The 144,179-nt window shown below is 42.8% G+C and overlaps 6 protein-coding genes across 24 annotated transcripts in view; 5 read left to right on the top strand and 1 right to left on the bottom strand.

Annotated features, from left to right (window-relative positions):
• Positions 1 to 236: 236 nt before the first annotated feature.
• Positions 237 to 2,894, top strand: dhdh.1 (dihydrodiol dehydrogenase, tandem duplicate 1). The gene is made up of 7 exons (XM_071894335.2): positions 237 to 326; positions 484 to 595; positions 696 to 859; positions 1,177 to 1,429; positions 1,620 to 1,744; positions 2,093 to 2,243; positions 2,785 to 2,894. Exons 1-7 carry the CDS (start codon positions 237 to 239, stop codon positions 2,892 to 2,894), a joined length of 1,005 nt encoding a protein of 334 aa, XP_071750436.1.
• A 1,628-nt stretch (positions 2,895 to 4,522) lies between these two features.
• LOC139907828 (trans-1,2-dihydrobenzene-1,2-diol dehydrogenase-like) lies at positions 4,523 to 9,839 on the top strand. Of its 2 annotated transcripts, none has more exons than XM_071894324.2 (7): positions 4,523 to 4,612; positions 5,460 to 5,571; positions 6,179 to 6,342; positions 7,364 to 7,616; positions 8,601 to 8,725; positions 9,235 to 9,385; positions 9,682 to 9,839. In XM_071894324.2, the coding sequence occupies exons 1-7, from the start codon at positions 4,523 to 4,525 to the stop codon at positions 9,789 to 9,791; spliced, it is 1,005 nt and encodes a 334-aa protein (XP_071750425.1). In that variant the 3' UTR covers positions 9,792 to 9,839. The 2 variants fall into 2 exon arrangements, with proteins under 2 accessions (XP_071750425.1, XP_071750426.1); XM_071894325.2 differs by having other exon boundaries at positions 8,601 to 8,729; positions 9,682 to 9,820.
• Positions 9,840 to 11,084: 1,245 nt separating this feature from the next.
• On the top strand, positions 11,085 to 16,289 carry LOC139907830 (trans-1,2-dihydrobenzene-1,2-diol dehydrogenase-like). Its single transcript, XM_071894326.2, has 7 exons — positions 11,085 to 11,201; positions 12,461 to 12,572; positions 13,072 to 13,235; positions 14,233 to 14,485; positions 15,244 to 15,368; positions 15,780 to 15,930; positions 16,118 to 16,289. The coding sequence occupies exons 1-7, from the start codon at positions 11,112 to 11,114 to the stop codon at positions 16,225 to 16,227; spliced, it is 1,005 nt and encodes a 334-aa protein (XP_071750427.1). The 5' UTR covers positions 11,085 to 11,111; the 3' UTR covers positions 16,228 to 16,289.
• Positions 16,290 to 16,715: 426 nt separating this feature from the next.
• On the bottom strand, positions 16,716 to 38,650 carry pkma (pyruvate kinase M1/2a). 2 transcript variants are annotated; one of them, XM_071894332.2, is made up of 11 exons: positions 38,568 to 38,650; positions 29,898 to 30,082; positions 29,441 to 29,532; positions 25,195 to 25,326; positions 24,442 to 24,628; positions 23,303 to 23,573; positions 22,976 to 23,126; positions 21,979 to 22,131; positions 19,548 to 19,714; positions 18,581 to 18,762; positions 16,716 to 18,097 (listed from the first exon to the last, which is right to left on the bottom strand). In XM_071894332.2, the coding sequence occupies exons 2-11, from the start codon at positions 30,052 to 30,054 to the stop codon at positions 17,991 to 17,993; spliced, it is 1,599 nt and encodes a 532-aa protein (XP_071750433.1). In that variant the 5' UTR covers positions 30,055 to 30,082; positions 38,568 to 38,650; the 3' UTR covers positions 16,716 to 17,990. The 2 variants fall into 2 exon arrangements, with proteins under 2 accessions (XP_071750433.1, XP_071750432.1); XM_071894331.2 differs by lacking the exon at positions 19,548 to 19,714 and adding an exon at positions 20,346 to 20,512.
• Positions 38,651 to 43,118: 4,468 nt separating this feature from the next.
• LOC139907841 (protein mono-ADP-ribosyltransferase PARP6) lies at positions 43,119 to 65,886 on the top strand. Its single transcript, XM_078283410.1, has 23 exons — positions 43,119 to 43,224; positions 44,881 to 45,062; positions 45,994 to 46,071; positions 47,726 to 47,820; positions 48,069 to 48,129; positions 48,360 to 48,450; positions 48,653 to 48,719; positions 49,212 to 49,361; positions 52,115 to 52,265; positions 53,348 to 53,479; positions 53,917 to 54,012; positions 54,270 to 54,362; positions 55,156 to 55,281; positions 55,431 to 55,496; positions 56,467 to 56,534; positions 56,803 to 56,851; positions 57,009 to 57,121; positions 59,098 to 59,170; positions 61,279 to 61,348; positions 62,508 to 62,587; positions 62,995 to 63,058; positions 63,483 to 63,567; positions 65,062 to 65,886. Exons 2-23 carry the CDS (start codon positions 45,060 to 45,062, stop codon positions 65,162 to 65,164), a joined length of 1,914 nt encoding a protein of 637 aa, XP_078139536.1. The 5' UTR covers positions 43,119 to 43,224; positions 44,881 to 45,059; the 3' UTR covers positions 65,165 to 65,886.
• Positions 65,887 to 108,391: 42,505 nt separating this feature from the next.
• The window catches only part of celf6 (CUGBP Elav-like family member 6), a 131,051-nt gene continuing 95,263 nt past the window's right edge, over positions 108,392 to 144,179 (top strand). For 10 of the 17 annotated variants that reach the window (XM_071894320.2, XM_071894307.2, XM_071894321.2 and 7 more), the window contains exons 1-2: positions 108,446 to 108,596; positions 119,078 to 119,160. In XM_071894320.2, the coding sequence (XP_071750421.1) occupies positions 108,452 to 108,596; positions 119,078 to 119,160 (228 nt within the window). In that variant the 5' untranslated portion in view covers positions 108,446 to 108,451. Of the gene's footprint in view, positions 108,597 to 119,077; positions 119,161 to 144,179 lie in introns of all 17 variants that reach the window. The other 7 variants (XM_071894314.2, XM_071894311.2, XM_071894312.2 and 4 more) reach the window with 2 other exon arrangements.

Consider the following 144,179-nt stretch of genomic DNA (forward strand, 5'->3'; position numbering starts at 1 on the left):
TGTGTGTGTGTGTCTTACACCCTCTTCCCCGGGGTGGGAGCAGAGGGAAGGTGACATCTCCTGCCCTCCCCAGCATATAAATGCAGCAGCCTGCTCACTGAAGTGCTGCAGGCTCGACAGTTTACTACATTTCTACCTCTGAACGTGCAACCTCTCCCAAGGTCACAACTTGCCAGCAGCTCAGATCTTCACCAAGGCGCAGCCCCACTCATCTGTCACCTAGCATCCCATTCAACATGGCAACCCGATGGGGACTGTGCAGCGCGGGGAACATCAGCCATGACTTCAGCGTGGCCATCAAGACTCTGCCTCCTGGAGATCACCAGGTACTCCATCCAAACAAACACACTGTATCTTTATTGTCACAGAGGATGTCTCCCTTGCGGTGAACACAGTTGCCAGGACTGCCACTGCTGAGGCTGACGGAGCTGGTACGCCACTGTGATGAATGTGTGTGTGTGTGCATTTCTCTCTCGCGCACAGATAGCAGCCGTCGCAGCGAGGAGCCTGGAGCGTGCACAGGAGTTTTCCAAGAGGCACGGTGTGCCCAGGGCTTACGGCAGCTACGAGGAGCTGGCCAGCGACCCAGAGATTGGTGGGTTAACAGCTAGGGAGGGCCCGGCTGCACAGGCAGAGATAATGGCCTAATGGCGTTACTGTGTGAAGCTGAACCTGGAGCATCTGTGTCCCTACAGACGTTGTGTACCTGGGAGTGCTGCACACGGAGCACTGGCGCGTGGGCCTGCTGTTCCTCAAAGCAGGGAAGAATGTGCTGTGTGAAAAACCCTTCGCCATGAACTCCAGGCAGGTGAGGGACCTCATCGACGCCTCCAGGAAAAGCAACGTCTTTCTGATGGAGGTAAGGAAGCTGTGGCTATTCCCTCCATTGCTGAAACATAACCAACAGTTTTAAAATCATATGACATTGCAATTTTGGTCAACACTTTTAACCAAATCGCCTTACAGTGCCATGAGCGCACATTTTCAGTATTGAAAGTGTTGGAATCAAATCCCTAAACCTGTTAGAACCATGGTCTTCTCACGGTACAGGTCTAGTTTGACAGGCACTTCTGCAGCAATGTTCATCCAGGAAGGGGAGAGTTAAACGAGTGTTCAGGTGCAACTCCAGTATAAGAGCTGTGTTTCCACTTGGTGAGTCTGCTCTGTCCCTGTCAGGCCATCTGGTCCCGCTGTTTCCCTGTGCACGCCGAGGTGCGCAGGCTGCTGGCGGAACAGGCGGTAGGGGAGGTGAAGCTGGTAAAGGCCTACTTCGGCTCCCCTCAGCTCCACATTCCCCGCTCGGTGAAGAAGGAGCTGGGCGGTGGCGCTCTGCTGGATATCGGAGTGTACTGCCTGCAGTTTGTGCTGATGGTGTTCAACGGAGAGAGGCCAGAGTCCATCCAGGCCACAGGGGTTCTGCTCGACTCAGGTATAATTCAACACGCAGGTCATTCAGCAGAAGTGGTGTGGGGTGTTAGTGTTAAGACTGGGTACAATGTGAAGATCAAATTAGTATCATTAACCACATATATGGTTAGCAGGCATTTGTTGTACAGCAGATTCATAATGATTAACTTGTTTTTTTTTGTTTTGTTTTGCTTTTCTGCTGATGTTTGTAGGAGTGGATGAGTCCATGGTGGTGGTGATGAAGTTCTCCAGGAACAGAATGGCCTTCTGTACCTTTTCTATTGCTGTTCCACTGCCAAATGATGCCACCATCAGTGGCACTAAGGGTACCATCAGGGTATGCCATACAACAAATCCTCCATGGGGGCATTTCACATTAATTCAGAAATGATTAAGACATGTGAAGACTGAGTTGAGAGTTAATTAATTTCACAATTCATCAAATAAATTGAAGCATTCAGACAAAGATCCATATCAGTCCATTTTTAGTTTTCAGATGACTGATGTTTCCAAATTTCATTATCTCAACATTGTATGGTAGGTTGCATTACCATGCACATTCATAACTACAGAGAGGTTGTGCATTCAGAATGTAATATTCATTACAAATTTCTACTCTTATGGTTGGTTCTTCATTTGCAGGCTTCAATTAACATAAAAGCTAAATGTCTTTTCTGTCCTCCAGGTACTTGGCCCCATGCACTGCCCGACCACACTGGTGGTGAACGAAAAGGAGACACAGTACCCTCTGCCTGAACCCTGCTTGCCTCTGAATTTCACCAACAGCACTGGGCTTCGTTATGAGGCAGAGGAAGTGAGGCAATGCCTTCTTAAAGGTAGGTCATGATGAAAGGCAAATGGTGTATTTCTCTTCAAAGAGATGAAATTGTTTCAACAGCCACAAGCGGCCTTTCAAAGGCTGACTTTGAATGAAAGACACTACAATACAGTGAAGCAACGGCATTGCTTTCCTTGAGCTTCACACAGTTTGTAGGTATAGTTCTGGTTACACTAGTATCTATTCAGTTACACACTGATGTACTCTGCAAAGGGCTGGTAAAAAACCAGGGGAAAATGCTGTTATCAGTCCTTGGAATGTCCCCTAACTTGCATTTTTATTATTATTATTTTAGCTTCAAATACCGATTTGCATAATATTTGTCTCCCTGAATAGCCATAATTTATACTTCATTATGAATAGAAAATGACTGACTTAGTCCATGTGTGCATAATTATAGTCAAATGAATAGTCATGGCTTTCAGTCACTTTGACTGACTGGCGCTGGTGGCTTATGTAAGCCTAGTCAAGGAAAAAATAGATCACATACTAGATATTTAAACTGACCATACTGTTTAACTGTTCCTCCTCATCCACAGGACTCAAGGAGAGCCCGCGGATGCCTCTGGCAGACTCTGTCCTGCTGACAGAGATCATGGATGAAGCCAGGAAACAGGTGGGAGTCGTCTTCAACCAGGACAGCCAATGACATCACTCAAAAACCAAGCCATTTGACCTGATCTAAAACTACTCGGATTGAACGGAGAGAGCTGCATGGGGGCAGTCTTTGGATCTTTGGTATAAGCAGATCCGTCATGGCACCGTGTGACGTAGCCTGCGCCCATGAGGAGAAATCTAATGAGACAACTGTGACTTGGTTGGCACTGTGAGCTGCTACTGATCCACAGAATTAAAGATACAATCAGCGATGTATTTGACCATCTAAATCTTGGGCGCATTCACCACTGTTCTACTGAGAGTTTGATTTGAATTTAAGCTTTTTGGAACTTGAACTCAAAACACAGGTTTACTCCAGTATTTACAGACATTGTAAATGTAAACAGCCTCAAAATACAATAAATAACAAATACTGTCAGTTTCTGTATTAAAAGCACAGACGATGAATTTCAGAGTGAGAACACTTACACTCTTACACTTGATAAATCACTATGTAAACAAAGCTAGTATTGGAGCAACTGTGTTTCAACATGGGCCACCTTACTGCAATCAAGCACTGGGCTTTTAAAGACAAACCAGCTGTCACTGTGAGGTGTATGATTGATGAATCCAATAAAGGGCTGATTGTGAAAGCCATGTTACATTTCATGAGTTGGCAAATATCATCCAATGCATATCAAAAGAGACTTAGAATAGCACATTTGAATCAAAGTGTCCTGTCATGTCTGACCCTGGCAGAGGTCTACAAATAGATTCATGTTCTCTGTACAAAAATAGGTTGCACTGTCTGCTTTTCAAGGTTAGGACAGAGAAAGGCCTTTATGAGTCAGCAAAGAGAATGGCTCATTTAGTACACTTGTTCTCAACCTTTTTGGCTCATATGACCCTTAAAAAGTGAAGGATGTCTACTCGCTACCCTCTGCTGCAGCCCACACATGCAGAATGACGAAATTTGATGCGAAAAAAGATTATGTCAAATTTCTCCTTTCCTGTTTCGCCTGATTAATGATTGAATGAAGCCTAGAGGCTGCAGATATTTTTGCATCTTGCTGTCTTGTAGGTTTCCTAATCTCAACGTTGAGAACCAACTACTGCCCCAGCTATATAACAATGCAATAGTGATATCCTACAGTTTGCAATATTTCTGTGACCCTGACCTCTGACCTCCCTGCGGAGGAGGTCATATGAAATGAGAATTTACCTACGGGGATCAATAAAGCATCACCAGGGATGTAGTGGAGGGTAAACACATCTCAATTACCCACCTTTTATTTGCAGAATACAGTTTAGCCACCTTTTTAGGCTGACATAAAACTTTATGCAGAAATTACATAGCAGCTTGATAATAATTAGTATCAAACTGAGGTAAGGATGTTGAAGGAGTCTTTGAAAAAAATAAAAATATCTGGAAGAGTAATTGGTGTTGTTTAAATTGGTGGTTGTTTGCCTTATGAATGATTACCCACCTTTTTATTTAGCACTGCATCATCTGAATATCACATTATCGTCATTATCATTATCATCATTATCATAATCACATCATCATCATCATGTTGTTTTGTGCAAAGTCACACAGTCAAAATTAATACTCTATCTCCACCTTCTGGCAGGAGATTGCCACTGTTAAAATGAACACGCCGTCTCTGCTTGCTGTCCAACATGGCAACCAGGTGGGGAATCTGTAGTGCCGGAAAAATCAGTAATGATTTCACAGTGGCTCTGAAAACACTTCCTCCCGAAGACCATCAGGTATCAGTATAAGTAGATGCGTAGAAACAAATACAGCCTGTAGCTCAAGTGCATTACTATTCCTCATCACTCAGCGGGTCTTCTAGCTGTGCAGCCTGTCCTCCATTCTGCTGTTCGCCATGCTGTCCGTTACTAATTAAATGATAAGGGGATAAGTGTTCTTACTTTCGCTACAGCACCTCTAACGAGCTAAATCCCGCCACTTTCAATGGTAATTGGGCGCATTTTATTAGAGATTATACGGCGCACTAGAACGATCACTTTGTGGTTTACTTTTACCGTAAAACGTGAAGTAAATGGGCATTTCTTCCCTGGAAAACAATAATTACGAGATATAATAAGTTCGGGCTTTTTTCTTTTCTTTTCTTTTCTTTTCTTTTTTTTTGTATTGCGGCAAGAATGTACAATAGCCTAATGGCACAATATATCAACAGAAGAACTTAACAGGAAGCTTAATATACAGTAATTGCCTCACATTCTCCAACCTGAGTATATGATTGAATTTTGACATAATTCACAATGTAGATACTAAATTATTTGGCAATTTTGGACTCGCTAAGTGACGTCTGTTCACCAAAAGCTGAGTAAAACACAGTTTTATAAACACTGTGTTAAGAGATAAATTACAAACCAGAATTATTGATTGGGCTATTGCTTCAGAAAATGTGATAGTCTAGTGTTGAATCCATCCACTTAGGAAGACAATCTTTGTTCAATAGTCATACTTTGGCCCGTAACCCAGGCATGGATAATAGACTGCAGCAAATTAGATTGTAATGGGCCTTTTAGTGAGGTGGGAGAGGAGTGACTTACTGCAATAAATAATCATTTGAAATTGTATTCACAGATTGTGGCTGTGGCAGCTCGCAAATTACAGGATGCACAAGAGTTTGCTAAAAAGCACAGCATTCCCCGAGCGTATGGCAGCTATGAGGAGCTGGCCAGAGACCCAGACATAGGTCAGTTTCAGTCAGACCTGGGTCAAATTCTATTGGCTAATGATTCTTAGCATTTGTTTTAATAACCTTTGGACATCAGATGGGTGGGGATTACTACATCAGAAGAGTTCAGCTGAAGTCAGATAAACTGTCAAAGTGTACCAAAATGACTTTGAAATAGTTTAAACTTTTGTCCCAACAACAACAAAAAAAATCACAAATATTCCTATAATATTCATAGAGGGACTTATAATGTGTCTGTGGTACTCAATATTGAGTTTATAGTGACCTTATTGTACTTGATGGTCTTTCTTCTTATATGGTGACACTATATTTGTCCGATAATAATCCAATAGGATATTATATATAGTTTATAGTTTAGCACTTATATTGTATAGTATCCTTCTAAAATGTATTATAGGATAGTTCATTTTCATAAGTGATATGCCACTCAATATGTGGTACTACTCCACCCATCTGGTACTTCAAACAGTTTAAAACAAGAAGCAAGTATTGCAAATTCTGTTTGACCCAGGCCTCGTTTCAGTATTCCTTTAATTTCCTCCTATTTTGACAACTAGAATTATCTCATATGCTTGCTACAGTTTGTGTTCTCTCCTGTGTGCAGAGGTGGTGTATGTTGGAACGATCCACCCCTACCATCAGAGTGCGAGTTTGCTCTTTATGAACGCCAGGAAGAATGTGCTGTGTGAGAAGCCCCTGGCCATGAACTCCAGAGAGGCGAAGGAGATGGTGGCCGCTGCCAAGATGAACGACGTCTTTCTCATGGAGGTACAGTATGGCTGGAGTAGATGACCAATGACCAATGACCTCCTCCTCACTGCTGATAAAGGTGTCTGTTAAACCTTAATTCTCTTAGATCTTAGCGCAGCCTTCGACACAGTTGACCATGACATTTTACTTAATCCGGAAAATTTGGTGGAGCTCACAGATAGTTTTGAATTGGTTTAAATCTTATTTAAATCAATCATTTAAATCCTTCTGTGTTGTGCTAGGTAACTCCACTAGGTAACAGCTCATCTGAAATATGGTGTTCCACAAGGGTCAATCTTAGGCCCTCTATTATTCTCCATTTACATGTTTCTGCTGGGGGACATCATCCGCAAACATAATATTCACTTTCACTGTTGCATGCAGATAACACTCAAATATACATACCCATATATCCAGGCGTTTCCAGCACTCTCAATTGCCTCAAAGAGTGTCGTTTAGATGTTAAATGCTGGATGTCACACAATTCTCAGTAAAAAGAAGTCTGAGATTGTTCTATCTGGCGCTCCAAACTCCAACCAGTTTCAAATCAATATTATTTGTAACTTGCCCAACAACAACCTCTTATGAACCCAGAGCAGAGCCTCAGGTCCTCTGGCAGAGTCCTACTGGTTGTTCCAAGGACTCGGCTTGTAACAAAAGGTGACCGAGCCTTTATTGTTGTCAGAGCTCTATGTTCCCCCTTGGATTTTGGAAAAATAAAATAAGGCACCCAGCTATTACAGCTTTCTTGGCTTGACAAGATCACAAGTACAAATGAAGCCTCTGTGGTGTTTAATTTTGACCAATGTCATGTCTTACCCCAAAACATACCAATTTTGAGTCCTTGAATTTCACCAAACAAGACCATGAAAGTCACTGAAAAGTCCTTGAATTTGATGTCCAAGTGAGTGTGCAAACCCTGTTTAAGAATTTAAGCTTTTTCTACTGATGCACTTAGTGTAAGCAACTCTGCATAGTAACTAAATACCTAAAATGTAAATGCAAATGTAACAAATGCTTTCTCTCACCCCTGCTCCAGGCTGTATGGACCAGATTCTTCCCGGCCAGTCTGGAGATCAAGCGGCTTCTGGCCCAGGAGGAGGTGGGCGAAGTGAAGATGGTGAGGACGGACTTTGGAGTGCCGCTAATGCACATACCGAGAGCAGTGGAGAAGGAGCTGGGTGGAGGGGCTCTGTTGATTATTGGCATTTACTGCCTACAGTTCATAGGCATGGTGTACAATGGAGAGAAACCAGAGTCCATCCAAGCTACAGGAGTCTGCCTGGACACAGGTAATGAAAAAAGGGTCGACAGTTCTGAAGCTACTGGACTGTATGATGTGTAGTTTTACTGGTGTCTCTTTACTTTGCAATGTCTCATTCCAGGGTATTAACCTCTCTTAACTCTGTGGGAAAGTACTGTAGATACACAATAATACTATTGTACTTGATGAAATGTGATGGGCAGTAAGCAACAGGTTGTACTAAGACAATATGAATGTGTACACTATCTGTTGTAGTGTAACATGTTATCAAGCTAACATTAGTTATATTTCAATACTTATTCTTGGAGGGGTTCGGCACTGTACCAGTATTGGGTGCTATTGGTGCCGGGCATTGCTTTTACTACCAGGCAGCCACCCTAACCAACCTGCCACCCTGTCACCAGTGGTTTGAGAGAATAACCGAGAATGTCACAGGTCCACATGTCCATCAACAGCCACGTGTCCTGTCGAAGTGTCCTTCAGTAAGACAGTGAACCCCTACCTGCTCACTCGTAAGTCACTGTGGATAAGAGTGTTAGGTAAATGCCTCAAATGCAAATGAGAGGTTCCTTTACTTCACCATAATCTGTGATTATAGACACAGGTATAGTAAAAAATGACAGTAGCTCTCACAGCAGCAGGGGAACTTAACAACATTGGTCAGTTAAGTTAAGTTAGTCTGATCTACTAGCCACTTTGGCAGGTAACCAACCAAAATTTGGAGTTTTCTTCTTTTGCATGCCAACTAGCACAATAAAGATATACCTAATGAGAAACCTAATGTTGCCATGCATCCTTCTTCTTTCTTCTTCAAGACAGGATACAATAGTATCTATTGTCCCAAAATTTAGGGCAGCATTGAAAATGCATCTTATACAACAGTGGACAATGAACATACAACACAGTAATAATAATTGTTATAGCACTTTTCTTAACTAAATCACCAAGTGCATGAGAATTGTTTATTTCTCACTGTATTAACCATGGGTCTTGTATTTGTTTGTTATTACAGGAGTGGATGAGACCATGGTTGTCACTCTGAAGTTCTCCAGGAACAGAATGGCGGTGTTTTCTTGCTCTGTGGCTGTTGAGATGCCCAATGACGCCATTATTGTGGGCACTAAGGGCACCATCAAGGTAGGTCACTGCAGGAGGGCTGCATAACCAACATAGCATAATCAAAATGTAATTGTTGTCAGAAATGCAGCACCCATATGCACTGTGATCATTTGCATGTTCAATATATAGTACGTATGATGTAAGGTTAGTTAGTAAAGCAAATATATATGTATGTGAGTGAAGCTATTTAGGAAGAGAAGTTAGGTTAACGTGTGGCCTGTACTGTGGACAGTCTGGGTTCTGATGCAGCTATGGAAAGTCTTGTAAAGTTTGGGTGATGAATTCCCAGGCCTTAAGAATTTTGGGAATCGCACAAAAGTCTAGAAAAGTATGGGAAAATATTATGACAGCACACTTTACGTGTAGGTGTAGACCCACTGTCATTTCGAACATTGTGATATTTGTTGTTGTGAAGAATTATCTTGACCTGTAGAGCCATATGGCCTAGTTGAGTCATAGCCCCCAGCCATAATACGCATACAGCATAGGTACAGTGTAGGTGTCCTGTGATGTGTTGGTTTTTCTAGGTCCCTGCCCACATGTGGAGCCCCACATCATTAGTGGTGAATGGGAAGGAGACCCAATACCCAATACCAGAACCCCATCTGCCCCTCAACTTCCTCAACAGCACAGGGATGCGCTACGAAGCTGAGGAGGTTCGACAGTGTCTGCTCAAAGGTACTGTGTGCAGTGTGAGACCTCAGAGAACCTGGGTTTGTTATATTGAGATGAAGTGTAGCCTATCAGCAAATTAACACAGAAATGAATGAATGAATGAACACAATAATGCAAGCAAGCAGAACCAGCAGCAGGCATCTAATCAGAGTGCTTTATGAATGAACATTAAAGCACATTGTCCTAGTGACTTGCAATACACGGTATTCAACAGAAGGTGGCATCAGTACACCTGAGAATTTATTTGCATGCACAGATGCAGATATTGTGTGTTCCTTCAATGCGTTTCTGCTGTTCAGGGCTGAAGGAGAGCCCAGGTATGACCCATGCAGACTCTCTTCTCCTGGCTGAGCTGGAGGACGAGGCTCGCAGGCAGGTGGGGGTGGAGTACAGCCAGGACCAGCAGTGAATTCTACACATGCACACACATTCTCTTCCCTTGTTCAATAAAACTAGTTCATCCTGTGAGAAGGGGTTTCTTTTCTTTCAGTGTCCTAACTACCAACAAGTAGACAATGATGTTATTCTGTGAGGACAAGGACATCTAATTTCCTGAGATAGTATCAAGACTAAGCTTACCTTCTAACATCCTGTATAAGCCTTCAGAGTAGAGTTCTAGTTGTGATGTGTTTGGCTGACCTTGGTTAACTCCAGTAGGGATTTTACTTTCTGGTCCAGGTACATGCCATTATATTTTTCACCTGCTAAGCTGATTATAAACCAAACCGTCGCCTCAGTGGAGACTTTATGCCTAACCCTACATGGAAACACTACAAACCAAGATTGTGATCATTCATTGAAGACATACATTTTCAGACATAGCAGCTGTACTTTTGCCAGAGTTCTTGGCTCATATGACCCCTAAAAAGTGAAGGTCTACTTGTGTCTACTTGATACCCTCTGATGCAGCCCACACATGCAGAATGGTGAAATTTGATGCAAAACACGATGATCTCACATTTCTCCTTTCCTATTATGCTTGATTAATGATTGAATGAAGCTTAGAGGTTGCAGAAACTTAAGACAGAAGAAATAAAAATATTTCTACCACCTAAAAACCATCTTGCTGTCTTGTAGGTTTCCTAATCTCAACATTGAGAGCTATGCCACAGCTATGATACATATAACAATTTAATAGTGCTATCCAGTTTGCAATATTTCTGTGACACAATTTAACCCCTTACATCTATTTAACAACCACCATATTTTTACACAATATTGTTTCATAACTGTCCAACTGCTGGAGGCAGCAAGGTGGTCTAAGAGTTAAAAAGATGGAGGGTAAATACATCTCAACTTCGTTTGCCCACCTTTTATTTGCAGAATAGATTTTAGCCACTTTTCTAGGCTGACATAAATCTTTATGCAGAAATTACATAGCAGCCAGATAGTAATTAGTATTAAGTATCAAACTGAGGTAAGTTGTACATCGAAAGAGTCTTTTGAGAAAAAAAAGATGCTTTTCTGAGAATATAATTGGTTTTGTTTATTGGTGGCTCTTTGCCTTATGGTGATCACTGACTGGAAGTCACAGTTTACCCATCTTTTTATTTATCACTACATCACTGAATATCACATTATTGCCATTACCACCATCATCATCATCATCATCATCATGTTGTTTTGTGCAACGTCACAGTCAAAATTAATACTCTGTCTCCACCTTCTGGCAGGAGATTGCCACTGTTAAAGTGAACACGTTACACACCGTCACTGCTTGCTGTCCAACATGGCAACCAGGTGGGGAATCTGTAGTGCCGGAAAAATCAGTAATGATTTCACAGTGGCTCTGAAAACACTTCCTCCCGAGGACCATCAGGTATCAGTATAAGTAGATGCGTAGAAACAAATACAGCCTGTAGCTCAAGTGCATTACTATTCCTCATCACTCAGCGGGTCTTCTAGCTGTGCAGCCTGTCCTCCATTCTGCTGTTCGCCATGCTGTCCGTTACTAATTAAATGATAAGGGGATAAGTGTTCTTACTTTCGCTACAGCACCTCTAACGAGCTAAATCCCGCCACTTTCAATGGTAATTGGGCGCATTTTATTAGAGATTAAGATACAGCCAAGCGCACTAGAACCTCCACTTTGTGGTTTACTTTTACCGTAAAACGTGAACTAAATGGGCATTTCAAAATTGTTGTACTTCCCTGGACAATAATTAGGGGATAGGCTATAGTCAGCACGTCTTTTTATTGCGGCAAGAATATACATAGCCTACAATAATGGCACAATGTATCAGTGACATCTTTCTCAACAAGAACTGAGCATAAGAAAATAATTTTAAAAAAAAACGATTAGAAAGGGAAAAAAGGGAGGGTGTGGTAGTTGGGTATGGCAGCGTGCTGCCACAGTGGAAAAAAACGTCGGCTCAGCATTTCGTTATAATGAGAAACTTTTCTTGTTACGAGGTCTTTTTCTCGTTATAACAAGATATTTTGACAATATAATTACATCTTTTCTCGTTATAACAAGATATTTTGACAATATAATTACATCTTTTCTCGTTATTACGACATACCAACTTATCTCGTTATGACAAGCTACTTAATGAGATAGGTATGTCATAATGAGAAAAAGTTTCACGTGGAGGCATCACCATCCCCATGCATTTTAAAATGATTGGCCTACTTATCAAAATACCATGTAATGTGCTCAATAATAGCAGAATCTCGCCATGTCTCAACCCAAGCATGATAAATAAAAACCTGATATTATGAGAACGAGGCGCTAATTTCTCCGATGTCCACTGTTTTCTCAAGCTATAACTTTTTCTCATAACAATATATGTACTGTTATAATGACATACCAACTTATCTTGTTAGTTTTATAAACATTGAGTTAAGAGATAAATTACAAACCAGAATTATTGATTGGGCTATTGCTTCAGAAAATGTGATAGTCTAGTGTTGAATCCATCCACTTAGGAAGACAATCTTTGTTCAATAGTCATACTTTGGCCCGTAACCCAGGCATGGATAATAGACTGCAGCAAATTAGATTGTAATGGGCCTTTTAGTGAGGTGGAAGAGGAGTGACTTACTGCAATAAATAATCATTTGAAATTGTATTCACAGATTGTGGCTGTGGCAGCTCGCAAATTACAGGATGCACAAGCGTTTGCTAAAAAGCACAGCATTCCCCGAGCGTATGGCGGCTATGAGGAGCTGGCCAGAGACCCAGACATAGGTCAGTTTCAGTCAGACCTGGGTCAAATTCTATTGGCTGATGATTCTTAGCATTTGTTTTAGTAACCTTTGGGCATCAGATGGGTGGGGATTACTACATCAGAAGAGTTCAGTTAAAGTCAGATAAGCTGTCGATGACTGAAAGTGTACTAAAATGACTTTGAAATAGTTGAAACATTTCCCCCCCATATATATATAATAGTTGATTTTTTTTTTATAGTTTAGCACTGATATATGATAGTAGCCTATCATTCTAAAATGTATTATAGGATTACTATAGTACGTTTTCATGAGGGATATGCCACTCATTATGTGGTACTAGATGGCAAACCCAACCCATCTGGTACTTCAAACAGTTTAAAACAAACACACAATTATTGCAAATTGTTTGACCCAGGCCTGGTTTCAGTATTCCTTCAAATGGGTATTTTACCATTAGATTCAATTCTGACAACTAGAATCATACACTTCCTACAGTTTGTGTTCTCTCCTGTGTGCAGAGGTGGTGTATATTGGAACGATCCACCCCTTCCATATCAGTGCAAGTTTGCTCTTTATGAACGCCAAGAAGAATGTGCTGTGTGAGAAGCCCCTGGCCATGAACTCCAGAGAGGTGAAGGAGATGGTGGCCGCTGCCAAGATGAACAACGTCTTTCTCATGGAGGTATGGATGAAGTAGAGGAAAAAAGTCCTTTCTACTTCCCAGCTTAGCTTTTATTGTCACATTTCTGCTTTTGTCATACATGATCTTTCAGGGATAGGTATTGAACCTCATTCTACTATTGGACTCTTTGTAAGTCACTCTGGGTAAGAGTGTCAGCTAAGTGACTAAAATCGAAATGTATTCAAAATGTAATCGCTAAAGTTTGAGGTTTACAAAGGTTCTTTTTCAAGGCATTGAAGGCATATTGCAGGGCTTCAATAGTCATTTGTACAGAATTAGCATAACAATACAGAACTGTATTGTCTGCATAAAGATGAACATTACAATCAGTTATTACTGAGATAATCTGATTAATAGAAACGCTGAAGTGGACCCAGTATGGAACCCTGAGGTACACCTTTGTCAATGCTTAGAAGCTCAGAGTAAAAGAAAGCCATCTTTACACACTGGGACCTGTCAGACTGGGACTTGTCAAGGGGTACAGGAGTATTGGTTATTTCTGTTGCCTAGGTACCAATCCTTGTTACCACTGGTTACTTGTAATATTGGAGGTTTAACAGGGTTCCTATGGGCCTAAACTTTGTGGATTTTCGAAAAATAAACAGTCTTACATGTTTTGAAAATGAATGGATGTCCTTGAAAGTACTTGATTTTTTAAAATATATAAAAAATATAGCACCCAGCTATTATAGATTTCTTGACTTGACAAGATCATGAGTAAAAACGAGCCCTCTGTGATGTCTAATTTTGACCAATGTCATGTCTTACCCCAAAACATGCCAATTTTGAGTCCTTGAATTTCACCAAACAAGACCTAGAGAGTCATTGAAAAGTCCTTGAATTTGATGTGCAAGTGAGTGTGTTTAAGAATTAAAGATTATTCTATTGATGCACTTAGTGTTAGCCACTCTGCATAAGAACTAAATACCCCAAATCAGCTGAATACCTAAAATGTAAATGCAGATGCAATAAATGCTTTCTCTCACCCCTGCTCCAGGCTGTATGGACCAGATTCTTCCCGGCCAGTCTGGAGATCAAGCGGCTCCTGGCCCAGGAGGAGGTGGGCGAGGTGAAGATGGTGAGGGCAGACTTTGCAATACCGCAAATGCACATACGGAGAGCAGTGGAGAAGGAGCTGGGTGGAGGGGCTCTGTTGGATATTGGCGTTTACTGCCTGCAGTTCATATGCATGGTGTACAATGGAGAGAAACCAGAGTCCATCCAAGCTACAGGAGTCTGCCTGGACACAGGTAATGAAAAAGGGTCGACAGTTTTGAAGCTACTGGACTGTATGATGTGTAGTTTGGTGTCACTTTAGTTTGCAATGTCTCATTCCAGGGTATTAACCTCTCTTAACTCTGTGGGAAAGTACTGCAGATACAAAATAATACTATTGTACTTGATGAAATGTGATGGGCAGTAAGCAACAGGTTGTACTAAGACAGTACGAAGACACTATGAATGTGTACTTACAATATATTTCCACTGGTTAATACTCAGGTTAACAGACAAGACCATTTATACTTATAAGGGCAGATACAAACACAGTGGCATAGTACAGTGGTTCCCAAATTGGCGTCCGGGGACCCCTAGGGGTCCTTCAGGATATTCCAGGGGTCCCCAAAGAATTTGCAATAGTTTTTCACTAGTATTTCCCACTCTAGAAGTTAGCACAATGGGAATATGTATAAAGATTATTTTGCTCAAAGGCTTCCCTCTCCACCCTGTTACCCATCACCTACACTATGTAGGCATGCACTTATATAATTCTGTACCAAGTGATGGGATGGGGTCCTTGATATGAAAAAGAGCACAAAAGTGCAAGCAAAAAGTATTGGGTGCTGTTGGTGCCGGGCATTTTACTACCAGGCAGCCACCCTAACCAACCTGCCACCAGTAGTTTGAGAGAATAACTGAAAATGTCACAGGTCCACGTGTCCATCAACAGCCACGTGTCGTGTTGAACCTGCTCACCCGAAAGTCGTGTGTCATGTGTATGTTACTGTAGGAGTGGATGAGACCATGGTTGTCACTCTGAAGTTCTCCAGGAACAGGATGGCGGTGTTTTCTTGCTCTCTGGCTGTTGAGATGCCCAATGACGCCATTATTGTGGGCACTAAGGGCACCATCAAGGTAGGTGCATAACCAACATACCAAAATCAAAATGTAATTTTTGTCTGAAATGCAGCACCCATATGCATTGTGATCAGTAGTTAGTTAGTGAAGCAAATATATATGTAAGTGAAGCTATATAGGAAGTGAAGTTAAGTGAAGGTTGCACAGAGTCTGGAAAAATGTTATGACTGTTTACTTTATACGTAGTTGTAGACCCCATCATTTCACATATTATATTTGTTGTTGTTCAGAATTATCTTGAACTGTAGAGCCATATGGCCTAGTTGAGTCATATTCCACAACCATTATTAGCATACAGTATAATGAACACTGACCAAAATCTTCAAATCCAGTCAAGAAATTGAGGCCAAGCATGGAATTCTGAAACGGTAACAGTGTAGGTGTCCCATGATGTGTTGGTTTTTCTAGGTCCCTGCCCACATGTGGAGCCCCACATCATTAATGGTGAATGGGAAGGAGACCCAGTACCCAGTACCAGAACCCTACCTGCCACTCAACTTCCCCAATAGCACAGGGTTGCGTTACGAAGCTGAGGAGATTCGACAGTGTCTGCTCAAAGGTACTGTGTGCAGTGTGAGACCTCAGAGAACCTGGGTTTGTTATATTAAAACATATTGTGTTAGTGACTTGCAATACACTGTGTTCAACAGAAGGTGGCATCAGTACGCCTGAAAGCTAAATGAGAATTTATTTGCATGCACAGATGCAGATATTGTGTGTTCCTTCAATGCGTTTCTGCTGTTCAGGGCTGAAGGAGAGCCCAGGTATGACCCATGCAGACTCTCTTCTCCTGGCTGAGCTGGAGGACGAGGCTCGCAGGCAGGTGGGGGTGGAGTACAGCCAGGACCAGCAGTGAATTCTACACATGCACACACATTCTCTTCCCTTGTTCAATAAAACTAGTTCATCCTGGGACAAGGGGTTTCTTTTCTTTCCTAACTACTTCTTTTTTTCTTTTTCTGTCCTAACTACCAACAAGTAGACATGTTGTTATTCTGTGAGGACAATTTCCTGAGAGACCATCAAGACTAAGCTTATCTTCTAACATGCTGTATCAGCCCTGACTGTACACTTCTAGTTGTGATGTTTGGCTGACCTTGGTTAACTCCAGTAGAGATGTTACATTCTGGTCATTTTATTTTTCACCTCAAGTTGATTATAAACCAAAATTGTGATCATTCATCGAAGACATGTATTTTCACAGCAACTGTAGTTTTGCCAAAGAGTGAAATCTCCAGAATTTCCAACTTGAGTAATTTACTAAATGTTTATTTAATACCACCCATAAACTTACAATTCAATTAATTCATGAATATCGTCAAAGAAAAGAGTCGCAAAATACAGTTAAGATAGGTGTTCATCTCTTTTATTGATGGAAATCCAGTCATGTAGGGCAGCTCAGTACACCAGCTAGACACTGTATTACCCTTTAAATTTTGTTAGCTCTTACACCCTAGCATCACAATCAAAAGCAAGTGGACAGTTACAGACGAAGACAGCTAGGTCACCGACGGATAGGAACGAGAGAGAGAGAGAGAGAGGGTAAAGGATGGGAGGAGGAAAAGCAGAGGGGTTCTACCCATCACCCACTGGGGTTGAGAGGGACAGGGCTTCATCCCTGTATCATGGGCCCTCCCAGGCCCCGTGAGAATACCCCTGAAAGTGCTCATTCATATTAATCAACTTGAGTGAACCACACACACACACACACACACACACACAGTAGTTCTTAAGTGCCAACTTAGATATGATCCAAATACTAATAAATGTAAGGACTTTCTGACACTTCTCTCACAACACAAAAATACTAACTGTAGTCCAAAGACCTCTAATGTGGACATCCAAAACTAACATTTAGTTAGACAAAATATAAGTAGTATTGGATGCCTGAAAACAAAATTTCACCATTCACAAAAGTCAAGTATAATACAGAATGTAACATTGTCTGTAGTAGATTAGGAGTGCACACTTACAGATACACTTAAATACAGTGAAATACAGTGAAAGCTGGCATAAGAGAAGACACTTCATATACACATCACTACAGGACGACCTGGTTTGGGTGGAGCGATGGAGCTGAGGCTGAACTGCAATTAATGCCACTACTTTGTTCGTTTTATAGGTAGAGGAGTGTGTTTAGTAAACTTCTAAAATAAAAAGGTGCTCTCTTGAGGTTAGCCTCACCTACCGTCATTCCACCTAAACAAGAGCCAGTACACGCATGCACACAAGCCAGATTGCGCTCTTAGTCTGGTTTACCTTTAATAATACATGTGTTTGAGTGAATAAATACAGCAGTTTCTGGTCAGGGTGTACAAAACCGAGGCCCTAGAGACTGGTTTGGTTGAGAGAATCAATGTGAAAGGGATAGAGACGTGAAGTGGAATTGCATTGGACTAGCCACCACCACCAAGCAGCTCTTTTGGACATGAGGGCCATAATGTATTTTCTTTTCTTTTTTTTTTTGCGTTATTGCCTAGTTGCCTAAACTGTTTGGGGGTTCAGTCTGTGAGCCCAGGCGGTGGGATGAGAAGGGCTGTGAGCGGGAGCGGGGGATGAGGGGCTTGTGAAGGTTAGATGAAAGCGGAAGGAGAAAGCAGAGCAGCCCTGTTGGCTTGTTCAGGGCACCAGGACCACGCGCATGGTGTTGGTGTAACCGGAGCCGGGGCGCCAGCCGGTCAAGACGATGACAACGTCTCCCTCCTTGAAGAAGCCTCGGGCCTTGCCTGGAAATTAAACACAAAACATGTAATTAACATTGTTCATTTCATGCCTGTTAAGCCTAATGTCCCCATACACTGGATCAATGCACTACTGTCCACTCACTACCGTTCCGTCTACAGCTGCCACACAGTCTTGCACTGTACAGTACGCAAGGTCCTGTTGTCCTTGTACTGTGCATCAGTGTGTAATGTGAAACTTACTGTATCAGTGGGTCTGTATTAATTTCACCAAGTCATATTTCAGATACTGCTTCACTTTTCAAAAGATATAGAATCACTTTAATCACCACCATATAAACTGCAGGTTTGGAGGACACGGGAACTTTCTAACTCTGTCCAATCTGACTGGGACTAATCTGAGACGGGACTTCATCCCAGGTTTCTGCTAACTGGACACTCCTTGCTATTGGTTGCTTGTAGAGATTGTGATTTAAATGTAAAATTGTGTAAATGTAACATAAAGATGACACGGATGTCAAGCCTCACCCATTTCCATGGCAAAGTTGACACGCAGGTCGACGTCCTCTGCCCACACGTCGTGGGCGGGCTTGGTGAAGAGGACGGGGAAGATGCCGCGGTACAAGTGGGCCTGGCGGGCTGTCTGGGCGTTACGGGTCACAGCAATGATGGGGGCACGGGGCCTGTACCTGGAAATCAGGTGGGCGGACCTGCACATACACACACAAGCACACACTTAGCACCAAAGAGAGAGTGACTCGTCCAATCAACATTTTGTTTGTTGATTTTGGAAAAACTATTGATTAGAGCAATATGTTAATGTTCAAATAAATACTGAAGAGACATTCTGATTAGATAAATTGATCATTTATCATAAACAATACACACAGTAACTAATTAGTCATTACAGATCTGAAGTTTAATTTTGGCTTGCCAAGGCCATGAACTGCAAGTCCACTCATGAGCCCCAATAAAAGCTGAATTGCTTGTCATTCTGACAAGCAATTCAGAATGTCAAGCCTGAGGAATCAAGGTTGTCATGATTTGCGATAGGATCAACACAATTAGACCCACCTCCACTGAGCTGGTGAAGCTATACCAAACCCGGATACTGAGGCATATATGCCTCTTATGCTGTTCAGTGGTGCTTTTCAGAGGTTCTTTCACCCAGAAGCTATTTAGTGAGCACGTCTCTACAAGTCTGAGTCTGAGATTAAGTAAATGTAAACACCAACCCACACTCACTCTTTGTTCACTCGCAATTTGTTCCTATCTCCACCCGCTGTATGTAACAGTGCATTTCACACATGCATGCATACAGACATACATACATACACACAAAATCAAGGGAGGGATGATCTAAGATCATGCAGGTGCTCTTCTTCATCAAGGAAATGGTGGGATAGTCAGGAGTTGTGCTGGACAGGTGGGTACGCATGTGCTAACACCTTACCTTCTGGGCCCTGGGTCTTTTTCTCATCTTTCCCCCTCTTACCTGCCGGTCTTTGTAAGAACGATGATGGCGCTAGCGCAGCATTTAAAAGATGACTCCACGGCTCCAGCGGCTACAGCCTCGGAGGGGTCTCTGGTCAGCTTGGAGTGTCGCCTAAGCTCCTCAAACAGCTGTCTGTGGAAGGTGGCTGCCTCGGCCTCTCGTGCGATCTGAGCCCCGAGGAAGCATGAGGGAAGGGGGAGGGGGGGGGGGGTTACTCAGTCACACACACCGCCACTACACACCGAGGTGCTCACACATCTGGGAGAGACTGGCAAACGCTTAGCTAGCCTCTTGGTTAAACAAGGTTTATTGAGAGAGGAAAAAACCAGAGCTACGTTCAGTGGCTGGTGGCAAAAATGTGTCGAAAGGGTCTGTCAAATTGGGATTGCAGGACAAAAATGCCCCATTGTGAAATAAGAATGAAAAATGGAGACAGAATACAGCTTCCTGCATACTAACAATGTCACAATTCTTGTGTTGAGGTGAAAATTTGTAGCTTTTTACACCAGGGTTTTAATGAATTTGCTGCACTATGGACAAAAGCCCCCTTAAATCAGTTCATCTTCAGTAAAAAAAACAAAACACTAGCTTGACTTGTAGTACTTGAATAACTACTTTTATATCAGTGGCCTGCTGTTTTCTCCCCATCAACCAGCAGTCTATTTAAGCGGTTTGCCATGCCCTCCCAGTTACTCGGTCGGTCGGTCCCTGTCTGGCCCTACTCTCCCCGTCTCACAGAATCCTCCAGTATCGAAACCTCTGTGCTCCTGAACCTGCCAGGGCGGGGCGCCTGCCTACCTTCCAGAGCCAGTGAGCACAATGAACGCAGAGGCTAAGCTCTTAAAGGAGGCCTCGACGGCGCCGATAGCGATAGCCTCGGCGGGGTCGGTGGAGTGCGGTGTGGTGCGGCGCAGGTCCTCAAACACCTGCCGATGGAACATGGCTGCCTCGGCCTCACGGGCAATCTGGCACAGGTGAGGGCAAGGTGCATCAAGCAAAGGCAAACCCACACCAGGCACGCACAGATGTAAAAATAAGGAAAATGATAGAAAAGTAGGAGAAAGGACATGAAAAGAGTAGCAGATGAGAGAGAGAGTGAGGGGCAATGGTAGAGGGACAGAAGAGAAAGAGAGTACAGAAAAGGACAGGAGGGAAAGGGAATACAAAGGTTTTTAGTGTGCAGTTAGTGGGAAAACAAGACAACATACATGTTAAAACATATTCAAGAGGCATGACTATCACAACCACTTAACTGAGATATGATATGAAAAATTGTAAAATAAAACCCATGCTAATCTGGAGTTAAGGCAACTGCACTGCTGCAATGACATTCTAAAACACACTGTTCAACCTCTACATTCAAACTAGATGGCTATAAAAAAAAAAAGTTGGCTTGTTCTATGTAAGCAAATGAAGTTAACTGGGAGTTAAGACATGCCACACACTGCACACAAAAGCAAAGAGAGGACCAGATACAGTCAGGAGAGAAGATATAAGTCTTATTCTTTCATTTCAAAATATTGAAATCAAAGAGTAAAAGACTACGGAAAACAATGGAAGATGGAAGAAAAGGCACACGTGGCTTAGAGGCAGTGTTAGTCCATGTGAGGTGGTATACAAGTCATTTCTATCAGTTTCAGTTAAATCAAAGGCGCGGTTTTCTTATGAGTGTGAAGGACCTGATACAGCTTAAGCATGTGTGCAGCGAGCTCAAAGGCAGGTGTTGTAGGACTGCTGAGTCACTCCTGCATCCACACAGGAGTGCAGAAATAGAGAAGAGCCAAGAACAGTGGAGGTTAGCCGCAAAAGGCCTGAGCAGTAGAGGAGAGGAAGGACAGCATTAGCTGCATTATCCATCCATGCAATTAATTCTACATCTGATTTTGATGCAAACATGCCCCTTGAGACGGTGAATTATTATTTAACAGTCTTAGGCCTAAGAGAGCTGACCCTGACTGACACAAAAACATAAATGTAGGCCTGGCTATGATTTTGCCACATGTGCAAACTGAAAATGAGTGGATGGATGAATGGATAAATGAATACTACAACAGGGCTTCCAGTTGGCCTGACCCTCCTGTTGGCACAATGTTCAACAGCTTAGGTGTGGCCAAGTGGAAATAAGAGGCTGCTTTGACAGGCTATTGAATGAGGGGTGTGATCAGGAGCACAGAAAAAGCAGGAAAATGGAAAACACTAATCCGCCAGTAGTTGATAACGGGTTTTGTGTGTCAAAAAAACCCTAAAAAAACTTAACCCTGAAAACTGCCAATTCACATCCCTTGAATGTAATTAATTTCTCCCTTTTATATACAGTATTTTGTATTTCTAGTTTTTTTATAAAGTAATTTGTACATTCTGCTTTTTATACAAGTTCTATATAGGTTTATTGTTGTTATTCTAATGATATGGTTATATGGGTATAACTCACCATGTGTTGTGTGCGTACTGCCTCCAGGGGATAGTCTCCCTTGGCGGTCTCTCCACTCAGCATGATGCAGTCGGCTCCATCCAGCACGGCGTTGGCTACGTCGCTGCCCTCAGCACGGGTGGGCCTGGGCTTCTTGATCATGCTCTCCAACATCTGGACCGCGTTCATGTGAGGATTCAAAAGATAGCATCAATAACATTGAACATATCAGCCACTTATACAAATTTGCTTAATGGAAAGTTGACTGAGCATGCATGTCCTTTTTCAGCATCGCCCTGCAAAACATTCATGCAGTTCCACACATTTACACCTGAGAGTTGCCCAGTACAACCAGTCTTCTGCTAGCCTCGCAAGCCAGACAAGTCTTGTGAGTTGGTCACACTGCAAGACACGTCTGGCCTTACTCCCTGATAGGAGCCTAGGAATAAGGCGGGTCCATCCACAAACAGTTTTGGAGGCTGACCTTGGGGCGGCGATGTAAGCGAGACGCGACACAGCAGAAACATAAAGGACGGCGGCAGAGTATGGCAGCGTTGGCTGTATACAAGAAACTATATTTCAGAGTTTGTGTTTTAAATGCATTAAAACACAAACAAATAACTGCGCTGAAGGCTTTTGTCAGAGATGGTTTTGCTCTTCCTCCAACCAGATTTTGTACATCACATACAAATGGTAAATATTGCTCCCTTGTGCTTAGCTATGTAACATTGTTTACCAGCCAATCTTGTGATTTCCAAGACAACAGAGCTTGTACGCAACGCACTGTGCCTACATCATATGACTCGCTCTGATTGGTTTATAATGCAAGGAGGCAATGCCCCTGATTGAAATCGCTCTCAGGGAGAGGGAGGCCAGACATGTCTCGTAGTGTTATCAACTTGCAAGACTCTTCTGGCGTGCGAGGATAGTCTTCTACCAGTCTGACTTAAATACAGCTAACAGATATGTCTCTAGGGGGAAAATCCCTCAGAAATATGTTCTTTTGCCATTATCTGACCTGTGTGGCACATGTGATTGGCTTGCCGGCTCTGTTGCAGCGACCAATCATCATCTTCTGGGCCAGGAAGACCTTTTCTGTGGGGATCTCAATACCCAGGTCACCACGGGCAACCATGATGCCATCGCTAGCCTCCATAATCTCATCAAACCTGCAAAAAAAGATTGAGAATCAGAACCAGTCAGACAATAAATTATTATAGCATTGTACAAATGCCTATACACCATGATATAAATATCCAAATAAGATTCATTCATATATTGGAACTGATCCTAGATTGGGCCCCTACAGAATACACTACACAATCACAGACACACCCACACACACCTGCGTACACCCTCGTGGTTCTCGAGCTTGCTGATGATCTTAATTTCCTTGCCCTTCTCTCCCAGCACGGCTCTGACAGCTTGTACGTCTGCAGCCTTACGGATGAAGGAGGCAAAGACCATGTCGACTCCCTGCGCCAGGCCAAACTGCAGGTCCTTGACGTCCTTGTCTGAAACAGCAGGCAGGTCCACAGCAGCACCGGGGAGGTTCACTCCCTTCTTACTGCCCAGAGTGCCGCCGTTCTCAATCTCACACATCAGGAAATCAGAGCCTGGTGACACAAAAAATATTAAAGACCACAAGATTTTCATTAGGTATCAACATCATAAACTGCGTTCTAATGGACTGTAGGGATTTCAAGAAGCCTACCTCATTTTTTATAAATTGACAATCCTTTCACTCTTTGACCCTTAAATTCCATACTGTTGGTTGCTTGTAATGTTGGTGATCGAGCTTAATTTTAGATTAATCTACTGTTTCAATCAATCTAAATTGCTCTGGATGAGCACATCAGCCTAATACTTAAGGTTGGGGACACACTACATGGCTGAGATTGTGAAAAGACTGGACATCACACGCTTAATGGGTGACATTTGCAGATTTGGTATATTAGAGGCACATACACTTGACGATGAGGTGAAGCCAGGGATCACACACTTGACAATGCGTTGAATTTGGTGAACACACACACAACTTGTTGCTGTTTTTTTCCCCTTCTTTCACACTAAACTCTCATTTGGCTATTACCAGTCTCTGTTCGGATTTTAGTCGTTGACCAGCTCACACTACAGGAGTATGTCAAGACTTGTAAAAATCATGTTTTAAATAACTGTTACAGTCCCGACTGTATGGGAAGGCAAGAGAATATAACCCTCAACCCTCAAACACTACAAGATCGTCTGTGCTGACTGACGGACGGCGCAAAACTAGTGCAGACTCGGCCCAATCTTGAAAATTCCTCATAATGACCAAATTGTGGCCTAAAAGTCATGTAGTGTGTCCCCATCCTAAAATGTAAATGCATTCAAGTTCAGATAGAATCAAATGACTCTCAATCTGACATAAATGTGAAATGTGAAATCTTCATTTAGGGTGAGAGAAAACTTGAATGGGTTGGTTTCAGCCACTTCTCCACTCACCGATCTCCTTGACCTGCAGGGACATGAGCCCATCGTCAATGTAGATCTTGCTGCCAATTTCCACCACCTTGGTAATGTTCTTGTAGTCCAGCCAGAGGATCTCGTCACTACAGTTGTCCTGGTAGGCATCGTCCAGGGTAAGCTTGATCATGTTGCCCTTCATCAGCTCCACCTCGGCTGTGCCGCTCTGTCACATCATTAACACACGTTAATGAGGTTCCATGTTCTTTTTGGCTCATTTTCACATCGAAATAAAGCTAGTAGCAGTTATCTTCCAGAAAGAGCTCTTTATTACCAACAATAAAGGCGTTAAATACAGAAAAGTTGAACACTAATAACAAGTGCCCATCAACGTATCAATCAATTTTGTGCCCATCAATAAACGTAACTGAATTGTTACTTGTCATTTTCTACAAGTGAACATAACCTTTGTACTAGTCACAATATTTCCAACATCCTAGATAAAGTTGTGAAAAGAGTCTGCATGTTTTATAAACATGGCCCAGGTCAACATGAGACTGGTTTGACGCATGTTGAGAGTAATGTTTACACTACAGTCTGTCAGCAGTGATGGGCCACCATGGCAGGAAAATCACCTCCGCTGCTATTAAATGTGAAGTTAACAAAATCCTGTAATTTAGCACAACTTGGAACCAAAACCAAAAATTACCCACAACCACTAATGCTGCAAAACAATTATAAAGAAAACAGTGGTTGAAAGTATGGAGGGAGAACTGGTGGTGTTGAACTTACTCCCTTGATCAGGCCGGTCCTGATCTCTGGGCCCTTGGTGTCCAGGGCGAGGCCCACAGGTCGGTAGTGGATGCTGCCAGGCTCAAAGCTCTCACAGGCCTCGCGCAGATTCTTGATGGTCTCTGCGTGGTACTGTGGAATGGAGAAACATCGTTAGGCATTTCAAATTTAGCTGACTCTCTTATCCAGAGCAACTTGTAAGGAGTGAGCAGGTGGGGGCTCAGTGTCGTGCTCAAGGACACTTCCACAGGACATATGATTGTTCATATGGATCGATCCTGTGACCTTTTGATTACAGTACAGTCTCTCTAACCCGTCTCTCCAGCCACTCTCCTGCTGCTGCCACACATACGGGCATGAAAGAAAACCGGCCTGTCTGAAACACATCCGGTATAGGGGTTGAGGAGTTTTAAATCAGCTGACAACACCTAAGGCCAGGACAATTAAAAGATAAGGTGCGTCTGACAACTCATACAGTCATAAACGTGACTCGTTAACATCACCACTGAGTCATGTTATATCTGCCACTCTGGCCAATATGTTAAGGGTCACTGAAGAATTTGGGTGCACCATGCAGAATAATTGAGCCTTCAAGTTAAAATGCTGCAAGGACCTATGAGGGATTGTATTTTCAATGTATGCATTTGGCTATACAACTGTTGGGAGGCAATTTTATCATAGATCTAACCAAGGGAGAAATATGTCAGCAGAAATATGACTCTCTGGTTGACGCCCTAGAGTACAAATCACATCTTGTTCTTATGAGACAGCATCACCTAAACATGTACTCATCAAGATAACACTGGCAAAGAGTTCAATATGCTACCCACTGTAAAAACATACTCTGTGCACCTTATTTTAAAATACTTTAATTACATGTATCAGGGAAATTCAAGCCCATTTCAGATCATCTACTGAATATTAGAAACATTCATGTTAATAGTCTTACTGGTTATGTACATCTGTAATTTGGAGAAATGCCCCAAAAAAAACTCATGACTGCAGATGAAAATATAACTGACTTGTGGCCTGTGTGTGCCAATGTAAACACCTGGTGCAAGTAGAGAGCGGTGAGTTAGAAGAGAACTATAATTAACAATAATGCTGCAACTTGCATTTATCCAAGTGGTGCTATGAATACTAGCTGTGGCAAAATAACTGTGGTGACGGTGGTTAACTTAGCATTTGTTGCCCTAGGTCTTTCCGCCACTACGTTGTATTCTGGCTGTGCCTCTAAGTGTCTATTAGCAGCCTAGGAGGTGGAACTAGTTATACTGTCATGTCAGTGAAGCAGCCATCTTGGTATGACAAGTCTCTAGGCTAATAGGCTGGAAGCGTAATGTTTGTGTCCTTGGAGACAGCTGCCGGCCACACATGGCTTATGCTGCCCATCTGGGGAACCAGAGCTTTCAGTAAGAACTTAAGTGGCAGGTAATCACATTGGCTGTCATTCACTCTGTCACTAAGCTTCACTACACTGTACTCGCTGCACTATGACTAACAGGAAACCTGGATGGCCTCACTGTCTGCAGCAAAGGGTAAAACCTAATCCAGGATTTTTATCCAAGGTGCCAAAATACCTAAACTGCAATGACTACATGTCTCACACAGTAGGGATGCACCGATGCCACTTTTTCAATGCTGATACCGATTACGAGTATGAAAGTTTAAGTATTGGCCGATACTGAGTACCGATCCAATCCATTACTTTTACTGAACAGTGCAGGCTTACTTCCTTAGTTTGGGGTCAATGGACAAAATTATTGAGTTAAAATCCTTGTTTTTCCCACTGTTTGAGAAATACAGGCTTCTATGTGCCACAAATGCATAAAATCAAGACGGTTTGCTTTTATTTCTTACATGTTACTCATGGCTTTCGGTATCAGATTTTAGTCTTGGGTAAAATCTCCGATACCGATATTCCATTTTAGCCTGGTATTGGTACCGATACCGATACCAGTATCGGTATCAGTGCATCCCTATCACACAGTCCAGTAATTAGGCTAAAGGGTTTGACATGGAAGCATTTGAGAAACATCTGAGAGAGTGGGGTCAGCGGAAACGTCATTATATCAAGCTAGAAATAAATATATGGATGGCCTCCTAGCATATTGTCAAGCTCCAGTATGCTGCAGCATTTTGAGAGCAAGGGGTAGACAACTGCACAGTGAATTAGAGCAGGTGACTGTGTGTGTGTGTGTGTGTGTGTGTGTGCGTGTCAGGGTTCATTTTTAATTCTACCTAAACAAAATGTAAACTGCTGTTAAATGATCAATTATATAGCACTAGTTCAATCATTTCATTCAAGATTAGTTATATGAACCTTTAAGAAATTTGAATTTCTGGATTTGAAAGAAAATCTACTTTCCACTTCCTGATTTGATTGAAAGTGGATTGACCTTGACCCTGGTATGTGTATGCACACACACACACGCACACACGCACACACACACACACACCTCCACCCCAGCCAGTCTGGGCACACTGCCTGCTGAAGAGATAAAGGCAGGGCAGGAAGGTATAGATGAAGTATTTATAGTGCCCCAAGCCACCAAAGATCAGGTTTCCGTGGCTCTTCTCTGATTCTAGGTTGGGTCTGACCTTCGATCCTTGCTGAGACAACTAGACCCACGCACCCTAGTTGTCATGCACCAAGCAGGTAAAGACAAAAATAAAAAATAAAAAAAGAGAAACACACACCCTAAAAGCTAAAAACAGAATTAATTCTATTATCTTGTTTCTATGAGTTCAGTCCTTGTGATTTGATCAGAAATGATTTATAAACACTCAAGTCTATTCAGAAACATCAAGTCCTCAAAGTGCCATGTGAAATCACAATCTACTGCACTTCATCATGTAGAAATTTGTCATACTGACAGCGTTGGGGAAAGATACTTTTGAAACGAACTCGTTAGTTTACTTTGTTACTTGCCCTAAATAGTAACTAGTTTCTTTAGTTCTTATTAAAAGTAACTCATTAGACTTTCTTGTTACCCACAAAAAAAAAATGCCTTTGAAATATGTCTTCTGGTGATGTCATCAATCTTATTGTATAGTACACATCTACAGTTCTCTAAAGAAAACATCAACCGCTGAAAGGCAAGGTATCTTTCATATGATATACAGTAAACTAGTAAGATCACAGAGGTAGCCTTAATTGATCATGTCTGGTCTCAAAATAAACAGCAGATGGCACTCACAATACATTAGCAGCTGCTTCCAATTAATATCTTCAGTATGATAGTGAACGGTAAGATTACAGTTAACAATAATGTTCTTATCCTCTAAACTACTCGTTAACACAAAAAAGTAGTCTGGGCACTCTAATGTGTTACACCCAACACTGCTGACAAAGAGCCTTAATCATACTGATGACAGGCTAAAAAAATAACACACTCTGGAATGGTTAAGATGGATTACCTGGATCCTCCTCATACGTGGACAACTGAGTTAGCTGGATAAATTTGTTGACAATTTGACATAAGCCCGGGATTTTCTGTACGTATGCTTAAAATGTTGTCTAATTTGGCACCAGAGCAACAGCCCTTTAAGGTCAAACCTGAAAAATTGCAGGCTTAGTCGGAGTTAGCTGGATTATGACCATGCTTTTTTAAGCTTACCCCAACGCTCTCATGTTAAAAGCTTTGGGTTGCATTTCACAGTTAATATGTTTTTAGATATGTTCCATGGCGCCATGCCAGCCAATTGTAGGATTGTTGACCATGGTTTTCGATTCTCTACTCATGTTCCCTTTATTTCAAAATGGGAGCTCGCAATCGCAAAAAATATCCAAGATAAATACATTTGCACATTTGAGGAACTGAGTTAGGATTAGCACGATAATATGAAATACCTGGCATCATATTAGCCTGAATTAATTTAAGGAATTAATTTCTGGACCCTGTGTCTTATTATGTAGCAATAATACCCAAGAGGGTATTTTTTACTGTGAACATTGATGCGGTGAAGAGTAGTATTTATTTTATACCATGGTTACCAATACTGCCTGAAAAGTTTTCTTCCAAGTAGTGTACGTGTACAAGAATAAAAGACAGGAAAAAGCAAGAAAGATTGCAAGCTGGCTCCGTGGTTGCAACAAAGATCAGCATACCAACCAACACCATTTTGTGATAAGGCACAGAGCCGTGTATGATGGGCATTATCAGCACAGTTTGAACGTGACTTCGAACAATCAGACTGGTTAGCTGAATTTACACATTAGGCAGAACTACGTGAGAAGACCCACCTCGTGTGAGCCATGGGAGAAGTTCAAGCGTGCAATGTTCATTCCAGACTTGATCATCTCCTTCAGCATATCCACAGAGCGGGAGGCTGGCCCTGTAGGCGAGGTGATCAAGGGAAAGGATTAAACACATACCATACTTATTTTACGTCACCAGGTACCTACCTACTAGGCTGTGACCAGTAGCTTTTGGTTTCAGATAGAAATTGTATCATTGCTAACAAGCCATTTCCCAGTTATCTCAAGTTCTTTATAGACTTTTATTCCTCCTGCTAAAGAAGTGTCTGCTTAAGTTAATTAACTGTTGAAAAATGACCCGGTGTTTAATGAGAGCACTGCCATGACACTACGTCATGGAAGTCATGACTGTATGCGAGTAGGTTACACATACAAGTCCCAGTGTTTAAAAGTGTGTATGTGTGTCTCTCTGTATGTATGTAGACAAACAATGTTGACCAACCAATGGTACAGATGATGCCGGTGTTGCGTGCGGTAGTGGGCTCGGAGTCGATGTCCAGCAGGCACATGTGTTCCAGGAAAGTGTCGGCCATGGCAGCGTTGAGCTGTTGCGTCTGGATAAAGGCAGAGCCCATGTCTAGAGACTTTGGCTGAGGCATGGAGATCACTGGTGCAGCTGAAGAAGTCCTGCAGGTGGAGAACACACAGAAGTTCGTGTAGAGGAAGCAGTAAAGGCAGGAAACTAGCAGTTTTCATCCATCGACTACTGTGGGTTATGGATTCCTCAATCAAGGAATTGAGGAAAACAAAAACAGCATTTGGCTGGTCGCTAGTGTTAATTTCCCACCCTGGATGTAGTCATGCATTCATGGTACTCAAGCATCTGCCCTATTGAAGTGTCCTTGTGCCAGACACTGAATCCCTCTGTTTTATAGCTGACCTTGCTGTGGAGGGAGGCAAGTGAAAAGAGCATTGCACTATGGGCATCAGGTACTGTATTACATCATGTTATGTTGGATGTTGATATTCTATTACAGTATGATAGGGACCAATGGCTGTCATTACTCAACTGTAACTATTTTAGATAGAGTTTATTAGATTGGAGTGATAGCCACCAAGGCTGAGCACAATAGAGTCTATCAACTTAAGATTAGACTTATCAAACCTCCTCACTGCAATACTGTGTGTAAATAATGAGTTACTATGACCTTCTTTGCACAAGTGTCTTTTCTTTAGTCACTATTTGTCTTTTAAACTAAGCGTGTGCAATTGACAGTTTACAGAGTGAAGAATATCAAATGATAATGATAGCTTAAAAAAAAAAAAAGAGAGAACGTGTGCTTCTCGCCTTTTCCAGCAGCTGCCAATTGTTCACAGTTCGGTAATAAAGACACGAATGTTGATCTAAAATGGTAAAGAACATGCTGAGACAAATCCTTTTGCATTGCACTGCATTCAGATACTGACAGTGGATAGCTTATCGAGCTGCTAGCACATTGTACATTCTGTTCTCCCCCTCCCCCCCACACTGAGTCACCCATGGCAACGGCACCATCACGAAGCTCACCTATGGGGCTGGCACTGCCAGGCTTTCATCACATCACTTTCACCACTTCTTTCTAGCCAGTAGCCACCCAAGAACACACAGATGCTCACCGTAGTTTAGTAGCACCAAGATACGATTACATCAAATCCTGTGCATTGGTAAATGTCTCAATACTGGCCAGTACAGAGGGAAGCGGACGTGCAGAGTAAAACGGTGCCTTGCCTCAGACACTTCCTTTTTTTCCCTCCGTCTCTCTGTGGCAGAATTACGAGAGGCACTGTAAAACCTCGCTGCAACATGGCATCAGGGCATGTTAAAACAAACAGCCAGCGAGGAAGGTCTGTTTGAGCAGGGTGCAGCATCGCTACTCAATAGTGATGAGGAATGTCTGTGCTGATCCTTCTATTGGGGCTCTGGTTGCTGTGGTTACATAACTACAGCACATGTCAGACCGGGGCCGATAGGCTTGGCTAGGTCTGGGCCTTATGGTGGATCATGGGGAGATTAAAAATGGGTCCTCAATTTAATTCTGGAGAAACTGGAATTCAAAACTAGCAGGTACTGCATTATCAAAGCCTTCCTACCCCTGCAATGTAAAGATGGCACACTAAAATACTGTATGAGATTGAGGTTAGTGGCTTAAAGTAATAATCTGCGACTTTTTCATATAAACAAATGTCGGTTTTGCTACTCTGTATTACCTATTGATACATCCAATGTTGATTCAACCTATATCCAGTTCATGAAAGCTATAGTTGCTGTTCCAAATCTAAAGACCAATGCGCAGGTACTAGCCTACTCTTTCCTAAGAAAAATCCTCTGCCACACAGGGATTTACGTTGACACTTCCAAAAGCAGTGACAGTGGTTCTTTTGGAATAAACAGAAGAACTCAGTAGTTAACATGAGCAGCAACAGCCACCATGGCTGAACAGACAAAGAAAAAAACAGTACCTACAGAAACTCAAACTTCATCAACAGAAAATCCAAGATAAAAGAAATAGAATAATTGCTCAGAAGAAGGCCACCGTGCTAAAAAAGAAAGCAAACGTCTCCAAGCCACAACTAGACTGAACATCGGCATTGCCTTTCCAAGATGAGATGGGATGATGAGGAGCGATGCAGATGTGGCTCATTTTCTTTTGGACTGGTGGGTTTCGCTATCGTTCATTAACCGCAGGCCACGTCATTATTATTATGTTGGGTCAGTGGCGATATTGAGTGCAAAACACCAAAGCAATGACTGCTTATCACCAAAGGTGTCACCAAAATCAAGAAAAAACACTTTGTAATACAGTAAATTTAGCTCAATTAGCCTAAACAAAAGTCTGCAATGTCAGTTTTGGATCATGTGGCTAAATATTTAAAACATGCATGTACCCAGACAGAGAAAAGGTTAAAACTATTATTTAAGAGACCGGCCAAACAGGGAGCTAACCTATCTCTGCCACAAGGTTACAGTCGGTCCTCAAGCCAAAACACCCTGAGGGGAGATTAGGTTTACTCAGTCTAAATTATACATTGAAGTGCTCATGAACAGAATACTCTCACCGGTTGCTTGTTTGACAGAATAACAGGTTTCCAAATGGCTACCTGTATAATTCAGGACAGTCCAATCTTCTGTGTTGTGGGGAACAGACGCCAGAAGTGGCCTAACTGACCCAGACCAGGCAGTGCTGCTTAACACAGCCGGATAATCTACAATGTGCATCTTGACCAAGAGGCTAGAATAGGGTGTCTGCAATTTTTACTTCAGACTGTCAGACCTCTTAATGCTAGTTACAACAGAATTTAAGAACAACTTAACAGAAAAATAAACCTGAAAGATAAAAAGGATAATGAAACTAGGCTTAACGGAATATGAGTGACACTTGCACAGTAGCTGTACCAACAAAATAAACATTTTTAAAAACCTCTGAAACTGTATTTAAGACTGTAAGACAAAATGTAACTGACCTAGGCCTTGAATTTGGGAAATTCCAGTGAGACTTTCAAGGACCTGCAGACTTCCTGTATAAAGTAGGCTACACATCCTCCTACTCAGCACCCTGCTCCATGGACTTCTAGTACAATGACTGTCTCACCAGCAACTGCTGAAGCAACAAGCGCAATACAGATGCATCCATTGTGGAAGTCCCTCATTTTATTGCATGCTCACTGCAAACTGCTGCACTGAATTGTTGCAAGGAATTGCAAATTAAAAATTTGTTCCATCTCATTCTCAGCAATTAAGAAGGTGCTAGTATGAATGGTCTGGCAAGTAGTAATGTGAAAGAGTTTTGTGTAACTTACAATGTGCCTATTCAGTCCCATCTACAACATTTGAGAAAGAATAGGCTGCCATGGCAGTTGCAGCACTAGCAGAGGATACTTGCAGGATAGATGCAGTCTGGGGACTTTTTTGATAGCTACCACTGTAGATCTAGGACTAGGTAGGCCTAAATGCTACCACATACACCTTACCCACTGCAAACTGGCCTTATGCAATTCAAATGAACAAGGCATACACTATTTGTGATGTCCTAACAATGTGGGTCTCTCGGAGCAATCTTTCTAAAATGCTGCTGCCTTCAACAGCAACACTGGTGGACCGACTTCCTCTTACTCATTGCATCCTGGGTACAAATGCATCATTCCAGGCAGCATCCCCAAAACAACCAATAGGCTCCCTCAGCAGTGGCAGCTGACTGATGATGTAACACCCTCGTCAGAGAAGCAGACCAGTGCCAGGCCAGTGCTGTACGTGAGCACAGTCACATACCACTCTGCTGCACACAGCACACTAACTCGCTTACAACCACAAGAGGCTGGGGGCAGCCCCCCGCAGTGGGCTCAACCATGTGGATAACGGCACAGGGAAGACTGCAGAGGGACTGGGGGACAAAATGGGTGGAAACTAGTCGTCAATGCTGGCTGTTAGTATTGAACATTGGATTGGTTTCCATCCTGATTATCAATTTCATTTCCTGTCAGTTATTTATTTAATGGGGAATTTTTTAAGAAACTGAATAGTTTCTAGGAAAAAAAAAGAAGAAAGAAAGAAAGCAGGGTATGCCTCATTGACATTTCTCCACAAAATGTCACTCCATGAGCAGCATGATAGCAGGAGTTTGTCATTCCAAAGCATATCATACTGTTGTTACTATTACTTTTATATTGATTCAGAATTGGCACTGATTTAATACCCAATCATCATGAATGACGATGTTGTTGATGTTATATGGCCTTGCAGTGTGAATTTGGACTGACTAGCCTAGAAATACAAGTAACGGCCTATTTGTAATACATGACTCATCTTTCTTTATTGGTCTGCTCTAAATGTGACCAGTATAGCAGGACTGCACTGTTGAATAAATTATATAGAAATTGCAGGAAAGGAGTTTCAGACAGCTTCCCAAACAAGGGGTTTTGCTGCTCTGCAGAATGTATGGCCTACAAATCAAGTTGTATGTCAGAGAAAATGTTATTAGCCTAAATGTTAGTAGGTCTAATCAAGAGCCCGCTGCTATGAAATTGTGGTACATGGCTATCAATATCATTACTACAAAATAGTTGTGCAGTGAGCTTCAACATGTACAAAAAGTAAAAAAGTAAAATGAATAAAGGGTTTTACTAAAACTGATATTTTCTGCCAACCTTATCTGCTTATGCATCATCTCTGACTGTTCACCCCCCCTTCCCCTTTTCTACCTGCATCATAATTTCCCCCCAACTTTTCCAGTGAGGTATACTAAGGGATTTTTAAGTGTCCATGTAGCCTACTCTTTTTCTGTGTAATTGTTTCACCTTTTGCATCAAGCACGTTGTCAGGATTTTAGATGAGCATAGCCTACACCACCACCTTTCTGATAATCTTTGCATACTTGTTATGGACAGGGATCAAATTTCACACACAAACAAGGCTGTGCCTTTATCAGTCACCACACGTCACACTCTGCCAACAACAGCTCTTTATATGGTACCTCAGATGAGAAGTTATTCTTTGAGCTATCAGGAGGAATTTGACTAGCATAAGAGACAAGTCCTGACATGGCCCTTGAAAAGCTTCCTTGAGCAGTTAACACTCCAAGCTGGTAATGAATGGCACAGGCACCCAACAGGTGCAGTAGTGTCCCAGGCCAGGGCCTGTCTGATCCAGCCCACTGGTTGTCATGAATAGATAAAATGACACCATTCACAGGGGTGGATACCAAGGCTGACCCCAGGACAGTCAGTGAGCAGCGGCCACAGGCCAACAGCAGCCATAGTAACCCTGACACAGATGCAAGGCTAACTTTAGAGCTGGCTGCTAATAATCCCCTCCAATCCCTTTCCAACAAAAGCACATCTCCCACTGTAACCATACACTGTTCACACACTCATCATTATCTCCATGTCTTTCTAAAGACCTTTCTCCAAGGTCACCCATCAATATCTAATAAATGTGCCTGTGTAAGCATAGGCAGCCATGTTTTTGCAGCATATTGGTAGCATTAGCAGAGGCTGAATGACAGGACAGGGTGACATGACAATAGTAATATCCACCATGGCAGTGACGTAACACTAGGCTAATCCGAGCTGGGTGACAGAGCACGGCTACTCTCTATCACTCACTATGATCACCCAACCATGGCACCATTCGCCGGTTACGCTACGTACCCCCAGTAGATCTTCCTGTTCCTCCTGGGGACAAATAGGCACGTCGCTGCAACAGACCTCCACAGCAACCCCAGTGTGTTGGAGCCTCCAATGCCAGTGAGCAAAGCACTCCCTGCAACGGCAGCAGCAGCGGAAGCAGGATTGACAGGACAGCCTGCTGCAGTGAGCGTGCCTACGCGTGACTCCGTCAGGGGCTCAGGAGTAAATCGCTTCAGCGAGGATAAACGGCACAGATAGCCCCTGCTGTGACCAGGCAGCCGCCATACCCTGATACCACGGACATACATGAGACCTTCTGAGTTGCTGGTTGAGGCTTCCACCTCGGCGCACCACAGCCATGTTACACCAATGTTATGCAGCGTAGGTCATACAAGCCCCCAGGCTCATAAACAGAGCCTGGGCTAATAATATCGCACAGCATGCCGAGTGTGTTTGGAGAAATCCAATACTTGGAATGTACTATGGTATATTCAGTATGCAGGCCTATAAACTATAACAAACAGGCGATGTCATACCACTGCATGGGTTTAAGCTGTGTAATGTGTCACACTGACTGTGGTGCACATTCAATGCACTACAAAACAAAACATTTGCCATTTGGTGAAAAATGTTATCCAAAGCAGTGCACCTTATACCATCCCTAAGTGCCTAAGTGCCTTTTGGCAACAGTGTCCCCAGTAGGAAAGGAATCCTTATCGCTGGCAGTGTCTGTGTCATGCTCTTGAGCTACAATAGGCCACAGCAGTACCTATCATTAGTCAGCAAACATACAGCTATGGTGGGGAGGGACTGCATGGGAGCAGCGCCAGCTGCAAAAGGCCTAGAGTACTACTGCACCAACATCCAGGACAGCTGCAGCCGACGTACCTTTACCACAACAGAAGGTCAAGGACACTTAGGTCCAGGACAGAAAATTGCATTTTACCATCCATCAACTGCAGTGGCTTGTGAAGCCCACAATTTACTCGGCAGTTTCAATATTTCACAAGACAGATAGAAATGATCCTCAAAATATGTCTGTTCCTCCCAAAGTGGCTAGCAGAGTAGACAAACCTACCAGCCATGGCCAAAATTTAACAGCATTGAGTAAGAGATGTGAGGGACGGTTTCTAGTCACAAGATGAGCCAAGGCCCCTGCTTCCTGTATCTGACACTGGAATATTCCAACAAGAATGAACGCGCATCATCGTGCTAACTTTGGAAACTATTGACTTATATGGGCTCATTGGGCTGGGACCCAGAAGGGGTCATGGGCCTGTCTGGTGGATCCCCTCGTGAATATATATTTTAAATGAGCCTGGATCCAAGGTTGAGTCTAAATTTACTCAATTTTAGAGCTACTGGAGGCGAATAAAAATTAGCAATCATCCAATATAGTCTACTCTCAACCTACAGCCTAGCTTCTGAGCACACAGATCATGCATAACGCTGTGTTGAGTCTATGACTCCAATAGAATTGCTAGTCACTCAACACAATGACTTGAGTGGTCCTCTGGGGAAAGGCCTCCATTTTGTCCACACGGGGCCTTCAGCCAGGAAAGACTGTTATGCAACAAAGGCTGAGCAGCGTCTCCAGACTTGTAATTCAGACCTGAGAAGAACACAAAGTCTTTACGTCTGGCAGGCAAGCCACTTGACTGCATTAACCTTGATCAAGATCTTGAATTGCGTTACGTGATTCTTTCACACTGACAATATAGCATATGCATTCAGGCTAGGCTTAGTCTAAAAACTCATAATTCCTATGCACATTAGGTGTATCTAATAAATGATATATGCAAACAATTTAAAATGCACTTTTGGACACAGCCTCGCCTAGGATGAGAGCAACAAGTCATCCTGAGTCTGCCGTTTTGGGAATAGGCTGTCAAGCAGGGCTTAGGTGCTGCACACCAACGACTGTACAGTACAGTCTGACAGATAGGGGGGGGGCTAGTAGCCATAACTACAACCCAGACTCTCAGGAAGAGATCTGTCATCCTATCTTTGTCATTCTGTGTCAACAAGGCCAATCCTTTTACTGTGACTGTGTGGTCCCACTGCAGCAAGTCACTGCAGTAGATGATTAGGCAATGTACACGGTCCAAACAAGGTTAATTCCTAAACTAAAATTATTAACGATGTTAGAATTGGATTTAAGAGTAGGCTAAGGAATTAATGTTACAACAGCGTGTCACACACACAGCACAATAAACAAACATTATGCACTGATGATGAAGACAAAGATGATGATTTCATCTAGAGAATCTCATCCACATATGAAGGAATACAACATGGTACAACACTAATATGTCAATCCTGAGGTTTTAGCTCAGGTACATTTATGTCAGATCAGTTAAATTCAGCGCAGCCGATGCACCAGAGGTCACGTTCTCATCACTGCGTCACATTTTCCTGAACTAGAAACATCACGAAGATTGCCCAATGGGAGGCCGAGTTGAAGACGCAGCCACACCCACAACAGGAGGCAGCAGGAAGCGATTCCTGACATAAACCACTTCGTGCATCACCCCAAGATTAGCTGCAATGGATGTGTTTTTCATTACTATAAGGCTCCAACGTGTCATAACGAGTAATAAACAGACTTGTCCAGTACCAAGTGAGCTGCCCGAAGTCTATCCATCCGTTAAGAGCATTTCCATCAAGTTAGACATATTACGACGTGGTTGAAAACTTAGAAACAGCAAACTAGCATCGCCAGACTACGGAAGGCATAGCTAACCGTATGCGACAAGGGGTATTACAACTTAAAAAACATTCTGATAAAAAAAAAGCCCCAAAAAAAAAAAGGTTTTAACGAGTGGTAACTAGCCAAAAGTGGCCAAGTGACATATTCCTGCGCTTACCAGACAGCAGGATGTACACCAGTAATGAAAGACAAAATATTCAGAAGGCAATAATGGTGACAACTCAAGTGTCCCACAAGCTAAAAGGCCACTTGATGCAATCGGTAGGCTACCAAGCTGCTGCTCCTGTTTCAGTTACTCACCTTACCACGCTGAACTACTGCCGGGACTGATGTTCTGCCGTTACACGCAGCAGCTCAAGGTGATCTCCCTATCTCAGCGGAACTACTTTTCAGGGATGCTACGAAATATCCATCCGAGAGAATATAGGTCAGTGGAAAAGATAACACGCTCTTGAGACTCGGATATGAATTGTAACTATCATGGACCGTTCAGTTATATTTTTATTCATGTTTTAACCTAGTAAAAACCTGGAAATTGAAAAATATAAAGCCAACGCGGAGGGTTACACAGATACAGGGTGGAGGTGCTTGGTGAAGTTGGGGACCAATCAGGGCACAGAAATGTATCTCTGGAGCATGGGGCCGACATGTGACTGTGGATGCGGTAGAGGAATTTCCTGAAAAACACGTTAGTTTGGTCTCTATTATCTTTCAGTGCCTGTTCAGGTATTACAAATGTATATATTAAGATGTGTAATCTCAGTCATCGTCTTAGTGTATTGGCGCTCCATAAATTGTATAGATGTTCAAATTATCGGCTGCCGCAATGATTCATGGGAAGCATCACAAAATGTGACGCAATGAAAATCAGTTTCATAAATATCTAAATGTTGTCATCTTGCCAAAAAAAAAAGCCTTTTAAGAGCTGATGCAAAAATCTGTCAAATTCAGCAACACATTATCTAGTTATTTTCCAGTTGTGCTGAAAATACATGAGTAACTCATCCTAAAATACACACTGTTTACTTGTACATGGATTTGTTTGAGCGATGTTAAATTGATGTCCAAACATTCAAAATCTCTACCGGGGCTGGTACATAATATTTCCATGGTTGGTACCTCAGTGTTGGTGCAGACAACAGTCCCATCTAGCGTTCAAAGTTAATACAACAGTTTCGACAATTTCTTTTAAATGATGTCCATTGAATTAAGTTACACTGAGTATTTAAAAGTAAAGTGCAGGACGATTGAATAAAACTGCTATCATTGCACCAATGTGCATTGCATTACATAAAATGATTAGAACGACAACACCAATACAACTAATAATAATAGGTCTAATAATAATGGATATTACATACTACTACTACTAATGATAACATTATCATTATTATTATTATTATTATTGTTCAATTTTCACATAACTTTGAGGGCATTAGAAACTTTTGCTCCTGTTGGAAGTGTACTGTAGACTATTGAGTTGTTGTGCTTCCTCACTATGATTAATTCCATCGCTATGCTAATCAGCTGTGGTACGGAAATAGCAGACAGAAACTAATCCTTCTGTACAAACAGACACAGAATATAGAAATAATAGCATCTGTGTGTTTGACAGTCTACAGTAAACAACTATGTTGTTATATGTTCCCCAGGACGGTTAATTCCCTTGTTGTGATAATCAGCTCTGCCAGGGAGATACAGCATCTAAATCCTTGACACAGACACACATGCATGCCAGCCACAGTCGTAAGATCCAAATCTAACTGTTCAAACTCTTCAGAGAGATTAGACAACAAAACAATCTGGCAAAGATTCTCCTCAAAGTACTATGGAACTTATTTAGCATTTAGCTCATCTGAGATTCTTTGTTGTTTTTCCTGGACTCCTTCTGTCTGCACAGGTCTGCACAGGTCTGCTCTTCACTGCGTCCTGGTCCCCTCCCTCTCCGTGCCCCCGTTAGTTCTCACCCGATCACTGTGGTGTTGCTGCTGCTACCACTTCCCATGTTGCCGTCTCACTGGCCGCTGCCAGCCTCTGCCTGGATCCAGCGCTCCGCTGCAGTACCCGAGGCCAATGGACACACCTGCCCAGGTGAGGGACGAGTCTGCCGTCCAGTCACCCCGTCCACTGGCCAAACCCCTAGCTGTCAGTCAGCATTAATGTCTCCTAACTCCTGGGACACCCTGGGAATAACCTCAGATAAATCCCAGAGATGTACACTGAGCAGATAGGGCATGCTAATGCCACTTAACATGTAGTGAAATACTACTACTGTATGACTACAATTACTACTGCTATTAGTTCTTATTGTTATATGTGCATAGTACCTTTGCCATCAAAGTGAAGAAGTGCTGTAAAATAAAAGGGACAAAAGAATCAAACAAACAGAAAACAGAAACTCAGCTATAAGTAAGGGAAAGCTTGCACTGTTGGCTCCATTAAGGCCCACTCAGCAGAGCAGAAATAGCACAAGACTATGTACTGTTAACGTTATCATAATAATACAAGCAATCAGAAAAACACTGTAGGCTTGAAAGTCCATATAATAAACTGTCAGAGAGATGCTGCATGGCAGTCTGTTTGGCCATGATGTTCCATTTAAATGAGATCAAATGATTGGTGATCAATTTGTTCTTGTGTTACAGTCTTTCACTGGGCGTGCTTTCCTCATCGAACAAAACATTGACACTAATGGGAACCTTCCTCCCATTCAATACCTGCAACAAATTTCCTTTTCCTCCTGTAGCAGTGTGAGAAAACATTTGAAGAGCTCCATTCCAAAATGAGATATCCGCGAATTGAAAATGCAACAGATGCTGACGTACAAAATGACTGAGAGCACAAAATTTAAACAAATAACAATCTTTCTTCAAAGCAGGTAAAGCCCTTGGCTGACAAAATTACAGTATACATCCGTTATATCCAGATTATTTAACAATGAACTTAAAGTAATTATTTCTTTTCCCAAAATAGATTTAGATATAGCTATGATAGAATTTACACATTTGCTTTATGCTGACTGCATTACTGCAGCACTGCTGTTCCACCTCTGCAAAGAAATGTTCAGAAATGTCAAATGATCTTGTCCTGTCAGCCATCAGAAGCTGCTGGAAATGGGAATGGGTTAGGGTTAGGGTCACCCTAACCCAAAGGGAATGACTTGATAAAAAGTAGTAGATTGTTGTGTTACAATTTGCCTATTCAGCTCTATCTAAAAAGAAGGCTGCACTGGCTGTTGCAGTACAAGTGAAGGATACTTAGATGATTGATGGAGGATGTTTTTTATGGCTACCACTGTAATGAAGGCTTCACAAGGGTGGAAGTAACTAATTACATTTACTCACGTTACTGTAATTGAGTAGCTTTTTGTGTACTTGTACTTTTTTGAGTATATTTGAGTGAGAGTGTTTTTGCTGCAGTATTGTACTTCACTACATTTTACATCACATCCACTACAGAGGACAAATTTTGTGGCTCCCCATAAGCACCAGAAACGTTTGCAATTTCCAAAAATGTTAAATGAAAATACTTGAGTTAGAACTCTACACTCTTTGCATGGAAAACATTATATCTAACAATGTTCTCTTTTCTAAAAAGCAATCCAATAACTTTTACTCTGAGTATATTTTAAATGAGCTACCTTGTACTTTTACTTAAGTAAATTTTCACACCAGTAATTTCACCTCTACTTCAGTAAAACTTAAGCAAAGTAACAGTACTTCTACATGAGTGGGACATTCTAGAATTCTTTCCACCACTGAGTCTTCATTTGAACTCACAGAACACCTATTTGCCTAAAAGCTAATGTACCATGCAGTATAACCATGGTTGATGAAACAACTATGGCATGCCATCAAAATGTCTCCCCCTCATTTGTATTCCGGCTGAAAAAAATCTTTATCAGGGTCACTGCACTTTAGCTGGCCTTTGTATCGCCTGCCAAATCACATCAGGGAAAAGTTAGGAGATCTTGCTTTGCTCTCCCTCCGCTGGCAGACTGCAGCCACACACTGAACAGGCAGTTGTCCCAACACCTGTCCACTAATCTGCCCATTCTTTAGGTCAGCTCTAAAATGCTGCGTAGTGATAATGAGGGTAAACACTGATTAGCACCAAGGCCCAACTGATGATGACTAATGTCTCACATGCCCACACACACACACACACACACACACACACACACAGCATATCATAGGTACACACATGAAAAAAATGCTTGTAATGCTACAATTCATAGTTCTTAAAATATTATTCAAATATGTATTAAACAGATATTCATATATTAATTGGTACTGTATGTATGTATGTATGTATATTTATGTACTGTGTATACGGTATGTATGGAAGTATGTGTGTTAATTAAGACAAAAATCTTGGGGTTTTTTTTGTTGTTGTTTTTTTTTTAATTTGGACATGAAAGCACTTAAGTATCAGCCAGTAGCCACCCATTTGCCTCCAAAGCATAATTGCACTTTAATAGACACTGACTGATGCAACCACACACACACACACACACACACAGACACACAAGCAAGCGCATACACACAGGCAGAGCCATTTTCCTCCATTTCTCTCTTATCCCTTCTCAGCAGCAGCGCAGTCAGCTGCAGGTCACATGACCGGCTGCCTGCTCCCACTGAGCATGCTCAGACCCCTCAGTGTTGTCAGGCAAAATATAAGGCAGCAGTAGGAGCAGAGATCTGCAATAGATAAACACACCGACACGCATAGACCAGCTGGCTTGCTCGCAGACACACACTAACAAGCGCTGAGAGACAGACGGTGTCAAAATGGGGGATTCTGGCTCGGGCATTTCTGATGGTTATTTTTAAAGGGCTTTATTTTTTTCATCTGTTATTTCAGTGGAAAGCAGCCACCGAGCGAGAGGCAGGTGTGCCCTTTAAGAGGCGAAGCAGCTGAGGCAAGGACAGCATCCTCCTCTCCATCCGCTGTGAAGGTAAGTGTGGATGGGGTGGGGTGGGGGGGTAAGGGGTAGGGTGGTGGAGGTGGGGGGTGGGTGAGGGTGCAGAGCAGGGGGGAGGGGTAAATCCGCCTGTCTGCATCTGTGTGTGCGTTTGTGTGTGTGTGTTAAATAGTTATCAGAAGGAGGAGGAGGGGGGTCCATTCGTCGGCGCCTGTATTGGTATGTGAGACGACAGAGGTGATGGGGGGGGGGGGGGGGGGGGAATGTGGGAGGTAGGGAGGTTGAGGACATGGCAGGGCCAGCAGGTAAATAGAGGAGCAGAGGTGGAGGATAGAGGGGATATGATGTGGGCCTGGTGTTTAAGGGGGTGCAGTTTATACATGGAAGGAAAGAAGCCATGATGCATCCAGAGGCTGCATTTAAGATCCCTGCAAAAATGGGCAGACATTAATCATCAGGAATGCAACAACACGATGCTATGCACTGCAGTGGAAGTGATTTTTTTTTTGTTTCGATATGGAGAAAATGGCTCAGATTCAGTGAGAGAGATGAGCTTGGTGCCTGAAGTTAGTGCAGCAAACAGACAGAAGGAGAAAGATGACAAAGGGAGAGAGAGAGAGAACGAATAATGGGTATTCATTTAATTGACCTATATTTAGCACAGAAGCCTTCATGGGATGTATGTTTTTGTGAATCTCTTCACTCACTGTATTCTGTGAAGGCAGTCTGTGCCATGTTGCCGTCTAATCTTTGTTTGCACATACCTTAGGATCCAATGGCAATTGTTAAATATTACATTCTTCAGTGTTTGGTTTGACATGCAGTATGTAAGTGGACTTTGTATTCGGATGCCACGGTGTGAAATTGTGCTTCCACCGCTTCATTTCTTGTTAAATGGACACTGTACTCATTGTTTACATGTCTGTCACAAAATGTGCTGGGCCGCTATGAAATACAGAGTGTAGCTGCTGTGATATCAGTGCTGTTGTTGTTGCTGCTTGTCGTTCCTCTTCTCATTTATGTAACAGTAGCACTTTTGGTGTAATTTATGCCTGAATCCACCTCCTCCATGGGACATATAAAATTCAAGATTGTTTGTTTCCTCACGATGATGGCTGTATCTATTCCAGTATCAGGTACCATAATTTTATTATGTGTAATTCCTGAGAAATGCCTGAGCGTTTCCTGCTAAACATCCTGCAGTCCCAATTCCCTCTCCCTCCACTAACCCAGGAAATCGTTTGTGGCATTTCAAAGATTCCCTAGCATCCACTGACTAGGCTAATCCAAAATGGCAGTCTAACAATGCAGTCACATCAGTAGATGTGCTGTTTTTGCAGTGCGTCTGTGTAGGTGTGCTAACCTTTGGTGCTTCTGATATAAATAGATGAAGTTCATGGAGAAACGTGGGGGGAAAAAAAATAAATGGAGACATCCTGGTTACTGAATGTACAGCACATAAAGCCTGTCTCCCACACACTCTCTCCACAGTGATTAATGCCACTGACAGAAGGCAGAGATGGCTGTTGCTAGGATACATGGCAAGGTGGAGTGCAGACGATTAAAAGAAAAGAGGAGGAGGGCACCATTTACAGAGCATGGCATCGCTGAAGACGGGCTCTTTTGTTTGATTTTCTTTTTCTTCCTTTACTGAGTTTTCATAAATATCTTAATTCCTGTTTTTCCAAGGTTCTGCAATACTGAAGAGTGCGTGAGAGAGAGAAAGAGAGAGAGAGAGACAGAGAGCAAGCCAGTCAAAGCGCTCAAGTTTTCTGTTGTCCTTCCATTCACCTGGAACTGAGCTGCGATGGATGGCAGTATTCAAAGGCCTAACCCTGTCTGAGCAAGCCCTATGAACAGAGGACCCAATGGTAAGACAGCTAGCATCCGATTGGTGTAATCACTGTTTAAGGTCCCGAAAGTGGTGCATAAGAGTAGAATGTAGGCATGGGACGATATACTTATTTCATCATACGATTCGATACGTGATATGAGGTTCATAATTCGATACAACCACGATACGATGTAATAAATAAAAGATCAATGATAGCAAAGTCTGACTGTGCAGAATTATGTTTATTTCTGAGCCGCAAATCTTTCTAGCAATGGCACTGTCTTGCTAGAATGTAAACAACAATTTAAAAATGTCATTACAAAGTGCAGATAATATAATTTGGATGGAGAGCTTGTGAAATTGTGATGGTGTCTCATTTGTGATTACTACAGCAGAATGAAATGGAGCTAATATTGCAATTACATTTTCTGCCCCACCATACGTATTGTCACATTTTTGTATTGCGCTAAATTGAATTTCGATATATTGTCCCATCCCTAGTAGAATGAGACTTAGACTTAAATCCACCTCTGTCAGACTTGCTATAGGCATCTAAATATTACATCAGACTGCTCTATCTGAGAATTTAATAGCCGTCTGAAGCTAAAATCATTTTTAAATAAGTTCATGGACCTGGGCCCTGGGGCGTGGCTCTAAATAATTCTCTTACACACAAGACAAATGGTTATTTTGATTTAAAATAGACATTTTTTCAACTGGTCCTTTGTAATTGCCTATTGACTATTCTTTTGATGGTTGAATTCTGAGAGTATCCTGTCCTTTGGAAATAAATTATGCCCCTCTGCCTGTCCCTTTGAGATGCTATATTAAGCACTGTTTTAAAGCCATCGAACGGGAGGCTAAAGTGAGAGATAGGCAGAACGGATGTGAGATGAAAGGATGATAGAAAAGGTTGCAGCTTCTTTCCGCTCCACTATAATGGCCTTTTACAATGTGTGGGCCCGCAGGACATCAAAGGCCAGTGTTGGACGGACGAGGAGTCGGACGGGGAGAACGAGTCGGAGCAGTTCCTGTACGGCATTCAGGTACAGCAGGGGCTAAATATCTGTCCAGTCTAGTGTTGTCATGTCTTCAATAGTCACACAAGACCAGGTTATCATATTTCAAAACAATACCACAGCAAAAAAGAAAAAAGAAACACTAAAATAACCTAAAATAACATGAAATAACATTCAAAGTTAATGCAATCATTTTACAAATAAGATTTGTTTTAGATTTTTTCCCATCAGATTGATAGTTCTTTGAGAACAGAAACAAAAAGTGTTTTCCATAGCACGTATTTTGCTAACTCATAAGTTTCCATGTTCTGGTTTGTTAACAGCAAATACAGAACATCATAATTAAAATAATCTGAAGTAGGATTTTCTGTTAAAATGTAAGGCAAACGTAATCAGTGTGCAAATAAACAACTTTTAGCAAGGTTTTAAGCTCATGTTGTAATTTTTTTGCGAGCTGACAATAATAAATATGACATTAAACACTACAAAATGCAATACCAGTTCTGGAAAAGCTCTAGTATAGTACAGTATAGTATAGTGTCTCAAATCAAGTGTTTTGGTATTTTTTCAGCACCATCACTCCCTGCAACAGTAAATCAGAAGCAACTCTGTCAAATCCTTCCTTTTGGCCGCCATTTAACCTGTCATCTTATCACGTTAAGTCCAAAGCTCCAGTTTCGTATGAGATCTTAATCTTTCAGTCATCCGTTTTCACGCTTATCTTCCAAATCTTGTGATTGAGATGTAAATCCAGTCTGGGGCCAGTTCAACAGATGACAGGCTGATTTCATGTCTAGACACTGGGAGCATGTGTGACAGACTTGGGTCAAATAATGTTTGGAGGTACTTTTCATGGATGGTGGCAGATGGCTGGGTAACTGCATAAAACAATATGAGATGTCAGAATGTCAGTGTCAGAAAGTAAACAATTTCAGAAAAGTATTCGAAAGTGAATTTAGTATGCTTTTCTGTAATTAACAAATTACCTACCACTGTCTGAAATCCTGATGAGGTAAAATCCACCTTTTTACCTTATACTGTATCTTTATTACACTTCAAACTGTGTAACTACCTGACACGATCGCAAACATAGCTCGTGCAGTTTAGGTCAGAGTTAGAAAAGTCAGCTTTTAAATTATATGCCCCTAATAAATGGAATGAATTATAACCTGTGCTGATACTGGACTTCCTAATCCCTCTGGATGATTTGAAGACCCTTACTTGAAACGTTGATGTACATTGTAGTTGTACATATGTAGTTGTGACTGTTTATAGTGACTTCTGATTTATGTTGTGTGTGTCTGCATCAGCTGTCTTCTCTGTCCATGTAGAAACATTTTAAGCTGCCTGTTTTCTTTTATTGATTGTGCAAATGGCTGCTATGTAATACAGCAAAAAAAACTAAAATAATACTAGGAATTACTTGCAAATACTATTAGACCCAGGTGTGTGAATGTGGATGTATGTCAGTTAACTGGCCTACAGACAAACAGACAACGTGGCATAAAGATACAAACATGTAATCGTTCAAGACAAGACAACTATGTAGTGCTCGGTGTTATAAGTGAAGCTGACATGAATCTTAATTCGATCTCATGCTCTTTCACTAGCGTCTCCCCTCCCTGGTCTATGGATAATTCAGTGTGTGTGTGTGTGACCTGTGTCAATGCTGTGTTGACAGGGGAGCTGCGCCGCTGACCTGTACCGCCACCCTCAGCTGGACGCAGACATCGAGGCAGTGAAAGACATCTACACTGACAGCGCTGTCTCCGTCAGGTACAACACACACATACACACTCACTAGGAACAAGCCATATTATCCTCAGTGTTTAAGGTTCAAAGAGATTTCACACTAATTTTAACCACACTTCACACTGTCTGGCAGAACAGCAAAAAATAGCACATTTATTTTCCGCCCTCCTGTGATGATCAATTGATTTTGCAGAAGGCACAATGGGGCGGTGTGTAACGCATCCCATTACCTGTGATAAATGAACTGTATCTGTTTGTCTTCCTCTGAACAGGGAGTATGGAACCATTGATGATGTGGACATCGATCTCCAAATTAATATAAGTTTCTTAGACGTGAGTTGACATTCTTCTTCTTCTGCAGTGCCTCCTCCGTCTCTGGCTATTAATATTCTAATGGTGACATTTTGCAACGTAACGCATCGTTTATAATTTATCATGGATTCATAATTTATTGATGTAATGTGAAATTGCCCCATTTAGGATGTTAACTCTGTATATGTGCGTGCGTGTCTGTGTGTGTGTCTGTGTGTGTGTGTGTGTGTGTGTGTGTGTGTTTGTCCCAGGAGGAGGTTGCGACAGCCTGGAAAGTGATCAGAACAGAGCCCATTATTCTGAGACTGCGCTTCTCTCTGTCTCAGTACCTCGATGGACCTGGTGAGTAAAGTTGTCGGTGTGGATGACTCTTTCCACACACAGCCTTTGAGTTTTTGTACCAGTCACTGAGTGTAGGAGGCATGAGTCTCCGCATGAGAACAGTACATACTATACTGGTGTGTGTGAGAGAGAGAGAGAGGAAGAAAGAGTCTGTGTGTGTGTATGTGTGCATTGTGTAATAATGTGAGTCACCTTTGCTCAGAGCCGTCAGTGGAGGTGTTCCAGCCCTCCAATAAAGAAGGCTTCAGTCTGGGCCTGCAACTTAAAAAGTGAGTATTGATCGACTGTATTCAGCTGCTGTGGTGTTTTGTAGTGAAACTGCACACAATAGATGCCATGCACCTATTTCACAATTTTGTCCACTGTTTACTATGACACATATACATTGTTCCTATCCAAATGTGCAGCAGAACTAAATAAAAATCTGAAATTTCAAACAATTCAAGAATTTCAAGGGTTTTTTTGGACACTCAACTTTCATTATTTTGTAAAAGACTGCCTTTCTGCTTTCTCCTGTTTGTGTTCCTGATCATATCCATAAAATATAGATGCATATATGTATATATTTTTTATTTTTCACTTTTTATCGTTAACCTGTTTTGTTTTTTTTTAACCCATGGAGATGGTTGACTGAGCCACTCACACAAAATAATGATGTACACACACCTCATGACATACAGATACAGATAACAGCCATTCGCTGTCTGTCAGCTTCACTCACAGTTCTCCCTGTTTGATTTTGCGGTGGCGCTGATCGGCAGGATCCTGAGCACCTTCACCTCGCAGCAGTGGAAGCACCTCAGTAATGAGTTCCTCAAGGCCCAGCAGGAGAAGAGGCACAGCTGGTTCAAAGCCGGGGGAACCATCAAGAAGTTCCGTGCTGGACTCAGCATCTTCTCCCCCATACCCAAGTAGGTCTCACTCTCACCCTCTCTCTCTGTTTCATAGCATTGAGAGTGACTTACAATGAGTCGAGTAAGCTTAAAGTAATAATCTGCAAAATGTTCTTATAAATAAATGTTCTTATTGCTACTTTGTATCGTTGATTGATATAAAACAGTAGTGATTCAACCTATGGCCAGTTTAGTTAGCCTACATTTTCTGTTCTAAACACCTGGTGTCTGGTCGCTCTTTCCTGGGAAAAATCCTGATGCGTTGTATTTGCTACGGCAGCAGCAACAGCGGTTTGTTTGGAATATCTGGAAGGAAAACTGGGTAGTTAGCAGTGATAGCCACCATGGCTGAACAGACAAAGAAAAGAGCGCCACCTGCAGAAACTTCATCAACAGAAAATCCAAGGAAAAAGACGTCACAGTACTGGACACACTGTTTGATTGACAAGTGATCTCTAGGAAGTGTAGTGCAGAAACACCACAGCAATGAGGACATAGCACCAAACAATTTGCCAAAATAAAATTAAAAAAAACAGAATCTTGCTGATTGCCGCTTTAAATTCTCCAGATTACAAGCAGCCGATAGAAAGCCATTGTGACCAATTTACTACAGTTTCATCAGCTATCTGACGTCCAGATTAATGTGTTTCCTTGTAAGTTTTATTCCAAAACAAGATATCTGCCATCTGCTGAGATGACTCAGAGATGACTGGCATTGATGTAAAACTCAATTGGATTATAATGTAAGACTTTGGTTACAAAACAGTAACAGTTTTGTGATAATTTTTTTCTGCGAATGGATAGTGTTTTGAAGTGGAACCCTTTATTTGTTAATTGTTCTTTGTTGTATTTCTGTGCATTTGAGTGCTTTTATATAATTTGAATTGTCTGTATCACACATTTTTTCATCCTACTATAAAATGAGGAAAACTCTGTCCTTCTGTCTGTCTGTCTGCATCCATTTTGCTCCCCAATGGGTTGGCCAATCAATCTGAAACTGCACATGGGCATTGAGCATTGGCATAGGCAGGGACTGACGAAGCTGATTTTTCCATTTTCCCAAATTTACGCGCAAGTCTGCGTGGAGTTGTGGCGCGCGCATCCCCGGAAGTCTGCACGTAGTTGTGGCGCGCTTCCCCGGGTATGGACTAGTGATAAAGTATTTGAAATACTTCATCTGACTTCAAAAACAGTGTTTTCAATTCAGCATTCTTCAAGTTCCTTATAGTGGAGTCTGCCATGTCTCCTACACAGATGGGGCTTGTGTTACTTTTTCTCTGATTTGAAACTGTCAGTCTCTTGTAGAAAGTATTTTTCTCTACAAGAAGGAGAATGTCAGCTGTCCATTACGGTAAATAAAATCCCAGCAAAATTGGAAAAACGAGATTCCTGAAGGATAGTGGTGAAATGTTACCTGTCTGGTCAACGCACCATGAGCTGTAAAGGCAGTGAAAATACTTTGTCTCTGTGAAGGTCTGGCTGTAAGAGGTGAACTGTAGTGAAGAAGATGAACAGGAGCGAGGAAGCTCTGAGACGGCACGGTGCAGGTTGACTAAAATTCTGAATTTGACATACTTTATAAATTCCCCAGGAGGGCAGTACTCTTTTCGCCCTCTATCTTGCTCAAGGATGCTTTGACAGTTATGGCTGCACGGGGGATTGAACCCCGGCCCTCTGGTCGGGGGGGTCGACCTCAGTAACCACTCGGCTATCTTGACGTACTCATGACTTGACAGGAGTCTCATGTCAAGAGGGTACATAGGTAGCACACCAGGAGCAATGGTGGAACACAGGCTTTTGTATTTTAACAGTTACTGACATGAGCTACCGACTAGACAGGATGGTGTAGTCTGGGCTGGCATATGTGTATGTGCAGTGTCAGTGGGTAACACTATATGTCTATAGAGTGTGTTTTTGGATGTGTGGCACTATGAAATGACCAAAGTATAGATCGTGTGGCGCAGTCTTGCCTGTACAAGATTATGGCTGAGGAGAGCTTGCAGATGATTTGATGGATAATTAAGATTTGACTCACAGTGACAATACAATGATAAGCTGAACTCTGATCCTTTAACTGTAACGGTAATGCATGGTAGGTGTCAGGTTGGTTAAGGAGGCTGCCTAGTTGTAAGGTTGCAGGTTCCATTCCTGGTATCAATGCAATTTCTTGTATGCCATTGTGGCTGTATCTGTCCTTGGAAACTATTCATAGTTTATTATTTGGGCTGCACAAATAACCATGCATAATAATATATTGATTGTGATTTTAGTTTTCACATTTAGTAGTTTTAGAATCTGGATATTAAAACATTTAATTTCATTTCCTTAAGAAAACCAGCTGTAGTTTCTCATAATCAAGATGTTGATAGATGAAGATGTAGATGTGAAAAGTGCAATAAAATATATGTCTTCACTGAATTTTCATGAATTGTGATTAGTGATCACATTTGGCAAAATAATTGGGATTATCTTCCTAACATATATTGCAGTCGAGTATAACACTTTGGTTGGTTTGTTTTTTCTTTTTCTTGAATTGAAAGTTTGGATTCTGATTATTTATGTATTAAGTGAGTTTCATGACCTCAGGCCCTTGAAGCCTGTTCAAACCCTCCACTGTATAATTTCAAAAACACATGGGCAATGAGAAAATAAATGTTTAATCCATGTTTTTTTTTTCATGTGACAGCAGCAATATGATGTCTGACTCCACTGTACAAACGCTGGATGAGGCGATGCACCCACAACATGCTCTGTGTTTTGCTCTTCCCCAGGTCTCCCAGTTTCCCTCTGATCCAGGACACGGTGTTGAAGGGGAAGCTGAGCGTCCCCGAGCTGAGAGTGACCCGCCTGATGAACCGCTCCATCTCCTGCACCATGAAGAACCCTAAAGGAGAGCTGTTCAGCTATCCGCCCAACAGCCAGGTCAGAGCAGCCCCGGACTTGTCGGCACCACCCACACATCTACCAGAGTTGGGATCAATTACCTTTCAATTCATTTACTATGGCTCTGACTCTTGCAGTCCTTACAATTGGTTGCTTGCCTTGTAATGATGCTGAAGTAGGAATTGAAGCTTATTCTATTGTTGCCCTAATTGTAAGTCACCTTGGATAAGAGCTTCAGCTAAATAATAAGCCTAAAATATAAAGTGTAATGTATACAGAAAGTGCAGTTTATTTGCTAATGAGTGAACATAATAATTCTCGATTATTCATTAGTAGTTGGATAGTCCCATGCCAAAAGTTTACTCTATTTGCATATTGAAAAAAATCCACATGAATCCATTGAATTGAAAGTGAATGAACCCTGGGCTTATGCCTTCGTAAAGACACACACTCACTCACAGACACTTACACACACACACACACACACACACACACACACAAACACACACACCTCTCCTGCCTGGTTCTGTTTCCCCACTAGATCGCAGCTCACATAGTTAAGCATAAATTAGCAATATGATTACACTGTAACAGCATTTAGATACATCAGCCGCCCCTTGACCGCTTGCATTTTTAATTTATGCCCCCAGCTGTGTGCTATTGGAATGGAAAGCACCATGTTGATTTTGAAGTTAGAAAACATCATGAAGCCATAATTACAGAACAGTCAGGGATGTAATCAGGACCGAAAGCAGGAAAAACACGGGGAAACAGTACTTTCCCATTAGGAATGATCAGCAGGAGTCTAAAAATACAAAAAAAAAAAATCACATACCTGAATATCACAGCAAGTATACCTTCAGAAAACATTCAACCACTGAGTTCAGACTGTTACAGCACAAAATGCAGGAAAGTCAAGGGGGTTGAATACTTTCTGAAGCCACTGCGTATTTCTCCTTTCCTTCTCCTAACTGTTTTGTCTCCACTGCAATGTGTGCCTCTTCCCCTCCTCCCAGTCGCCCACCACCTGCACTGTTCCCACCTGAGCCTCTCCCTACCCCTTCCCTAACATGGCTGGTGCGCCGTTTCCCATAATGCTTTGTCTTCACTTGACCCATCAGACTGTGGCTGTCCCGGCGGCCAGGGCCCCAGCGCAGATTACCACGAGGCAGCTGATTGAATTGTTTTTCTCATCCCAGGCGGGCGGCCACTGCAAGAACATCCCTACCTTGGAGTATGGCTTCTTAGTGCAGGTAAGGCCTCAAGGGGATGCGGGTCCCCTAAACAAAGGCAGCTGTGGTTGCACCCCGTCCTCTGAGAGTGCAAAACCATGATAGACGCTTCCAAATCAATTACCCTCAGCGGAGCAGGAGGGGTTTGTAAATGTCTGCCGCAGATTCCTATCAGTGTTAGATCCAGGGATTTGGCATAAGCGGAAAACAATAAATAAAATCTTCTAAACTCAAATCCGCAACAGTCGGCTTCATTAACAATCGAACCATGTAAGCTGCTTTTGAAACTTGTACAGAAACGTCTGTACCAGTCGTGATGTTGACTTCAGCTGCCTATACTATCGCGGGGTAAGAGTGTCGTGACCATCCTGCTGCCTAACCATCCTTTATTCCTTTATGTGGCAGAGCTGGAGGAGGCAGTGATAGCCAGGGAAACCATTGTGCTTGTCTCCTAACAGATAATGAAATACTCGGAGCAGAGGATCCCCACGCTCAACGAGTACTGCGTGGTCTGTGATGAGCAGCACGTCTTTCAGAACGGATCTATGCTGAAGGTACCAGAGAAATGACAACAAATTGTATGAATCTATGAAGCGTCCCATGCTGATTGGAAAAAAAAAAGTTGAAAACATCATCTATAGGACAGTCGACAAAATGCAATAGCGTGATCTAGTTGTTAAGATTTATCTTCTTATTGCTAATGCAGTCCTGTGTGTAGTTGTTTCTGTGTATCTAGCATACCTACATGCTTGTGAGTGTATTCACATCCTTCTGTCTGTGTGTGTGTGTGTGTGTGTGTGTGTGTGTGCAGCCGGCTGTGTGCACCAGGGAGCTGTGTGTGTTCTCCTTCTACACTCTGGGTGTGATGTCCGGAGCTGCAGAGGAAGTGGCCACCGGAGCAGAGGTGACAGCAACACAATATACAGTATATGATGGATAGATGGAAAACTACTGTTCTGCACACGTCTCTCTGTGTCTCTTTCTCTCACTCTTCTGCTCATCTCTTTTAGTTATTAGTTCATTTTTCTGGCTTGATTAAAATGGGATTCTATAATTCTGTTTTATTATGTTTGTTTTGGTTTGATTTTGTGTCCTTATATCCAGTTAGAAAAACAGCGGGGAAAGGGCTTCCATAAATGGCCCGAGAATAAACAAAATCAAGAGATTTGAGGCACTTTAGATGCAAAAGTTTAACATTTATTCCAGCTGAATAAGCGCAAATAGACAAAAGTGCATCAGCAAAAGACGAACACAGCATAGGCTTGTATACTGATTTTGTTTCCTGCCATGATTCGATGAAAATACCTTTATTATTTCTCATAATAACTTTAATTTGATTTCCCAAAAAGAGAAATTCCTTTGGTGCCTACACCTACATAAATAATTAAAAGTAACTCAAGCATCAGACGTTAAAACATTCAAGTCAGGAGGGAGGTGTGAAGCAATTTGTATACACTTTACCTCAGTTGAGTAATAAAGTTTCTCTATCTTAAGAGAGTATATATAACGTATAGAAGTTTTTCTATCTTTCTTTCACTATTTCTGTCTCCTTAACTCATAATATGTCATATTATTAGGACACTATGGCCCTGACCCATGCACTTCACACTTATTATTGGATGCTTGCATTGTATCTGTTATCTGTTGCATTGCATCAGCTAAATGCCTAGGAGTGTAATATATTTCTCCCTCCCCAGGTGGTGGACCTGCTCGTGGCTATGTGTCGAGCCGCTCTCGAGTCTCCTCGCAAGAGCATCATCTTTGAGCCCTACCCGTCCGTCGTGGACCCCAATGACCCCAAGACTCTTGCCTTCAACCCAAAGGTCACTATCTTCACTGCTAGAACCATCGTTACCAACTAAATCAACAAATTTAGCTAAGCTTTATTTCTACGGGTGTTTTTAGACATTTATTGTTTCCTCTCTCTTTGCACCCCTTGGGCGTTTGGCTCTGCCTGCCTCCATGATCTCAGAAGAAGAATTATGAGAGATTGCAGAAAGCACTGGACAGCGTCATGTCCATCCGAGAGATGACCCAGGTACAGGGAGAGGGCGGGGGGGGAGGAAGGGGTGGGCTACAGATAAAGTAGGATACCTTAGACCGCTTATCTGAGGTTGATAAAGTTGATGAATCTAAGGCTACAGTTATGCTCGTCATTTCAGTGCAATGTTTGAAATCTGATTCTAAAGATCAGATTTTATGTGTCACATCACTGTGTCCATACTTGGCCTGACAGTGGCTGTTATGCGTCTCCTATGACTGTATTTATTGACTCCCACTCTGACGTTTGAGCTGTACTGCGGAGGGACTATGGATCAGTCCATTTGTTTGTTTTTACATTCGTTCATCTGACCATCACACACAATATCTTAGACACCACATGATGCATCTCACCACTGCATTTCAGCATTTTCAAAATGACACTGATTGCCCTAAGGGGGCGCTACATCCTTTGTTTGTTTGTCCATGTGTCATTCTCTATATCTCAGACACCAGTGAGAAGTTTTGGTGAAATTTGGGAAGATGATGCAGTTACAGGTCAAATCAAGGTGATAGCTGTTACTGATTGGCTCAGAGGGGGGCAGCATCATTTGTGGGCAAGGACATGTTTGCTGTTGCCTTGCTGTGTCTGTGTTATTTTTCTTCACTCTCCCTCTTCATCTCTTTACATTGCTTGTATGCCCTTTGTGGCTGGATCGCATCCAGACTAAGTAGAAGTCACAGAAGATCACAGATCACATTGCGAGCCTGACCTCTTCCATATCTGGTTTTGGAAATAGCAGTGTGAGCAAAATCAGATTTTTGTGTGTCCAGGCCTGTCACTTAATGTGTCCTGGTGCGATCGGATGATAAAAGTCACATTGAATGAACGAGTGTAACTGTAGCCTAGTTATAGTTGCATTGATGATGAAAACCCACCTCACAGGTAATCGTGTGTTTGATGAGCAGCGATTCTGTGCTTTTGCTGTTGGTTGGAGTGATCAACACACGTCTGTTTGTTTTTGCAGGGCTCATATCTGGAGATCAAGAAACAGATGGACAAACTGGACCCTCTGGCCCACCCTCTGCTACAGTGGTGAGTAGAGAGGATTTATTCTACAAAAAAGTTATTCTGTTTCCCATGTTGGATAGACTGTTTGACTTTATTTGAGAATTCAAGAGAAAATAATATACAGTACTATCATCACTAGAGAACATATCACACATGTTATTATTTAGAAAACTATCAAGCATAATACAGTGACGCTTATAAGCTTATGCCAATTGCAGTGTTGTTAATGTGATGGCATGTACATTTTCTCATTGCAACTACTCTCTCTCTCCCACCTCTCGTCTCTCTGCAGGATTATTTCCAGTAACAGGTCTCACATCGTCAAGCTGCCTCTCAGTAGGGTAGGGAACCAGAAAGAGACCTCCTCGGCTCTCCTTTATCAAATTAGCTGTTGAATGCTGCAGTGTGTAATTTGATGGTTCATGCTCAGTTCCTTTCTCTGTGTCTGTCTCTCTCTCTCTTGCTCTCACTCCATCCCTTACAATCTCACTACGATAGCAACTGAAATTCATGCACACCTCCCACCAGTTCCTGCTGCTCAGCAGCCCGCCGGCCAAGGAGGCTCGCTTTCGCACTGCCAAGAAACTATACGGCAGCACCTTCGCCTTCCAGTGAGTCCACTTTCACCTTTCCATTAGCAGATGCTGCTTTCATACAATCACAATTATATTTGATTTGATTTGTTTGACTACTTTAAAACTCATGAAGCATAGTTCAATCATTTAGGCTGTCACAGTGAAGTCAGAGTCAAGTGTGGTTCTTATCATGTTAAGAGGGTAGGACATGTAAATACATTCAACATTAGCAATAATGTGAGAAATTACATTTATCATTTATCGTAAATCAAGCACAATCATCAAAATGCATGAGATCAGATGTAATGTAAAGATGTGAAGATGTAATGCTGATCATACAGATCAGCACTACAGCAGTACAAACGCTCTTTCAACCGTGAACATGTCCCAGTGTAACACCTGGTCATAATGTGGTAGATGGAGAGGCCACTGTAGCAGATTTTTATGGTACCATAACAAACAACAGAACCGAGCAGTGGCCATTCTCTTGGACAGAGAACCCACCTTGCTGTGCCAGCGCATGGAGCCAGCAATATCTGTGAGATAGAGATTTGTACTGTAGCAGATGGGGCTCTGCTGAATATTTTAGATACACACGGCCCATCTGGGCACTCGCAGGGTACAACTAACTCATGAGCAGTGCTTACAGTCTCTCTTTATGCTTGTTAGCACTACAAATTTATTAATTCTCAACAGACAATGCCAGATATGTAGTAGTCAACATGGCTGGCATCATTTTGTATTGACATAAATACAAAAATCGAAAAATACAAAATACAAAACAATACATGTTTAGAATGAGTTCATTGACAATCGATGCAGTTTAGAAGGCAATGAGTGTGATTTTCCCATGCCTAGCTCTGCAATCTCCGTGTGTTTCTATTTGAGACCATGAGAACAGGAGCTTCACACTGCTTCAAAGCTAGTCAAGCAAACTGGCTCAGTCCCTAAGGGAACTGATTTTAATTCAACTAGCACTCTCTTGAATATAGCTAAAAATAACAGCAATCATCATCACCGCTTTGACCGCTGTGTTTTATTTTAAGAAAATACGATAGGAGAGGCGGTCCAGTTTGATACCTCCACTGGGACTTGTATTCGTGTAACACATCCTGTACTAAAAGACAGCACTGATGTGGTGTCAGCTTTGATCTTCATCTTTGGACACTCAGGGAATCAGTTTTTTTGAATAATAAATGCTATAAATTTAGAGGGCTATGATGATGTAATAAAATGTTCCCAAATATATCCTGGTGTAAATAGATGAGTAGCTCCTTTGTGGTTGGCACCGGACAGAGTTTGTTAGCTCAGATCTCCATTTCATGAGCGTGCAATTATTGGGTTCCATCTGTCTTCAAAGTAGTTAAAAGAAAAGCTAATATAATCTTTTTAATTAGATTTTTTCCCACTAAAAGTAATAACCTGCAGCATTTTCATATAATTAAATGTCCGTTTGCTACTCTCTATAACACAGTAGTGATTCAACTTAAACCCAGTTTATGACATTTGCTGTTCTAAAAAGCAGGTGTCAGGTAGGTCTTTCCTGGGAAAAATGCTCCGGTGCACAGGGAGTAATGCGTTTTACATTTCCGGCAGCTTGTTTGGGATAAATATTAGAAGACTACATCAACAGAAAATCCATAAAAACACCACAGCAATGACCGCTTTGCACAAAATATGTCACAAAAAATTGAGGATTACCACTTCAAATAATACTTATAGGATGTATACAGTATATAGGCCATACAGGATATGAAGACTTGTTTGTAGAACTACATTGAACGAGTAACACATGTTTGACCAAAATGGCAGATGGAACTTTGTACTGTAATTCCAAGGTCACATGTTGGCAAGACAAAATCCACCAGAGCGTTTTATTCCAATAATGGACAGCATGGATGGACCCACTAGAAAACAGTGGCTGCACACTGTGAGTAGAGCTGTTTATATTCACACAGCTCTTTGTCTGTATCTCTCCTCTCTATCTCTCCCTCTCTCTACACTTGCTCTAGTGGTTCCCATATAGAGAACTGGCACTCTGTTCTGAGAAATGGACTAGTCAATGCCTCTTATACCAAACTGCAGGTACGTAGCCCTGGCAGTTGGCTCTAATTTAAGACGCATCTCCTCTTGGACAGCGCTTGCTCTCGCACAGAGCAGGCTTGCTGTCCAGCTGATTCATTTTGGCAGTTAATGGATGCCAGCTTCCCTTTTTGTCAACTTTGCAATTGGCGTTTTTAACGGGCACGGCACATCGGGAGATTTTCCTGGCCAATGTCGGCTGCCTTCTGCTTCCTGTGCCGACAGCAGCGGACGGCACGTCTCTTCCTGTTGTGGGACAAAGGGAGGGGACTGTGGTGTCAGCTGTGGTGTCAGGAGGTCGCCTGTGTGCCCTGCTGGGGTTAACCACTTAGAGCACTGAGTAGGCTAGGTCTGCGGCCAAAGGATGCCAAAGGACAAGGCCCGTGGTAGTGAGTATGTTCATCCGCTCGGGTGAATAAGGGAGGTTCCCATGGAAGGTCAGTAACTGGCGTGCACTCATTATCCATTCAGACCTGGGTCAAATAGTAGCTGCAAATCATTTTCAGAGTTCACTTAAACCTGGTGGAAGTACCAGATAGGTAGAGTTTACCTCATAGTATCAGGTCAGAAGCAGAAAAGTATACTCAAATGTCTCCCCTTATGCATTCCTGTAATTTTCTAAACATTGCAGCACTCATTGCGTAGTCCTGTATGGCAAACCTCACCCAGATATTTGCAAATACTCTTTTGCTCAGGTCTGCATCCATTTGCATCTATTGCTCCGCATTTCTTTTTTTTATTCTCTTGAGCTTGGTGTTGGAGATATGTGACCCAGGTCTGTAAAGAAACAAAATATATATAAAAAGAGAAAGTCGGTGAAGGCCAGAGAGCATAGAGTTGTCTCATTTGCACAAACTATGGCTGGTAATGACTGCTTGGAGATACATCGCCGTGACTTGAGAATAGATTAAACGCAGTTATATTTGGAATCTCAAGGATCTTGGAAACTTTCAAGTCAGCCCTTTTGCTCCCTCATGCCGGTGTGTTTCATTTATGCCTTTCTTTGTTCTCCAACTTTTGAACTCCCAATCCTTGATCTCGTCTCCATGCTCGTCTCCCTCCTCATTCTCCTCTCCGTCTCACCTTGAGCATTGACACCCCTTCCTCCATCGTTCTGTTTCTCAGGAGCGGGATGACTGAGTCTGCCTCCGGCCCGGCCATCACACGAAATCTGTGTCTGTCTGTTTTCTCCTTTTGATTTCCTCCAGATGTACCATGTCCTGACCTCCATCTACCTCACCTTTTATTCCTCAAACTATGAAGCTGTTCTTTTGTTCTCCGTCCAATTTCTCCTCCTCTGCTTCCACTGTGGCATATGTGCACTTGTCCATCTTTGCTCTGTCATCCGTCTGTTTGTCCCTCATTACGGACATCCTCACGCGGAGGTGAACCGCGACGCTCATCTTTATTGTCAGTCGTCCTCATATCACTCCTCATCTTCCAGTCATCATGTCTGGTCTCATTTATCATGTCGGCACTGATTCAATACCTGACCGTTATATGCACAAGATTCAACACAGAGCACCACTTCTCCTCTGGTCTTTATCAAATTGTAGGCAGAAAATATGTTGACATTTTGCAGGCTTGACAGTGAGTATTATAGGAGAGGCTTCAAATCATTGGAAGAGTCAAAGTCTCTCTTTCTTTGGCACTTTGCCATCCGTCTTCTTTGGATTTCCGCGTGTGTGTGTGTGTGTGTGTGTGTACGTGTGTGCATGAGTGCGTGCATGTATTTATATTTGCTTTTTATGAGCTGTGTCAAAAAGCAACAGTAAATACTTACCGTTTGTGTTAATCTGCTTGGAGCAACAGATTGATGGGGTTTAATTCAGGAAGTGTCAGGTAAATTGCCAATCACAGAAAAGTATATACTGACTTTTTTCCTGTGATTTTAATGCACTGACACTTATTGTATTAACCCATGTGGGAAACCCCACCCATGCGGTACTCCAAGCAGGTTAAAACAAACACTAAGGAATTATTTGCAAATACTCTATGACCCAGGTCTGGTACTGTGTGTATGTGCGAGTGCGTCCATGTGTGTGTATGTGAGTTTGTCCTGTGCGACTCTTCAGTGACCCTTCCTTCCTTCCTGCTCTTTTCAACCCAAGCTGCATGGGGCAGCGTATGGAAAGGGCATCTATCTGAGCCCCATCTCCAGCATATCCTTTGGATACTCAGGTAGGAACGACGCCTTCCTCGCTACTCGCCCCTCTCTGGCCCCTCCCCCTGTCTTCCACCGTGTTGGTTGAGTCCGCTCTGTGTGTTTGAACATGGCCTGGATGTCACGCCGGAACGCTCCATTTCCATATGGGGGGGGGGGGGGGGGGAGGGGTTTCCATGCTGTCCTGTTGTGCTGCACTGTGTCGTGTGTCCATTTTGGGAGCTGGGCCTTGGGTCTTTCTCTGACCCTGTGTACTGCCTACCATACCATACTTTAAGATGTGACTGTATGTGGCTGTCATTGGATTTGTGTGTTACTCTATGTGCAGTTGGCTTTCTTTTTTTTCTTTGTTATTGGTGGGATGGGGGATAGACAAATATGATAAAATCTCCAACTGTGTGTGTGTGTCCAAATGTATGAATGTATGAGTCTTTTTTTTACTAAAGACATGAAGTGATTGTGACAAGATACCTGTACCTGGCCTGGACCATGTTCACTTTCTCTTGTGTATTCCTTCTGAAATAGAGCTTTCAGAGTTTGGTTCTGAGGTCCTACTATGCCTGATAGGCTCCAACTAGGGCTTGATGCTTATGTGGGCAGGTGGTTATCAGGGTGCTGAGGGAGGCCACCCAGTAGCCAGAAAGTGCACCTAAACAAGGCACATAACCCCCATGCTTTCCCCCTTCTAAGGATGGCTATTGAAAACTTGAAATTTAGCTGTGATACAATACAACAGGCAGTTGCTTGCATTATGTCTGTGGTTTAATCTGTCCTTGTAAAACCAAACACACATAAGCATCTGAAGAGTTGAAATTAAATTGAAAAAAGTATCTTCTCTAACCACTTAGTCACCACCTTCTCTTTAAAAATTAAAAGAAATAATGATACTTTCTAAAGGGTAGAGGGTAACTTAAATCCTTTGTTGATAAAACATGTAAACACTTTTACAGACTGAATCCTATTTTAGACATATAGAATGAAGAATTTCAGGTAATGATTTCATTTCACTTTCGTAATAGTTATATATAGCATTTTGGATTGATGCCCCTCATATACAGGTTAGCAGTGTGGGTAATGAGTGATTTCTCCACCGCTTAAGGAAGAGTTCTCACAGCTTGAGTGATCAGAGATGAGTCAGTTCTGACGTTCTTCTGCTCTGTTTGCTGCTTCTTGCAGGAATGGGGAAAGGACAGCACCGCATGCCCACCAAAGATGAACTGGTGCAGCGTTACAACCGCATGAACACCATTCCACAGGTAACGGAGCTGGATAGATTTCAGCTTTGCATACACTGAATGTATAGAATAATAAAAAAAACCTTTGTCAAAAAATAGATTGGCTACATGAATCCAGATGAAAGCTATGATCCCTCATAGATTTCCTCTATTAGATCCACTTTACACATGAGGAGGAGATGAAATGAAGGGGAGGAGGCAGGTTAAAGAGAGAATTTTAAGCCTTGGGACAGTTAGCATGGATCGTAAAAAGGCTCTAGCTCTGATCATTGCACTTTGTAATATTGGTTGCATGCAATGTTGGTGATCTAGGAAACTGAGCTTTTTTTACAGTTGGATTTGCTCTGGATAACAGCATCAGCTAAATCCAATCATGGTCTTCACTCTAGCAGCCTGATGGGGCTTGCTGTTGTCTCTTTTTTCAACAGAGCCGCCCGATACAGTCAAGGTTTCTTCAGAGTCGGAATCTGAACTGCATCGCTCTATGTGAAGGTAATCACAAGCAGAAGTCCTGCTGTAGTTTGTGTTCAAGTTGACAGAATAGTGTGATGATAATAAATAATAATACAAAAATACACAGTTTTCACTAAATGCAAATCTCTCTGTAATCAAAGCGGGAAATCAATTGCAACAGGAGAAAAACACCAGTAAGGGGTGAATAAAACTAGTTAATATAAACAGTGTAATAGTAGTAATAATCATCATTATCATAGAGGAAAAGCAATTTAAAAATCAAGAAAAACATAACAAGAGTTAGGGATAACTGTGTTTAACCACTTAGCAGAATAATAATCTGTAACAATATGTTTTATCTGTAGTACAATTTTCTTTAAAAGCAAATGAAACTAAAGGCATATAATAACCACAGTTAACCACTTTGCACTCATGGTGTCACATGCTTCTCTCTTTGAAACAGTGATCACATCCAAGGACTTGCAGAAACATGGCAACATCTGGGTGTGTCCAGTGTCTGACCACGTCTGCACTCGCTTCTTCTTTGTGTGAGTAATCCCAACTCTATGAACTCTTTGATGGATCCCATTGAATTAAAGGATAATTATCCCAAATTATTTTTTTCCATATAGTAGTCAGATGGGTCTACAACTTGAGAGTGGTTGGAAAAACTAGGTGAAACTGGAATGCATGGTTTCTTTTTGTAGTAATGTAGCAAAATTTTGCCAACACTAACGCTTATTAAGTGGGAGTCGTATTGTTTTTTCAACATCATTCTCATTTTGCATGAAACAAAGTGTGGATTTAATACAAAGTGGACTTTTATACAATGGTTACAATGCCTGTGTACTGTCAGAAAAGTTTTCTTCTAAGTATGCATATACAGAAGTACATGAGAATAAAAAGAAAATACAAGAAAAAAAATAAGTTTACTAAATTGCAGTCTGGTTACGACAAGAGTTGCCATAGCAACTAATAAATATGGAAATCATCGGGATGGTTAAAATGCATCTTTGATCACTCAGATTGTTTGGCTTAAACTACCCGCTGTATAAGTGAATGTAAGGTAATTTGATGAAGAATTTTGCAACATACCGCGGTTGTCCCACATTACTCATCTTCATTTCACATTACCGGTGGCAAAATTTTGCTGCACCAAACTGTGCAGACTTCCCCTCAGGCCAAAGAACCAACTGAATATGACATGAAAATAAAACCGGAATTATCCTTTCAATATAATGCTCAAAGATGTGTTTGTAGCTGAGCAGAAAAGGCATGGCGCCGACACCTGCTGCTGGTGTTAGGGGGGCCGAGTCCCACGGTGGGCCGCACATGCTCATTTCCATCCATCATGCAGTCGTAGCACTGCCATGAGCTTTGGACACAAGCATTCACCAGATGGCAAAGTCCATTACCATGTTCCGTGCTTTCTTCTGAATTTTGGAATTAGATTTGAGACGGTCAGCACTCAAATCTGAATCACAGCTAAATTTAATTTAGTTCAAAAATGTGCTGTGGAAAGCCGCAGTGCTGTGTGGACGGACAACTGTGTTTTTGTGCTCTGAAGAAAGGGTTGATGATGGTAATAATAAGAATAAGAATATTCACTGTCGTGCCTCACGTCTCTTAGCTGTTCTAAAATCACTGTAAAGCACGCCATCACATGGCTTGTTGCTTTTTTATAACACAGGTGACAACACCATTTTATTAAAAAATAAAGAATGCAAATGTTCAATGCTTTTAACCCATAATACTTTTTACCTGGACCAACCCTTTCAATACGACATTCCACTGCTTCTATGCACCAAAATAGACTAGAGTGTTTTTTTTTTCTTAATCATTACTATGCCTTCTTCTTAAGATGAGATAAGATTTTTTTTAAAAAGAAAAGAAACTTTAATGGGCCATTAGCAGCAGCAAATAGTAGCAGGATGCAACAAAGAAAAATAGAATGAATGAAATATATGATATGAGAATATATCAAATATCTATCTATATAACGAATGAGTGGAAACCATATGTGAATCCATCTGTATGTGCAGGTATGAGGATGGCCAAGTGGGAGATGCCAACATCAACACCCAGGAGCCTAAGGTCCAGAAGGAGATCATGCGCGTGATCGGGACCCAGATCTACTCCAGCTAATGGAGGTTCATCAACAACGCTTGGAGCCACAGGTCTCTGTGGTAGAGACAGACAGACAGACAGACAGACAGACAGACAGACAGGCAGACAGACAGACAGACAGACAGACAGACCGAACGTTTGGGCCAGCTGACCTCAGGCCTAACACTGCAGGCTGAGGGAGATTTTTTTGAGCACATTATCTCGAAGATCTTCTTGTTTTTTTCCCTCTCGTTTTCCTTTCTCTCCTCTTTGTCCTTCGCTCCTCCGGTCCAAGACTGGGACGATTACGTGGTCTGGTCTGGTGACCTTCAGTTAGGTTCACCTTGGTTAAAGTCCATCCGGTTTGCTCTGTTCATGACATTTGTAATAGAACTGTAAAACACTAGTGAAGGAAGGAGGAACTGGTCGCTGGAACGGCTCTCCACACACACACACACACACACATACATTCAGTGATATACACATTTGGATAAACACATGCACACATACCAGGCATGTATAAATAAAATATAAACACATAAAAACAAACAGGAATATGTGGGTTCACACACACATACTGTGCATATACACACAGGAATATGAGTAGATATACACACACATACACTCATACACATGCACACACATGCTGGAAATAATATGCAGACACACACACACACACACACACACACACACCCTTTCAGACCCTGTTTTCTCATTTCCTCTGCAGCCTTGACGGGGCTTTCTCCATTCTCTTTTATCAGCTGCACTTTTATGGATCCTTTGGACTATTTATCTCTATTTATCATTTCTCTTTGTGAATATCTAGTAAAAAATGAATCATTCCAAATGATAATTAGATCCCTTTGTGGCTAATAAGTGATGGATTTACATGCATATAGAAGTTTGTTCTCTTATTGTGTTTGCAAAGGCATTATCTCAGTGATCCGTTTATTTAATATTCTTTGACTAATGACATGAATTAAGGTCCGTGATATGATTATCTGTGGGGCAAGCATTGCTGTCTCATTTTGTCCTGGTCCACTGGATGAAGCTCCCAGAATCCAATAAGTAAGGTGTAGCCTGAACTCAGTTTTGATAACATGATCACATGTTAGCGAAATTCATCCATCAACAGCATTGTGCTTTTTCATTACTGAAATGAGAATATTGTTGTGAAGATGCACTGTGAAAACCTCACATCTCCTATATGTCAACCTGTCAGGCATTAAGAAAAACATCTTTAGTTTTTGGCTTGCCAGTGAAAATGTGTTTTGAAAATTAGTTTTGAAGGGTCTTCATAAGCCCAACGGTCCTAAAACTTCCTCTGCCCATAGAGGATATTTCAAGTAAAAACATGAAAGTCGCCAAATTGAAGCTGCAAGGTTTTCCCCCACAACAACAACAGTGATATAGATATAGTGACATTAATTTATACATTTGTGAGTGAGCCCCCCCTTCACTGAAATGAATACACAAGTGAGTGGATGAGGGAGCATGCAAAGTGCAAATAGTAACACTCACACATCAAGTGAAGAGTTCCTTTCCAAAATGCCACACACCCCAAATTCAGCACTCATACTTACAATACAGAGGATTCAGTCAATAAACGTGCTGTCATTGCCTACGTTTGTTAAAAAAAACTACCATAAACTGTTTTATGCCATCATTTTGTTGAACTAAGTGTGACTTTTTCTTCGAGTGGTGGATATTTCATTTTGGAATGAATCTCTTCAGGTATCAACTACACCTCCTGTTGGATTCACAACTTACATTACCCTCTCTGCAGAAAATCATGGACAATGACCAAACTATTTACCCACATTATCCAGTCCAGGTGAGCTCACACCACCCCACTACCCACTGGACACTGGATGTTATTGAAGTGCATTAATGTGCAACTCTATGGTTTCACCTTTGGGGAATGACAACCTTGTATAGTTAACCCAGTTTATCAGTTAGTTATGTACTGTATGTATGTATGTATGTACGTACGTGTGGGTTTGTATTTTCTCAACATTATACTAGACATTGCACTTATTCAACGTTTGCCTAAACTGGAGAAACGTACTGCCCTCGGACCTGTGGTAGACGGGCAGCGGAGGAGGGAGGGGAAAAAAGGATTTTTGGAGTCAGCGAGACCTGTACCGAATATCCATCATCTTATCTGTGTCCGTACAAGGACGGGCTTCCAGTATCTACTGGAACTGGAAATTCTCGAGTACAGAATGGACACTGAGGCACGGAAGGACGGCGAATTGTATATAAAGGACATTGGAGACATTGTTGAAATGTATTGCTCAGAGAGAGGTGCACATGTACAGTCGACTCGTTGTGGAGAGATTGAGGGGGGAGGAGGGGGAGGGGGCTGGGGGGGGGGGGGGGGGGGGGGGGGGGGGGGGTGCAGGCCTTTGCTGATAGTTGATGCCTGTTGTGCCCAGAGGGTGAGCTGTGAATCTACTGAAGAATCTATTCTCTCTCATTCTCTTTCTCTCTGGTGTTGTTTTCAAGATGACGGCGATGACGATGGTGATTACGATGATGATGAAAGGCTATGATGGAAAAAAAAATAAAGAATAAAGCCTGATTTTGCACAATTTTAGATACAGTCTCCTTTTCTTTGATGTCTGTGGGGTAAAATTGTTTGACCATTACGGGATGGGAGTGTGGAATGTGTGGCTGAGATTCTGTGCTGGTTTTGGTCAGCAGGGGGCAGCATTACTCCATGCATTACACAGACCGACACAGACCTCCATTTCTGTGGGGAGTGTAGTCTGAAGATCAAACCAGGCCCAAGTTTTTCGGCATTCTTAACTCTGCATCACTTGTATAATCACTAGAATGGGTTAATGCAATAATATGTGAGCCATGATGTTTTCTGTACTTATGTAAATCAGGGTTTGTGCAACTTCAGTGTCTCTGAATAGGAGACGTAATTTACTTCTTCATTTCTTAGGGTTCATATGGTGACATAAACCAGCGATCTCAAATCAACACTCCCATTCATAGAACCATTATGTTTAGCCCCAGTTTCTGCATTTGAAATTAGATTGAAACATTCAACTTACAAAATCAAATTTCTCTACAGTGTGTTTTACACATAAGTACATATAAATACATGTTACACACAGATCAAGAACATTAAATGTAATACTGATCCCCAGAGGAAAATTCGCTTGTGGCTTGCTGCCCTCACAGGGAGGTCAGAGGTCAGACTCAGCCTCAGAACAGTGTTTCTGGAGCTGGTAGAGAGTCAGAGTGTTGCTCAAGGACACTTCAGCAGGACAGATGCATGTGGAGATGGGGACTTGAACCTGGGTGAAGGGCAGTCGGTCTCTATTCACTATGCCACACTGCTGCCTCAGAAGACACAAAGCAAGCAAAGAGGCTTAAGTACTATTAGTCAGCAGACAGCATGACAGTAATATTATTGCTCCATAATAATATTGATCATAGCCTTTGAAATTCTATTCATCTTCTGTGATTTATAGTTCTGGTGAGTAAAGAACTAAGTAAAGGAAGAGCAGATCAATGAAGTGCACTATGTAGCTACAACACGATGATCAGTGCAAGTTGAAATTTAATTTATCTGTGCTGGAAAAGTCAATTTAGTCCAAGAATTTTAAAAGTGCCATAAAGTGCACATATTACAATATCATAACAGAGATTAAAAAAAAAAAAACCAAAAAAAAAAAAAAACCCTGTATATCTAACCCATGTCAATACATGTAAAATGAAAAATTTGCATTTTAAGAGAAGAAAAACAACAACAACAAAATAATTAGGGTCCTGGAAGAGGTTATAGGGCATGAGGTTAAAGGTCAAAGATAATTACCCCTCAAAAGCAGCTGATTTAGCTCTGGTGGAAGTGGTGCAGGACAGGCCCATGTACTGCATACTGCAATACCAACAGGCTTGCCAAAGTTGCATCTCAGTGATTTAAATTTATTGCATTACAAATTCAACAAAGTTTAAATTGATTCCTTCAAATGTAGTCTCTCCTGGTTAAAGTATGGTAATACAAGCAGGGTGCACTCTCACCTCAAAGAGAGCAGTTCATTAGTACTTGTTGACCAGCCAGTCCTTCATTCCATCCTCTCTCTCTCTCTCTCTCTCTCTCTCTCTCTCGCTCTCTGTCTCTCTCTGTCTCTCTCTCTCTCTCTCTCTCTCTCTCTCTGACCACAGAAAGCTCTCCTCTTTCAAACCAACTGAACACAGCTCATCACCACTCCACTGCAAAAAGTCTGATGGCTGTTTTGGCACAGGAGGCCCTGCATGTGTACGACAAGTGCTGGGTGTGTGGAGAGTGGGCATAATCACGGGGAAGCTGAAGCACTCATGGACCCATTGAAAGGCACTTTATGTGTGTATTTGTGGCTACGGTAATTGGGCCCCTCCCTTTCGCGCTGACCCATTTGACAGGGCCTGTGGCCGGGCCCTTGTACTGATATCTGCATGTGTGTGTGTAACTACCAGATGATGTGTATGGTTCACGTGTTACTATGATCTCCGAAACGCAGCCCTCATGTTGGACACGGTCCCCTGATTTGGCTTTGTCCCCCATTACCAAAGCCAGCTGGCTGGTGGCACACAACTGCACATGCATTCGCTCAGATACGACTGTCCTTCCCTTGTGTAATTCAACAATCCACCACCGAGGGGAGCTCTGGTGTTGTTCTACTCTGCCTCGTTTCTATAGCTTTCTTTGCATACCCAACACACACACACGCCCACACAGACACGAGTATACACACACAGGGCATGAGCACACACACGTGCGCGCAGACACACACACACAGGTAAACATACACACACACACACACACCGTGGTTGTTTGGTCAGATAAAGGAGTAGTGACGGGAGGGCAGAGGGTCACTGAGGGTGTCTGGCCCTCGGCGGAAGCGACTGCTCCCAGCCTCCCTCTCCCCTGCCTCTGTAATCAGCGTGACCGTTTGATTCCTGCACAAAAGGAGCAATTACGGGGAGTTGTTTAATCACCCACACTTTTATTGAGCTCGGGGTCTCTTAGCTTGCAGCTCCAGCCCCCGTCGTCGGCAGTGGCGGGCGACAGGAGTGACAGAGAAGGTCGGCGGTTTAACGGGGCGCGAAGGGGTCTCGTTCGAGTTAAGACTTCGCGCAGGCTACTCTGTATGCCGCCGAAGCCCGCGGGACAGGGACAAAGAGGTAGACAGGCCCAGAAGACAGGCCAGCCAGCCAGGCAGACAGATAGATAGACTTAGAGAGAGACAGAAACTAGAGGGCAGAGTTTGGGGGACACATCGGAATCAGAATCACTTTATTCTGCAAGTAGGATAAATGTGCAGGAGTTTGTCGCGGTAGCGCTGGCGCAGAGGTACACTGACAACTTACACAGTGACACGGAACATAATGAGACATATGGCAAAGGGACAACAGGGCCTCGTCACGTGCAGTGCAAGACAGGGGGGGCAGTGCAGTGCGTAACACTCCTCAAATGTACTTTCAGCCTTTAATTGTGATGTGTATTCCGGCAGCATGGCAGTCAGTGCAGCTGCACTTGTTTAGGATTTACGGTGAATTTCCAGCAGCGCGTTGGACCGGTGTGTAGTGACGTCGTTGTACTGAACAGGACGAAATGCTCGAAATACGTTGGGAACAAAAGCGTGGCCGCGATTCCTGAAAACCCGAAGAGTGGCGTGGCACGCGAAGACTTGTGCCGACATTGCGAGTGCTGTGATGGAATAAAAAGAAGAAGAAGAACAAAAAAAAAAAACAGACAAGAAAAACAACAGAATTCGATTTTCCTACTTTACAGTCAGCCCAGAGCCCCAGTAAGCCCAAACTCCCATTCAAAAAAGTACCAGCACTGTCAGTGTCAGTGCTTTTTATTGAATTTTCAGCCCGGGTGTTACTCTATATTTGTGTGCATGTGGAGTGCCTCCTCCCCCTCCTCCTCCTTCTCCTCCTCCTCCTCCTCCTCCTCCTCCTCCTCCTCGCTGGATTTGAATGATGGAGTACAAGTCCTTGTCTAGTCCCTCGGAGACGGCGAGGATGGCGGTGGCGAGGGGAGGAGAGGAGAGGAAGGAGGTGGTGGTGATGGAGGAGGAGGAGGATGCGATGATGGTGGTGGTGATGGAGGAGGAGGAGGATGCGGTGATGGTGGTGGTGATGGCGGGTTTGGGGGGGAGGGGGGGGGGGGGGGGGGGGGGGGGTCATGTTGCTTTAAAATGGCACAAACTGGGAGAGAGCAGCACCACTGTGTGTATCGACCCGACCCAGATGAGGGGGAGAGGGAGGAGGGGTGGAGAAATGGGGAGAAAGAGGATGAGAGGATGAGAGAGGGAGAGAGAGAGATGGAGGGAGGGAGGGAGGGAGGGAGGGAGGTACACCAGCTCTGCTCATAAAGCCAACAGCTGTGTGGGTAATGTTTTGTGACACCGAGCCTCTCCGAGCCCTTCTGTTTCCCAGAGAGCTAGGAGACGCCATATTCCGTCGTCACAAATGGCTCTGTCATTCACCCCCTAAGTCTTAATTATCGCTCCCGGTTTTTTGGCCACGTTTTGCTCAGGCGTATGGATCCATCTGCACGCTGTATAATTCCACTCCGCAATTTACAAGTGGCATTTATTACAATGGCCTCCGCGGCGTCTCCTCTTTAACACCGGCAGCCCTCTCCAGAAAGACGAGGGGGAACAAAAGAGCGGTGCAATCTGGCAGCAACAGTGCCCACCCTCAGTTCCCTCACATCCCTCCCTTGTTTTTGTTTTTTTTCTTCCTCTTCTTTTTTTTTTTTTTTTTGCTCTATCTGTACCCTCGCTCTCTCCACAGCTATCTCCCTCCACCCCCGTACTACTAATTTTTTCCGCTTCTATTTGTATGTGTGTGTGTGTGTGTGTGTGTGTGTGTTTTCCCTTTGTTATTAATTTAATTTTTATGGGATTCAGAGTACTAGCAGAAACCGCCCCCTATCTGCCTCGAAGCAGAGGAAAAGGAAAGAGCTGATGTTGATTTTTTTTTTCTCCCCTCTCCTCCTCTCCTCCCCCCCTTTCGTAATTCATTTTGGATTAATTCCCCTGTCTTCTGAGACAATCCTAATTCTTTATTATTTCCACTTCACAGGCTTGATGACATCCCCACATCCACATATCATATCCAGGGGAAACTTCACACCCAGCAGACGTTCTCGTTTTCTCTTTCTCCTCTTCCCGTCTCTCTCTCTCTCTCTCTCTCTCTCTCTCTCTCTGTTCCTGTCTCTCTCTCTCTTACCACCCTCCCTTCATCCTCTCTCTCCTCTCCCTATGTTTTATCCTGTCTTTCTCTTTCTTGCTTGCTTTCTCTCTCCCTGTCTCCCTTCTCTCTGTCTGTCTGTCTGTCTCTCTCTCTCTCACTCTCTCTCTCCCTCCCTCTCTCTGTCCGTCTGTCTCTCTCTCTCTCTCTCTCCCTCGCTCTCTCCTCTCTCTCTCTCTCTCTCTTTCTCGCCAGAGTGAAGCTACTTGTTAGTTTCTATCCAGCCGCCGGGCTCCTGTCTACAGAGACAGGCACCCAACAGAAGTCAGCTGCCTGTCACACACACACACACACCCTCCCACCCCTTCAGTCCATATCACGGTGTGTATATGTGTGTGTGTGTGTGTGTGTGTGTGCACATGTGTGTCTGTGCATCCCTCCCTATTCACATGGGAATAAAATGACATTGGCTATACATTGCCATTGAAGTGCCATTCAGAAAAAGTACATTCATTTGTCACTTGTCTTCTTCTCTTCATCTAGCGCTGCACAGAACTTCTCTTCTCACAACAGTCACTCGTCAATTCCTCTGTTATTAGAGACAGATGGACACTCGGGTTCGTCATATAGCTCTCTCTCTCTCTCACACTCTCTCTCTCCTTCGCTCTCTCTCTCTCTCTCTTTTCTGCCTCTGTTTTTTTCCTCGGCCCTCTCTGTCTTTTCCTCTGCTTCCCTTTCTTCCTCCCTCTCTCCCAGTTTCTTTCCCTCTATCTCTCTACCTCTTTGTCTGTCTGCATTTGTGTATCTCTCTCTCCTCCTCTCTTTCTTTCTACCTCTTTCTCTCTCACCTTCTCTCTCTCCCCTCGGCATCTCTCTCCGCCTCTCTATTCGTTTTTCTCCACCTCTTTCTTCCCATGTATTTTTTTCTCTCTCCCCCCTTCCGCGCTCTCTGTCTTTCTCCCTCTCTCCCTGCCTATCTTTCCACTTCGCTCTGCAGCGCATTCCCTTTCTTTCGTTCTTTTTCATCTCGCCTGCCTTTCTCAACAACTGCCATGCGCAATGATTTCTCCACCTCTCTCTCTCTCTCTCTCTCTCTATGTCATGTTCTCTCTCTCTGCTCTGTCATGCCTCTTTTATTTTTATTCAGCAGTCTCTGTCTTTTTTTTTTTTTTTTTTTTAGAGGGTTTTTTGTTCATGTGAAGTAGTTTCCCAAATCAGCCTGCTTCAGATTTTTTAGCGACCATTTTCACTTCTGCCACAGGCGTTCTCCTTTGTCCTCCACCCACCCACACACGCACACACGTACACGCACGCACACACACACACACACACACACACATACAATCTCCCATCTCCAATTCACTATTAAGTGGGCCCAGAATTTCCCCTGAGCTCTGGTTTGGTGGCAGCCGCCTCAGGAGTCCGGCTGTGCTAGATGTGTTGTCTGCTCCCTTACCATTCAATTACCCTCCTGTAATCTGACAGGCTCCTCATGGCCTGCACTGGGAGAACCACTGGTGTGTGTGTGTGTGTGTGTGTGTGTGTCTGTTTGTGTGTTTGTGCGTATCTGTGTGTATGTCTTTCTTTCTCTCCCCCTTTCTCTGTGTATATGTATATATTTGTCCGTTTACATATCATTGTCTCCTCTCTCTCTCTCTCTCTCTCTCTCTCTCTCACTCACCCTCTCTCTCTTTATATATTTCTGTGTATTTGTGCATGTATCTCTGACGCTCTCATATCCATCTCTGCGAGAGTGCATCCCTGCATTTCAGATGCACGCAGAAGCAAGGACGTCTTTGCATTGTCTGCCGTTTGTTGTCGGCTTGTTTTCCTTTCAGTTTGTTCCTTATTGCTTCTTTTTGCGGAAAGTCTCCCCATAGATCTCTGGCCTAAAGTGACTCGCCGTCCTGCTGTAACCACAGAAACACACACTGACAGAAGAAGATGAAGAAACCGTCGCGCCGCAAACGGCAAAAACCCCACATTTTATTCTCTCATCCTCTCTTATTATTTGGCCCCGCAATCTCCCTCTCGTTCCTTATCGCTCTCTTTCCTCCGCCGCGTCGTCGTTCCCTCTCTCTTTCTCGGGCCGTTTTATCATTGTACCCCAATCACTGTCCCTGTGTTTGCTCTTTTTATCTTCATCTACTCTCTCTCTCTCTCTCTCTCTCTCTCTCTCGCTCTGTCTGTGCATGGCAGGCTGGCTCTCTGTGTTGACCTGAGAAGGACTGACATTCAGAGGCCGGTCCCCTGCCTGCAGCACTGACATTTCTGCCAGACTTTGATGGCGCCTTTGAACAGAGATGTGTGGAGGGAAGAGCTGCCTGTCTCTCCGCCTTCCAGCAGCTCCAGCTCTGCCTCTCACACCGCTCAGAGTGAGATGTACTGTAGCGGGCTGCTCTCCCGTCGCACATGCACGCATCATGCACGCATCATGCATATGCTCATACGCACACGCACGGATGCTGCATGTACATACGCACACATGATGTACACATAGACTAAGGCTCGTACACTTGGGCACGCGCGCGCATATGCTTATAGAAAACGCATGCGCACACGTACCCACCCACACGTACGCCTTTATCGACGCACATATACATGAACACACAGCCACACAAACGTGTACGCGTACAGTACGCATACACACACACACACACACATAATCATACACCTCCTGCTGGGATGCCTTCAAACCCACCCTCCCCCCCCTCAATGGAGCTGGCACAAGGAGAGAGAAATGGGGTTGGGGGTTGTTGGAGGCGACCCGGCTATCTCTCCCACCTCTCCCCTATCTACCCAACCCCCCACCCCCCCCCCACCCCCAACTCTCCACCTCCACCTCCTCCCCTGCTGTGGAACCTTCAAAGCCACCCATGTCACTCCAGTTCCCCTGTAGCTCCTCTCCTCCTCCTCCTCCTCCTCCTCCTCCTCCTCAACGCCTTCCAATCTTCTCTAACCTCTCCTCGATGCACCACACTCCCTTTGTTTCCCGCTTCTCACGAGGCTACAAAACACTGACGAAAAAGAAAAAAAAAATTGAAATAGAGACAGAAAATTGCTTCACGGGGATAGCTTTTCTGACAATCAGTGCTGCATGATGTAAAAATGGCGCTTCGTTCTGTTATTGAGTGAATGCCAGTTCTGTGCCAAGCTGCCTGCTTTGGCAGGTTCTCCTCTCTCTGCTGTCACTGGGGGGAATGGGATTTTTCTGTTTCATGTGTTGGAGGTAGGGACCAAAGCATGTGGTGCACTGTGAGTCTAATTAAAATGACTTGGCTATTTTGCCATGCGATGGTGTCTCAGAGAGACGGTTGAGAATTGAAACACTTCATTCTGTTTCCCTCGGTTCCTCCTGTCTGCGGACCGCGTTTGGCTGAACTGAGCCTTGATGAGAGTGTGGATTTGGTGGGTGTGCATATGTGTGTGTGTGTGTGTGTGTGTGTGTGTGTGTCTGCATTGCAAAAAATGGCCATCTGAACAAGTCATTTAATTTGTATTCAGTCCTACAATCATAGATAATTTCACTTCCAATGCAGGAGTTTAAGAATGCCCCGACCACAAAGTGAAGCAACTATGGAGCTTTTGTCAGACAGTTTATCAGCAGAGATTGATCTGACTCATGTAGGGATTGTTGGTCTTCCTGGAAAGAAGCATGGGACTGTCCCAGAGCCCCTGATGAAAGATACACTGCAAAAAAAATATCCAGCCTAACAAGTCAATTAATCTTGTGATCAAATCTTATTTTTCATTGTGGAACAATCTAAGTTTCACTTGTGTGTGATGTAACCCAGTATCTGTCAAGGCTGTCTTGAATCAAGTGACATTATCTTGAAACAAGTGGAGCGATCTGCCTTACTTGAAGATACTGTCACTTGTTTTGAGGCGTTCATGAACCAGTGACACTGCATAAGAAACAACCAAACTATCTCACCCTGCTGGCAGATACATTGAAAGAGATTAGTGTCAGCAGAGATTATATTTGAATTGCATACAGTTGAATTTGCCATGCTCATATTGAACCGTTGATTTAAAAAAAAAAATGGATTGGTTGAATTAATTAATTAAAAAAATGAATTTGGAATCTGAAGCTGAATATGAATTAAGAAAACTGAATTGGGAAAACTAAATTTGAAATTATAGTTAAATTCAATAATAATCACATTCAATTGCAAGCCATTGAATTTGAAGTTGTGAATGCATTAAATTTGAAATTGTACTACTACTGTAATTCCGTAATAGTGCCTCATAATATATAAACAATGTTTGTTGCAACTTTGAAAAACATCTATGAAGGAAAAATAGCAAATATCTCATTACGTGATAAAAGCACTGGAAAACAATGCAGGAAATGAGCAAAAACTCTAATCACTGAATATAAGAACAATTTGAGACATTTCTTGCAGTGTGACATGTATGTGTGTGTGTGTGTGTGTGTGTGTGTGTGTGTGTGTGTATGGGCATGTGTGTGTGGGCGTGTGTGTGTGTGCGTGTGTGTGTGTGCGTGTGTGTGTGTGTGTGCACTTCAGCTTGTAGAAAGAAAGGAAGTGACAGGCCCAGCCCCTTCAAACAGCCCTCTGGCCCTGTGGTGTGGCATGATTCCACCTCAGCCTTTCTTGCCAACTCCCCTCCCTCCTTCCCACCTCCTCCTCTCTCCTCTCTCCTCCCTCCAAGCTTGGGGCCCCAGGGTGCCTGCAGCCCGCCTGTACTGGGCTATTGATTGGGAACAGGGCTGCAGCTCACCTGCTAATTGAAAGCCGATTGGGGCCCTGGGGCAGAGCTGTAAAACAGGCCCCACGTGGCATTAAAAGCTGAAGGCTGACGGGCCACTGTAAATCCAGAGCTGCTAATAGTGATGGTGTATATCCATCTGTGTTGGAGCGGGATGGGCGTGAGCGTGTGTGTGTGTGTGTGTGTGTGTGTGTGTGTGCGTGCGTGTGCATGTTTGTACGTGTGTATGGGCACTTATTTGTCTGTGTATGTGTGTGTGCGTGTGATTCTATGTGCATGTGTGCAGGTGTATATGCATGTGTTGTGTATGCACTTATTTGTGTGTGCAGGTGTATATGTGCATGTTTATGTGCACGTGTGTGTGTGTGTGTGTGCATGTGCACGTTTGCTTGCATGCACACACTCACTCTCTCTCACACACACACACACACACACACACACACACACAGTTCCTCCCTTGCAGGTGGTTCATGGTGACAGCCTGCTCTCCCTCAGCGGCAGGAGAACAGTCTCCTCTGTATTGGACACATCCTTCCTCTTTCCTCAATCCTCCTGACAACAGCAGCAACAGCCCTTCATCCCTCTCCCTCTCTCTCTCTCTCTCTCTCTCTCTCTCTGCCTTCCTCTAGCTTTCTCTTTTTTCCTTTCTGTCTCCTCACAAGTTACACCTGTGATCCCTCGTCGAGACATCAGTTCCTGAGCCGAGCCACATTTTCTCTCTCCTCCCATTCGTTCTCATTTTTTCCTTGTCTGTCTCCCCATCACCTGCCCTCTCATCTCTCCCTCTCTCCCTCTCTCCCTTTTGATCTATCTATCTATCTATCTATCTATCTATCTATCTATCTATCTATCTATCTATCTATCTATCATATTCCTCTCGTTGTTATACATTGCATATATTTTGATATGTAGCATTTTAATAATTCTGCACCTTTTTCATAATGCCCTAATCTCACATTATCTTTATGTTTCAATAAGTTCTCCTTTTTTGCATTAGGCAATATCTTTGGTACTAACAGTCTGAGCAGTTTCTGCACTGCACTTCCCAGAGATCACTTGTCAATCAAACAGTGTTTGCAGCACTGTGACGTCTTTCTCCCTGGATTTTCTGTTGATGTCGTTTGAATTTCTGTAGGTGGCGCTCTTTTGTCTGTTCAGCCATGGTGGCCACTAACCAGTTCTTCTTATTTATTCCAAACGTCTGTTGCTGCTGCCAGAAACAAAAAACTTCAGCAAATGCAAAAGCTTTCATGAACGGAATATAGCTTGAATCACTAGTGTGTAATATCAACATGACAACATATATATATATGTCAATATGACAGAGAGTAGCAAAATGGACATCAATCCTTATGAAAACATTGAGGATATAGCTTACTTCCATTTCCACTTTTTTTTTCCAAGTGTTGGAATTGTCGCTTGAGTTTGTTTATGTAAACCCCTGTTGCTATATTCTTATATTCTTCCTTGATGTATCCTATTACTACTTATGTTGCAATATCCCAATTTACCCACAGAGCTCATTTGAGGTGCTACATATAGCATTTTTAAACCTCAAATTATCATTGTCAAATTAATTGTGATACCTGTTATAATAATCAGGTTATCTTAAAGCTTTAGCTCCGTTTGAACTGGACAGTGACCCCTATCTATCTATCTATCTATCTATCTATCACTCTGTCCCTCCCTCTTACTGTCTTTTTCTCTTGTTTAATCTCACTCAACTTTACATTCTCCCTCCCTCTCTCACTCACCATCTCTCTCTCTCTCTCTCTCTCTGTCTGTGTCTGTCTCTCTCTGTCTCTCTCTCTGAGCGGTGTGATTGAGTAGGGAGGGAGCTGGCCGTCCTGCAGCATGGCGCGTGGAAACAGAGGTTAATTGGATTGTAATTAGAGCGGAGGTGATTAATTGATAGCATCTGTAAATTTGGATGTTTCCATTGTAAATGTGACAAATGAGAGCGTGGCAGGCCGGGGGAGGAAGGGCAGAGTGAGAGCGAGAACGATAGAGAGAGAGAGGGAGAGGGGGAGAGAGAGCAAGACAAAAAGACAAAAAAAGAGATAGAGAGAGACAAAGACAGGGAGGGAGACAAAGGGAGGTTGGGAGGGAAATAGAGATGGAAAGAGCGAGAAGAAGACAGACAGGAGAGTGAGAGGAAAAGACAGAGAGAAAGGCGTAGGATTGAGAAAGAAAGAATGGTTTATTTTGATTTATTGTGTTCTGTTAGAGTGTATCTATAAATATCGTACACATGTATAAACCTGGTTTTATACGTGTACATTTTACATTAATTCTTTTTAATATCCACAAGTGCAGTAAACTGGTCATGCTAATAAAGTCGTTCTGACATTGAAAGAAGAGGGAGAGAGAGCAAGAGCGAATGGGAGCGGGAGGATGGAGGAGAGAAAATGTATTTAACCTTTATTTAACCAGGTTAGTCCCATTGAGATTGAAAATCTCTTTTTCGAGGGAGATCCTCCCAAGAAAGCAACATCAAGACAAACATTAAAAAAAAAACATGCAACAATGTACAAGGTCAGAACACAGTCAAAGGAATTACATGGGGCATTTTTAAACAGCAATATATAATTGTCAAATTAACTGTAATACCTTGACAATTAGTGACAATTAGTAGCCTGTATCTCACACCAGTCATAACATTAGTGCTATAGTGTTTCAGACCACATTTCCCATCAAACCTGTTGCTTCCTGACACAAAGAGGATAGTGCTGCTTGTCCCCCCTCCCCCCTCCCCTGTGTTTTTGCTTTCTCTTTCACTTTACTGAAGAGGATACACATGTTGGAAGTGACTTTTCCATAGACCTTTCACTCGTTCCACCATCTGCCGTTGCAAGAAACTTTAAAAGCTTTAACCAGAAGAACCGTGGCCCTCTACCCGTTTTGTGCCTTGAAGCAATAAAGCAGTTTTCCCACCAAATCCTACCGGCGGCTCACAATGTAAAATAGAGAGTAGAGGCTGTCAGTCTGCTCGGCGACGGTCTCGTTTGTTTAACAGTAATTATGCTAATGTCTCAGAATTAATGTGGTAATGATTTATTGATGTTAAAGTGCTACACATAGCACCTTTAACGAGGTGAGCAGAGGCAGAGCGCACATCATAGAGGAAGAGAAATGGGGGAGACAAAGAGACAAAGAGAGATTGTTTTGCACCGGGTCTCCCTAACACAGCTCTGGCACTTTCCTTTTCCCATTTCCTTATTGTCACTACTAATTGTACCTCCAGATCTCATGGCAAAATATTCCCGTCTTCATTTGTATTCTAATTTCACACTTGAAGTGGCTGAGGAGTGAGATATGAAATTCGGAGTGGATGTCGTGAAATGACTTGTCGGCCTCTCTCTCTCTCTCTCTCTCTCCCTCTCTCTCTCTCTCTCTGCCTTGCCTCAGGTTGTGGGAGAACGCCTTGGGGTCGCCCCTTAAAGAGGGGCGGGGCCACAGGGATGGCAACTGCAGATGAGGAGGTCAGTTGATATTAAAGTGATTTCTAATGTTCTTGAGCATAATCCTTTTGTTCCGATATTCATTATTGCCACACTCCTCTGAAATATCACTGAAATATCTCTGAAAAACACCATCAAGGAACTAAAGTATTGTTTTTTTTACTATGACATCAAATGAGTCGTATCTAAAAGCAAACTTGTCACTGTTAACGTTAGCTTGGCTGTTGTGACAGCACCAAACAGCAGTGAGTTGTTAGCTAATGTTAACGTTAGCTAATGCTACCAAAGCAGCCCCATTTATAGTTTTGCTAATGCTGACTGGTAAATGTTTAAATCAAACGATGTACGCCTAGATGCGATTTGAAGTAGGGTAGAATGTTATTTCTTTCATATTGAGCTGTTGCAACTTACATGCAGTTACTGTTAGTTATGGGGTGTTTCAATTACAGTTATCTACCTTCTGTACTACAATACACTTCTGTTTACTCAATAGACCCCTGATGTCTACCACATGCACTGTACACACACACACACACACACACACACACTGTGTACTGGTTATTGCTGCTGACTGTGGTAGGGCATATGCTTTATAGGATTGTGTCCTTATTGAGTGTTGCTTTATGCTGTTGCGCTTTCAGTAAATAAATAATGATAAATAATAGATTGCGGAAAAGTACTTTATTTATTCTTCCATACAGTTATCACACAAATGCCTCAACTCTTTTGGAGGCATACTCCCAGTTGAAAGGAGCTTATGCCGATGGAACAAAGAAAATAGTATGTTTACCAATAATTGACAAAGCAGATTCTGGCAATATATAAAAAACAAGTCTCTCACTCTTTTTTGCCCATTTACAATTATTGGTAAACATACTATTTTCTTCATTCCATCGGCATCCTTTCAGCTGGGAGTATGCCTCCAAAAGAGTTGAGTGGCATTTTTGTGATAAACATAGAGAAAGCAATTCACTTAACCACAATTCAGTGACAGGATTAGTTTTTCATATATTGTCTGCTTTGTTCGCGTTCCTTTATGTGCTGGAAGTGTGATTTTGAGGCCTGTTTCGCCATATAATGCAGTGAAAATAAAATTCTCCAATCGTCTCTACCAGAGCCCCGGAGCAACAGATGACACAGAATCGCTGATTTTGGGGTTATATCACGGCCAGGAAGCTACACAACCCAGGGTACCGCCAAAGTTCAACATCACTTTAAAATGTATTTTCTTTTCAAAACAATGAAAAAATATGCCAGTGGAGTGGCATAACAACAAAGTTTTTCTGAAATCAAGAGAGATTATCGTATATCAAGTGCACAAAGAAAACTCCTGAAACGTGAAACATTTGAGATAAATTAAGATTTGAAGACTGAATACAAAATGAAACCATTTGTTAAAACATTTATATTTTCCTCCTAACCCTTCCCATCTGTGTGCACTTTCTCCTGCCCCGCGAAGACATTTATTGTTCCCTCAGCCATGTTTGACTGTGCTTGCTGCTGCTTCCAGTGCGTCTCACACTGCTTAAAGAATGTGTTTAAGAGGCATCATCTGCAAGTGGAATGATCTGCCTTGTTTCACATTATTGTCACTTTTGAAGTTCTTAAAACAAGTAAAGCTGCATAGGAGACAAGTCAAATTATCTTACCCTTGTTGCCAGATTCGTCACCTGTTTTAAGATAAATGAGATAAAACTGAATACAGTATTAAATCACCTCCTGACACCACAAACACACTTAATCTATGACGCATTTTTGTTGCTGCAAACTGTGTGCAGAGTTCCTGATGCAGATCCCGCAGCTCGAGTCATTTATAAAAGAGAGGAAAAAAAGAGTAAGAGGGAGTCATGGTTAGCAACTGTAGTATAACCACATTCATTTTCATTATAACTTTGATTCACTTATAAAATGTTTTCATCGGGAAAACAGCACAGAGAGCTGGAAAAAAAATGTAAAAAAAGAAAAGAAAAACATTCATTTTAGTTTACGCAGACATAATGAACACATAAGACGAATAAATCCAACACATGCATCACAACACAGCGCATCTCAGCTGAGATAAATGAACTCCCATTGGAGAGCAATGCGTTTGATGCATTAAGTGTGAGCAAGGGTTAAGACGAATAAGCTATTCTTTGCAGTCTGGGAGGTTGGATCCCTCTTAACCCCTCCCACCGCAGCGCGTTCCTTTACGCCCTGCGTGGGACCGTGACATTTACAGTTCCCCCAGCCACGTTCGACTGTTCTTGCTGTTTATATTACGTGCCGGTGTTTGTCCGTCTGCTGCTATGACTCATGCTATGTCTCATGTGGAGATGTCAGCTCGTATGGAACATGTGGAGCGGGTGTGAAAGATGTACTGTGTAAGGTAAGTGTGTGCAATGACTCAGCTGCGTTCATGCTGAGAGGCTGTTGAGGCTTTTAACCTTTTGAGAAAGTTCTTCGTATGTGAGATATGAGATACAACACCTTTTATAAGGGGTAAATTCATTTTGAAAGGCCCATACAGAAAATATAGCGCATCATACACAACAGTGGACAACATGCAACACATTCACAAGTTAACAACATTCACAGTTGGGCCCCGGGATCATATAAACCTGCACAAGCCATCAAATTAAAGCATCACCCGACCACAGAGAAATTAACAAGGCTGTTTTTTCCATCATCTGAGCACAGAAAAATTAATAAGGCTGTACTTTTTACAGTCAGGAGTTCTCCAATCTAATTTCTTGGGCAGGTGTCACAACTATGAAAACCTTTCACAGAGCATACGGACGGCTCACGATTGCTCGCGTGGTTCGTTGCTCAACGGAACAAATTGTTCATTAACTGTGGGCCTAATGCTCTAACAAATGTTCCAGGAACATTGCTGCGGAGGTCCACACGAGGATGGAATTAAGCTAATCAAATAAGCCTCCAGTCAGGTCCTATCAGACAGCTCCAGACTGCAGCAAATGAGCCCACGTCGCAAAATTTACATTTCATTTTCCCCAGGGGACAGGCGGGGTCCCACCTCGCCCCCACTTTTCCCCCCAATCAGCATCTGGCTCCTGGAGGAAGAAGAGGGAAATGGGAAAAGAGGGATGCAGCGGTTCCTGGCCACGGCGCGAAGCCACTGAACCTCCCTCGCCGCTTCCTCGGCACGCTCTGGATGAATAACGGAGAGAAAATAGAGAAGAAGACAGCAGGGGAAATATTTGCTGTTGTGGCTGAAGCGCCACTCAGATCCCAAGAATGAGGGCCGGGCATATTTGCGCAGCTGCCCATCGTCTCCCAAGCACTGAGTGTGTGTGAGTGTGTGCCCGCGAGAGTCTATTTGTTTATCAAAGTCACTGTGCCTGCGCTCTGTAAGTTATTTGTGCCTGCGGTTGTGTGCTACTGTGTGTGCATGCGTGTGGGCATTACAGTGTGTGTGTGAGTGTGTATCCAGGGAGAGAGAGATCCATCTGTCATTCTTGGATAAAGATGCCAGAAACAAGGAAGAAGTAGAGCTTCTGCTCCAAGAGGGGCGAGGGAAGGAAGGGGAGCCAAACAGATGCCCCTGTAACTCCTATGTTGTCCCCTTGTCCCCTGCCTCCTTCCAGATGTTCACTAACTGGTCACCTTCTCTCTCCATGTGGAATGCTGGCCGACAGTCGCAGGGGGAAACGTGTGCACCCCGTGCAAATCTGTTGTTTTTTCGTCATGTTTTGAAGTGATATCCCCCATTGTAACAGGGACTCTGAATGTCCCCCACTGTACCAATATAATTGGAAAGGCAGAAAACAAGACGGGAGATAACATTTGGTTTCTCATCTCAGGTATCTGAAACTGAATCAAAATCAAATGATATTTGATTATCATCCTGGATCGATTTTAAGATCCTCTTAACAGTCTGGCTTCCTCATATATTAGGGAATTGTTGACCCCCGACAAAAATGCCAGGTCACTTATATCCTCAGACCAAGAGGATATGGTTGGCCCTCTAGTCCAAGAGGGGAGTGTGTGTGTGTGTGTGTGTGTGTGTGTGTGTGTGTGTGTGTGTTGGCTCCCAGCCTCCCTCTGAGTGTGAGATCTGCAAACACATGTGAGTGTATTAAACAATGTCGCAAAACTCATCTTTTGATATTAGCTTTCCATTGATGCTGTCTATCATGTCAGTGTCCTTTTTATTTCTGTTAAGCTTGGAGCTTCTTTTATATTGTTGCTGCTCCTCTGTTTGGTGAAACACTTTGTAACTCTGTTTTGAAAGACTTGCTGTACTTACTTGTCATATTTTGAATTGATTTTCCTGACTTAAATATGGACTGTAAATTGTTCCCATTATATAGTGGGATTTTGTGCTATTTAAATCTTTCTGCTGGTATCGAGCTGAGCTATGATCTCAGGTATCTGAAAGTGCATCAAAATCAAAAGTTTTTCATCATCATACAGCTTCTAATATACTGTACATCGAGGTATGCCAAATAATACATCAAAGGAATAACTTTTTTCATTATTTACACCGCAAAACATAATTGACACGTAAGTACCTCGTGGTAACAGTGAGTAAACCAGCATAGCATCAGATAACATCTACAGGCAAGGGTTTCTTTTAAAGGTGGATCTTCTTTTAATAGGTGGTTTCTCACAGTGCCTTGGAGAAATTCTTCATAAACATGATTTTCACTTTGGCTTTGATGTCAGGTCATATTAATTATTTAAAATGCACTGAAATTGGCTTTTGGCTATATGGCCATTTCAGATTAATAGCAACAGCAGAGTGTTGAAAACAATATTGGCTTGATGTCCAGCGCTCACAGCTAAACATTCTTTACAAATCGCTCTGCTTCACGCTGTACGCAGGTCCCTCTATAGTGGGGTTTCTCCAAGCTAATCTTGCTACTAAGCTTGACGAGAAAATTAGCATAGCAAATTAGCACTGACAAATTGCCCATTATCAAGTTTAAATATGTTAGCAGCATGGTGATAGGTTTGTGCTCCTTTGTTTGTGGAGGACCTCGGCATCGTGTCAATCACTGAACCAGCTGAATGCCACACCTTGTTTGCTATGGAGCAAAATTAGGCCTCTGATCCCCGGTCCAGACCCTGCGCTCTGCTGCCACCGGCCGCTTCGCTCCCCCGACCCTGTGGCAGCCTGGCCATCACTCAGCAGAGCCTCAGCTCCTCTCTCTCCTGGGCCCTCATTTACCAACGCTGCATAGAAAAAAATTCTAAATTCTCTCTTACGAACAAAATTCAGAATGTTTGGAAGTACAAGAAAATTGGGATTTATCAAATGTCCGTACGCACACCTGTCAGTAATCTGCCTTAATAAATACCATACTTTCTACTCCACCAGCATGCTTGTGTACAGCCGCTCATTAACATAAAAATACACCCTAAATTATCAATATATATAACAAACTTCCCTTTAAATACTGTAGGGAATGTCATTGATGTCTCCCTACACTGAACATGGCTCAGACATAGAGAAGCAAAAAGAAGATTTTTTTTGGTGCAGAAATTGAAGTTTTGCTAACAGAGGTTGAGGCAAACGGTTTGGAGACATCAGTGAACAATTAACAATTAACAAACAAGTGAAGAAATATAGCCAGAGAGTAGGTGAAAGCTCCAACAATCTCTGCTTCATCTTTTACCAAAAAAATATTTTAGCCTACAAGAGGGACACTGCTGCAACAGGTGGAGGGAGTGAGAGTAACTTGTCTGATATGGACCAGCCACTTTCGACCAATCATTTCCCTCCTGTTGGGTTGGGAGGTTGGTGAGAATCCATGGCTTTAATGGATAGCTCTGGTCTCTTGTAGTGATAAATAATCATCATTAGCATACATTTCTGTAAGCCTGCAGATCAAAACATAGCAAAGGCTACACTTCTCAATAAGCCATCCATCTGCAACAGCTCCTCACTGGAGGCAAAGGCCCACTGAGTTGTTTTGTACAATAAATGAGTCGTGCGTCCCACCCGGCCATTTAGCAACGACATTCAGCCTCTCACATATGACTGTTGACACAGTTGAATTTGTTGAATGATGGCGCTTTTATTGCAATATGTATGCAGTTGATAGCTCCAATGACGGGAAATCCAGCGATGGGGAAGTCCTTTTTCACTGCAGCCTGCAGTAGGGAAACTGTATGTATTGTGGAGTCAATGGAATTATAGTTCGTAGGACTGCAGGCATTATGCAGCTCATGATGGGTCGTGAAATGCCAAACCAGTCCCCAATCTCTCATTGAAATGTGCCAGTGGCCAACATCCCCAGGGCAGAGAGGACTTGAATATGCACCGGGTCGGCATTAGTGCATTGGGGCTCTCTTCCAATGTGGGAGAAAGTTGGAGGCAGAAGTCCAATAAAATAGGCCTTGGAAAACAAAATAGCCACTCATCGCTCTCAGTTAAAAAGTTGTTGTGCTCTCTCTTTTACACTCACCACAATCAATGTCTTATTATTGCCTTTTATATGATTGAGCTTTAGTCCTAAATTGCCTACATCCTGCTTAAATGGTGCATAATATAGTTGGACTATATGCACTGTCTAAATTGTTTATGAATGGTATAATATATATTATTAATCTCAATTATTGTAGCCTAAGCATTTTTTTGATTATTCATTTGATTGTCTGTTCTATACACAGTGTTGATAAATGAAGGCCCAGGATCCCCAATCTTGGAATGACCTTCCCACCCCAGTCGGGACACCAAAGTCACTCCCGGTTGTCCCGCATCAACTGAAAAAGTATCTCTTCAAGAAACACAATGCGTCCCCCTTTCCCCTATCTCTTCCTCTACTTGCACCTGATCTTGTTACTCTTGTAAAAAAATCTTTCTTTAAGTAGCACTTCATGTTATTCTAAGGACTTTGGAATATCTGTTACAGATTTTGTGTGGGCGCTGTGGCTTTGACCCTCACACTCCCTAGTATTGGCTGCTTGTAATGTGGGCGATCTAGGAGATGAAGTTTATTTGACTGTTGCACTCATTGTAAGTCGCTCTGGATAAGGGCATCAGCTTAAAGCGTAAAATGTAAATGTAATGCCGCAACAGTTTGGCTTTGCTTTACCATTGAACACTCCCACGCTCGCCCGTGTGAAGATGAGCTGAGTAGCAGAGGAAAAGCAAACAAATGAAAAAGCCATTATTATGTTCCTCTCTCCAGTCTTTTTTCAAATATGATGGAGGAAAATGGATGGAGGAAAATCAAGAAATAGTTATTTTTGCTTCATACCTCTGATGTTTATAGTATTTGCAAATAATACACATCAGGGAAATTCAGAAACTTGTCCATCACAGAAATGTGTACTAAATTGACTTGCAAATAGTCAAAATTCTATTGTATTATCCTATGTGTTATTCTAAAAATGTTAAAACAATGCCTGAAATTATTTACAAACACTATTTGAGCAAGTCCTTTGATGTCACCAATGGTCAGTGGCTGCAGCCACTTACAAGGAGAAATTACGTGACTGAATGTGATTTTTTCCACTACTCTCACCACAATGTGGTGGTAAAGCAGAAATATTAATTCTACGAGCTTTCTGAATTTATTCTGAAATTTTGTAGTAGGTTTATTGTATCTAGGGAGCCACTGTACTCTCTGTGGATTTTCTGTGGACCATTTTCATCCATTTAATGAATGAAGACACTGGGAACCAAGGGTTCAATGCACTGTTGAGTGACTGCAGCCAGTGTTGGGAAAGCTACTTTGAAAGTATATTTTTACAAGCTAGCAGTTAAGTCACATAGAACTACAGCAAAGCTACCATCTGGAGAAATATAGTTTTGTTAACTTAAGTTATTCAGAAAAAGTACCTCAAACAACTCAATAAAATATGTTATCCTCATTTGCAATGTCGTCAAAGGAGGTTGAATCAAGGCATGAGAGGCAATGATAAAACATACTAGGAATAAATATATAAATAAATATATAAATAAAAAAAGCAATTCCCTTCTGTTATAGCCAGAATAGCTTGTATAGCTTAAGTGGTTAAGTACACCTCAAAATACTGAAAACAAATAATCAACTAAAAATAAATACTATCCAAATATTAATTTAGCTATTGCCAAGGTACTTCAAAATGTCATAAAGCTACTAATTATGTGGTGAAACTAACTCCCCAACACTGGCTGTCATCTACAAAAGTTTGCCCTCTTACATTTTGAAGGATAAAATAGTATTATACACCACTGCAATTCACAAGGACTTTTGCTACTTCACTGTCAACAGACCATTAACAGTGATTAGCAGTGATCAGTGGTGCGTTCCATTACTCTGCACACTGTCAAGGTAAAGGGCCCTTGCAAGTCATTCACACCTTGTTAGCCAAGCGGTGCTTGTTGTGTACAAATGTTAATGCTCACAACTCAGAGGCTGTTGATCTTGATTTGCAACCAACTTCAGTTAGGCAGAGAGGATAGTAGGATGTAGTGTGCCAACAGGTTATAATGGACCCATCACAGAAAGCTTGGAACAAAAAATTATGACTCATTATTTACTTAGACGATTGTAGTGTTTGTGCTGAGGGCATCTGTGAGATATAAAGCTCAGAGAAAGATTTTTTATGCTGGCGTGGTTCAGCTGATGTGTTTTGAAATGTGGCCTTGGTCAACAGAAGCTTCTCACTACCTTGTCAAGGAGCAGGCTAGCATTTTACGTCACTCGCACTCCTTACTATTGGTTGCTTGAAGGAGTTCTTTATGTCCACTTCTCTCCTTTGAACCACATCCACTCTCTCATATCTTTGTTCTCTACTCATTCAATTGTGCAATTGTCTCGAAGTCAAAAAGAAGAAAAAAAAATCCCTTCTACAGCTCCCCTTAGTTTTTATTTCTCCTATTTTTTCCCCCTTGTACTTGTCTCAAATATTATCATTCAAGGATCATAGGAATATTGTCAGGTCAGGATCGCTCTGACCCTTGCAGACCCTTGCCCTACTTACTATTAGTTAGTTGCAATGTTGGTGATCCACGATTTGAAGCTGATTCTACTGTTGGACTCATTGTGAGTCACGATGGGTAAGAGTGTCAGCTAAATGCCTAAAATGTAAATGTAAGACCACCACTGCTTGCTGTAGCTCACACCTCTACTCGACCCACATGCCTGTGACTGCTGTCACTCAACACGAGCGCCTCTGTCCCCTAGAGGACCAGGACTTCGGCCCTCGATGATGAGGTCACCATCCCCACGGTGAGGCTGTGCTCTGAGGGCAGCAGGATGCGGTGCAGATTGATGAGGCGTGAGTTGGAGAAGTCGGTCAAACAAATGCCTCTGGTTAAAAATACTATCCTTTGGCCAAATCAGGTACTTTTGAATTTGCTCAATCAGTGGCACGGCCGTCTGTCATCCTGACAGGCACAAGGCTCTTGGGTTGGAGAGGAGGCAGAGACTCGATCACACCGAGAGGAGGCTGTAGCCCTCGCTAACATGAGTGACATGCGTAGCTTCATTTCCTAGAAGGGAGAGCGCTGAGTTTTAGTGATATCACTGGGAGCTTGAACTGGCTGCCAAATTTTTACATTGTCTGACAGACATGGAAAGAGTCCTGAAATATTTTGCTCAAGTAGAACTAATGTTAGTTAATTCTGAGTAAGAGGACCGGTCTCGAAAAATAATAGCTCTCTAAAAAGGCATAAACAGGATTACGATTTTGAGCATGTCTCAGTATTGTCTCCCCCAAAATGAAGTTCTTATTAATTTTGTGGTCAAATACTTAACCAACCCAAAGTTTGGGAATGGTCCATTTTTAAACATATACAAAATTTGTATCAGTTGTGGTGGTTAGACTGATGAAGTCCAGAATGACTGTGACTGGAAATGACAGACATCATTTTACTTAATACACTTATATCTCCAAAAATTAAAACAAATGCAGAAATAGATACTTAGAAAGTAGAAATATTAGTACAGACTTTTAAAAGAATTCCAAACAGTAATGTTATTAAAAGAAGTCCTCTCAAGCACATTAACTTTAGTTTGATTAGTCACTTTCCACCTCTGTGATCTGTGATATTTGAGCCCAAATTATGCCACGGTCTATTTATCCAGATCCCAATTATTGGGCCCTGTATTGTCCTGTGCTGACATGGTGTACTTCTCATTTTTCTCAGATTGTTTTAGGCCATTTCTGCTTTATTATATGGTTTAGTATGAAGAGTGACAGCAAAGACGGGATGATGGAGAGGGGATGACATATGACAAAGGTCAAGGGTCAGATTGAAGTGTTCCAGTGTTTGGTTTGTACCTCAGCCTGCTAAACTACCAGGCTGCCTCTCCCTCTTATTTTCATGTCAATACCAGGAAGTTTGTGAGAAAGAGGAGATAAGTGGCCAAAGACAAAACAGCTGATAACAGCACGCTGCAGCAATACTAATTGTGTACATGGATACACTTTGCGCTTGCATCGTTAACTATGCGTGATGGCTTCTCAGTTCATTACACTTGTGGAAAGCATACATTCTCATGACATTTTGCACATAATCATTATGCAGCAGTTGTAAATATTTATACCTGAAAAAAACAGATATACCCCATTAGGCTATGCTGAACCTACACAGCAAGGGAGGAATGAGCCTTTGTGTCAATAATCTAATGATTCTGTGTTTCTGCATTGATATTCTGCTGTGATGACAATAGGAAAGCTTACAGATGAATGGGATTATGTCTTTTTGTGTACTGAAATAAGTATTATTGGATAGTAATTCAATTCTGACACGGATTACCAATTCCTCATTCCTGCTCTATTAGCTGTTATAATTTCCCTCCAAGCACAGTCTCCAGCCCACATTCAAAGTGATGGCTAGATGCACGCAAGGACACACTTTAGTCTTGCACACACACACACACACACACACACACACACACACACACAGCCAAACAAGCCTGTCAAATGCACAGTAGCAGAAGTCCCAGAGCACATACACAGTGTGTGGCTGGGCCCGCTCCACTCATCAATCACGTCTAATACCCTCCCTCATTTGTCCAGATGATATTTGTTTGGTTATTGCCTTTGCTATTATTGTTGCTGTACTTTGATACATTCCCCGACAGCTCGCATTTCCATTATAAGTCATCAATTAATACAGAGAAATGTAATTATTGTGACAAGGCGTCTAATGCGGGCCGTGGAGACGAGAAATGGATTGTGACAGGGTGTGCTTCAAGCTGTCACATGCAGTGGTATATCCTCCCCATCCCCTCCCTACAACTGCACTCTTCACAAGCCCTGCCCTGTTCCAGCCCTGCATCCCTCCAGTCCGTCTTTCTGACCATCTGTCTGTCTGTCTGCCCGCCTGTACGTGTGACTGAGCTCATCCCCAGCGGGGTGAAAGAAGAGGTGGACACACAAATGGCACACAGGGCTTCATTTGTGTCAAAGAGAATCTTGCAGTTTTTAGTTCGCTTTCAGTAACTATTTGTCATGGCCAGCCACCTTTTGTGTCAGTTAAAATAATTACATTCATGAAATCCTGCAAAGACAACCAAGCAGATTTATATTTAGTGTTTCTTCTGCACAAAACCCCATATATGTATATCCCCAGCCTGCCTATTTTCTTATGCAATAGTATTATATATTTTATTTATATTCATATTTTGTTTATATTTGTATTTTGTTTGTTCAGGTCTCAAACTGAATGAATTGACCAGCCAAATCGAGCCTTTGTACATACTGTGTACTTCTTTAGCGATGCTGGTTTGTGCACAATTTGATCTGATGTCCATGTTATTTACTAAGATGCTTGTCAATGGACTTCATTGTTTATGTTCAAAAGTGTAGAAAATCAAACAGCATGTAAACCCGGGCGCATTAACAACTCTCTTTCATTGAATGTCTGGATTTGTAGGCTGCTGTCAAAGCGCCTCTGATCCAAATTTGAGTTGGCACCCCCATATATTCTAGCAGAAGTGTGGTGTCTCGATAACGACGTGTGAATCCTGTTTTGTAAGGCTGTGTTATACAGTATGTAGGCAATTATATCCCCATATCAGGACAGCAGAGCTAAATAGCGAAATAACCTATGACATGACATAATATGCACATAGAAACCACAGACAAAAGGTAAGGAGATTTACTTAAATACAAGTTAAAAAAAAATCTTAATGAAAAACTGCTACACAGAGACACCTTTGTATTCATTGTTCATCAACTGAAATTAAATGAAAAAGCATATATTTATCACTTTTAGTCTTTTGAACATTGCCATGCTTAATGGAGATAGAATCCTCCAGTAATGAGTGGCTCCAGATAAACAATCAATAAACCATTATTAATCAATGAATCAAGAGAATTTTCTGCTAATTACACAATTTTCAAAAACAAAGACACTTTTATATAGGCAAAGCAGGTGCTACTGACACACTCTATGCAGGCATGACCAATGAAATACTAAAATGTTGACTGTCAAATAATAAACTAAACTAAAATCAATCATTTGTTAATATATACACTCTATAAAAGTGTATGGCCATGTTGCCTTTAGAACAGCAGTCCTCCTTATAGTGCTGTCATACAAGTCCTGAATTGTGTGTATTGGGATATTGGACCTTTCTTCAAGAAGATTGGAATCTACGATTTCTTGGTGTCAGAGCGAAGATCAACCAGTAAATCGAGAGCTTTGCTTTGTGGTCCGGCTCTGTCTTCATCGCTACAGTCTGATAAAACAGCCACATTACTGCAGTCTGCCCGGCGGTCAATCTCCCAATCCTTTTTTACCCTCTCTCATGAATAAGATAGATTCACCCTATTGGCCCGGAAGAAATTCTGGTGTCAGGTATGGACACTTCTCCACAGGAAGGGACAAATCAAAACTCAAGAGCAAAACACAAATTGTTTCCTAAACAGCAGCTAGCGCTAGAAAGCTGGACTCACCATTGTTAGATCTTTTATCTCTCTTCCCTTTGGTATATTTAGTATATTTAGTATAAAGCATCACAGACCGGCCGGGTTGGTAAATGCTGTGTGCAGTTTACTGACATCACATTTCATAATTTCTAGGTATTGCAATTCAAATTTTGTCAGTTACTTCTTGCTGCCATTAGAGCCGCCAACATGCAAAGTTGCCTAGTGCAGCTTTAAAGTACTTTTTCATGTGGTGTTTCTGTTATTTTGTCTACTCCCTGTATAGTATATATACAGCAGATATAGTAAGAATAAACTAAAAGTAGCAAACCCTTTCTGAGAACTGGAACTAAACTGAAATGAAATGCAAATAATAAAAAAAAAAACATATGGAAATCATAGAATTAGCATTACGCTGAGAGAGAGCACAGCCCAGTGTTTAGACAGAGCAGTGAACTGTGTCTAATATGATTACATGACATTCCCCACATTTCGCACCAGGCCCAGAGGCTTTTGTTTGCCCTGATGTTGACCTCCCTTCCCTCAGATGCCCCGGCCTTGACTCCTTTATGGCTCACTTGCCTTGTCCCATGTATTAATTCTCTGACTAAATTCACATCTCCCCCCTCCCACTCATGCATCATGCTGCATCTATCTCTTTTTATCCCTCTTGCTTAGCCCTGTCCTCTCTTGTTTCATCTCGCCTTATCCTGCCAATCTCATGTCCTTGTTATCCCTACCTCTTTCCATTCCCTCCCTCACTCTCCCTCTCTATCCGTCTCTCCCTCTTTTTGCTCCCTCCCTCCCTCTCTGCTGTGGAGGTCAGGTATGATGCAAAGCCAGAGAGCCAGCCCGTGTTTAATTACATTAATAAAACGCCCTGTGAGGTAGAATGACCTCCTACCCCACAACCCTCTCTACCCCTCCCTCCTTCCCTCCTGCTCCCCCCCCTCCCTCACCCTCCCTCCCTCTCCGTGTTGTTCTGCAGGCTCAGGTCTGCCGAGGCTCCCTGCAGACCCAGTCCAATTGGTGCCAGGTTGCATTTCATGGCTGATTGCGAGGCATGTGTTTCTCCCTCTCCGGCATCGGCTCCGCCCCCCAATCTCCAGTGGTTCCCGACATGCTCACTTCACTGGAGGTCATGTCAGAGACGTCTCCCTCCCTCCATGACCCGATGCAGGTGGAGGACGCGGAGGAGCGCGCGCTGGCAAAACGAGACCCCTCTCCAAACAGTCGTAATGAGGGACATGCCCTTCCTGATGAGCTCCTCAGAGGTGTAAAACATCCCAATCGCCCTCCTCCTTTTCCCCTCATACACCCCCCTCCCGCTCCGTCGATGAGAAAGGCCGCGCGCTTCCCATCTCCCTCCGCATCTCACAGATTCAATTTGGGAAGGGAAGTGAAATATTCATTTGGAGAGAAGATTCTAGGCATGTGCCAGGTTTTGTTTCCCTCGGCATTTGTAGAGGCTCCCTTCTCCTTGCGTCATAAAGCTGAAATCGGAGGCACACAGAATACCCCCTGGGCCAGCAGACAATGGTCCTATGCACATAAATTATGGCAGAAGCAGGATGGCATATGACAAGCAGCAGTAACTTACTATTATTGCCTGCAACCGATGATGAGAATTCCCATGGTAGCCAACAGGTCGGAGCGATGTAATATGCATAGGATTCATGCAAATGGGAACGCCTCAAACGTGTGTCAGAAATATCGCTGCCATTGGGTCGAAACCTTGTATCTTCAAAAAGACAGCGTCTCCAAAAGCGGCCTTATTTTCATACTGACAACCATGCATCCTTGGAATTTTATCATGGTTTATGAATGGGTTTTGTGGGCCCTGGGGTCACGAAGCTGCCACTGCCCATAAAGAACTGCGCGAACGTTCAGCTCAGGTAGAAACATGAAAATGACTGAATCCAGAGTTACAAGGATTTCCCCCGACAACAGCGAAATAATCTTCTACAGCCACCTTCATGATTGCCATGCATAGTCAACAGCCTTGCCATAAAAAGTGGCATCATCTCCTCCAAGAACATTATGGCTTAATGTAGACACATAACTTACATTTCCGCCACAATGGGGATTCATAACCTTGTGTGGAGTATTGTGCTCTTTTGGCTACGCTATTTATGTGCCAAATTGTTCTTCAGTGTATGTATGTTGATACTGTAGTGCCATCTTGGCGTGTTGTTACCAATATATTATGGACTAATGGCAAAACCACAGGGGCACTCTGGCACCCTAATGGCTTTGATGGTTGATGCTTTCAGTTAGACTGTGAGAGCAAAAAGTAGTTAAAAGCGCTATGTGCTGTGGGCATTGCTAGTCTTTTCAACGTCAGAGAGCTGTTTTTCTTCCCTCAGCCATTTCTGTTCTCAACAACAGCATTCATCCAAAGAAAGGACACAAAATCTGTGTGAGCCGAGCAGGTTGCTCATGTTTATTTGATAAAAACCCATCCAATGATGAAATGAGATCATTTCATGTCCCTTTGGGTCTGCTTTTAAATCACTTTCTAAAACCTGTTTCACAGACAGACTTTTTATGAAATTTGTTTTTACCATTCTTATTCTTTTTGTAAATACTTGCTTTATTGTTCTGTAATCCTTTTTTAAAATCCATCCTTTTTTAAAATGTATGTTTTTACTGTTTATCCTATTGGCTTCTAATTACTTTTGTTTTATTGTCTGTAAAATCATTTGTAACTGTCTTTTTTTGCTATACTAATGGTGTTTATTATTATAATTATTGAATATATTCTCTTCCTCAGATTGCTCTCCTCAACTCTACTTTTCACACACCCCTCATTGTCTCCTTTGTTATTTGTTTGGAGGGTTTACATTAAATTCCCCCACTAGCAATTAGTGTTCCTCTCCAAAATGAAGGCAGAGCAGTGGCACAACTGGCACACATGCCCCATCACTTTATCGCCTGGTGAAGTACCCTTCAAACTCACATGGTTATTAATAACGTCATTACTAAACCATAAAAAAAAAAAGCATTGATGCTAACTAGGTTAGCACACTGATCACTTTGCCTCAAAACATCAGGTTGAACAAATTTACCTTTCCCCTCTCTTTCACTCTCTCTTTCTTCTCTCTTCCTCTCGCTCTCTCTCTCTTTCTTCCCCCAGTTTGAATGTAGGCACAAAGAGAGGGAGAGAGAGGAAAGTTAATTAGATAGAGGGCCAAGGAGGGGGGGCACCTGGTAATGGAAAGGGGCTGTATGGAAACAGATGGCCCAGAATTTATTAACTTGCAGGAGCGCTTCAAGGAAGCCACTGCGACCAGACATTAGGCCAGTCACTGTCTGGGTGGGGGCTAGCAAGCTGCTGGATACAGGTAGACGCTGTCAGAACCCAAAAATAGAAAGGAGATTTATCTCTGGATTGTTGCAAATGATCCATCAGAGGAGAACAATGGATGCAATACGGCTTGCTGGTTTTGCTCTGGTACCGAACGCCTTTGAAGTCCCTCGGTAAGAATGGGACCGGATAGCAGGATAACTAAAAGAGTTTTGGAGAAAATGGGGACGACTGATATGCAAACTATTATTTCTGAATTTATTTTGGAAGTTAGCATTCATTAGCATTTCCTACCTTTCAACAGCATTAGCTTCAGTATTGGGTGGCACCACATTACAGTAATGTTAGTAGCATTAGTGAGTAGCGTAACAAATGCCGATTTCAATTTCAAGAAAAATATTGTAGTTTCCAATCAAAAAATAAGTTTTCACGTTTGTTATAACCACCTCTAATTATCAGATTGAAGTTGAATAATCAACAACCTGTATCCCTCCACGTCCCTTTGCTTTTTGTTTTGGTCATAATTAGTTGTCGTCCTCTCAGCTGACAGTGACAGACCCAAAGACTTAATGTACATATGATATATACATTTGATATGCTCTGAAATATGGGTGAAATAAGAAACAAAAAAACACAGGTTGAGCAAATAAAATAATAGTTTACTGACATATAAATGTATTGTATTGCAAACGTTCCAGTCCAAAATCTTGATATTAATACACTGAAAGCAGAATACAGCTTGCAAATTCTAGCTAGCTAGTTAACTAGATTCACTGGCGGCTACAGCTAATTAAGTTAACTACACTGTAATTGTACCCACTCAAGAAACATAATATAATTGTACCCAAATGTTATTTTTGATTTTTATTATTTCAGAGTTGCTAGCCACAAGTCTTAGGCCTAGATCAGCCGATCAGTTCATGAAACATCAGTTTGACCTTTTGTACTCTGTGTCAGAGCAGTTAGACTGTATTCTATGTACAACCTTGAGTGCTTGGAGACACAAAATACATTATTCGGAAGGCAAAACAAACATATTTTGTCCTTCTAGCACAATAAACAGCATTATATTGGATGGAAGCACACTACTGGGAATGGAACATTCTTAGAAAATAAGCAGGAAACAACAATATTATATTGAGCCCCTGAGGTGCTCAGACATCTTAAGAGAGGTGGGCTTTGACTGCCACATACTCAGGCTAGTGTGTGAATCATATAGAGTACACACGCACACACACACACACACACACACACACACACACACACACACACACACACACACGCACACACATACGCGCTCAGATGCTCACAGTGCTTACATCATTCATTCCCCAGTGGGAAAATTGAAAAGGATTCAACACAGGCCCAGAACAAGGACTTTTACAGGTACAGATTGTGTAAAGAATCGTGTGTGTGTGTGTGTGTGTGTGAGTGAGTGAGTGTGTGTGTGTGTGTGTGTGTGTGTGTGTGTGTGTGTATGTGTGCGTGTAACCTTATTCAACTGATCACATTTCCAGGGGATGTTTACATCTTATCAAAAGACATTTAAATCCCATGTTTATCCTCTGATGCGGCACCACTGATTCACGGTAAATGTAGAACTTTGACTTTGGGAGTTGTCTCACATACATATGAGAATTACACCCATCTCTCCATTTTTGTTGCAGCTAAGCTCCAAAACATGCGCATGCATTTGAAATTGCCTCTTTGGCTCACGGGTCTGCCTTTGACTTTCACAACGTTTCCTATTTCTGGACTACAAAACAAGAAAGGATCCTCCAAAGGTTTTACGAGTTGTAAGAGTTCTGCTGTGTTGAGCCAAAGCTCTAAAGGCAGCGCTGCCGAAATCAAACAGCTTGCACAACACAGCGCTAAAAGCTAATGAAAAATAGATTTGGTGGAGAACACGTTATTTTATTCCAGTCTCTCCAAAGCGGCGTGATGGAAGGCAACATGTGTGCTAGAACAGCTTGTGAACTAGTTGTGTGGGCTCTGTGAAGCCGGGCTGTTTGTGAGTCAACGGCGTGAGCTTCAAACGCCACACCGCTGATCCTGCCGGGCCTCCACCAAAGTAAAAATAGACTGCGATGACAACTCCGCACCGCCGTGAAGAAGCCCATTAACATTGTGCATTTCTGCCGCTGCGGAGCGGAGCTCCGGATCAGCTCACCTCAAGCTGTCAAGACGGCATACAGTAAACTACCCTCCTTGATCAAACAATGCCTATTGCAAAATATATAAGATAAACAAAAGCTAACATGACAAAATGCCTGGTCTTTGTAAACAGGGGCTAAAACAACTAACGAGGTTTGACTGACTTGCAGCGCCAGACTGTGTGTTACATGCGCCTGATGGAAATAGAGTGCAAGCTGTTGGGGCAAGGCATGGCATCTAGCCTGACTGTAGCTGAGTGCTGCGTAAGCTCCGCTGTCTCCCCTATACTGAGCTGCACAGCGTGAGGGTCCACCACGTCCTCATCTGACTCACAGAAAGATGCTGTGCATGTGGGCTCATGTGCAAGCGTTCATGTCTGGGCGTGCACCCGTGTGTGAGAATTAAAGGGACATGAAGTGATCTATCGGCAGCCAGCGGGGGAGTGGGTGGGCGATTGTCTTGAAATGCCAATTATAGGTGGGGAGCTTTTGTTCCCAAACAGACTATGGGCTGGAAAGTGGGTTTTTAAAGCCAGAAATCTCAGCATCTGGTGAAGTAATTGTTGAGTCATTGGTATTGATTAATAACCGTATCAACCCCCTGTAGATATATTATGGTCATTTTGTGTTATGAGGCAGCAAAAATCGTACTTAATGCCCCTTTAATATGTACTTGTTTGCGTGTGTGTGCGTGTGTATGTGCATCTGTCTATGTGAGAGTTTTCCCGTGTGTGTGTGTTTGCACTTTTTTAACACTTGCACAATTACTGACTAAGCATGATAGTGCATGAATAGCATTAGGATAACTTACCAACTGCTCACTGATGGTTTCATCATTGCTGTTGAAGCTACTTAACAGATGTGAGGCGCCTCGGAGAAGGCAGCATCTCACCCATGCAACTGTACACCAGCATGGAGCAGCAGCATTTTCAACTGGCAAATGTCCAAGGCTTTTAAACACCGGACTAGATTGAGACTACAGAGATAAAAACTATAGCATGTCTTTCCCATAGTCCCAAAGTTATTGAATATTGAATGCTGAATTGCCGTCTCGATTTGTTTTTCTGTTTGCTGAGCTGAGCTGTTTTCTCTAAGTTTACGTTTATACCTCACCTGCACAGTAAGTTGTACGTTTTCTTAATTTATAAGTGTTTTATGATTGTGTTTCATTTATTTCTTCACTCATTTCATCATTGAGCAAATAAATAAACCATGCTGAGAAATGTTTATTCTGCTGTATATTGTACATCTTGCATTGTCCCTTTGCATTGTGCAGTATGTGAAGTCTTGGTGTCCTTGTACCGCGTCTCAGTATGCACTGTGAAACTCTGTAAGTTGTCAATGTCTCTACACCAATGTCACCAAGACAAATTCTTGAACATTTCTTTGCAGCGAAAATCTCCTGCAGTTCTGAAAAACGCTGCCAATTCTGAGAACATTCCCCTTTTACCATAAAAGCAGGAGGGCATGCACTTTATTGGCATTTTATTACGCTAATGTTTCGCTTCCTGACGATTACATTGTTTATTGTATGCACAAAGATTATGAACAGATAACTGACACTAATTTCCATAATCTGAATGGTTTCAATGCTTTTAGGGGCCCTTAAATAGCTAGGTATCATAAACCTGTTGACTTGATATCCAAGGACACGACAGTTCATCTACATTGCAGCCCTCTCTAATTTTTTTTTTTTTAAATAAACATCTGTCAAACCATGTTGTCTCAAATTGTGGCAGCAATTTCGTTCTGATGTTTTCAGACATTGCTGACATCGCCCTGACGTTGTTGTTGGTAATGATAAGTTCAGAGGGGTGTTTATTTTAAAGGCACTTTTGATTATAGCTTTGAAGAATCCTCTCTTTCCAAGCTGTTGAAATACCATCAACTTTTATGTTGTTGAGAGACCTGGCTTTCTTGGCCAAGTCTCTCTTGAAGAGATTTTTAATCTTAAAGGGTCTCCTTTGTCAGATAAAGGTCTGGCTACAGGTGCCACTAGTCGTTAAGTTTGGAATTATACTGCTCTATTATCAGGTAGCCCAAGCCATGTGCATACTTGCTGAATATACGTATATATACATAAGTGGAGTGGTCCTGTCTATTGTCCTGCTGTTCCTTTGCACTGTATTTGAGCTCCTGTTGTCCTTGTATCGTGTGTATAAGTTGTTGATATATCTCTGCACCAATGTCTAGTACATTTATTGTACTCGGTGAATAAAGTGATTCTGTTTGTGATTCAGTTGAATAGTGAGGGGTCTCCATATGACACGTCTGCAGAGCAGAGCCAAGCAGCTGAAAACGCGCTGTTCATGGGTCAGATGAAGTTCTCCACAGCTGAAATGGTTTGACAACCAATGAATATTGTTTCTAATGAGGAGAGCGGTTATTTTCTACCCCGAATTGCTGGAAGCATGTCTTTAGTTTGCTAAATGATGGATATCTTGGCTTGGATTGAAAATCTTCATATAAGATATACCATATTTTACACAACAGCATACAGTTCATTATTAGCTACACAATGTGCAGGCCTATATTGTATGTAATTGGCAAGTCTTGTACAATTTCCTAACTGCATTATAACTGTCTTGCAACTGTCTCTCTAGTTCTGTATGTGTGTTTCAAGTTTGTGTGCATGCAAGCATTTTTGTATGTGTACGTGTGTGTGTGTGTGTGTGTCAGTGTCTGTGTGTGTGTGTGCGTGTGTGTGTGTGTGTGTGTGTGTGTGTGTGCGCCTGTGCGGGTGTATTTGCTGTTAAACTTTTTGAAACTTTTTCGAGATAACATAACTGGGTCAACTCATCAAAGTAAGGCAGTGAAACAATACTAAAGTTCTGAGTGGCTTTGAAAATAGCTTTGATTCATTTTACATCAAAAGACATGCTACAATGATGCAATAATTCCCTGACACATTATAGCAACTTCCATTAAAGCTATAAATCACTATCTCTATTTCAGAGAAAAATAGAAGAAAGTGCTTTTTGTTTAAATGTTATTATAAATGACAATAGTTTTATGTTTTATGATAATAGTTTTAAAAAGTTGTACTAACTAGTATTATAGATAATGTACTCAAACAGCCTTAGGTACTTTTAATCCTTATCAAAGCAGTGTAGGTTGACAGAAAAGTGACTTCAGTTTTGCAGCAACAGCCTAAGGGAAGGGGAGTGAGAGAAGAGGGGGTGTGCGCATGCACATACATGCACACGCACATGCTCGTGCACGTGTGGACACACACACACACACACACACACACACAGTACATACAGTATATTCACATCACTGATCTGCTCGGTGCTATTGCAGTTTCTTACTCGTTGGACTCCACTGGAGCAATTTAAATGGGCACATCAGTGATCCTTGCAACTTTAACAACAACTTGCAACCACTCTTTAGTCACATTTCACTTTTCTTTTCTTTTCTTTTTTACAAATCCTAGATTAAAAGCTCACTTCTCTAACCTCAAGGCTACAGCTGGCCCAGTTTATTTTCAACAGTACTGTTACGGATGCTGAGGGATGCCCATCAAGCTAATTTCAATGGAATTCCACTTCCACTGTGAAGCTGCAGAACCCACATATAGTGTACCTGATTTGCAGTACAAAATGCAAAATGCTGCATGCATTTACATACATGGTTAGCAGTGGAAGTAAAACCTACCTGACTGCACCACATACTCAAGGGAGGCCCGTGTAGAGCATTCTGGGATTCATTAGCTGCCAGAAAGCAAATGACTCATGTTGGTTTCCATGACCTCTTATTTGTTTTTCTCTCATTTATTCACTCCCTTGCGTTACTAGCAAACGTAAACGTGCGGCAAGATGCCTGCTTATCATTCAACAGTATAGTCAACAACAGCACCAACGGGACGCCAGCCATGAAGGGAAATAGGGCCTCATCAATGAGATGCAATCCAGCTTTTCAAAATGAAAATGAGCAAACCTTAAATCATCAAAAAACATTGTCTAGGCTGGACCAACAATCACCAATGCATTTTTCCCACAGTGCAGAAGCAAATGAATTGGGGAAGAAATGGAGTTTTAAGAGAAAATGATTGCTTCTGAGAGAGTGGTTCTCTATCTTGCGGTGCCTGTGTGGGGGGAACAGCGCGCCCCTCCCTGAGGCAGAGACTGCGTTTGAGGTTTGAGACTGCTCTGGTATTACCATATACACTCACAGATTCACAAAAATACTGTCACACCTCATACTAGCTGTGCCATGAATATCAATGGTTGCTCTCCTCTTGGACTCACTCTACAAAACAGACAGTGAAAAATGTTCATGCATGACTACATTCCACCTGGCCCACTCCATATATCCAGTTTAATGGGATAATGAACACACAGTATAAAGGAATTGTGCATGACACCAAGCTGTTACGCACAATGCATGACTTATGTCACTGATTTTGCTCTTTCAAGGGGCTATATTTTTGGTAGCTGTTTCAAATGGCATGTCTGTGACATTCCAACAAGTCACCTTGACTATGGTGTGAATAATTTTAGTAATAAAACCAGAAATTACACTTACACTTACTCAGGACTGGAAAACAGCGGTTGTACTGTGTGGAATATCCAGGCTAAATAAAGTGAAATTAAATGTTTTTTTGCATTAGCCTGGAAACTATTTTGCTGACACCTTTTTACCGTCTCCATGCCCCCTCCCCGTTCCAATTCTAGTGAGGTTAGTGAGGAAAAATACTAGCTCAAAAGCCAATGGGCAAGTAGAGTTTCCATCCAGAAATAATAAGAAAAAAAGTTGAGTGAAATGGGTCTTCAGGTGTACGAGATCCTGGAGGGACAGTTATTCTTCTGTGTTCTTCTTCTTGCAAGTTCACACACACACACTTCACAAACACAGCTGGGAACTATTCTGACTGCTCTTTTGTCTGAAAGGAGAGCAATCGGCGGCGGTGCCCTATGCAACCATCCAGGTGCTGAGCTTGGCACAGACAAGAAGAAGAACCCTGTCAACCTTTCTGATACGCTTGCCTGTGTTCGAACAAAGAGGATGCTTACACGCCGGCATAATTGAAGAGATCATGCAGTACCTGCATTTCCTCCTGCCAGGCAGTTTCCAAGTCTTCACAGCTGTGCAGGCGAACTCTCCCGCAGAGAGATGACAAAAACAAGGAAACAAAAATCACAAAGCCAATAAGCGGCACTGAAGCTAAATTAGCTATGTCTTTATGGAAATGAATGGCCCTGATGGTACTGACAAGGGAGACCCGTTGTGTTTTTAAACCCCATTCGGTGCAAAAACTCTGCAGGATCTTTTCTTGTTTTTTTGTTTTTTTTAAAGATGGTCTACAAAGACATGATTAAATAGAAAATAAATAAATAACAGTAACAAAGCCGATGCAGTGCCAGATGTTACTGTTAGTTGCTCTCAGAATATCCTTATCCCCAAAGAGCATTCACTCTGACAGACATGAGAGGTGAACACACACATACAGAGGCCTGCAAAACAGGCAGCACATCATCCATCAGTACTGACTGTCTGTTACCCAGTGACCTAAAAAGTTCAATGGGTACAGCATGACACTGACACTGCTGGGGTTAAAGGTCCAATTCCCACTGGGGCCACACTTCCTAGAAATGTATGCACTCATCATACTGTAAGACACTTTTACCCAATTGCATATATTGTGTGATTCTACTTGTGATAGCCAAGGCTGTTTGTGGCATTCCATGTATAGAGTAAGTTTTATTAATCAAGCACTAAGTAACTCATTCGAAATGCATTTCAAAATGTCAAATTTGCATTGGTATCAGAGGAAAAAGAAACCCGTCAGTTCAATTATTGATTCGGAGGAGATGCAGAGGAGTTTTTATTTCCTTTTTCATCACAGAGATCCGATTGATCAATGTGAATACAGCAACATTACATAGATAGTACATATTTTTCCCTTGCATGCGGATAATAAGCAGCCTTGTCTGAATGCATTCCAATGCTGGAATCTTCTGGAAGGCTATTCTTCGGATAAAATCATTCTTAGCATTTCTTTTAACCTGCTCAGAGTAGCAGATGGGGGAGGAGAGCTGTTTCTGCATCAGGACAGCTCAGATTGTGTTAGGTAAACTGTAATCAAACAGAAGTATTGACTCAAATGCTTTGCCTCCTTGTATTGTTGTATGCGGCAAACCCTACCCGTGAGGTACTCGAAATGTTAAATATTATTGCGACGCAGGTCTGTACAATTAATTACAGACCAGCAAAATGCCTCAACAGCAACAACTAATCACAAATTATTAATTACAACTTTTTACCAGCCAATTAATTCTGACCTAACAGAGGGTAAGCACATGTCTGCTGAATGCATTTAAATAGTAAGCATGCACTTATTTGTTTTACTCTATTGATCCCTGAAGGGGAATTTTCTTTTCACTTGCCCCGTTCCACAGGGAGGTCAGAGGTCAGGGTCAATTACAGAACAGGAGCTGGTAGAGTTTCAGTGTCTCACTCAAGGACACTTAAAGGATAAATTCGGCTATTTTCAACCGGGGAATTATTTTGCTGTAGTTTTTGCTATCATGATGTGATTGTGTTCGAAATCTCATCTCTTATTTCACTGTAGAGCTCCTCTCCAACAGGGCCAATGCAAACTCCAACACTCAAACCCAAAAAGCCATTAAACCACGTCCTTTCAGTACAATAACACTCACACTGCAGTGGCACCAGCCCACAACAATGCCTATATTGCAGTATTAGATATGTTATTTTACTAGTGTGAGATACTTTGTAAGTACACTGAAGTTGCATTCCAGTCATATTGGAGTTTCTGTAAATGCAAACTTCCGACTGGGAAAAAACACTCATGTCAACCTCCTAATGGTAATTACAAATGTGATATATGAGGATTTTTTTATGGGTTCTGATATCTCCCATCTGGTGTCACAAATTGCAGAAGGGTGTCAAGGAAAGTGGTAAACATAGCGGGGAATCCACCGATGTCATGTTATGTCATGTTACATTCATACTGATACAATCTATCATACTTATGAAAAGCAAGAGATATCTGCTGTAGTTTGTTTATGGTTCATTTTAAATTCATAAATACATATGATTTGGAATGTGAGCGTTCCAACAAGTAAAACACGTAAAGAATGTTTTCAAGCTGACATGAGTGCAGCAGAAAATCAGCAGCCAGCAAAGTAAATAAGGAAGTGTGTGAGCAACACTAAAACATGTAAGTGTAACTGCAGTGTGAGTGAGTTATTGTATTGAAAGGATGTGTTTTGGCTTTTTGGGTTTGACTGTTGGAGGCTGCATTTGCCCTGTGGGTGTGTATTGGAGAGCAGTGCTTCCGGCAAACTGGAGATACATAAAGCTCAACAGTGAAGTACGTGACAAAATTTTGAACACAATCAATTGTCATGATGGCAGAAAATAAAGAAATAATTCCCAGTTTGAAAATAACCGCGGTTTGAACCTGGGCCTTCCAGCTGAAAAAAGCTCTCCGTTCCCACTATGCACTATGAACAGTTTCAACAATACACATGTCCAAATACAATATGTTACTAATAAATGATATGATCCACATAAATGCTGTCATATCAAGCATAATCACTCACATCAGCATGAACTGGACTTCTCCTTGTGCTGATGTTATATTCCCACCCACACTAATTAGACTTTTCTGTGTATAGAAGATAATGTGTGAGTAATGGCAGAGTGGCAGCGCACACGCTCGCTCGCATGAATAAAACAAACTGAAGCGTTCCGTAGAGTGTGGCGCTGAATGCATCATTCCCTGAGTGAAGTAAAGGACAAAAAGGTTTGAAAATTGTGCACAGCAGATCGAGGGCGTGAAACATTTGTAGTGCAAACATGTACTGTTAAAATTGTAGCTCCAACAATCTATTTCACGGTCTCTGAGTGGCAGCGTCGATTCAGCACCACGGACAGCGTCAAAATGCAGCTCTGAATGCTAACGGTTTGAGCTGACATAACTTTGAAACATGGTGCCTCTCTCTCTCTCTCTCTCTCTCTCTCTCTCTCTCTCTATCTATCTATCTATCTATTTAAATATCTATCTATCTATCTATCTATCTATCTGTCTATCTATTCTCTGTCTCTGAGAGAGAGAGAGAGAGAGAGAGAGAGAGAGAGAGAGAGAGAGAGAGAGAGAGAGAGAGAGAGAGCACGAGGGAAGCACATTTGTTTTTTAAATAGTTCAATAGTGAAAATAAAAAGCAGGGGGCTGGTTTCTACCATGCTGTTATCTTTTTAATTATTCACCCAAATATGCCTTTGATCCCAGCACCTGACCAAGCTTCCACTTTCCTTCCAAATAGTTCTTTTAAATGAAACCAGCCAAGGTTTCAAGCCGTAGTCGAACACACCAGATATCTCTCTACTAAAGTACCATTGACAGAAGAATAACACATTTACAGACCTGGATTTAGAGATTCTGCATGATGAACTTCAGATACTGACTCGTGAATATATGCTGTAGTGTTTTGAAGTACAGCTCTTCATGCATAACAAGGCAGGTGACTTCAACTGGAGGACCAGCTGACCCCGACCTCTGTTCTCCAGAGGTCAAGAAAAGAGAATTTCCCTACGATCAATAAAATATCACATTATAGTAACATAAATAACTGTAAACTGAGTGTGTGTGTGTGTGCTCTGGATTCCAGGGACCAGGATTAAAAGCCCCTGCTATAGAGAGCATTTCTACAGTAGTTCATTACACCAGTGGTTTTCATGCCTGGTCCTCGGGACCCAGAAGCCTGCTGGTTTTCAATCAAGGACTGTTTTACACCTGGGACACCAGGTGAATGCAATTAACTACCTGGTGGGAAAGAAAATCATCAGCATTCTGGATCCCAAGAACCAGGATTTAAAACCATTGCTTTACAGCATCAAAGCATCTGCTATGGTACAAGCCTAATTCAGCCTGATTCACTTACTGGTACTACATAGAACCCCCCACCCCCCACCCCCCCATACACACACACCCTGCAACAAAAATAACATTCATTGACATAGGCAGGAGTAGCAGCACGTTTGCCTTCTTTGTCCCGTTTAAATGTCCCAAGCTTTCCCCTCTACACAAATGTTTGGATTCTCACTCCGCCCTGTGGGGCCCTCGGCCGTTCTACTCTCTGATTGGCTAAAGCCGGGCTCATTATGCAAATTAGGAAGTGGGCGGCGCCTAGTCCGAAGCCTACGAGCTGACGTCACGGGCAGAGTGGCAGCTGATGGAGGGGGTGGCGGAGGGGGGAGTGAAACAGATTGAGAACGGCTACAAGAATGGAAACACATAAAGCATAAGAAAAATAAATAAGGCTAATTCCAAACAAAGGGGGGTTAGGCTATAGAGGGGAAGAAGAAGAAGAGGAGAGAGGAGAGTAGGGAGGGAGAAACGGACGAGGAGTGGGGAGAGAGGAAGATATAAGGGAGGGGGGGGGACTGTGCACTGTGCAGTTGACTACAGAGAGAGAGAGAGAGGGAAAAGGAGGGAGAGAGAGAGAGAGAGAGAGAGAGAGAGAGAGAGAGAGAGAAGAGAGAGAGAGAGAGCGAGCAGCCGCCGGCCCATTGAGGAAAGATGGCTACAGTCACTGCAAACGGAGTGCAGCAAGAGAATGGATTCAGCACCACGAACAGCGCCGGCAGGATGAACGGGCTTACCATCGGCCAGAACACCATTCCAATGAAGGACCACGACGCCATCAAGCTTTTCATCGGACAGATTCCCAGAAACCTGGAGGAAAAAGACCTGAAACCCCTGTTTGAGGAATTCGGGAAGATATACGAACTCACTGTACTGAAAGACAGGTTTACGGGAATGCATAAAGGTCGGTTTTTTTTTGGTATCTTTACTTTGGTATTCCTTTCTAAAAAATAAATAAAAAAAAACATGCCTTTTCAGTGTTGGGTTAGAGAGTATGAAAAGTGTGTTAATTTGCAGATGTTTGGGACAGAGTGGGAGTCCCTTCGTGGCAGAGCGTTGCTGATTTTACACACACACGCACACACACACACGCGCACGCACACATACACACACACACACACACACACACACACACACACGCATACACATACACACACACACACACACACACACACACACATACATACACACATGCACACGCACAGCACACGTGGGAGTGGATGTGGGTTGCGAGTGCAGGGTTAATTGTCACCGTGTCCAGCCCATCCACGTGAATACTACTGCTGAAAATGCCTTTGTGTGTTTACATTGACTATCATGTGCTGAGCATCCCAGTTAAGGGGGCGGGACAGGCACGCACTCGATGTTCCATATTTCTGCAGCTGCAGAAATTTCTTCACAATAAAATACGCCTGTATTAGCTTTCTCCATCACAATGGAGTCCATTAACTGTAGACGGCCAAATAGAAATAAATGCTTTCAGGAGAGAGGAGAATGCAAACCGCTATCAGGCAATCACCAATGGTGATTAAGGTGGTGTTGGCATGCTGCTTTGACCTTTGAGAAGGCTAATATGTACTTTTCGGACGTCATTAGCTGTGGAAAATAACTATTTACATGGCAGTACGTATTGTAGTGCTGCTCCGGAGGCGGGCTGCAGTCAGGAAGTACAAAGCAGGATAATAGTAGAGGCTGAGATCCAGCATGCAGCCTCTTCTCCAGTCTGCTCTTTTCATCCCCGTCCCCTCATTGTCCAAAACGACCAGGATCAGTGTTCACTTAGTAATTAGCCAGACAGGCCACAGATGATCAGGGGTCGATCACTTGTAATGATAGTTTAGCCAGTTTTAGAGGAAGCCAAAATGTCACTGTTGTATATTTGAGACTAGGTTTGAGGTAGTGCAACTGGATCTTTTAGCTCCAAAATGAAGTCAAAGTCGGGTTTGGATCCAGACAACTTTATTGTTATTATTACCATATAAGCAAAACCCTAGGCTGTCTTTCTTTCTTTGCATAATTTCTGTTACATTTTTTAACCTGTAATGCAGAATTAATTGCAGTGGAGTAAGTAGGCTACTATTTTAATGTAATGACATAGTTTTGAAAGGCAACTGCTTAGTTGTCATTGCATGTTTTACTATTGTTTGTTAACAATCTGTCTTGTATTACACTATTAGTTTTATTCGAGTTACATAATTGTTATTATTATTTATTTTTAATTAATTAATTATTATTATTATTATTATTATTATATTGCTGTTGTTGTAAGCTTTTTTATTTTTTACACATGAACTTCAATGGGATGAAATTTAAAATCAGGTCACAGTCCCAGCAATAATTATCTCATCATAAGGCATGCAGATTGTATACTATATGCAAGTTAGAGCCTGTTTATTACCTTATTATCAGCTAAAGTCAAGTACTGTATGGAATAATAATAATAATAATTACAATTACTATCATTGTGATATAGCTGATGGCTATTGGTATTGTTTTTAGATAGTAGATCATCATGCTTTAATTTTAAATTTAATTTTAAATCACACACACACACACACACACACACACACACATGCACAAACTTCAGTGAGATGAAATCCAAAATCAGGTCACAGTCCAAGCAAAAATCCTCTTCATAAGGCATGCAGATTGTGTAAGATATGTAAATGAGTGCCTACAGTTCATGATCTTATTATCAGCTAAAGTTGAGCGCTCTTGTGGAAGAAATGAGTGTAGGCTCAGCGTTCCTGTCCTCTCAGCTTCCCTGTGTGTGTGTGTGTGTGTGTGTGCGCGTGTGTGTGTGTGTGCGTGTGTGTGTGTGTGTGTGCAGCCTGAAGGTCTCCATGCACCACCTGTTCCTCCAGCTATCAGTCACCGCTGCTCTACCTGCTCCCCCTCTCTGGCGTGTTTCTCTTTGGAGCCCGATGATCGATTAAAACAATATTTCTGATGTTCGTGTTGTTTACGCCTGTCCTCGACCATCCCTGAATGTCAACACTCTGGGGGCTGTTTGCCTCGGGAAGGATAATCCTGTTCCAAAGCCAGACTGTATGCCCATTCAAATCATCATCCGCCAAGGCCACTCTGATGTATGCATTATGCCCACTTCATCCCGTGTGACATTCAAAGTCACTTTGGGAGCGCAGGCGTGCACTTTTAATAAGATTTCACCAATGCATTATATGGATGAGTTTTTCTCATTGGCCACTCACCTGTGAAGTATACCAACCATGTTCATGTCCCTTGCCGCGTTGATGTGCGAGACCTGTAGACTGAAGCAAGAAAGTAGAAGACTAAGAAAATGAGATTAGTGTCGCTAACAAAAGGGAAGTGAGTATAGTGTATGTTCAGCTGCATAGTTCAAGGAGAGTGGTTTAAAACGTGATTGAAGGCAGATTTTGAAACGAAAGAAAAGCAGTACAACAAAGCTGAGAGCCACTATTGTAGGGGAGTTGAAGGTAAAGCAAATTATTAACTGTGAGAGTTCTTTGCAACACCAAACAATATAAATATTCAATCAATATTAAACAATATGAATTTTGGTGTTTGCAAAACACCGAGGTATGTTCAGTACAGTAGTCTTCCATATCATCAGTTAGACTTTATTTGGATAATCTATATGATCCTGCATCAGCATCGGTTTGAGTCCAGCCATACTGTTACACATCTCCTTCCTCTATTACCTGTCTGTCTTTATTCTACTATATCTTGTATTATATTCTACTAAATTAGATGTGGATTAAAGCTTTAATTTGCCAGTGTGTTCTTCTGAAAAATAGTCCTTGAAGCTACTTGTACTCGTTTGTTAACTAATACTTCTAAGGTTGAGAAATTCAACCATGAGAGTTGCACAGTGGTTGGAGGGCACGCCTTCAGATTGAGAGTTTGTGGTTTCATTTCCCAGTTGGATCATGGCTTAACATCATCAGGTTACCCTCGGTGTAAGGTCCTGCCAGTGAGTGTTCTGCCCAGCGTTCTGGGTTTACATGTAGGTAGAGATAATTAGAAACACCATTCAGTGTGTAGACACTTCAGCAATCGAAGGCACTTAACCCCCAACTGCTTCGCCACCCTGGGACGTACCTCCCGTTTCTTAAAGAGGATTTCTAAACCTCTGTAATGGTTTTCGGTTTGCTGGTGTTTCACTAATTCATCATATGTGTCTCAAAAAACGTACCAATGAGTGTTACGACTGTCTGTAAACACTAGCAATAGTAGTATAGTGGTTGTGAGTCTCACCACAATCTGGGGTTTTAGAACACTGTTTTTGTCCGTAGAGTATGCGTTGCAAAGTGCTTTGGAAACTAGTTTGTGTTCTGTTTGGTTCACAAAATTGCATAATACGTCCATGGATAGTGGCAAGCTATTTATGTCAAAGGCCCAGGAGGCGCCGAATGTTTTAACATTATCACAAATTCAATCAACCTTTTATCATAAACAGCAACACACACATTTTTCACAACAGAGAGGGAGAGGAGTGGAAGAGGATATAATCAGCTTGGCTCCATGATCCCAAAAACATAAAGTTCATAAAGATTCGGTGCAGTGCCATAAATTTAGCTGGACTACTTCTTTGAAATCCTTGTTTTAGATTAGTTTGTGCTTTAAAAAGATTAGATCTGTTTTAGATAGATGACTCATATGCTTGTTGGCATCAGTTATTCAACCATACCTAATGGATGATTTGCAGCACTACCTTTTTCACAGCCCTAGCCCTGTGACACAGAATTGCACCATAATTACGGATTTAAGGGCAGATCAAAATATGTCATATTTGCTCATGACTAATTCATGCGGATTGTAGTGCATCCGTTTGAACAGATGTTATGTGCGTTGTGAATTCTTAGTTTGGGCTTTTACTGAATCTCTAGGGACTAGCATGGATAACTTTGGGGAATTGTTTAGTTTATATTTTCCTGGGGAATTTTCTGCATTCCAGTGGGTGATTGTAGCTGTATGCTGATGCACATTTAGGGGGATTTTATCCCATCTATTTCTTTTAACAGATGGTTATACCCTGTCTTGTAGTTGTCAGACACTGCTGCCTTTAATGGTGGTTTGATAGTTTGTGTGTCGTCAGGGAGCCTTATACGGAGAGCGGGATGACTTGACACTATTGGCGGGCACGGTGCTCGTCAGTGTGTGGTGCAGCCAGGTCGTGCTGTTTAACATCCATCATTTCGCTGAGCACTACATTATCATAATACTTAGTGTCAGTGCGAGAACACATGCATTGTTCAGACATGCTGAATGTTGGTGGGGGGCAAATCTTTTGCGTGAGTAGCGTTATCTATCAATCCGTCTCCGGTGCTGAGAGGAGGGACTCTGAGCTGCACCACACAGCCAGGAGGAAGAGATACAAAGAGTTGTTAAATATCCTCATCCATTCTCCTCTCCTCGGTAGGTCCATGCAGTGTAATCGGCTATAAATAGCCTGCCAAATTGACATAAAAAACCCTCTTAGGCATTGAAACGTCAAAAGAAAAGCACAATGTGACACTAATATCTAATTGCAAATGACTCAAGAGAATGGAACAGCAAATCCTTGAAACTGCCTTTGTCAATTCTTAGACTCCTTTGTTGTTTTCTGTGATATTCAACCCCATTGCTCTTTTTAAAATAGTTGTAGTAATGGCCACTAGGAGTTTGGGATCCTTGGCTGAGTTGGGTTTTATCTACAGTACGCATGTCACAGTGGGAGTGTTGGACAGTGATTGACAGTTTGTCTAAGTTGAGTGACAGGTGTAGGTTAAGTCTACAGATGACCTCTTTGATCATTAGAAAGAGACTGTGTGGGAGTCAGACAGCCAACTGCTTCTGGAACAGCCTGCTCCAAATGTGGATGGATGGATGGACAGAAAGATAGATAGGTAGATAGATAGGCACATACATGCATTGCCTACATACATATACCTACACACATACGTACTCGCATGACTCATAAAATCCTGAGGGAATATTGGGGGTAATATAGCAACACGGAGCTGTAGCTGGATTCTCACATTATATCGGTCTCAGTACCCATGAAAGGGTCAGGCTGTCACATTCAGTAGCATCCAGTTGTTTTCCATAATTTGTGCACCTAGACATGTGAACACTTGTAATCGTTTTTGGAAATTAATTTGCATTCTTTTCTCAGTTTAATGAACATTCCTGAATCAGACGCATGTGAGGAGACTGAAGGAGAGCAAATTGCTCATGAGTCATGAATTCATTGCTAATGAATTGAAATTTTATACAAATTTGCTCTGGAGTTTTTTTCAATTACAGGTACCTGATGCCTTAAAAAACACAATTTACTGTCATTTAGTTAATGCCTGGATGCATGCAATAGTGAGCGCATTCTAATTTCCATTTTAAAACAAATTGTTAGAAGAAGAAGGGAAAAGTTCCTTATGCAATTACCCGAAACGTGTGCTGCAAACCTAAAGACACATTTCACATTTACAGCTCTCTCTTTTGAGCCAGTTTTCCGGGCTTACATTTTCATTTGCCATAAACATAATTTGTTGAACTTTTGTTCCTCTGTGAAATTATAGTGTGCTAAATTGTCTGTGATTACCAAAGGATTATTTTCACTCCACTTAACCTCCTCATCACAGGAAACCACCAGTCCTGCGTAGAACCTCCAGCAAACAGTTTGCTTCCCCCTAACTTCACCACTTTATCCTCTTCTTCATACCCATTAAAGACCTGCAACTTTTGAGCATTTTTTTTTGTCAGTTACATAGTTTTAAGCATATTTCTATTGTGCAAGTTATTTCCTGAAAATAATAAGTACGTCTTTGGCATCAGAACAATATTAACACACATGCATTGGTTTTCTTTGATATAAGTATTAAATCTAAAGTGTTTGCATGATTGCATGTATTTCCAGGAGGATAATAATGCGAGAGATGCAACTCGATTAAATGGATTACTTGATTATGGATATAATCCTATGACTGTTAGTCAACTTAAAATATCTTTAGTTGACAGCCCTATCCCACTACCAGCTGGCACGTCCCCGTTACCTCCCCTCAACCAATATCATTGTGCCTCTCCTCATGTTCACCAAGCTGAATGTTTGTCTGTTCCACATCTTGCTCCTCAATCACCGACTTCCCCTGGGCTCAAGGTGTCCCCTGAGCCAGCGCTGTATTGGATATGAAGCTTTCATAAAGTCCTGCCAATTCCCCACGGCCATGAGGGACTTATAGGGGCCTACCTGAGGCAGCCATGCGGGCGGCCTGAATATTAAAGGCTACACTGCAAAAAACGTCCATTTTAACAAGTCATTTAATCTGATTGTCAGTCTTTAAATATCTTTTTTTTTTAGAGCGACTGAAAAAATCTGTCAGTGGGGTGAGATAACATCGCTTGTTTCAAACCCAGTTTCAACTGTTTTGAGAGTTGAGGGAATATATCTTGAAATAAGGCAGATCACTCCACTTGTTTCAAGTTGATATCACTTGATTTAAGGAAATTCTTGAATCGAGTTAAGATGCTTCAGAAACAAGCGATATTATCTCCACTGACAGAGACACTGTGTCTAAAGACTTAACACAAGATGAAATGACTTGCTAAGACGGACATTTTTTGCAATGTATCTTTCATCAAGAGTTCTGGGACAGTCCCATGCTCCTTTCCAGGAAGGCCAGCAGTCAAATCAATCTCTACTGATAATAAACTTCGCCTGACAAAAGCAGCATAGTTGCATCACTTTGTGCCCTGATTTGTGGCCGGGACATTTTTAAACTCATACTAAATCGTGCGATGAAATCTTATCGAGACGTACAGTAAACTGCTGGGCGGCGTGTGAATGACTGGGTGAAAAATAAAAAGGGGCAGGGCCGTGGCAGCAGAGTGGCAGCGACCCTCTACCGCTCCCATAAGCCTTTGCTAGGACGCGTCCCCCAGGAGGGCCCCCCGCTCATGTCCCGCAGTTTTGTAATGTCAGACAGGATGAAGAGTGTTTCCCCAGGCGCCCAAACTTTTTTCTGCTTTGCTGTGTGGCACGCTGTTTCATCAGTGTCGTTTAGGTGATTTTTCCTCTTGAGTAACTGCCTAGTTGTGGAGGTGGGTGAAGGTTGTCGTGAAAGGGAGCTCTCTTGGCCGGGCGCCAGAGTGCATTGCTCTGTTTCGGGGGGTGATGGGTGCTATGTGCTGTGTGCCGCGTGCCGTGTATCGTGTGTGTGTGTGTGTGTGTGTGTGTGTGAGCGTGTCTCTTCTCCCATGGGACGCCTTGGCAGCAGGTGTGACATGTAGTAATGGGAAATTATGCTGCACAGTGCAAAAACTCTTCCGAACGGGGTCACCCACTGTCAACTCTGCCGAGCGCGTAACAGAACAACCACTCACCCTTTAATGAAAGCTGTCACATTTTTGTTAGGGCCAGACTTATTGATGCATATTCATACTGTTTTGCTGGATTTTCCAACTTTGAGAAAAGTCTCCAGAGATGTGAGAGGTTACAGTTTGAGGGCTCATCACCAGAGGTTTTTAATTACTTGGCTGCTCCAAAAAATGCATACTGGTTGACTTTTTCCTGTGCTCGGTTCGATAATTATGAAAGTGATCATTCATCAAAAAGCGGTATGCAGATTTTGGAGTAATACTAAGGGTGTGCTCTTTAAACAAACACCCCACCTGGGGTGGCAGAGCATTTTCCATCACCGCCCCCTTCCTTTTCCTTCTGGAGCTCTCTACATTAAAAAACTCAGACTCACTCCCCTCCAAAAGAGCTCTTGAATCCCACTTGATAAAAGCTACATTTTACTTTCTAATACCACACCTGCTCTTAGGCCTATATATATATATATATATATATATTATATTTTCTTATAATATTTAATTTTGCTTTATCCAACTGAACTGGAAAAAGTGACAAAAGGAGATCTCTTACCAAAATCTTACAAGGTGTTGAAAGCCATGGCAAATTATCACCAGGGTCACAAACACTTTATCATGATAAATAGGAGAGGGGTTCAAAGATATAGTGAATCTGATCTGAAGGGAGGTTCTCCATGTCCAAGTCAATATAGTATTGTCATATTTTGTAGAAAGTTTTGCTATTATTTCTCAACCAGTATGTTATTTTCTCCAAGGGTATGGAACTATTAACTTCAGAGAGCCACATTTCCAATTGTCAGCAGAGTATCTGACTTCCATTTTAATGTAATTCATTTTTTGGCAATAGCTTGTTTCAGTAAGCTTTATATGATAGCCATGCCTACGATTAGAATTACTTTAGTGAAATTTCCCAGTAGGCAAATCTCAGGATCCATTTGGAACCTCATGGATTTTAGAAGTGGATGCTAGGAATGTTTCTTCTGCTGAGGCACATCTAAAGAAAAGCGGTGAGTTCAGTTTGTGCAATCTGAATGGGCTTACATATGGCTGATGGAGAAAGCTAAAGTGGGTCTTGTGTTAGTCTTTGATGTGCTTCTTTTTAATCTGCTATATGACTTGTCCCCTTGATCTTTACATGATAGACTTTTACATTTCAGGCATTTAGCATAATGGGTGCTAGACTAGAGCATGCTTAAATTCCCAGATCATCAACATTACAAGGAACCAACAGTTTGCTTTGCTGAATACGTTTTTTTTTTTTTTCCCACGGCGCAGCCGAGGGCATAACGCTGAAAATTCAAGTCAGGCAGTCAGGCAGTCAGTCACTCAGCAACGCTTAGTGAGATGTAGCTTGGGGAGGTGGCCTCTAGAGGGCGTCTCTGACTAAGAGATGGCCCCGAGTCTCTTGACAGTGTAAACAAATCTAGGCTATAACCAGGGAGTCAGTTTCGGAAATGAATTTGACGACGCAACGCACACTCCGGTTCTGAAACAATAAATACAGAGCAGTACCGGTGGTTGTACCTGTTTTAGGAGCTTAAACTACTGTCTCGGTTCGTTTTATGACCAAAGTTTTCCGGTTGGGCGGTGTTTGGACCTTCGGGCCAATCACAGTGCTTAAAAACGGAAAACTCCACTCAACCGGGATGCCGGGCGACATTAAGCAAACGCACAATCAAATGACAAGCAGACAGTTTACTCTGAGCCGCGGAGCTGACAGGTTCCATCTTCAAGTGTTGTGAAAATGTCGAGACAGAAGAAACTAGACATTCTTTCCTATTTCCAACCCAATGTGAGTGATAAAACAATGTGTTCAAGTGAATTTAACTTGTTTATGAAGTAACACCGTTATGAGCGAAGCTAGGCTACTGTATTCCTGCCGTTAAACCGTCAACAATTCTGTCAGTTTTCCGCCGGATCAGTTTGGCCGCAGCTAGTGCAATTCAACACACGCGCCGTGGGCCTGGACAGGATCTACTTGTATGCTCTGTTGAAGTCACTCACAATTCCAGCATTTTTTTTGCTAATGTCCTGCATTCCCTTACTGTTTTACACCACTGTCGATCGGTTTCTACTGCTTTTATCACACTATGATATATTTGCTATTTTACCGCCATCTTAACGTTAGTTGTTTTACAAAGTAGGCTAAATATTTTAAATAAGCACTGTCTAAATTTTGCAAGGTTTATTTAAAATTAAAATTTAAGCCTTAATTGTGTAAAGTCAAGCTTTATTTTCCATTTTATTTTATAGCTGGCGGAAGCGTCTTGCTTTGGTTTGTCTGTTGGCTTGAATGGGTTGTGACCTAATACGTCCATGGTTGTGACTGACTGACGGCGGATCCTGACCACAGAGAACATTAGCTGTTGGTAGAAAGATTTATTTTGGCATGGAAACATGAAAATTTGACACATAGTGACCCAGAAGCGGTATCTTGTCTCTTCTTGTTTACAAGCAGAGACCGGATTCCTGAATGGGTGCATTAATATGAAACAGTGAACGGAACTTCTTTCAAAATGTAAAAGTTTCTAGCCTGATATTAGCGTTCTGAAGCAACTTTGCAAAACGCGATTGGTAGCTTCTCATTCACAGTGATGGATTAGCTTTATCGACTGAATTAGAAGTCTGTTGTTTTCTATGCCGTGTGGAATTGAATGGGAGTGAATGAGCCCATGAGGTATGGAAAAAAATGATTTAAAGACATCTTTAATCGTGGTGCATGCACGTAAAAACTGTCACAATTAACATCAATGGGATGGAAAATGAAAAAAAAATGAGCAAAAACTCACATCACACTGGAATTGTCCTTTAAGACCATAAAGTACCCTTTGTTACTATAAACTTACTTTATAGTACCGCTATACAGAACCAATACACATTAAATATAGTGTTCCTTTAAAAGTGGGCATAAATTCTCTACCACATTATTATCGTCATCGTCATCGTCATCATCATCATCATCATCATCATTAATATTATTATTATTGGTGTGTGTGGTGAAGCTGTTGTCTGGTGAAGTAAGCCCATGTTTCTCCTGTCTCCCTGCTACTGTAGGATGTGCCTTTCTAACATACTGTGCCAGAGAGTCAGCACTGAAGGCCCAGAGCGCCCTCCATGAACAGAAGACTCTGCCAGGGGTAAGTGCCCCCGATCTGCCCTCTGTCATAGGCTAAAGCCCCCGGGCCCCCCGCCTGGCAGGGGAACCTGCATTAACATAGGAACCATATCACACACACACACACACACACACACACACACATACACACAGTTGGAGACATATACATTCAGAGACACATGCAGGTACACATGCACACATACATGCATGCAGACACACACACACAGAAACAGAATAACACACACATACTTTCTAGTCACTTTCTCTCACACTCTTTCTCTTGCACTCTCTCTCATACACACATAGTCTCTCTCTCTCTCTGTCTCTCTCTCTCTCACACATACACACACGCACACACACACACACAGACATACTAAAAGAGTGTGAGCGGCCTATCTCACCTTGCAGTGTCTTATTACACTAATCACCCCGGCGGAGATATTTGATAAGCGCTCCTTCATAACAGCTCGTGCCGTCCTTCCCCTGTCCTCTCACAATATGGCTGCCGCAGACACTAATTGCCTTGAGGAATCCCACTCTCATTATCACATATAATCAAACAATAAGTATAAACAATCATTTTTACCATGTATATCACCATCTGGTGTTTTTGTTTTAATTCTCTCCTGTGTTTTTTTTTCTTTTTTTTCTTTTTTTCCCCTTTGTGTCTTCTATCGTTTGCCGGCGGCGGGCGGGTAACTTTTTCAATTAAAATAATGTCCTCTTCAAACGACGGAGGTAAAAACGTACCCGGTGGTTCGCTCTTAAGCCCACCCGGGAGGAGACCCTCAATCTGGGATGAACGTGAGCTTGTGGTGTCTATCTGGACTTAATGTGGGGGAAGGGGGGGTGGGGGGGGGGTCGACTCTCGCATCAGGGGAATTATCGGAGGTGTGATTGAATTACGCCCGTGGGCCCCAAAGGAGGAGAAGCCCCTTCGCCACGTCTCAAGATACCCTCCCTGGTTGGGGCTTCAATCAGAGCCTCGGGGTATCCATCTAAATCTCCAGGGAGGGAGAGAGTGATAGAGAGAGACAGAAAGAGAAAAGGAGGGGGGGGGGGGGGGGGGGGTTGGTGGGGGGGGGTTGAGACAGGGGGTGGGAGAAGGAGAAAGAGAAGAGATAGGGGAAAAGGAGGCTTAGTTAAGAGAGGTGGAGGGGGGAGGCAGAGGTGGTTGATGGAGCTGGGGGCTTTTTATTGTTCCTCAGCGTTGGGTTAATAAGTTGTTTGCACTGCAGTGGATATCCCAGGTACTTCGCTGAGCGTTAGGCACACCGGCGCGCCGCGGCGATACAGTCCCCGGGAGACGGGGGCTCCCCGCCTCGTTAACGCCCCCCCACAGCTTCATAACGAGACGATTGTCATGATGGCCCTGTATAGGTGTTGCTGCCTTTATTGCCCTTCTGGAGGGACATTCCTATTTGTCCTCCATCTAGAAAGGGGTAATGGCATGTTCTATGGGGTTTGGGTAAACATTTCCCCTGAACAGCTCCCAGCGAGGGGTCAGTCCGCCAATCTCAGGCTGAGCACGTCCTGCATACAGAGGGCTAATAAAGATGTTCTCTCATTCTGCTTATGTGTGTGTCTATGTGTGTGTGTGAGAGAGAGGGAGAGAGAGGGAGAGCGAGAGAGAGCTGGCACCTCTGGACAAGCCTCATTGTCGTTGTTGTCATGGCCTGATGGTTTGAGATGCTCCGTTGTATAATGCTGCCATTCCGGTGGCTTCTCCACAGAGCGTTGCGGGCATGATTGTGCAGTCTGGTTGCAGCAAACCGCCTCTGACTGTCAGGCAACCTAAATGCACCAACCTGAAAATGAAGAGTTTTGTTCCAATGAGATATATTTTTGAAATATGAACTCCTTCTCTCGCAAGATGATATATCAAACAAAACAAAAAAAAACAAACTGTGGTACTTTTGTAGAAGATAGTACGTAATGTATGGGGTGGACAAAATAATGGAAACACCACTTAAAAAAGGAAATTTGAAGTAAGTAGAAGACGATTACAAACACACAGGCAAGTCATATTAAATTGAATCCCAATTCGGAGTGTGTGGCAGCTTTAAAAGAGATCTGACAATCACCAATTTATATGCAAGTTTTTAAAAGCAACATGGGACATGTAACAGAGTTCCAAAGAGGCCAAATAGTCAGCGCCTGAAGAAAAGGTGCATCAGATCACAAAAACTGTTAAATAATTTAACATTGCAAGGGGAAAGTCATGGCAGCATATGCCAAACACAGGTAAACAGCACTGGCACAGAGGAACAGTGGTCCCAAGCGGAAGCTCACCGACAGACACGATAGATGGATATACAGACATGTAACAGGATAGTTGCTAAACACCACAAAACTACAGCCTCAAACATTATGACAGAATTGAATCAACACCTCTATAACACAATCTCAACAAAAACGGATGAATCGTGTTTCACCCTTTCTCCTACCCCCAAACAGGGTTACATTTGGAGAAAGCCAAGTGATGCCCTCAAACCGCAATGTCTGCTGCAACATGGTGGTGGATCTGTAATGTATAGACAGCCGTCTCATGGGAGTCATTAGGTCAGATGGTTTGCATGGTCATATAACGGCCAAGCAACATGAGGCCATTTTACAAGACCATGTGCATCTTATGGTGCAAGCACTGTTCCCTGATGATGTTCCCCTATTCCAAGATGATAATGCCCCCACAGGCATTGCTAAACAAATGCAAGAGGGGTTTCATGGACACCAGGATAAAGTTAAATGCTTTCCATGGCCTCCCTAATCACCAGATTAAAACGTCATTGAACCTTTATGAGAAGCTCTAGAGCGCAGAGTGTGAAGTAGATTTCCACCTCCTTTATCCCTCAAAGAGCTGGAGGCTTTCCTCCTTGAAGAAAGGTCCAGTATCCCTCCACACACAGTTCAGGACCTGGATGACAGCTTTCTAAGGAGGATGGATGAAGCTGTTCTGAAGGCGAAGGGTGGCCCTGCTCCTATATTCCTATATACTCTTATATTCAGGTGTTTCTGTTATTTTGTCCATCTCCTGTAAGTCCTTGGTTCACAAAATGATGACACTTTCAGAAGGATAACACTAGTACATACTAAGTTACAGTCATTGAATGGTGAATTTCTCGGGGGAAACTTTTTTTTTTCCCTCCCCAAAATGGATATATAGCATTTTAGAAAAGAATCAATTCAAATGGAGCATCTCGTCCTTTGAAAAATAAAACTATTCAAACCAAATAATCAAGGAGGTGGGGGAATAACCTGCGCATGAACTGGATGAATTATTGTCGTGATGACTGTGGTGTGGGACAGACAAAGCAGGGAGGCCAGAGCAATGTGGCCAAGGCCCGCTTTGAACTGATCTGAACTCATCTGTCACGAGGAGAATAGCCTTTATAGGGCAGAGAGGGGGGAATGATAAGAGCTTCCCAAGTCTTTGTCCTTTTTATAAAGTGCCAACATGTTTCCATTTTTGTTGTCTGTCTGTCGCAGGAGGGCTTGCTGGAGCTCGGCTGGGAGAGAACAAGAGAGACAGAGAGAGAGAGAGAGAAAGAGAGAGAGAGAGGGACAGACAGACTGACAGAATGAGAGTATTAAGACAACTAACACAAGTGTGCACTGTGCAGTTGACTACAGAGAGGAGGAAAAAGAACGAGGGAAAGAGAGAGCAAGATAGGAGGATGGAGAAAACACGAGTAAGACAGAGAGTATTGTAAAAACCCATAGTGCAATTCATTGAAACTACTGTAACTCATGTCTAACCATGAAATCAATCTGTATAGACGTCTTTGCCAGTTTCAAGTTACATTTGCTAGGTATTAACTTCTTAACTTGTAAGCATGAGTTCATGAGTTGTGACTGGATTTTATGAGTTTGTTGTGAGAGAGAGAGACAGACAGAGAGGAGGCAGGGACGGGTGTGTGTGTGTGTGCGCGCGCTCTCAGCAGGAAGCCTCGCCTCGCGCTGTCATCTCCAGATTGGCTGTGAATCTTAAATTTGCCACAATTCTGATTCCTTCATTGACTAAATCTCTTAATGCGTGTACCACATTTGAATTGCCATGAGGGAATCCTGCTCTGTCTGTTTTGGCTGAAGCAAGCTTTGTTTACATTGTTTGATTAATTGCATGTAAAGAGCATAATGAGCTCTTGATGTCCTGTGCATCAAATCCCACTGCTACAGTTTGTAGAGTAAATGTAATCGGAGATTCAGCCTCCTGCCCTTGGTGCGCTCATAGTGCTGTTGTGTTTACGTGCGCATTCAGCATATTCCCCAATGTAGGGCAGCGTGGTGCTGTATTTGGACAGGTTAGGTCATGCCTGTGAATGATTTCTCCCTGGATCCGATTAATCCCCCGTACCTTTACACACAGACCTGTGCCAAATAGTAGTTTGTGAACAATGCTTAGCATTTCCTTTAACCTACATCAGGACAATTTGTGTAGAGTCAGGTAAGATGTTGATCACAGAAAGATGCTTTCCTTCGATTGTCTAAACTTTCTGGTACTCACTGTATTGTCCTATTTGCAAGTGTCACCATTTGGCACAAAATACTGTTAATAGTGTTTGCAAATACTATTTGTACCAAGTCTGCTTTATACTCAGGCACCAAAATGTTTTTTCCACTGTTTGCCAAATGGCCTCCCAACATGCTGCTATTGCAGCCTGGAATCTTCAAATGAATCCTGCTCTCTCCTTTCAGGGCCGTGCCGCTTTCTCCTCTCAGGCCAATTAGCTCTTGGTGTGCGCATGTAACAAGCATGCTAATTGGGCGCTACTGAAGCCCAAAAGCCAATTAAAGTTTTCTAGGAAAAAAAGATCCAGCTTCTCTTTGTCTCTCATTCACTTGTGCTCTCTTCCTCTTCCTACCCTCCCCCAGCTCTCTTCTCCAGCCTAATCCTTCTCTCTCCCACTCTCTTTTTCGGCTCCTCTCTCCCTGTTTCTCCTCCACACTCTCTCTTTGTCTCTCGCTCTCTCTGGAGTATGCCGAGTGTGTCTGTTGGGGTGGCGCCACAGCCTCATACTTGTCATTTCATCATACGCCGGGGTGTCTGTGGAGAGATCCACATTTCTTGGTTTCTGAGTGAGAGTACCATCAGCACCTGACCCCTTTATTGATAACGAGGCAGCCAAGCGCAACAGTGAAGAGAGGAGAGAAAAAAGTTACCAACCCGTACTTTCAGAAGTGTTTCTCCTCAAATTTGAAAGGGTAAGCTTGAAGGCTTCTGCTTCCACTAAACTGAGTAGCAAAATGTCAGGGTTGCAGCTCCTTTTTCTTTTTTCATCTCTTGCAATTTGTTATTTATTTTTTTTTCTTCTTCTGCGAGTGAAAGGCGCAGAAAATTGACTTCAGCATGTGTCACACAGAAATGGGTCAGGGGGAGATTGTGCAATATCAGTATTGGGTGTCACTAAGCACACTGCCATGGACCAGTGCATCCGGGTTCTTGACTCTCTCCCTGCATCACACCACAGATGCTGCCACCGCAGACCTGCCATATGTCTTTGTCTGTGTCTCAGAGCATGCTGGGAAAAAGCAACCAGCAGAAGATGCTTCCCCTCATCGTTTTTACTCTCCTCAAATCACACACGCTTTACATATACAGTGTGTTTGCATGCATACCCAAAAGAAAAAACAAATATTAGTAAGTGTAAATGCACTCAAAAAGCTGTTGGTATTTTTTACTCTTTGTTATTCTAGGCCTATGTTGACTGAAAAGTCAACATAGGCCTAGTATAATAAGGAAAAGCCCAAGGGAAGTTATGGGGGAGTGGGGTGGTAGGGGGCGCAAGCGCACACATGCGTACAGACACACAACCACATTGACTCACTCAAATACACACACTCACTGACACACACACACATGTGCACACACATGCCTATAATCCCTTCTTTTATTCCGCTTTATCTCTAAAACGCGTTAATTGATATATTTAGTGGCGGGGGCCTCGTCGAGAGGATTCCAGGTGGGGGTTGTGTGTGTTCGGCGCTGCGTCACGGCGTCTTATCAGAGGACATACTGAGCCCCTCTCCAGCGGGTCCACTCCTGGACAGGCACGCCGCAGCTTAAACTAATTACTCAGGCCACACAGGGCCCTTACCCATTCTTTTAAGGGACAAATTGTGTTCTGTTGCCGGTCAATTTGTCCTCCGTGCCAGATTTGTCAACCTCCAGTGCCCACGAGCGGTTGCCGTTATGAAAAAAAAAAAGAGGCCTGGGCACCGGACGTGAGACCTCTGCTAAGGCTCCCCCCGCTCTCCTCACCATCAATTACGTCTATATCATTTTCTTTCTGCTGCCCGCTTTAGAGAAGAAATTAAAAAGGGCCATTGTTTTTCTTATCCCCCTGGGATGAAAGCATTTACTACGCCGCTGCACCGTGCACGGCCATCCTGCCGATTAGGGAGTGAATGGAATCACAATCGAGGGATGCACTCGGCATTGTCTCCTATTATGTGGCTGGTGGCCCTGAATATTGTGCAGAAATTAATTTCGTTCCATCTGATGGGATTTTCAACCTTGGAGAGTGCGAAATGTTAATCCTGGCAGGCGGGCAGGCGGGCATCGTGGCGCGCCTGGCTTTTTTACTAGCGGCTCCAGAGAGGGCGCAAACATAGTTCATTTTGAGACTGCCCTTAACCAGCCCATAAAGATGGCAGGCCAGAGGCACCGGACAGATGAGAAGGAGAGATAGTGCTTTTTTAAAGGCCGCAGGGCAGGAGAGTTTTAGTGTACAGAGGACAGCGAAAACCAAACCCATTTGTCCTCTCGATCTCAAACACGTACAGCAATACAACAGACTGTTCATGTGAAAGAGAATAGGATCTCAGTTTAATGAAAGATAGATAGATAGATGGACAAAGCTGTAGTTACACAGAGAAAGCAAGGGAAGAGTTTTCTAAAATGAAATATCCAAAATTTGAAAAAGTGTAGCCTACTCTTGCAAAATTCAGTAGTCAGTGGCGGGAGGGTGGTAAAGAGATGAGAGAGACCATCCCATAGGTTCACAGGTTTATTTCAGGTGTGTACTGTCAAAATGTCTTTGAGCAAGAAACTGAACCCGTATCAACTACACAAAATGACTGATAGCACAAAATTTTAAAACAAATCATAAAACTTTTTAGAGGATAGTAGATAATTTAAGTCCTCGATTGACAGAATGATAAAACTTTGGCAGACTGGGGACCTTCTACATTTTAGAAATATTGAATGATGAACCTCAGGTAATGATCTTTGGAAATGATCTCTTGAAACGAAGATGAGAGCTAGCCTCATTGGGTAGGTTTTTTGTTTTAATATGTGGTGAAAGCCTGTACGCTGGGCTCCAGCGCCTTCACACCCTTCCTCCACGTCGACACGCTCGCTATCTTTCCCTCGCTGACAGGTGCAGTCGGACTCCGCCGGTGCATGCTCTCCTGCGCTAATTTATCCGCTTCTTTAGCTGTAATGAGGCAGAACTGGTAAATGTGGGGACAGCATTGTTAACATTGCTGCTTCACTGGGATAGAGGAGAAGGCTTGACAAATAGTGGAGAAGGATGGAAATGAGGCCTGTGTGCTGTCATACCTCCAAGAATGATGGTGTTAGTCTGTTACTCTGTAGGCTGGGTTCCTGTCTTAGTTAGGCTGCACGCTGGAATGTGACATTTCTTCAACCAATTAAGCATCAAAGTTCCAGTCCACGTCACTTTAGAAGATCAGGCTACTCGCAAAAAGCAGCTGGAAAGTAAAAAAAAAACACAACTTTGATGCTGGATTTTCAACTCAATCATCTAAAATGGTGTGGGATAGCCTAATTGGGGCCAAATCTGGTCCAGTTAAACCATATTCCACGCAATTTGAGAAGATCAGGGTCAACATCTTCCTTTATAGTTGTGTTCATAAGCTGTCCAAGAGAGCACAAATCTTAAAAGAGTTGTCTGTCAGCTGTGCTTGAAGGCAACTTCGGTGGTTAATTGGCTCCAAAAAAAAATCAATAGTGCCTGTCCGGCCTTAGTGAGTCTTTTTTTATCCTCTGTCTATCCGAGATATTTCTGAGCAAGCATGTTCTTTTCAAGCAAAGTCCTGCTTCACATTCACACAGCTCCATCCAGTCACACCTGGGAGCTGCCCAGTACAACCACAGTCTTCTGCTGGCCACTGAGCAGCTCCACTTGAGCAATTAGGGGTTAAGTACCTTGCTTAAGGACATTCTGAAGGTGAGGAGAGCGTCACATTGACTTCTCTGTTCTGGGACTTATCTCTAAGATAGTCTCCCACTCCGTCCCTCTCTTCCTTTTCTCTCCACCTCCTCTTCACTCTCAAAAACTGTGTAATTTTCAACAGATCTGTCCATCTAGTTTGGGAGCACACATCTTGTGTTACTTAAAGCGCAACATTTGTGTCAGTCAAAACACACATTGACAGCACGTTAACGTCTATTAACACGCGTGCTAAAAGTAACACAAAAAGTCCCTTAACAGACAGCTCTGTTGAGAACTCCTTCTTGAGTCTTTCCTTTTCTCCCTCCCCTGTACTTTTCCCCTCTTTCCTTTTCCCTCTCTTTCCTTTCCTTTCCTTTCTCTTCCCTTGCTTTGCTTCCCTTTCCCTTAATTCCCCTCCAACCTAAAGTGCCGCTGCCCGACTCTCTGCCTCCCTGTCAGGTAAGTCAGTCGCCCATCATTGGAATTCACAGCACACAGTGGCAATCACTGAAGACATCAAGGCAATCTGCACGTATTTGTTCAAAGACAAAAAAAAGGGGAAAGAAAACATGATGTTGCTGAGTTCAGCAAATCACTATGGAACGGAGCAGCCAGAGTTATCAAACACAGCAGTTAATCACACATGGACAAGCGTAAACCTTGTGCTGATTCAAAAACGATCTACACACACAGTACACACGTCCATGGCCGCGTTCATATATGCATGTATACAGACACACACACACATACACACACACAAATACACACTGGGGTCCTTGGAGGCATCCCAGGGGACTACTGGAAAATATGTGACTGCACTTTGTGTGTGTGTGTGTGTGTGTTTTATTTATATAAATAGTCCAGTTACCTATTTCCCAGTAGTCACGGACCCCTGGCTGTCCCTGGACCCCATTTTGAGAACCAGTGGTGTAGTGAAACGCGACTTACCTCCCTGAACTACTCCACTGAGAAGATTTGCGACCAGGGTTCTGCCTTTTGACATCTGGGGGGGGAGAGGGGGAGAGGGAGAAAGAGGGAGAGAGAGAGAGAGAGAGAGAGAGAGAGATATGGCGAGACAGAGAGCAAAAAAAAAAAGAGAGAGCAAGAGCACGAGAGAGGGAGGAGGTAAACTGATGAGTCATCATGAGAGAGAGAGAGCAAGAGAGGAGATGCGTTCTTGCATAATTAACACCAGAGCATCACCAGGACAAACTCCTCCATCAGCGTGTCCAAAGGATTAACTACGCCACGCTCCTCTTATCTCCCCCCTTCCGTTTAAGAAAGAAAATGACCTTGTGCTTGTTTACATGCTGATTAAAGACAGGAGGGAGAGAAGGGGAGAGCGAGAAAGTCAAACTGTAATCAGGAGAGTTTGTTAACTAAAGTATTTTGGTGAAGCGTTCTCAACATATACTGTAGCAGCCGGGGCTGGAGCCACCTGGCAGACTGTGTCACGGCAGCGATGCAAAAACAACCACCCGATGTAGCAGCTAACGAGCAATGAGTGGGCCGGGACAAAAGAGTGTGCGCTTGTGTGTGTTTGTGTGTGAAGGAGGTGTGTGATAAAGAATGTAAGGTGTGTGGGTGGTTGCATTGGGAAGTTTGCCTGTTTTATTGCACTGGGAGGGCTACAGTTTCTGGGCTGTTGTAAGTCTCTGTGTACATTTGTGTGTGTGTGTGTGTGTGTGTGTGTGTGTGAGAGTGTGTGTGTTCTTGTACTTCTATCCTTGTGAGAACGAGTTTGAGTTTTAGACCTGTGGAGAGAAGACATTTGTGCAATTTGACCTAATTTTGGCCAATCCTGGCTGCTTCAAGGTTCTTGTTTGGTTGTTGGTTCTTGGGTTTGGAATTAAAGGTGCTACATGTCGCAATTTTAAACATCAATATATCGTTGTCAAATTATTTATGATATGTTTTTATAATTACCGTAAACAAGTGAGGCCATGATTGAGACAATTGTTAGCCTGTATTTCATGCCGTTGTATTTTTGCCGCTTCTGTTTCTCAAAATGAAGACTATATTTCCCATAAACCCCGGCTCTTCCTGCTTCTTTGGTCAAAGGTTTTCTCTCTTGCTTTACTGAAGAGGATAAACGTGATTTTTCCATCGGCCTTTCACTCGTTCCGTTTGCACTGGAAAAACAGCAGCCCAAGTGCAAATCTTCTCGGCATATGTGTGTGTGTGTGTGTGTGTGATTATGGGTGTGTCTGTGTGTTGTTGGGATCTGTGCTGCTGCTGTGATGAGGAGTTGTTGGTGTTGGGAGTTATGGGAGCCTATTGCACAGCTGTATTTACCTGAACTGTCGTCTCTCCAGGAGCCTGGCTGTCGCTGCACATCTACCTCAACCCGGTGAACCCAGTATCTCTGTCTACAGCCCCCATTATCTCTCTTTCTCTCTCTCTCTCTTACTCTCTCTCTCTCTCTCTCTCTGTCTCTCTCTCTCTCTGCTGTCTTTGTCTCTTTTTCCTTTTCATCGTTTTTCTTTCTTTCCCCATTTTCTCCGTCTAAGTCTCCCTCGATAGCCTTGACACTCTCTGCAATCTCCATTCATGCTTTGTTCTTTCTTTCTTTCTTTCTTTCTTTCTTTCTTTCTTTCTTTCTTTCTGCTGTGCCATCATGTCTCCTCTCTTCCTCAATTCTTCAATATACTGGTCCTTTATCCTGAGCCGCAGACTCAGAGACACAGACAATGACGGAAACTAATAGGAACAGAAAGGTACCGGGGTACAGTGAAGCAAATACAGCAAGAGTAACATAGAAACAATTCAAACCTATATGTCGATACCTCCTCTCTACCTCTTCCTTCCTCTCTTCTGTTTTTTCTTCTTCACTAAAAGGCCTACTGGGCATCTCTTGGGGACATTTTAAATAGGGGTTTAGAAATGTAAAAACAGCATTATCACTTATCTATTTGATGTGAACAAATATTGAATTTACATGCTTTTTCTTCTCTCACCTAATTACCATTTCTGGGGGTTGCCTACTATCGCCTTTAACAAATCAAAGTCAGTGAAACTTTTGTTTTTGTCTTTTTTCCCTAATGTGCAGTGCCACACCCTTGGCATGTTGTGGGCAATACGTAGATATTCCTGGGTTCCTTGCCAGACTCAGCCAAAGCTTTTGGTATATGGATATTCCTTCAGGAAACACTTTACCCATGTATAGAGTCCGTAAATGTAATCAGCAAAGAATAGTATTGAATAACTACTTTCCAAATTACTTCCCAAATTATAGTAATTATCAGTCAGTGGCTGATTATGTTTTGTGTGATCAATTATTTGTATTAATTTAAATTAAAAGATGTACAAACACTGCATGTTAAACAGAAAATTTGGCCAATATCACCCCTGGAGTTAATATTACTTGTACAAATGACATGTTCAGTCAGGCATCAAGATGTACATATAATATAATTGAGTTAATTATAACTCTAAAGGATAAGACAAAAGAAAATTGAAAAAGTAAATACATATTGTAGAAGTGGCATCGCCACCCCCGATCCAGCTCTCCTAGGACGACTACAACTGGGACTCACAGCAAAGTTATTATCTTGCTCGTAGCTGTATTTCAAAACTCTACAATTTGAGATTTTGCTCCAAGTCTTCTAGCAGTACAGCATTCCAGACATGTTATATCTAAAAATGATAGTAGCCACTCTCGCTCGGACAGCTTGCGGGGTCTGCACTCTGGTAGGGACACGTCTAAGGTGGAGCTATCATTTATCAGCAACACCTGTGGTAATATGGGGATATATGAAGAGTTTCATTCCAAAATTAGATATCCACCATTTGAAAACACTGTCACCTCCTCCAACAAAATGATGGCTGGTATTAAAGTTAAGTCCATTGTGAGTAACTTTTTAAGTTCAGAGTCATTTAAGACATACTGTATACTCACAAAACAGTTGTTTTTGTGGATAGAATCATCTACTATTTTTGAAATATTGACTGATGAAATTTAGGAAGCACAGTTTTTCTAAAATGGATATATCGCACTTTGGAATGAAACCCTTCATATGTACTGATGATTTCAGATAGATTCTAAGAGACAGCCATCCAAAAGTCTGCCACCTTGGGACATTCCCAGCACATATTTAAAAACGTCCCCAATCCATCTTGGCTGCGGTACACAGGTTGCAATTGTTCGACTGCAGTACTTTCATTTTATGAAGTCTACGGGGAGTAAGGTATGTCCGATGAACATAGTTATAATGGATGTTTTGAAGGTTAGGAGTTGTGGAGGAATATCTATTGTTTTCCCAAACCACCTGCCAGTTAATGTCTACTATGAAAGGAGATAGCTCTCTAGTTTGGAGACAAATATTTTTTGTGTACAGTCTAATATATATTTATACGGATCAGAGACTAAGCCTCTGGATTTAGCCCCATCTTTATTAATTTCACTCAATGGATGAACTTCCATATTTCTTCCCCACGGTACACCATAGGTTTTCATTGCAGTGCGTGATCGTAAATAGAAGCTGATTACTTTTCATGGACAGTCAATCTATGATGACCCCACCCGTATAACATTTTATCATCATAGATAGATGGATAGCCAGACAGAGGGGAAGAGAGAGAGAGAACAAGAGAGGATGGGAGAGAGAGACTGAGTGATAGACAGACAGAGCGAGAGCAGGGAGGTGGGAGTGGGATGGGGGTGTACGGGCCCCCGCTTGTTTCTGTTCAGTCTGGCCAGCCACTGCAGAGAAGGGCTCTGACAGTGAGGTGTCAGAAATAGCACCAAGGCTAACACCTCACCTCTTGCTTATTAATGCATCGCTCTCACAGCCGCCTCCCCATCACACACACACACACACACACACACTCACACACACCACACTCGCACAAACAATGCAACACACACCAACAAAGTACACACAACTCAGTCACCCGTACACAAGGCCGGTGGGCACACAACGTGCGCAGGCACACGCACCTATGCGTACACACACACACACACATACACACGCTACATTGTCAGATCAATATTGCATTACTGCGGCATGTTCTCCTGAGGGGTTACAGTGTTAGGTGTGGGGTGTGGGTAAAAACCTTCTCTCCTGTCTGTACAGTGGCCAGACACACGGGGCAGATCTGAGAAGACGTCACTGCTCTGACAGCCAGTTTCACCTCCTGGCTTCCTGCTGTCGCTCTCCGGCCTCATTCTTGGCTCTGGCTCAGCCGTTGAACATGTATGTCTACTGTCTATAGAGTGTGGGTGTAGGTGTGTGTAGTGTGTGAGCCAGTGAAGGTTTCTATGTGTGCAGGTGTAGGTGTGAATGCATGTCTGTGTATGTATTTATGTGTGCCCCATCTAGGTTTTTGTGTGTGTGTGTGTGCGTAGACCAGAGGGAGTAGAGTCCTTGGTGCCGATTGAAGCTCCAGCTTTTCCATTTAAACTGTATCATTAAAGCGGGCAGGGAGGCGAGGGAGACGGCCCCTCCACACCTCATAAAGTGTGAGTGCCATGCCGGGCGAAGTGGGCACGCACCGCCGCGTTTACGGCGAGCCGAACGCACTTTTACACACCTCGTCCTCTCTCTCTCTTTCTCACAAATCGCTTTCATCGCTACCTGTTTATACGATATTACTCACTCTCTCCCTCCCATAGTTTTCAGGTTTATCCCAGCTAAGTATTGACCGGTATTTCAACTGCCCCCCTCCCTCCCTCCCCCTCTCTCTCTTAGTCAAATTTCTCCAACAAGGAGTTGGAGCGTAACATTGAAAGGGTATAATCAATGGAAAAGCACCACTTAGGGAGCCCATTTGATGCATACTGTAGGGCAGAGTTGATTCAAGGGTGTAGATTGAGTCAAGCCTCATTTCGTATCCTCCCCAATTAGTCATCCAGCTTGTGCCCTCTATAACCCCCTTTTCTCAAGAAGCACCGGGCCAGACCGGCTCCCGTTTCACACTAAAGTCTGGATGAGTTGAATTTCTTTTTTTGTTTTTTACCCCCTCAGTCCCAGAGCTTTTCTGCTAGAAGATAGAGCCATATCTTTCTTCACCCCCCCCCCCCCCCCCCCACACCCCCCACCTCCATCCCTTTCCCTACTTCTTGCCCCCGGTGGGATAAGCCGAGGCGGACCCCCCTCCCCTCACCTCTACCTCTCCTTCTCCACCCTCGCCGCCTCCTCCTTCGCTCCCTCGCGCCCCCACACCTCTCCAACTTTTCCACCCGTCCGCCCATTTTCCCTCCACAATAAATCTCTACCCAAATCTTACTTAAACCCGCATCAGCAGCTGTCCTTAAAACTCCATTATCTACAATTACTTCAGCATTAGGGAGCCAGAGCACACCTGCCCTCACATGAAAGTGCCCACGCCTAAAAATATTAAACCTGCCCAAAAGGGATTTGTGTTGTTTTTATTTTTTTCCTCTTATGTTGTCCCTGTGGTGTGGCTGCCCGCACCGCAAGGCTTGTGAACCAAATTCACCGACAGTCTGGATTAGTGCTCTTGATTAGTGGGTGGGTGTGTGTACGTGTGTGTGTGTGTGTGGGGTGAGTGCAGGGTGTTTAGATAGGTGGGTTTCTTCTCAGCCTGATCACAGGCAGCTCTAGGTGGGAAGTCATCGGTTGTGCCTGATCGGAGTGGCATGCCACTGGGCTGGTGTGTGTGTGGGGGGGGTGGTGGTGGTGGTGGTGAATAATAATTAAGTAATAATACAAACAATTCGGTATTAACAAGTAACAAGACTAATGATGGAGTATGATCTAACATAACAACACAAAGCCTTGCTACATTTTAGTATATAATGTAGAAAAGTAATCATCAAAACTATAATTACTTTTCATAAAAAAATACCCTTCAGTACAAACTGATTTGAACTATATTAATCTGGCTATTTCATTACAATTTGGAATACATGACTAGGTGCTAATTTAGTGTTAATGAAGCTAGTTTTCTCATTAAACTCAGCGCTGATGGGTGATCTATTATCAATGTGAAACATGATGGCAGTAGGGTTATGGGCCTTTTGCTTGCTTTATACTGTATCAGGTCAGTCTCTGGGCTAGCCAGAGTCAGAGTGCTGGGAAGCAAAATCTTGTATTCATTTAAATTTTCAAAGACAGTATTACGGTTGTGGCAATTATTTATTGCTTAAGCAATTAATAAGTATTAAACTTTCACTGCCATTTGTTTTTTCATATGATCCCTTATGTACATTACAACTTGGGCAATATTTCTGTAATTCAAAATTGACTAAGAAACATGAGTAGTTTTAGTTTTATTTGTTCATTTATTTACATATAAAAGGGATAGTGAACAATTGCATCAACTCCCCCAGAGATTCTTTTTCCCATCAGTGATTCCGTACAATATACAGAAGTTGTGATTGAAGAAGACCTACTTTTTACTGCCTGCTCACTACTGAACTATTGCTGCACTTTGGCTCTATACCCAAGAGGAATTGTTTAATTAAAATTGAATTTTGCCCTCTTTTTTGCCATAAGAGGGTACAAGGAGTGATCTGGTAACTAGTTGGTCCAGAGTTTAGCGGTACAATAATTTGGTTGTGATGTGTAATATTTAAGACATAATTGTTTGCAGTACTAATGCAGGGTATAGATGCAGGATGTATGCATGAAGGGGGACTTCTACATTGGCTACCATTGTAGCTGACCGTTCTCATATTTGTCTCAAGTTTGTACATGTACTTTTGTGTGTGTATGTGTGTGTGTGTGTGTTATGTCTGATGGATGCCGTGGGCTGGGTGATGTGAAGGGTACAGGCTTAGCACATTTGCAGGGCAGGGTGTGGGTGCAGCGGTGGAGGGTGGAGGTGGTGGAGGGTGGGGGGGCGGGGTGTTGACCGGGCTCAGCTGTAGGTAGCGGGCCTGATCTGCTCTGATTGACAGTGATGGCAGATAAGGTGCTTGTGGAGAAGGGAATGTGAGCAGAGCTGCAGGCAAAGATAAGGGCCAAGATTAGCGCCCCGCCACGTCACACATGGAGAGAAAGAGAGACATAGACAGAGGGAGAGACAGAGAGAGAGAGAGATTGGGAATGGGGGGAGAGGAAGAGTCCAGCGGATAGTGAAAGATTGAGATGTTGACGCGGAAAAGTATTGGCTTAGAGATGGTTACAGTGGAGACAACGGGCAACCAAGAGTAATTTATTGTATGTATGTGTCTGAATGAACAGTGTGTGTGTGTGTGTGTGTGATTGTTCATCAGACCGTGTCCCAGGTAGCATGCACACACCCCGTTGAGTGGAGGGGGGAGGGGGGTGGATGCTTCAAGGAGGAGGGCAACTAATCAGCTCATAATCCAAGCGGCTGGCGTTTCCAGGGCAACGCTGCTGTACATTCATGCGTGGCAAACAGAGATACCCTCTCCCTTATTTCTCTTTCTCTCTCTTTCTCTCTCTCTCTCTCTCTCTCTCTCTCTCTCTCTCTCTCTCTCTCTCTCTCTCTCTCTCTCCCTTTCCTTTCAATAACCCTTTTCTCTCTTCCCCCTTGCTCTTTCTCCTTCTCACTTTTTCTCCTCCTCTTTCTCTCTTCCTGTTTTTTCCTTGTTTCCTTCCCCCTTGCCTGTCAACACAGCCCCATTTTTACCTCTCACTTTCTCCTTCTCCATTAGTCTCTCTTTCTCTCTCTCTCTCATCCTATTTTCTTTCTTCCCTCCCCCTTTCCTGTCAACATAACCCTACCTCCCCCCCTATCTCTTTCTCCTTCTCCCATCCTCTCTCTCTCTCTCTCTCTCTCTCTTCTTATTTTCTTTCTCCTTTCCCCTTTCCTGTAAACATAGACCCCCTCTTCCCCTCTCACTTTCTCCTTGTGCCTTTCTCTCTTCCTAATTTTCTGCCTTCCCTCCACCCTCCCCCTGTCAACACAGACCCATCTATCTGTCTCTCTCTTCCTAATTTTCTTTCTCCGTCCCCCTCTCCTGTCAGTGCAGACCTCCTTCTTCCCCCCCCTCTCTCTTTCTGCTTTCCTCTTTCTAATTTCCTTTTTTTTCTCCCCCTGACCCCTCTCACTTTCTCCTCTCTTCCTATTTTCTCTCTCCTTCCCCCCTTTCCTGTAAACACAGACCCAGTCTTCCCCTCCTCTCTCTCCTCGACCCCCACTCTTCCCCTCCCCTCCCTCATGCCAGGGGGTCCAGGGTTGGTGTATTTGTGCAGTGATGTTGGAGGCCTTGATGATCACTCTCTAGGAGATGATTACGTGGTCAGGGCCCTGCAGCCTCCTCCCCTGCCCCGCACTGCTGGAGCTCTGCTCTGCTGTGTGTGTGTGTGTGTGTGTCTGTAGAAATGCACATTGTGTGGGTGCAAGGTAATTTGTTTATGTGTGTGTGTGTGTGTGCGCGCGTGCATCCGTGCGTGTGCCTTCCTTGTGTGCTTTTGTGCTCCCATTACACAAGATTTGCCCTCATTTATCCATTAATATAGGCTGCTAATACATTTGCATGCAAAGACTGTTGTAATACATGCCATGAAAAAAACATTTCTGCTTCAGAGACAGTACCTAGTCTTTAAAAAATGCATGCATGTTTTATTTATTAAATAAGTTTCATTTCAGAATTTGAAGATTTAAATATTGATGATCAATGCTCATTGTGTGCGTCATTTTCTGAATATGCTTGTGGTTTGATGAACAAATCCGAGTCATCTGTGTGTGTGTGTGTGTGTGTGTGTGTGTGTGTGTGCAGCCTCCCTCTCTCTTTGTCTACGTCTGTGTGTCTGCCATGTCTCTTTCCCCGCCGTCTGTCTGCAATGAGCTGAGGACTCTTGTTTGGAGCAATTTGTAAATAACACACAACTGTAGCGCTCACTAGCTCTGTTTGCTCCCGTTCTTTCGATTATCTCCGTCTCCTTCCCTCTCTCTCCCTCTCTTTACCTCGGTCCGTCTTTCTCGTTCCCTTCTCCTCTCTCCCTTCAAACCGCGCAGCCCCACCCAAAAGCAAACACAGATACCCAGCGCCCCTGGCATTTTGACTAGCCGCTATATTTTTACTGACTGGGCTGTCTCTGATTACTCCGGTGTAAATGTGAAAGGAGTGCCGGTCATCGTGTTCCAGCCAGCCAACTCTATCTCTCTGTGTCTCTCTCTCACTCACTGCTGGAGTAATGGCCTGACTGCATTCAGTGCTTTCACCCAGGAGCACAAGCAGAGGTAGGGCTGCGCCTCCACGCCACAGGGACAATCGATTGCTTTCATAAAATAAAATGGTGGACATGAAAGGAGCCTGATAAATGGCGGGCTATTCGGCCCTAATTGCAGCCCTTTAAAACGTCTCGGTGATGATTTGAGCAAGCTTCGACTGAAGTTCCCGAGATCAAAGTGGAGAGAGAAAGATTAAAACGCAGTGGCTGGCTGCGTCTTAACTGCATGTCTCCGACTCATGACCCCAGATGGCCTCCGGCCCAGAGGAACGGCCGACGTTCTGTACCTTACAGCCAAATAAATCAAAGTCTCCACAGAAAGCTGTCTTATCATGAGTTATGCCTGCTTCTGAATCCTGTAATACTGTTACTCATCATTCCCCAACCTCAGCCTCATTATGGCACACTAGCTTAGAATAAACATTAATAAGGATAGATGGTAGTCGAGTGAAATGTGAGGGTTGGATGTTGGAGGTACGCAAACAAATGCACACACAGACACGCACAGATTTACACACTAATTGGGAATCAGCAATCATAAGGATGGATGGCAGTGAAAAGGAAACGTGTTACTGTCGGACGTATAATCCGCAAGAAGCCAAGAGAAGAAACATTCGTAAAGACAGATGACAGTCAAAGAAAGTGTCAGCGTTGAGAGTGAAAGCAGGGGTTGGGGGGTGGGGGGGTTCTGGCCGGAGGGGGGTGGGGGGGGGGATGATAGAGATAGATGGGGTTAGATTAGAAGGAGCCATTAGGACGATGGAGGGGAAGAACAGAGGAGTACAGAAGAGAGGAGAGCAGCGGCGGTGCAGGTCTGCCCGGCGTTCCCCTGAGCCGCCGCGGAGACGATGTTTAATCAGGCCTGTGAACCTGCGAGACTGAGGTCACCCCGGCACACTCATTAGACCTGATGGGAGCACTGTACCACGACAGATGAGCGCAATCTTTACTCCGTTCATCCATCTCTCAAAACACACACATATAATCACCTCGCACCCCCCCCTTCGCCCGACACGCCACCCCCCAACCCCTCCGAACGCCCCATCCGGCCGCCCCCATTATTCACGCGTGTGCACTCGAACGGAGACAACACAAATACACGCATGCCGCACTTACACATACACGCGAACACATGTACACGCACGCACACGCTCACACTGACTGACACCTACACACACAAAGGCGTGCACACAGTGAGCACACCTATTCAGAGTCAGGTTTTAGACTCCCAGACACACTTTTCCTACTCGCACACACATGCGCCAGCAGACGCACACACACACATAGCAGCCCCACACACACACACACACACACGCCGGCTCTGGCTCTTCTTTGTGGCTCGGCCTGATATATAAGCGATAGTTGGGCGAGAGCCAGGGATCTCCAGGAAAGATGAGCCTCAGGATTGATAAAGTGGACAGAAGGAAATGACTCTCTAATGGATGGCACGAGGCTTGTAGGAACAAATAAATACAGGGTTCCAAATGTACCATCGCATTAATAGCAGTCAATAGTCCGAAAGCTTCATTTGCTGCGGCCTCTCGTTTAAATACATTCATAAAAACTAAACGCATTGTTTAATCAATATGGTCTGCCACCTGAAAATGACGATTACTCCTCTCCGACTGAGCGGGCTGTAGTCGGGGAAGTTGATAAGGGCGAGCCGGTGATGTTTGCTGAAGCTAAGCATACAGTCCTGTACGCTTCCCCCACCTACAGTAAGGAGCAGAGATTTATTACCATGCAAATGACAACCCACAGCGCATGCCAAGGAGTTAATTACATGCCAACCTATCAGAGGAGTTACATGACAAAATAGATTTGGCATTGGCAGATTAGGATGGGAGCAGAGAGAGGGAGAGAAAGTGAGAGAGAGAGAGATGTTTGCATTGGTCCACAGTCAATAGAGAATAGGCTGGTGATGGCCATGAACATTTAGACTTTGTCTGGACACACACACACATAGACACACAAACAAAACTAAGATCAGACAGGTTAGTGTGTGGTATTGTTATTGCAGTATTACAAAGGAAGACAATAAGTATATTGTCTGTGTTTTATTAGCTCTGTTGCCTCTCACTCGCTTCCCCAGCCCACCCATTGGAAATATCCAAACTGTTTATATTGCAACACTTCTTTTGCTGAATGTTGGTTATTGGAACAGCCATGGACGAGAACAGTCAATATAATGAGACAATATTCAAACCCAGTGCACTCGGTATACAATACAGAGAAAACACGGATGCTTAGACTTCCCAGAGCAAACAAGAATTTCATTGCAGTAGCGCAAAAGGAAACTTACTCGTGCAAAAAGAAAGAGGAAATAAAAGCATACTTTATATTTCTCTTATGGGAAGAGCAGAGAATGTCCTATAAAGCCCCGAACGTGACAGCCGTGTAAATATTTATATTCATAAGCCAGGCTGAGACTAACAGCAGAGGACATTGTGACTGGGGAACTGGGAATGTGGCCCTACCCCGCTCGGCACGTTAACTCAATATTCATCTTCCTCCCTCGCTCTATTTCTCCCAGTATCATCCCGGCTGCAGACCACACATGTATATTCATTACTGACCTCTGACTGCCTTAACCGTGGAAGTCGCGGAGTCCTGAAGGCCGGTACGATGGCACCGTAAAGCCCGCGTCAGGAGCGCACGACAGCGGGCTCCGTGAGAAATCTTTTGTGTGTCGCAAAAAAAAAAAAAAGAGAGGTAATGAATGCAGATGTGGGTGCGAGCTGTCTGGAATGGCCATTGATTCTTTGTTTGCCTCACTGTAAGTTCTGCCAGCTCTCTTTAGGGCAAGTGACTAGTGTTTGGGGCAGGGAGGAGGGAGGGGGGGATTGGGTGGGGGTCGTGGGGTGGTGGGGCAAAGCGTAAGAACGTGAAAGGACATTAGTCTGCAGGCTGGCTGCTGGGGGGAAATTTGCCACTGTATACGTGTGTGTGTGTGTGTGTGTGTGTGTGTGTGTGTGTGTAGTGGCTGGATCTTGTGTGTCTGGGTGGCAGCAGAGAAAGCCGCTGTATTCCTGGTCTTTGTTTCAGAAAGTGCTGATTGTAGGTGCTAAGGTTTTCTGCGTGTGTGAAAACAGACATGTTACTAGTGCTCGTAATGCGGTTTATATTAGCAGAGAAGGACTTTTGTTGCTCATGCCTGTCTGTGTGTGTGTGCGTCTGCGTCTATGTCTGTATGTGTGTCTATGGGTGTATGTGTGCATGTGCATCTGTGTATACTGTACATATGTCCGTATGTGTGTATTCATGTGCGGTGTGTATGTGTGTGTACTTATGTGTGTCTTTGTGTGAGTAACGGGACTTTGTTGCCAGGGTAGGATTTTTGAAAACAATATATCTAGTTTGGCGACGATGTGTGTGTGTGTGTGTGTGTGTGTATCGGAGATGGCAGCGGAGGGGGGGGCTATTCTGGCCGCTGGGAGACAGGGGGTCTAACGAGGATGTATGGCTGTTTCAACATCCATCTGCAGACATTTTTCTACCGTCATTCACTCCTCCTGTCTCCCCAACATACCCGATCCCACCTCAACACACACACACACACACACAAACACACACACACACCCCAACAACAACCCTCCTTGTGCCATTACGTCCACTATTACAGCATTTTCCCGGAGCTGACAAATTAGGGGCGTGCTTGGAATCCAGAGCCGCGGTGGCCCGAGCCTCGCCTTAGCGCCTGTAATGGAGGTAAAGCCTTTATCAGTCTTCTAAGCTGCCCGGCCCTATCTCTGCCTTACCTCTGGGTTATTTAGACCCACTTTGGCTCCAACCACTGAAGCATGGGAAAGGCCTTATTATCATTTCATTTCTTTGTGTAGCTGATTAATTAGCTGATACTTGTAGCCCCCCGCGCCCACCGCTTCCTGCCAGCAGCGCCTGACCCCCCCCCCCCCCCCCCCCCCCCCCTTCCTGCAAAAGGCAAAAAGGTGCAGCTTACAAGAGGCGAGAAGTAGAGCAGGAGCTCAGAAGCCAGATATCACTCCCCAGCCTTCTGAAATCTTAATGTGATTTTTTTTTTTTTTTTTCCGAGGTGCTTTCATGATGGAAAATTATGAAATGATTGAAAATGTCCAAATGCACAGATCCACCCCTGTTTGAATAGCAACAGCAATAGCTTTTAGGATTCACTGCCAGGCCAAGGAGAGCGCCCCACGAAGACTTTTCTACAACAACAAAGCAGCTCTGCGCTTTCGCGTTCTTTGTGTCAATATACGAGACAAGTTTCTGACTCGTCCAATAGGTAATTATTTATTAGTTTTTTCAAAAGGTTCAGCTATGTGATCCTGGATTTTTCTTCAGTAACTCTAATGGATTACAATTGAGGGGTTTCATTCCAAAACACTTCGTATCTCTCTAGAAACAAATTGTTACCTAATGTTCAATCCTCAGTATTTATGAAACACAGGTGATTAGATCCATTAGATTAAGCAAAGGGCAGAAATTATATCAATAATATTCAATTGTGTGTTTAACTGTCTGTGAGTGGAATGAAACTTTAATGTCCAAGCTCAGTGTTTTTAGGTGTGTAGATGTCAGTGTATAGAGAGTAATAAGTAATACAAAACCTGCACACTGAGAAATTAAGGAGGCAAGGCTTCTTATATGAGATATAAGTCCATTTAATGGACCAATGCAAAAGTGCACAGAAGATGGTCACCTGGCCAAAACGTTTGTTATATTGCACCTTGCATGTTTTGCACTTATGAATAAAACAGACTTGTATTTTGCCTAAGAAAACGTCTATCCTTCATTTTTGATATGTAGTATTTGGGTGGGTCTTGGGTGGGACTATGGTATTACAGATTATTTACAGTCAGGTTACTGTTATGCCCATACATGCAATCATTACTTCCAAACCCTGCATGTGTGTGGACGCCTGCTTATATTTGTGTGCAGCTTGCGATTGTAATATCTTCTTGTATTAGACCTGATGAACAGGTAAACAATGACACCCCTCAATGTCCACTGCCCATCTTCAAATGCTCCTGCACTCTTAAAAAGTCATTTTCCTGTCCTGGTTTGACACTTGTTGATTCATTTCGCACTCATTTAGACAACTGTGTAGTCCATACTGCCTTGGAGTAATTTCCCATAGTGTGTATTTACATGTATTTACAAGCAAACAATGTTCTAGTTAATAGCTCACGTCCTGATTTAGGTCTTATTTGGGATAAGCTGTTCTCATGCATCTTCATATCCCCATCCCAAATATCCCTACAAACATGAACACGAACAGAATATTACAAATATTACCATGTAAATAGAACCTACACAGACTGCAAAAACAGCAAATTGGATAAAGTGTTTACAGCTTCCCAGCTACTGTTGCCATATCCCAGGTATCATATTTCGGGTATCTAAAAATTGGGCTATCCCAGCTGTCAGCTATCCCATTATGAATGGGCTATGACATCTAGATGTGCCAACTCAGAATATAAGAATATGCATTAAAATGGATGTAAACACACTTTTTAATTAAAGATTTAATAAAATGCGAAAGGCTGAGGCTTGAAAATAAAATGTGAAGACTCTGGCGAAATTATTGGGTTGCAGTATTCATTGTGCACAAAGACTTGACTGACTACATATCATAATCAGAATCTCTTTAATCTCCAGGTATCGCCAAGCAGATTTCCACAGTACATAATGAAACTTAGTCTACAAGAACAACAGGGTTTCACAGACACTGCAAAGTACAGTGCACTGATACTTTGGTGAATGTAATTTTAACTATCCAAATACCTTTGACACTCTGAAATGGAAAGGATTATTCAAAAGAGCTCTAGTTGTTTACCTGTTCATCTGATATGGCTGAAAATATCCTCAAATTATAGTTCACAGTCTGCACTTAAACCTCAACTAATCCAAATATTGAGCTGATGCACGTATTTTAATTAAAGCATCGGGATGATTGTACGGAACTAGTCTCATATAGGTGAAAAGTGTAAGTCAGACTAGAAGACAGTAGCACCCACATTTGGCAGCGCCCTCCAAATCAATAAACAGAGCAAGGCAGGCTGATTTGCATCCACAGTAGTTTATGGAGAGATGATCGGTCTGTTCACTGTTTAGGGAGATGAGCACTGCTCAATACATGCCGCTCTTCTCATTTCTCATAATAATGCAAGTTAGCATATTCTATGCCCCAAAACAATGCAATCCGATTAAAAACAAATTATGACGGCATTGTTTGTTTGGAGGACTAAGACATTAGACCAACTTATTCAGCTCAATTACTGTATGATTTGTCTGGCTTAATGAATGAAATTGTCAAAGAGAACGAGGTGTCAGGCCTCAGAATGTGAGATAAGCACCGCACATGGGCTTCATTTGTCATTTTCAGTTTCTATAATATGCATTGTCTACCTATCAAACTCAGCACACACAATTTCATATGAAGTTTTGCTCCAAAACAAAATATGCAGAATTTAAAAAAAGTGACATCTGCTCTTACAAAGTGAATATTAGCACACGCACACAAAAAAAAAAAAGATTTTAAGGTTAGTGGGTAAATTAAATTCTTGAATGATAATATGTTAACGTTACTTTTTTTTCCAAAATGGGTAGGCCTACGTTGCATTTTGGAAATGAATATGATCTTACTGGGACAAATTTCAGCAATCAATAGCTGATTATCCTTTCATAGGAATCTGTGATCCGCCTAGACATACAGGTTTTTCGGCATAATCCGCCCAGCGCTGTGTGTACGTGATTGGTAGTGTGCATCAATCTTG

This window comes from Centroberyx gerrardi, chromosome 1 (assembly GCF_048128805.1).
Source record: "Centroberyx gerrardi isolate f3 chromosome 1, fCenGer3.hap1.cur.20231027, whole genome shotgun sequence".
NCBI classification, from domain to species: Eukaryota; Metazoa; Chordata; class Actinopteri; order Beryciformes; family Berycidae; genus Centroberyx; species Centroberyx gerrardi.

Excerpts from the sequence above, each read along its gene's own strand:
- dhdh.1 (XM_071894335.2), top strand. The coding sequence starts at position 237 with ATGGCAACCCGATGGGGACTGTGCAGCGCGGGGAACATCAGCCATGAC. Across the intron at positions 327-483 it reads TGCCTCCTGGAGATCACCAG|ATAGCAGCCGTCGCAGCGAG; the intron begins GTACTCCATCCA and ends TCTCGCGCACAG. Across the intron at positions 860-1,176 it reads GCAACGTCTTTCTGATGGAG|GCCATCTGGTCCCGCTGTTT; the intron begins GTAAGGAAGCTG and ends TGTCCCTGTCAG.
- LOC139907828 (XM_071894324.2), top strand. The coding sequence starts at position 4,523 with ATGGCAACCAGGTGGGGAATCTGTAGTGCCGGAAAAATCAGTAATGAT. Across the intron at positions 7,617-8,600 it reads AGGAGTCTGCCTGGACACAG|GAGTGGATGAGACCATGGTT; the intron begins GTAATGAAAAAA and ends TTGTTATTACAG. Across the intron at positions 9,386-9,681 it reads TCGACAGTGTCTGCTCAAAG|GGCTGAAGGAGAGCCCAGGT; the intron begins GTACTGTGTGCA and ends TCTGCTGTTCAG.
- LOC139907830 (XM_071894326.2), top strand. The coding sequence starts at position 11,112 with ATGGCAACCAGGTGGGGAATCTGTAGTGCCGGAAAAATCAGTAATGAT. Across the intron at positions 12,573-13,071 it reads GGCCAGAGACCCAGACATAG|AGGTGGTGTATATTGGAACG; the intron begins GTCAGTTTCAGT and ends TCCTGTGTGCAG. Across the intron at positions 15,931-16,117 it reads TCGACAGTGTCTGCTCAAAG|GGCTGAAGGAGAGCCCAGGT; the intron begins GTACTGTGTGCA and ends TCTGCTGTTCAG.
- pkma (XM_071894332.2), bottom strand. The coding sequence starts at position 30,054 with ATGCCTCAGCCAAAGTCTCTAGACATGGGCTCTGCCTTTATCCAGACG. Across the intron at positions 23,574-24,441 it reads CCTGCAGGTCAAGGAGATCG|GCTCTGATTTCCTGATGTGT; the intron begins GTGAGTGGAGAA and ends TTGTGTCACCAG. Across the intron at positions 23,127-23,302 it reads AACCACGAGGGTGTACGCAG|GTTTGATGAGATTATGGAGG; the intron begins GTGTGTGTGGGT and ends CTTTTTTTGCAG.
- LOC139907841 (XM_078283410.1), top strand. Across the intron at positions 46,072-47,725 it reads AGTTCCTGTACGGCATTCAG|GGGAGCTGCGCCGCTGACCT; the intron begins GTACAGCAGGGG and ends CTGTGTTGACAG. Across the intron at positions 48,451-48,652 it reads TCAGTACCTCGATGGACCTG|AGCCGTCAGTGGAGGTGTTC; the intron begins GTGAGTAAAGTT and ends ACCTTTGCTCAG.